Source organism: Aulonocara sp. 'chitande type north' Nkhata Bay, linkage group LG11, assembly GCF_057382095.1.
Source record: "Aulonocara sp. 'chitande type north' Nkhata Bay isolate Kocher_YH1m ecotype deep benthic linkage group LG11, A_spYH_male_GT1.1, whole genome shotgun sequence".
In the NCBI taxonomy this organism is placed as follows: domain Eukaryota; kingdom Metazoa; phylum Chordata; class Actinopteri; order Cichliformes; family Cichlidae; genus Aulonocara; species Aulonocara sp. 'chitande type north' Nkhata Bay.
In genome coordinates this window covers 20037987-20169330 of record NC_141354.1, presented here as the reverse complement: position 1 = coordinate 20169330, position 131344 = coordinate 20037987, and the positions used below count along the sequence as shown (strand labels likewise).

The window sequence follows — 131344 nt, the reverse complement described above, 5'->3', positions numbered from 1 at the left end:
GTAAACTGTTTCCACTTTTCTTGCACACAAGTGAACTAGGGTAGGATGGAAATATTAGTCTTCTCTGGTTTGAGTAGTCTTAAGGGGAAGCCCTGTGTCACTATCATTTGCATGAAGTGTGAGAATTTGCTCTTAGATATGACATGAGGCAGTTCCTCTTGGAGGTGCAATATAGTTCTTAACAGTAATTCAGCAAGTGAGAATTATGTTTACTATGCTGACAACATCAGAAATTGGGATAGGTTAAAGATCGATACTGTCACGGTGGGATGCGTTATGGTAATGTAGATAATCGCTTCTACATTTTTTATTTTTTTTTTAACGTTAACGATAAGAATAAGCATTACAGCTCTTTATCATACTCAAATACACAGTGTGTTAATATATAGGAAGTGTTTTGAAAAGGAAAGCTGTGGTAATTAATCTTGGGAGGATGAGTTAGGGCTGAACTAGTTTCTAGTTAGCTCAGTAGGTTTGAGGAAACACTGGCCAGAGTTTCTTTCACAAATTTGATGTGATAAAGAACAGGATTAGGAGTGAGGATGGCATGCTTTCTGCTGTCTCTAATTTACAATAGACTAATTTACACAAATGCTGAGGTACAAGAGGCAGGACGTTTTTCTCCTCAACGTGGTCTTTGTCCCATTAGAAATAAACTTATTTGGATTTTACTGAATATTGTTATAAAGAGTGTATTGTTTCAGACAAAGACTTTATCGAGAGATTAGAAAAGTACTTTAAATTTTAAATTTCAATGAGCTAAAGTCTCAAGGAACACTCGAGAAACTTTTCAAGAAAGAAAATAACAGCAAAGTGAAACAATGAGGGAGAAAAACTGGTACACGTTGTTTAACTGATATTTATTCCATAATTCTTAGAGAAAATTTTCGCCTTCTGTGGGATTGAAGAGTGGCTCTGAAGATTTTATATTGAAAGTGAAGTACAGTTAGTTATAAAGCAGGGCGATATGACCACAAATATTTATCACGATATACATTTGAAAATTTGCAATAACTATATAACTGACGATATAATTGACACTAGACAAAATACTTTACAACTCCACAACTTTATTAGTGCAAAAAAAACCCCAAAACATCAATGTATTTTCACTTAAACAAGCAGCTGTTTTTTTTTTATCTGCATTAAAGTTATATAAAAATTTTACAGTGCAAATGCAAATTGCTTGCTGACAGTTTAACCAAAAGGCATTTCCAGTGGAAATTGGCCGACATATCCTCAGCATAACCATGTATAATATCCACAAAACTTAAAAAGAGGTTATGCACACACAATACGGTAATATTATGTTGAAGCACAGTACGTATCACTCCGTGAGGCGCCTGCCTACGATAGCCGTAATGCTCCGACAATCCATCAAGCGGTGCAGGTTCGTAGCTTAGCAAAGTCGTACTAAAACATTTGACAGATTTTCGAGCGCCGTGTACCACATAAAATCGTTTCGAGGTCAGTAAACACAAACAGAATTCATACATAAGGCGCACGGGATTATAAGGGGCACTGTCGATTTTCGGAAAAATCAAAGGATTGATTTTAAGTGTGCCGTATTTTCAAAAGAACACGGTAATAACGACGACCCGCTAGCATGCTCTACCAAAAATAGTCCTTTGTTGTATATCTTCCGGACGGAAGCCAAACCAGTTCCACACTACTGAAGTTGCAGCATTTTTACAAACCAATTCTGAGTCATCTGTTTCATTCAACGACCCGCTTTCGCCCTTCTCATTCTCTGTCGCCGCCATGCTTTTTCCGCCATGTGCTTATGAAAACAACCCGTATTCTATCAGGATGTTTCATTTTCTTATCGTTGCCCAACATTATACCGCTATTACCGTGAAAGGTATGATATGGCCCAGCCCTAGTTATAGCCCTATCCATAAAAACTTTCTGACCGAGTAGACTAAATAAAAAAAGATAATAATCTGCAGGTTTATTGATATTATTTTTAATGCTGATGTAAACTCTGGAGAATTTTACTGTGTATCTACATGATCTCGATAATGATATCCTGTCTAGATATATTTCTCAGAAGTTTCCCAAACTTGCTTATAGCTTAAGATCCCCTAACTGGACCGGATTCAAGCCTGTGTCTAGAGAAGCTATAAATCCTTTTCCAGTTAATGATGGGGAATGTAGTCATGCATGTCGTAAAAGATTAATAAATAATTTATGTCAACTTACAGGAAGACATAAAGTGATAACTGTGGGGGTTTTTTGGGGGAGTTTTTTTTGTCTTTTTAAAAACAGTGCAATTCAGCCTGATACTAGATTGATAAGAACTCCTGTTGATTTACTAAGTGAGCAAAGTCTACCAGTTATTCAATTCAATTTTATTTATATGGTGCCAAATCACAACAACAGTCACCTCAAAGTGCTTTATATTGTGTGTCATGATGTGAAGAAGGCACTTTCGGCTCCCCCCTTATTTCCCAAAGGACCACAACAAGTGGATCCAGATGTTTTTTGGGTTTTTTTTATTTTTAAATTTATTTATTTTTTAATCACACAGATTTTATGCCAGATCCATTTCCTGACTGAGCCCTCCTATTTACCCCGGCTTGAGACAAGCATTGGGAGTACACAAGCTTGTAACCCCTGGAGGACAAGTTTGTGTCTTCTCCCAGAATCAAATCAGGGGTCTTTCAAATGTAAAACAAATTTTTTAACTACCACACTACTCTAATAAATATTAAATAATGGCAGTGCTGTTTGTGATTCATGCACTTTTTTGTTCATTTTACATGCAAGAAGCAAATATCCAGTGCCATGTGGCATTTGTTGTGTAAAATCACAGTAAAATTCTGGTGTTCCAAAAGTTGTTTTCAGGTTACAGACACAAATACTGGTTCAGAGACTAGCCTCCAATCCCTTTATCTGGTGTTCATTCTCACACGGCAGCTCTGTAATCCTTTGTAATGACATGACAGGATGTTGTTGGCACATAGCAGCAGGGTGCTGCGTTCAGGTCAGCAACAAGCAGATAAGACCTCTGTGAAGGAGACCGTGGTCAAAGAGCTGTCCCGTTAGCTTTCAGTCAGACTGGGTATATCTGAATGCAATACATGTAGTTCCTGATGAAATACTAAACACAAGGAAAAAAATGATCTCTTACAGTGGAATAATAACTCCTCTGTGCACTTTTTTTCATAATAGACAAAAGTAGTACAATGAATTTTCAGATTCGAGAAATTGAGACTAATAAAACACTGGGACACAACCACATGGTAATTAACACATAATGCACTACACACAAGCATAAGACATCAGCAACTTTCTGAGACTACGTCCACACTAATGCGTTTTCTCTCCATTTTGGCCTCCCGTTCACACTGAGACGGCGTTTTTGCTGAAGGAAAACGCATACATTTGGAAACGGTGCTTTCGTGTTGTAGTGTGGACAGCAAAAATGGAGACTTTCTAAAATGATGATGCATGTTAGTCATATGATGCAGACATGTGACCAATTTAACTAAGATAGCGGAGGGCATTATACAGCAGTTGTTTATTTTGCTCTGTTTTGACAGCCCTATTAAAGATTAATCAGTCTGTACATGCTTCAGATAGCTTTTCTTCAAATTCTTTAACTCTCACTCGCTTTTGTAACTTTGTACTTTTGTGTTACTCGCAGCAATAACTCCACCTCATTGTTAGTCCACTTAAAAAACTCAGGGCTTTTCCTCAACATTTTGCCACGACGTTTCAAAGAGCCCGAAAGTAAATAAGCGGCAGACAGAAATGAGGCAGGTCGAATCTTATTGTGTTTCACGCATGCGCAGTACTGGAACGTAAGCGTTTTCGTCCGTTTCAATGTGGACGCGCAACTCTGTGAAAACGACTGAAAATGCTAGTGTGGACGCAGAGTGTTTTCAGACGAAAATGCCGTTTTCAAATCTATCCGAACTAGTGTGGACGTAGCCTGAGGTTACGTTGGCTCTACAAAGATTCCCCGCAGCAGTCTAGCGATACAGTGGTAGTCTGCTTCTGATTGTCCTGAGAGTAGGGCTGTGCGATATGACCAAAATCTCATATCCTGATACAGGATATTTGTCATCCCGATAACTATGTATATCACAAAATAGTGCTTTTTCTGTAAATTCTTTGAATCTCCGGCATCTCGACTTGTGTGAAGTGTTTTCAGCTTGGCGAGTGTTTTGACCAATGCATTAAACGATATATTATGATATATAAGCTGTAACGGCCGCCATTTTCTTTGCGATTATTTATTACAACCACTGCCTAAGCGAAAACCTGTAGTGATCCTGTATGTGTCAGGAGTATCTGAGCAGTTGAGACGCATTTTTTCTAAACAGTGTCTCTGTGGCTTTCAAACCCCAAAACACTCTTCACCAAAAATTGGTCCACCCCAAGGATCGTGTCCCCTGACACAAACAGAGTAACACTGCCAGGATGTATACATCGGGGAAACCAAACAACCTCTGATGAAGCGGATGGCACAACACAGAAGAGCTACCTCGTCAGGCCAGGACTCCGCAGTCTATTTACACCTACAGGCCTGTGGACACTCTTTCATTGATGAGGATGTACACATCCTGGACAGGGAGGAATGCTGGTTTGAGCGGGGAGTCAAGGAGGCCATTAACGTGAAAGGGGAAAGACCATCTCTGAATCGAGGAGGGGGCCTAGGGGTACATCTTTCGCCATCATACAATGCTGTGATTGCAGCCATTCCCCAACTCTCTGTGAATGGTACTCATTAGAGCAGGGCGATATGGCCAAAAATATTTATCACGATATATATTTGAAAATTTGCGATAACGATATAACCGACGATATAATTGATGCGAGACAAAATACAACTCCACAACATTACTAGCGCAAAAAGACAACCTTCCATTTATTTTCACTTAAACAAGAAGCTGGTTTTTATGTACATTAAAGCTTTATAAAAATGTAACAGTGCAAATGCAAATTCCTTGCTGAAAGTTTAACCAAAAGGCATTTCCAGTAGAAATGGGCTGACATATCCTGAGCATAACCATGTATAATATCCACTGAAGTTAAAAAGAGGTGCTTTGCAACATTAAACTGCAGTGTGCAGTACGCATTTTTCGGACCATAAGGTGCACGGGATTATAAGGCACATTAAGCGAAACAAAGCAGTCAGATAAATCAAACTTTATTAAACTCATTCTTCTTGCTTCCTCCACTTCTGTACCATTGATTCATTAATGTTGAATTCTCTGCAGCTGCTCTATTCCCATGTTGTTGCAGTATATTAATGACTAACCTCGTATTGTGGATGGATTATCTCAGTTGTTCTCCTGACTGAAGTTTGGTCCGTTTACAGCATCCTGCCATGCGATTGCATTTGTCTCTAACCATGAAGAACCTTCACGTTAACTTTTATAAGTGGAAAAGTGTTAGTGTTCGTCCTCCAGCTTCACTGTTTATGTTATGCTAACATAGCTGTGTCGCTAGTGATCACGTAGCACATCATTATATACCAGCTAGCCCAACTTCAGTAACCCTACAAACGTCACTGCTGTTTAGTTTCCTGTCTTCATTTATGTTGGAAGTGATAGCAGAGCTGTACGTTTGATTTTTTTCAGAAATCTCTCAGTCAGAACGTGCTATATCATGCTTAGGTAACTAGCAAAACTAGCGTGCTAACTTCCGCTAGCTTCCTGCTAACTTCTAACTCCGTTAAATGTAATAACTTTTGTTTTCATGGATGCCTGGAAGTTAAACTTTATAGTTACACCTGGTAAAGCAGCAATGCTGATCGTTTTATTAAAGATGAAAGAATTTAGACAGTTTTTAACTCTAAGTGATGCTGCAGTGTTGTTTGACCTGAAGCATACGGAGTTTAGGACCCAGATTACTCCCAGATTTAAGAGCATCTTAGTCCGACAAATATGACAATAACAACGGCCGCTTGCATGTTCTGCAAAAAAATGTGCTTTGTTGTGTATCTGACGGACAAACACCAAACCAGTTCCACATCACGGAAGTTGCACCATTTTTACAAACCAATTCTGGTTCATCTGTTTCACTCAACAATCGGCCATGTGCGTATGAAAACAAAGGCACTGCGCATGCGCGTTTTACTCCCATTCCATCGCGATATTTCATTTTCCTATCGTTGCCTAACATTATACCGGTATTACCGTGAACGGTATAATATGGCCCAGCCCTAGTACTCATGGCCATTGATCAGTGGTTGTTGATCAATGGTCATGAGAATTTGCATAATTATGATTAAGGAACTGACCTCCCAGCCCATTGTTCCTTCAGTGGGCTGGTTTCAGTCATTATGCAAATATCCTGTTTATAAGATTGGGGAAACCTGCAGTCAGCTAAGACTGAAGAAGTCACTTGGATGAGTGGCAAAACATTTCTCCCACTGAAAACGCTACATCCAGATGAACAGAATCAACTTTTGGAGGTATTTATTACATGGTGTGCTGCTGGGAAAAGCCTCTTCTAAAGTTTGAGTCTCCATACTCTTTCACCTGATTCTTGCGTAGGTGGTAGAAGAGGTTTGTCGTGTTTGAGTCTGTGGTGGGGACAGGTTTGCGGCATAGTTTTCCGTTTTCTGCTGTGTCAGACTTTTCATAACCAAACCATGTCCATGCTACAGAGGTAGCCCCTCGTTTAGGAATAAGGTCCTTGATTTGTTTTGACTGGTCCTTTTATTTGGAGCTGCCTGTTCCTGCTTCATTTTCACTGGCTATGCTGGTATTCTCTGTGCCCCGATGCCTAAACAGTGTATTTTGCGACACCATGAAACAAAGGATGGCGTATAATTTGAAATGATAGATGTTTTCATATCATCATCCGATATATTTTGTCATATCGCACAGCTCTACCTGAGATCTATTCAAACTGGGAATGATTTGGTTTTTGTCTCACTTTGGATGAAGTTTATCATCATGCATAATTAAATTTATGCATGCTAAGTTTGTGTGGTTTTCCTACTGGTGATATGTGGGCCAACATGTCAGACCTGTTGAACTCCTCGTATACATGGACAGAATTTAAACTTTACAAAGGAGAAAATTGGGTGGGGAAATTTTAGTTTCTGCCTTATTAATTATAATGTTAATATAAATCTTCCCTTTACATTCAGTGTCAAAACACTGTCTGTACCATTTGCTTTTAGATCAGATTTGCTGCTTTTAAAATGAAGACACCTTTGTACTGATCGGTTCTAAAGAATATGTTTTAATGCTTTATCATTTGTAATAAGAGCAGCAGCTTAAAGAGATGTAGAATGGAAAAAGCAAGAACAAAGACACTGCCTCATCATTGATGGCCTCCACCCTCACATTCTCTCCTCTGGATAAATGGGTGCCCTTGTGTCCGTGTTTGCTGTTTACAGTCTACAGAATGGCTCTTTCTCTCTTCCCTGCCCTGCTTTCACCATCTTTACTCTCTCCCTTTAGCGTCTGACTCATTGCTGTCACTGCTTCTTACTTCCCAGACTTCCCAGTGCGGTGTCCACTGGTGGTTTAATTGCTGGTCATACTAAAGTCTTGAATCACCCACGTCATCTTTTCGTATATTCCAGAGAAGTCTTCTTTCACAAATATCTCAAACATCTTGTTTGCAAACCACAACCAAATTACAGAAAAGGCAGTTTCTCTGACAATTCCCACGAGTTGGCATATTCATGCTATTATCTATGTAATTTTGAGAGTACGTGCTATACTCAAGAAAATCTCAAGAGTTTTTAAGGCCATTTTACACTGCTTGAAAATTGTTAAATGAGAAATTGCATCTAATTCTGAAGTTCAAAGTTAACAAGTGCCATGTAATAATGACTGTAACCAAGAGGTCCGCCTGCAGTAGAAACACTTAACATAGGTGGTTATTTATAATTAAGTGTGAGATTGTTTTACACTGGCATCACCTTGGCAACTCGAAAGTAAAACCTTGTTTTTGCTTATTTGTTTGCAAAATTTTTATTAGATGGCCCACTTTAGAAAGCAAAACAGTTCACACCACAACTCCCCAAACTTTAGCAACTGTCAGAGTAATGAAGGATTGGAGATGAATTTTAGTGAAATATTGCTAAGCACAGTATCAACAGCAGTGTCTTCTTTGTGCATTTTTCCTACAAGAATCATATTTATTCAACTTATTTTAACTCTACTTAGCACAGTTTGAGAGCACACACAGATTTCACCTTATAAAGCATAGAATAACTGAACTTAAGATGGAAAACGGGCAAGTTCTTTTGTATTGAGCACAATAAGATGGGACTTAAAAAGGAAGATAAGGTGGGGGTTTTTTGTTGTTGTTTTTTCCTTTTCAGGGTTTTGTTGGGGTTAGAACATCTTGCATCTCTCATAAAGGGTAATAGCCATGACAAAACCATAATCTCTCCCTTACTTGTCGTGTCGTTCTTCCCCACTTGTTAAAGAGAACAAAGTGCCCTGCTTTTTAATTATTTATAATTTTAATATTTATTTATTTATATTATTTATTTATTGCTTTTTCATGGAGGTTTAATGTTTTTGGGTGTTGGCAATAAATGAACACCTCTTGTAAACTGAGAGAGAGGTCAGCAGCTCGTAATGAATTAATCATTGGGCTTATCTAAAGCCACTGCTGTTCCCGTAACCCTAGGTAGCACAGCCAGTCGTCATTGACATTCAAAACACCAGACTCCAGCTAAGAAACCAAAACTACCCATGAACAGCCCTGTTTGAAAAGTTGAGATGGTATGTGATTTGCACTAGTTTGTAGTAAATAAAATATATTATCTTTAGGCAAAGCTAATGAAAGACCATGCGGGCAAATGATTAAACAATTTGCAAAACACCTCTGGGTTTACTTTTATTACAGCTTGGTAATAACATGGAAATAGTGGCGTAATGTGGGATCTAGAGAAGTAATAACCAATTAAAGCACTTTAAATAACATGTAATTAGGTAAGGCCAATGTACAAAATGTAACATTTCTCACATATTAACATTGTTACTAAAAGCTTACTAAGCCATTTTTTTCATCATAGGTATTATTACATTTGTTTTCACATTCTTAACCCGAATTGATACCACATTAATATTCATTTCAGATAAAAATCAAGATTGTTACAAGCTATAACTGGGTTATGACCAAAAATATTTATCATGATATATACGCAGTACGTATCACTCTGCGCCTGCCTACGATAGCCGTAATGCTCCGACAATCCATCAAGTGGTGCGGGTTCGTAGCTTAGCAAAGTCGTACTAAAACATTTGACAGATTTTAGAGCGCCATGTACCACATAAAATCGTTTGGAGGTCAGTAAACACAACCAGAATTCATACATAAGGCGCACAGGATTATAAGGGGCACTGTCGATTTTCAGAAAAAGCGAGAAAAATCAAAGGATTGATTTTAAGTGTGCTGTATTTTCCAAACAACACTGTAATAACGACGGCCCGCTAGCATGCGCTAGCAAAAATAGTGCTTTGTTTTGTATCTGACGGACGAAAGTTCCACACCATTGAAGTTGCAGCATTTTTACAAACCAATTCTGGTTCATCCGTTTCATTCAACGATCCACTTTCGCTCTTCTCATTCTGCGTCGCCGCCATGTGCGTATGTAAACATAGGCACTGCACATGCGTGTTTTACCCATATTCTATCGCGATATTTCATTTTCTTATCGTTGCCCAAAATTACACCGGTATTACCGTGAACGGTATATAGCCCAGCCCTAATGTAAATTACATCATTCAGTGTGGTTACTACCCCTTTATTTCAACTTCATTGCAAACTATTACTGTTTTATTACCGAAGAAGAGGGAAAATTATCTAATATATTGCCCATAATATAATTAAATGAAAATTAAAGATAACAAAGCTGTTGAGTTGGTGAGAGGTGGAAAAAAACTTGGTATTCTTCAGAGTCTTCTAGAAATCAGCAACTGCATTTATATACATCACAACTAACTGTGCTAAAATTACCACCTCTGAACTATCGTCTGTTTTCCCTATAATTAGCAGCAATTTACATAGGAAATGCAAACTCATAAAACAAATTTTCTGTGGGTGCACTGCTGCAAGGGTCTCTAGGGATATTCAAACCTGTAACCTTGGCAGTATTCACACCTTAGTCAGGCAGCTGTAATCTGGTGTCAGGGTGGTTGATGCATTAAATAATTTGCTCCAACCTGGCTCAGTTTCGTCTACCTCTCTCTGTCCAGGGGAGCACAGATGGATGATTGATGTATTCATTTTCACAAATGAGAATCAGCAGCTGGTAAAGTTGAGCTCCACAGAGGGCAACGCTGGCACAAAGAGTTCAGTTCGCCAATCTCCAGCTGGCTGATGAACCCAATCTATCCCTAAGGGAAACGGACACTAAATACCAACATAACAGAGATGGATAATTGGTTCTGGCTGTGACGTTTATTTCTTTTATGAGCCACATTGGCAGATGAATGTAATGGACTGCATTTACTTTTTATCCTTCACTAATAATCCCAGTATCATTTGTTTTTTTTATTGATTTAAAAAATTTTTCGCCAAAGTCTACTTAATCAATTACAATGTTACTTTACTTTCATCAATAAAACAGATTTTAATTGATGAAATTATTAGATTTACACAAAGGCATTTCTGTTTCCAGAATTTTTCTTTATTTCCTTTGGCATATTAAAGTTGGCTTTCTTAAGCTACATTAAAGAATGTGTCTGCCAGCAGAAGCACCCATCTGTTAACTGTATTCCTGAAACAAATAACACGTTTTTTTTTTTTGTTTTTTTTTGCTGTAATTGATCATTTATTTTATTTATTTGAAATCCCACAGAGATCATACATAACTGTTTTGCTGTACTTTAACCACTTTTAAAAGGATAATTATATTTGTTTTAATTATTTTTAAATTGAAGCATTTAAAAATGATAGCATTTTGAGCTTAAGGTAAAGAAAAGAGAAAAATCATTAGATGAAACTTGACCTGTTTGCAAGATGACATTTCACTTAAATGACAAATAACTGAAACTGAAATGTCTCACCATATTAAATCATTATATTGACCATACCATTAAACCGTCATGACTGATTATGTCCTCAGAGTTCTTTTGTTTGCTCCCGGCTGTGTTCCTGTCTTTGCTCATGAAAGCTGTCATTTATCACTGCAGAGCAAAGAAAGCTCTTTCTTCTTGTAGCATTTTCTGTGCATTTTTCAGTCTGTTTCATCCCACTCTGTCTCACTTTGATTACTGGGTTGGGAGCCTGCAGCCTGTATTTATGCCGCTATCTCTCACCAGAACCTTTTGCTCTTTGTGCCTTCAACTGTCTGCTGATGGGAGTTGGTCCCCGGGCTGCCTCGGCAGTGGGAAATGAGCCCTCGCTAACAGGGTTGGCGTTTCAGCAACCCCTCTGTCCTCTACGGGGCTTTTCTGTCGCAGTTCACTCCCTCACTCAGGGTTATTAGTGTGCAGATCACTAGGGAGCCCGGCCCAAGCTGCACTGGCATCTGCTGGCTAATTAGCATCGATTCTTGCACTGCGGTTTTGTTTGGTTGTTTGTATTTTTTTTTTCTTTAAAGTCTGAAATCAAGAGTGCAGTCACACCTAAACTTTGGTTTCTATATGTTACAGTTAGTTTAGTTATGCAGTTTGTTCAAGTTCAGTCCACCCACTTACCAACAAACAAGTGGCTAGGAGCTTATTTGTTGCAGAGTTACAGAAACTTTCAAATAATGAAGTTTGGGAAGTTTAGAAGGGACATTGTGTAGCTTTGCCTGTGTTTAAAAATGATCAAATTTCAGGAACATTTTAAGAAATGTTGGTTCTAGACCCTCAAATGTGGTGAAGTTGGGTGCCGGTTTAGCTCATTGGGACGAGCAGGCGACCATATGCCACATGTCTGAGAGCGGGTTCCTGTCCGACCTGCAGCCCCTTTGCCGCATGTCTTCTCCTGTCTCTCTTTTGTTCCGCTTTCTTGTCAGTCTTCGCTATATCTACCCAAAAAAAACTAGAAAGGCCCAAAATAATTTTAAAAAATGTGATGTTTCCTTTTTTTTTTTTTTTTTTTTTTTTTTTTTTTTTTTTACACTTTTGTTTTGTATGAATGTTAATGTGATATTACTGACCATTTCATCACTGAATCATTAGTCTCTGAGAAACTTGCTAATATCTCCAGTTTAAAAACAAAACATTATTAAAGAAATAGTAAGAATAACCAGAGGGGTGGAGCAAATAATTGTGTTTAAATTTTTTAGTCAGGTTTAATAAGGCTGATTGGAAAGCACCGGGAAAAGAAAAAAAAAAAGCAGAACAAAATATACATGTATGGGTGGTCACAGCAGTGGGAAGGATTAAAAAGGAAACTGCATCCACAAGTCAAGATCTTAAGATGAATGAATCTCAGCAGGCTTTGTCTAAGTAAATAAGACTTCAGAAGTTTATCTCTCTGATTTCACAGTATCCATGCTGCTTGTGCATGGCTTCATGTCTGTACTATAGTGTGTACTTCATCTTATCTTTTTTGAGGGCACGACTCTGCTCTCAAACCCTAGGGCTCGCCTAGAGAGTGCCAGCATCCTTTTGTATCTATCACCAGTGACCTTTGACCTCTTTCACTGCGCTTTCAGCCAAAGGGAGACCCATAAGCTGTGCTGTTATCTGGGTCACATCAGAGAGGAGACACCTGCTTGTGTTTGGTATTGAGTCTCAATTGAATTCTCTCTTAAAAGCTTGAGGAATGGATCCATTCAGACTGTAACCTTTACTTACAAAGGACACACAAGAAAAAATAAAACTGAGATAAAATAGTGTTCAAAAATGCTGGTTCATGTTCAGGAATTGAAGAGTTAAAAAGAAGAGACAAAAAAGGTGCACATCGGGTAAACTATTTATTTATGTGTCACCCTGCGGGAGAGATGGCTCGTTTTTACCTACATTTGGATTGTGGGATAATATTATGTAGGCTAAATGTATTTTATGTGAAGACATTTCCCGCACATTCAGTTATTCAGTGTTGTTTCAGTTTGTAGTTTGGGACTTAACAGCTTTTCTTTCTTTTCTTCATTTATTTCTTTATTTTTGTAATGTTAATGTCCAGTGGGTTGTTTGCTACACCTAGTCGCTAGGGCAATACGACCCAAAATTCATATCTCGATATTTTTTAGCTGGGTGGCGATATAAGATATATATCTCAATATTTTTTTTTAAAGCCATAAGTTAAGAACAAAAAGAGAGTTCTTAGTCACACTGTGTCCCAGATGTCACACAGGCATTTTTATTTACATACAGCATAGATTTACATGAATAAATTTCTCAAAAATAAATTATCAGCATTTATTAAATAATAATGCTCCATAAATAAAAGAAAACAATGTTGTTTTTGTGCATAAGAAAAAGCTCATAATTGTGCAGTCAAAATGTAAACTAACAGATGCTGAGCATAATAACAAAGACAGATTTCACAGCTGCTCTGTTCCCAACTTCTACTGCGTGACTGATAGCCTTGAGTTTGCAATCTGCTTCGTAACCATGTCTCTTAGCAGGTGCCATTTATGGTCCTTATACACACACAATACGGTAATATTACGTCGAAGCACAGTACGTATCACTCCGCGAGGCTCCAGACTACGGTAGCCGTAATGCTCCAACAATCCATCAAGCGCTGCAGCTCTGTAGCTTACCAAAGTCGTACTAAACATTTTTTTGACAGATTGCTGAGCGCCGTGTACCACCTAAAATCGGTTCGCGGTCAGTAAGCACAACCAGAATTCATACATAAGGCGCGCTATCAACTTTTGAGAAAATGAAAGGATTTTAGGCCGCGCAGCCCTTGTGGGCTGCATGTCGTTAGCGTGGTTAGCTCGCTAACACGTTGACGCCGTCCAGCCCCACAACTCGCTAACGGAGATTTGCCGTGTCCATCTTGTCGCTGCCTGCAGGTGAAGCTATGGGGGAGGAGGAGTTGTGTTCAGTGAAGGAGAGGCGAGGCCGAGTAACGTTGCGCAGAGACAAAAGTGGACGAAAGAGAGGCAAACTTGTGGCTCCACAAGTATAATTATAACGTAACATAGACTATATCGATATAAAGGATATTGTCACATCTTATATCTCGTATGAAAATATATCGATTTTTTTTTTTAAAACTCGATATATAGCCCAGCCCTGCTAGTGGCTAATTATTTTTTTTATGCCACAATCACCAGAAGTCGTAACAAATAAATTGGATATTTAGTATTTATTGCTGACAGATGAAGTGTGACTGATCAATCTGTTTAATTTGTTAATGAATGAGGTGCTATCTCTTGCTGTACGAGATGAAGCCATGGGAGTTTGGCAATATGGAAAATTGGGTTTTATATGATTTTTGTATTTGGCAAATGTCACTGTCAATTAAATATAACATGTGCTAAAGACCATACATTTGTCAGCCAATGTGATTATCGCATTGCTACTCGAAGTCACATTTTACAATATAGACGCCAGTCTTAAGCACAGACAGCTTAAGTGTAAAATCAGATCATGTGGCACTAAACCAACACGTGACAGATGAGATCAGTGAAGTTACCAGGGAAAGTGGAACAGTGATTCATTGCACTGTGGTTCTTCATTAGAAAGAAATACAAAAAAACAAAAAAAAAAGAAAGAAATACAGGCACTGGCAGGAAATCCGCTACTACAAACACAGTTATGCCAGTATAACTTAAGAACAGGGTCAGAGAGATTGTTTTAATGGTTTCTACTCCCCTCTGTATTTACAGTATTATGCTGTCAGTAAACAGGAATCAGTATAATCAGTTTATGGCATAACAAAGTGAAAGTTAAACGCCGGAAGAACCCCAATTACTCTGCTTTTTTTTTGCTTTTTTTTTCTTTCTTCAAAATGTTAAACTGATATCAAGTGGGAACTCACAAGAACTCACAAAGAATCAACTAGAATGAGTAAAAACATTTGCAAGAAAACAAAAGCATACATGTGACCAAGAGTTAAATATGTAAAGTTACTCTAAAAGAACTACGTAAAGTACTGCTCACAGTGATGGACTTGGCACGATTTTGTTAAAATTTATTTATTTTTTTAAATTGTCAGGGTCACTCTTGGTAGAGTGTTCTCTGTCTGGCTTTATTTGCTCTGCGGTGACTCAGATGGGCATAAGAATAAGTCCTGAAAATATTACTTTTCCTGCAAGTCTGCTATATTTTAATAAGATGTTGATAAAAATTTAATTAGTCAAGGCTCGCTGGTCTCGTTTTCAAACTAGAAACTTTTAGAATTGCTTATTTGGCTGTGTTGCTCAATTTAAAAAAACAAAACAAAAAAATCCCCAATGTTTGTTCTCAACTTTCTTCTGTTTGTCTTCCTCCAGGTGAGGTGAAGATGGTGGACCGGCTTGCGAACAGCGAGGCCAACTCCAAGCGGATTGCGGTGGTTGAGAGCTGCTTCGGCGCTGCAGGTCAGCCACTGGCCATCCCAGGCCGTGTGCTGATTGGTGAGGGTGTTCTCACTAAACTCTGCCGAAAGAAGCCAAAGGCACGGCAGTTCTTCCTCTTCAACGACATCTTGGTTTATGGTAACATCGTCATTCAGAAGAAGAAGTACAATAAGCAGCACATCATCCCTCTGGAGAGCGTCACCATCGACACAGTGCCAGATGAAGGCGACCTGCGCAATGGCTGGCTCATCAAGACGCCCACCAAGTCTTTCGCTGTGTATGCTGCTACTGCCACCGAGAAGTCCGAATGGATGAACCACATAGGGAAATGTGTCGGAGACTTGCTGCAGAAGAGTGGCAAGTCCCCTACAGGAGAGCACGCGGCTGTATGGGTGCCCGACTCAGAGGCCTCTGTGTGCATGCGCTGCAAGAAGGTGAAGTTCACGCCAGTCAGCCGCCGCCACCACTGCAGGAAATGTGGATTTGTGGTCTGTGGGCCGTGCTCAGAGAAGAAGTACCTCCTTCCTAGCCAGTCGTCCAAACCAGTTCGTGTCTGCGAGCACTGCTACGAGCAGCTGACATCCGTAAACCAGGCACGCTCAGACTCCATCACTCGGCCGGGGTCAAAGTTCCACAGCAACAACCTCTCGGACGATGACGACGATGACGACAGCAGTGACTGAGGAAGGTCCGATCCTCCCAACGGTCTGTCCATCTCTCTGCCGTGGAGGAAGTACTCTGCTGATTACATTTTTTGTGTTTTCCATCCTTGTGATTGAATCATGATCCACCAAGAGAGGAATTCTGGATTAATTCATTAATTCACTTCGGAGTTCTGGTCTCATCAACAAACCAAAATGTTTTACCCTTTTCTATGAATCCAGCAGGGATAAATACTTTCCTGAACGCAGTGATTAATCAGTCACTTGAGAAACTGCCTGGGTGACCAGCAGCACTTTGAGATAAAGTTTTGACTGTTCATCACAGCCCTTCTCCCTTCCCTCTTAATTAGCTTCAGTTAGTCACTACAGAAAACAAAGGTGCTAATGAGAGACTTGCCCTCTGCTCTATACTCAGCTTAAGTTAATTTCTTCTTCTTTCTTTCTTATTTTTGTCCGTGCTCTCTCTCCATGAACCTAAACAAGGTAACTGCTTGTAATTTCTGCAGGGAAAAGCAAATGTTTGGGCTGTAGCCCGTCTTTGGTTTTCTTTCAGGTATTTCACCAAACAGGACTTTATTATAACAGAATTCTGCACTATTTTTGTAAATTGGACTCCAGCAAAATGAAAAGTTTCCCTTTTATAAATATCTATTGTGCTAAACGCAGAGCTTTTTCTAATCTACTATAGCTGCTTTTGACAAATCAACTAAAGCTTGTCTCACGATGAGCGATTGTTTCTCTTTTAACAACCACGTATGAGTTTTCTTAGAGGCTGCCCCCAAGCTTACTCTGCCTTCTTCTATACCCTCACATAGTGCCTTGTAGAAAACTCAGCTTAGCCTTCAGCAAGCAGAAAGGTTATTAGATAATAAAACAAGACTGCAAAAAACAGCGACTTCATGATAGGTTGACTCTGAAACACATTATAGAGGGTAGGGTTGTTGTTTGGTTTTGTGTGAAGACCAGGGCGATTATAGACCAGGGATCAGATGGGAACGGTTCAATTTGTTCCTAGAAACACTTGAAAGTCACTTAAACCAGCCATCCAATCTTGTAAGGGCAGTCACCGGCTTTTCCATTTAGCTGCTAGTGGGCAATTTTTACCTAGAGGAACCTAATTGCCTTGTTTCCACATTGTGTTAAAAACCAGAGGATGAATGGAAAGTATTGGTGATCAACATTCTCTCTCTCACACACACACCTTTCAACAGATGGCTTGTGTGGACCTGTGTTCCAGACGAGGCTGATTGAACGCTAGTTGAGAGGTTGCTTTAGACCTTGTGAAAATCTTTCGTAGCCGACCATGGCTGGGAAATCTAGTTGGACTTCTATCAAACACCCCATTGCTTATCAAATAATCTAAAGTTTACCTTCAGAAATAAATAACTAGCCAGCCAAATATACTCTGATTCTGAATATTGATTAAATAAAGCACACATTACTTTGCAGTGCTGGGCTGATATGTTCATTTGTTCCCAAAAAGCTGTTGCACTGACCCCGCCTGTGAGTAATTATACAGCATTTCCCACATATTTTAATTCCATTTTGGCTCCATTGTCCATCCATGATAAACAATACCCTTCATAAAGGGCCCTTTTTGAAATATTTTAATCAGCAAGTACCCTGTGATACATAAGTAATTGAGCGTTACACTCACCTGCATCTCCAATGAGTCTTTCATCCTCTTTAGCTGCTAGGCCCTGTTCTGCTCTGCAGCTGAGCTCAGAGTTTGAGACACAAAAAGCATTACAGCTTCAAACAACCGTAGTTCTAGGGTTTGCAGCAGAAGATCTCCAGTTGTCAGATGGAGTACAGGGCAGTGGTGCTAGAATCCAAGAACTCAAGCAAAGTAATGACCTCCAAGTCCAACACAATGCCAAGATGGCCAAAATAGCGTCTTGAGTAACGTGAGATTAGAAGGCCTTTGGGACTGAACTTTTAAAATAAGGTCATGGTGTTATCAGCTACCAAATCAGTCATGGATCGTGGTGTTCCTTCAAACAGACTGCAAAAATAAAATCTGCTAAACCAAGTTGCAAAATATTCTTGTGGGGCTGTTAAGTCTTTGCTATAACTTTAATGTCACATTATAACAAAAGACAAAAATTGGTAAAACATGAAGTTGCTAGAGTGGGTAAAGACAAAGAATTGGAAGTTTTTTGCACCTGGTTGGGTTTTGTTAGCTGTAGGTTATTTTTATCTTTGTGTTATACAAACGGATCCGATTAATGTAATACCTCACAGAGAGGTAGCAGCAAGCAGTAGTTTGGATTCTGTTTGCAATACGATTGTTTAACACTCAGCTAATGCCTCCAGTGAATGACTGAATGAAATGAAATGCAGTAATAAGGAAGTTTTAGGGCCTGGTGTGTGTTTTTCTTTTCTTGCACAACTGTGTGTGAACCATAGGTTGTGAAATTCCTACCTGCTCAGCAGCTTAGCAGGTTTTCTGGAATGAACATCAGGAAATCGGCATGTTGTCTTCCTGTCACTTGCCCTTTACTGTGCTGCTCTTTTACGTCAGAGGGAAATACTGTGTCATAAAACAAACACACCTCTTTTGAACTCTGCCAACACAAGCGACCATAACAGTCTGTCCATCTTTCTTTCCTTCCTTCCTTCCTTGTGTACTTGCTTCCTTTTTCAGTACCATCACTTCTCCATGGAAACCACAGCTTGTAGATCATGTGACACAGTGTGTGTGTGAATTAAGTCATGTGATTGGGTACTGAACAAGGAACTGAAAAAAAATACTCCTTTGGGGAATTGACTACCTTCTACAGCCTGCAGAGAACTCAGGTTCAGTTCGCTTACCAGATGTTCATGTTATCAGTTTCAGTGCGAGTTTCTGTTCTCGGTGAGTCCTGTGAAGAGTTTCATTCCTCAGACCAACATTTTCAAATAAACAGCACTCAAAGTTGACTCTGAACTCCGCAGGATCATTAATTTCTCGGTATTTATGACCCAAGCTTGTACTCAGATACTCGTCAGTCTGCTTCTCTGCTGGCTCATTCTGTGCTGTTGGAGGTCTCAGGATTGTCACTATTTGTAAAAGTGCACTTGTAGCATCTAAACCAAGACTGAGTTAGGATTCTCGTCTGTCCTGTTTCCCTGCGTCACTGCATGTCTGCTTAGAAAATCCAACATTTTTATCAGATTGACGCATCACACGTCACATTGACGGGCGTTTACAGTATTCTTAAGAAAAGATTTTGCAACTCTGGAATATTGACGCGAATTTTTTTCAGTCACACTAGAAACGCAAGACATGCAGTACATGACAGTCATGTCATCTGCCAGGAATGCATTAGAATGCCAGGCATTTTACCTATTGACAACTCGACTGAACGAGTAATCTTAACATATTGTATGAACCTATCGAAGTGTGAAAGCAGGACATCAGCAGCTTGGATGAGACTTTTTTTGTTTGTTTTAAATGAGCTACAGAGTGTAAAGGTCACCATAAAGTCAGCGTGGACTGCTGCATTGATTTCACTAAAGTGCATCTGTTTGATCGGCTGACTGAAAAAGTCAAAACACCTCCTACGGGACAGCCTGTCACACCCAGCTCCATCCAAGCAGACTCTCACTCACGTGAAACTTCATTTTCACAGACGGGTGAAAGTGTGAACTTGTATTTTGGAAGTTTTCTTCTTGTTAAATAGAGCACATTAACTGCATCAGGTTTTTTGGAATGAAACTCACAGGTGTTTGTTTAAAACAAAAGGCATGGGATAAGATGTACATGAGCACACTGCAGTCAGGACTAGAAACCGAAACCACAGAAGTGATTTTGCTTTTATCTGAGATCAAACGGGATTGGGAAAACAAGTTTGCGTTGCTTCTAACAAAAGCCGAACCTTTACCTTTATGTCCAACACCTCTGTGAGTGTCTACAGATGATTTCCTTCATTTTGACTTTCTTTCTACACAGATATACGGTAACAGTGCAGCATTAAGCATCTCAGTAAACCAGCAGAACAGGAAGAAGAAAGGGATCATTTTCTTGTTATGATCTTATAGGTTAAACTTTCTGGTAATGTTATAGCGATAAGAGAAATGACCATGTTAATGATCACTAACCAGCTGTCCTTTATACTCACTGTGGCGGTGGTGCTCACGGAGAGACGATGACGTCACAGTCGAATCCAGAAGCACAAAGTCCGGCCTCAGGTTTGCTGTGGATTGCACTCAACAAAGTCGGCACATGGACTCTGATCCAGGTTGTTACCATATACTGTCAGATCCACAGCGACTGGACATTTTCAAATGAATCCTCATGTTGTTTTAAGCCTGTTGATTTTTGTACATTTGTACAGATTTGGGTTGTTTGGGTTGTAATGTTTTTGTTGTACAGTTCTCATAAGTTTCTGAAATGACGCTGTCTCAAGTCTCTTTGTGCTCAGCCCTCCTCTTCGTCCTGTCTGTCACATGTCATCAGCATCTGCAGCTTTGTAATACGGTTAAAAAACAGATGGGAACGTTTTGATGGCCGCCATGCAGCCACGTGTGTTTTAAGAGATCCTGCTCCTCAGGACAGGCAACAGCAGCCGGCAAATATTAAATGCACGGTTCAAAGACACCTAGTTCCTGTGTTTTTGGGGGGGTTATATGCACTTAAACGGGTCACAATGCTGATTTCTTGGTAGTAAAACTTCTAGTATACAGTACAAAATTAAGGATTGCAATATGTATTTGTTTTTAAATGTCTCATTCCACAGTTTGACTAAAATTGAATCAAACTCCAGCCAAATTAGATTTTTTTTTCACCTCCCAACCTCCCAAACATATTGACCAAGAGAAATGACACAGTCTGATGCAGACGTACAAAAACCCGATGAGTCATTACTCCCCCCACAAGATTGTCTGTACAGTGTGATCCTGCTGCAGAGTGAACCATGAACATAAAAAAACATCATCTAAATCTTGGCTGATTGAGAATGTTACACTTAACTGCCTTTTTTTTTTTTCCCACTTTTCCATTTGGCCAGAACTTTTGTGCTGTAAATTACAGTGTCCAGCTGTTTGTGTGTTCACACTGTGAGCAACATGTCTGACAGTTGGCACTGTTTGTGTTGATTGTAGATTGAGGGGTTCTGATTACTTCTCCAAGCATTGATTAAGAAAATGTCACATGTAAACAAATCACACATGTAATTGTTTTGATTTTTAGAGGATTTCTTTTTCTTTTTCTTAAATGGCCCAATAGTGAAACTAATGCAGGAAGGGCACGTTAATAACAAATAAATAAAATAAAAATAAAACCTTCAACTGAAAGAGTGAATATAATGTGTGTTACTTGTGACTTTTTTTTTTTTAAAGCTGATCACTCCTCTGCTGCATTCAGGCGATGCGCTTGTATTCAAAACTCTAACATTATCTCAAGCATGTGACCTTTATGTTGTGTTTATAGGTCGTGAAATGGCAAAGCAGTGGAAAAGTCACCGGAGGCTGTAAATAATCTAAACCTAACATCTAGTATTTGTTCTTGTTAGTAGCATGGATTTGCAGCTGGAAGCTGTGCAGAAAATTGATTCATTATCATGATTTTTCTCGGCTTTTTCCAGCACACATTTCATCTTTCAGTGGCTGTAAGAACAGCTGAGCCAGCCACAACGCTGCAGGGATAATTAAAGCTCAAAATCTACTTTTTATTTATTTTTATTTTTTTTGGACAATTTGCTGTGAGTCTGACACATACGGGTCTATCAGGATAGTGTGGACTCACTCTCTACACATGTCCAAACTTAAGCGCCAAATGTGACAGAAAGACAGTCTTTGAGTCCAGAGGTAAAATACTAAGGCTATAAAGATATAAATAGGAGAAAAGTGAATGTTTTTATTTTGAAAATATGGGCCAGTAATTTTTATATTCAGCCAGTAAACTAACACATGGTGGTTGAATGCTGCTCAGTTCAGCTCATGTCGCTCACAGTATGAACCACTTGGTTGAGGGTGGTGATGTTTTCAGATGTGGGATAATATCCACAAGTGAATCGGAGAAGAGCTGCAGATCTTGAGATTCACACATTTTCCTTAGGAGCCAACTTGGGACAGCTGAAAAAGATCTCATTGATTCTTGTGATTTAGGTTTTGTTGTACAAATGTTTTCTGTTGCTGTTTGATTTCATTGTTGGTTTTATTTCCTAGTTTTGCGGGTAATCTTAATTCTCTAAAAAGGGCTTAAATCAGAATGTAACCCGGCATATCATCTTCATACTAATTCTTTAAGAATTGCTTTAGTATCTCTTATATAAATGATGTAATGGTTAAAATTCAAATATTGTCCTGTGTTGTCTTTATTTGACCTCTTTCTGGGGAAAAATAAGAGGGTCATCTTGTGAAAATAGATTTCATGATTATTAAACGTGATTTTTGCACTAACAAATGCAACTGAGGTTGATTTCATCTTTAAAAGTGTGTTACTGTTGAGTGTGTCCTTTTTTTTTTTTCTTTTTTTTTTAGTTATGTAGTTATTAAAGAAAACTTGGTATGAAAATCCCAGCAGTAAGAAATAAAAGCTTGTCTTCACAGCCATGACAAACAGGAAAACCAAAGAAACGTAAACAGCTCGAACTAAGTGTACTGTGGTTAACTGAGTTCCTGATTAAGATCAAAAGCTGCATGGAGAAATCAAACACCCTATACACTCCTGGAGACTAAAGGGCACAGTAAAAGTGCCCAAAAGAAGTCAGAAAAAAGAGCTGAAGACACATTTATCTCATATTCTATGACTCGTATTTATTAATTTTTACACGCTTTTTCCATTAGTGGTTTTGTCAGGAAGGGGTTAAAAAAAATCTGCCAAACAAAACATCTGGAGTCACCGTGGCGACACCTTGTGTATAAAGGAGCACCCAAAGTAGCTTCATTGTGTTAACCCCTATAAATTAGCTCTTATACCAACATATAAACACTATAGACTAAGTAAATTGGTATGAAATTTTAATTACACTATAATACTTTAACGTAGTCAGATGAAATTTGACGTTAAATTTATAGATTATTCAGTAGATACTGTAGAAATATTACATCAATATGTATGTAAAATGCCTTATAACTATAGTGTTTAGTACAAATGTCATGCGGTAATCTAAAAATAAATATATTTCTGTGGGTCAGTACTGGAAACAAACCGGTAACGTGTGGACACTCTTGTTACTTTTAGTCTAATTTAAAAGCATGGGTAACATAAAAATGGCCACAGCCATTGTGATGTCACCTACTGGCTTTGGACACCATATTTGGCCACTGCCTCGGTTGACAAGCTGCATTCACAAATTGCATCAGTGCAGCAGAGTTTAATCAGCTGAGTAGCTGACAGACTAATAAAATGCTAGTTTTTAACTCACTAGATCCTGGATGGTGTTTACTATACAGTGTGCTGTAGTATAAGTCAGATAATACATTCAAAATTGCACTGAAAGGCTCCCAGCAGCACACACATCATACAGTTTAATGACTGACGGTCGTGGATGAAGCCTAGCAGAAGCTAATTGACTCCAGATGTCTGTTTGGATGCCTGTCGGTCCACACCCCTGATGCAATTACCCACTGAATGAGCTGTGAAAAGTAATCACCCCAGGCAGAGTTGTAATCCATAGAAGTCAAAACACATTTGACTTTTTGCTTAACCTTTTAATGCTGTACAGTTGGACATTTTAACATAAGAGCCTATTATGATAGACTCCCTTTTGGGGCTTTCCTCTAGTGGCCGATAGAGGAACTGCAGTTGTTGTCACTTTGCACAGACTTCATCTCTCAGCTCTGGAGGTGGCCTGTGCTTAAAAGTAAAGATTGATTGTTCGACGTCTAAATCACAGTTGGCAGTGGCTTTTAAGTGTAACTTGCCGAGATTCCTGATTTCAGGAGTCCTCTCACAAATTGTGACAGTAACAACAATGATCTAACAATGCCTGACATGTTTCCGTCCTTTAGTTTTAGCGATTTGTATGCAGACTTTTTAGTTTTTTAATGTTTAACTATAGCACAGTTCTTATTTGTGGCCTCAGTTTGTACACTTAGTCCAAATTTGGTTCCAGTTAGATAAAGCATTTAAAATTACTGATCTGATTTATCCTCACGGGCCATCCATCGCTGTCACTGCTTCTGTCGACTGCCTTTACAAACTATGAAAGGATCATGTGAAAACAGTGGGGCAGGAGTCAGTCAGCAGATTATTCAGCCAAAACTGTAGCTTTCCACAGTTTCCATTGCTCTTCTGAGTGTAAATTAAAGAGTTGTCTTGCCAGCTAGTTTCAGTTCATTTTTATTTATGCAATGCTATTTCACAACAGGCATTTTAAATTCCCTGTACACTGTAAAGACCTATATATCTGATATTATTTTAGTGTGGGACTGATTATTTCTCCCTCTGTGTTAGCCCAGTGATGTGACTGTGATTGTCCAGGGTGTACCTCACCTCTCTTCCTAAATTGGCTGTGATAGGCACCAGCACTCTGTTACCCATATTAGATAAGTGATTAAAAAAGGCATGGATATACTGATGATATTTCAAATATTGAACATGTAGAATATCCTTTTCAAAGCTTTCTTATTAGGGTTGTCTGTTTTACAGTCTTCATATAAACTAAAGCCACAGCAGGAGCCAATCAGCAGCTTTATGTTAAATTTTAAAGGAACGTAGTTTGCAGGCTTCATACAGTTAAAAAAGTCTTTAATCCCATTATGCTATAGGAGATGTAAGTGTGTGAAGGAATAATGAATAAATTATGATATGTTAAAATATCTGTCAAACACAACTTCTTTATCAAAGCAAATCTCAGAAGTACCATAACAAGGAGTTCAGGTGTTTAATATTTATTAAATACAGTCAAAGTTATCAGATGTTTTCAGCACTGCCACTGCTGGATGTGTAATATGTTAATGGAGATGGCACACAGCTGAAAAGTAAAGCACAGGATGAGATTACTCAAAGAAAAATGTTTTATCTATATGAAAAAGTTTGATCAGCAGAAAAAAGTCAAAAGTAGTGTGTAAAATATCATCACTAGATGTGAGTAAGTTGCAGATTACAATCAACTGAGTACTGTTTTCTTACTCCTCCCAATTTGAGCATAAGTCTAGTTATGGTGGCTTCTGTAGGATACACAACTCTGGCTGATGTTTATCTGTATTGAGTGTAAGCTATCACTCTGTTTACCTAAGTCGGTGTCCTTTTCTTTTTACTCTGAAGGAGGCTGTAAAACTGAGAAAAGAGTTCAGTCAATGAGTCAGTGACGCTAACATGTGCTCGATTGCAGCGATACTGAGGTGAGTTGTTGAGAATATTCTGAAATTTTCTGTCTTTAATTGCTGCAGTTTTTGCTACTGTTAGCTGCTGTTAGCCTCTGTTAGCTGCTGTTAGCCTCTGTTAGCTGCTGTTAGACAGCATTACTGAAACATTCTTTGTAGTGGCTACAATATTTGTGTGTCATATGACGTGAGAAAGTAATAAAACTGTTTATCAAAGGTGTTGTTTTTAGGACACATGAGCCGGACATTAACTCCCATAATATTAATTTATACTCTCTTCCCTGCTGTCCGAAAAAAGAAAGGGTCGCACATTTAATCTGCTGACAATATGCAACTGCCACAATATCAGGAATAAGTGAGCATGTTTTCAAGCATTAGTCCCCTGATTTCAGTTTTGTATACTCATGAGTATAATGCTCTTTTTTGGATTACATTCCTATTAAATACCCTTAAGAGTTTAGGTTTTTAAAAATGATAAACCTTATCTGTGTTTAAGTAATACTATTTACATTATTTAAAAATAAAAAAGTTAATAATTCACATTTAATAAATTTAAGTATAATTTAGTTGTTGATTTCTTAGAATAAAGTACTCACTACAGTAAAATAAAATGTGCATAATGTGAAAATTATAAGAACTCAGTGTTGCTAGAACTGCACTAAACAAAATTGAAGGTATTCCAGTATTTAAATTTTCACAAAGCCCTGCATGAAAAGCATGTTTGTGCATAAAGCACACTTTACGTACAAAAATGAAAATGAAACAGCAAAAGGTGACAGAAAATGCTCTGACTGTTTCTGAAAAAGGAACCTGCCCAACTTTAATCACCATGACAATGATTTTTACTGATGTGCACACTCAAAAATACTACACCAATACATTCTTTATGTAAACTATGCACCGTAAGATATATAATGTAGCAAAAAATAATTATTTTATCAGAACCAACATTATTATATTAAATGGCACCTGGACCTCTGTATAGAAATGACATGCACTATGTGAAAGGTAGAGCCAAGGATGAGACACAAGATATTTTTAGAATCAAACATGGTCATATTCATATCTCATCTAAAACATGATTAAACTGAGGATCAAAAGGAATCTAATGCTCATGCAGCAGGGGTGCCAGAGCCTGTCTGCCAAAGTGTCCATTGTGGTCCATTGGATGCCTTTGCAAAGAGTGAAAATTACAGAGAAAGAGGGCATAATTTTGGACTGTACTTTGCACCTGGAGAGCACTCTGCAGCAAGTCATTATTAATGGATCATGTCAGAGTGGTTGTCCAAACTGCTCATTTTTTCTGAGGCAGAAGTTTGAACAACTGTCACTTTTGCAGCTGTCTGAATAAAAGCGCTGAGCCTGCCGTGCATCTGTAATTTACAAAAGCAGATTACACTGATGTGGAAAAAGTGAAAGATTTTTTAAATTTCACATTTTTCTTGATTCATTTCATGCAGTTCACCCTCTGAAGAAAGTTACATTACAAGTTAAAAGTCATAAAAAAAACTGTGATGTAAATGATCAAAAACGCTCTGCTACTCGTTCCCCAATTTACGTGCTGCATTGAATGCAACGGTCGTTTCACTTGCGTTTACACGGGACACCACAGGGGGCTGTAGACGGCTTGACTATAGACAGTATATGATATACTACACGACAGATTTAACGCAATAAAATGCAGAAATCGACAGCGGCAGCATTGAAAAGGTGGATTTTAAGGTCACATCGTGGAGTGTGATCGCAAAGCAGAGGTAGCAGAAGCCTCAGTCCACTCACCTGTTCAACAAAGCTCTACGTCACCAGGCCTGGCGCCAGGTAAACAATTACTGCAGTTAAATGACACCTGCCATGGATTCTCCTTCATGGATTAGCTTGCTCATGTGAAAGCAGCATTAACCTGGCCTAAGGTAAGGTGGCTGTTTTGTGTTACCACCTGTTGGGGCTGTTTTGTGTGTTGTGTGGATGAAGAAAAGTTTCAAATGGACAGGATGGGGTTTAACATTTTCTTAAGTGCCACATTGTGCCACCTGTCATTTCTTCTTTTTTTTATGTGCCATTGCAACATTTTTTTAAATGGCAGTTTCATGCTCTGAATTTGTCAGTGGCTACTACACCGTTTCATGTGTTTTAAACAATTTTGGCTTATAGACAGATTTTATTGTAATTTTCTGTAATATATTGTTTTGTAGGGAACTATGGTTCACACAGGATATGAACAAACCTGCTGCTGTCAGAGATTTTTTTTTTTGCAATTGGTTTGTAGACGGGTTATCTAAATACTATCTCCTATTACCTTCCTGCTATTTTATCTCTGTGTAGATTAACAGCCGGTAGCTTTCAGTGCCAGCTACAGTTTCATGCAGTGTCTCTCTTCTAAACCAATCCAAGTGTGACATAAAGTCCTGGAAAAATTGTGATGCCAGAACTCCTGCTTTGCATTAAAAATGATTTAAAACCATAAATACAGACACGGGAAGATTTTAGAATGTCCACCATGCATAAAAGAAATGGCACAAGGAGGTTATAGGGGCATATTTGATATTTATCTAAGATTTCATATGAGCTGCACTTGTGACGGGATTCTGATTTTTTTTTTTTTTAACTATTTAGTGTCCAGAGACTAAACAGGTTTCTGAAATGACAGCATTAATGTACAAAGTATATGAAAATCAAGAACCCCGCCCAAGTGGTCCACTCTATTACTTATTCAGATCTTTGGTTGTGACTTTTTTCTTTCTTTTTTTCCTGACACTCTCCAAGTCACATCTAAAGCATTTTAAACTCTATATGAGCCCAGACTCTGATTTAAAATAAAATAAGGAACAGAAAGGGAACATTAATATCTTACCAATATTTATACATCCCTAATACAAACAGTAATTTTTTTTATCATTTCATTACTCTGAAAGCATAAGCATGAGTGGGAAAACAAGGCTTGATTGGCAATTATTGGCTAATTTGCTGCAGCATGATGTGTCGTGTGAACTTAAAGAATCTGAGGAAACTGGACAGCTAGTGGTGGTAAAGAAATTGATTGGCATGAGGACCGAGGAGTCGAGGTATTAAAGAAGAAAACACCTTCTTGCTTCAGAGCCATCTTTTAAAAGTGATCATATAAATACAGTAGGCCCGGCTGTGCCCGTGTGTTGCCCATGTTTCCTGGTTGCTGTAGCTATCAAATGATAGCAGGTGCATTAGCACACCGTTTTTAGTACCATATATACAATGATAACCAACACTATGTTTTGGTTTTTTTTAAGCATGTCTTTGTACATGAAGTATCTAAAACTTTCGGACAGCTGGGATGCACTACAGAGATGTGGTGGAGTAGAAACTTTCCACAAAATAGAAATATTGTTTTACAAACTCCTCTAACAGTGAGGAGAGCTGCATGAGGCCATAAAGGTGCTTTTTATTTTTGAAAGTTCTGAAGAGAAAGAGCTAATTTAACATTGTGTGAGTAGGATTATTTAAAGAAGAGGTGATGGATGAGTATCAGACTGAAGGCAGACACGAGTGTCTGGTTTCTCTCTCTTCCTCTCACCTCATCTACGAGACAAACACTGCACCCTCGGATGATCCCTCGCGGTGTGATATTTATTTCTCTCCAGATGAAAGTCATGAGAGTTGATCACCTTACACTGAGCCTAGGTCTGCCTTAAAGACTGCACTGTCTGCAGCGTCCCTGTGAGTGACAAGTAATCAAAGCAAGCAGTTGCTATTAGTAAGCTGGAGTGTAATAGCAGTAATCATGATGGTTATTTTTAAAGAGATATCAATCCTGTGTTACACCGGTGCTGGGTGATATAACTACAGGTCAGACTGAGGCCCCGGGCTCTGCCAGTAACGATTCACTTAACACTGGATGGAGTCTGAAACTGGACGCATTTCTCAACCTTGCCATTTTTGAACACAGTGGTTATAATAAATAATGCATCTGGAAATTTGCTTCATCATTATCTGCCCTCCTTTTTTGCACCTCTGCAGCAAATATCCAATTTGTTTTCCTTTCTTAAGGGTCATTGTAGATGATGATGATATTCTGAGACATTATAGCACCTTAAAAATCTTGTACAGTGATAGCATCACAGCTGCGGAAGATAAGTTCACAGGCATGTTGTTGAAATCAAAATGAAGGCTTCAGAGATGGGTCTGATCTGACCAAGTGAAAACCCCCTAAAACTGAAAAATGGAGCAAAAGCAAAAGAGCCAAAAACTGCACTCAGTGGCTGCTCGAGGCTGACTCCAAAAGCAAATCCATCCCCAGAGACTTCCTGGTTAAAATGACCAACCTTGGGGCATAAAAAAAGCCAGGTCCAATGCATATTAGGCCTGTAATGATAGTTTCCTCCCTTCGTAACCACTGTATAGGGAGCTGATATTTTCTTACTCATACACCTGGACAGTGGAGTTCGCAGTGTGGCTGCTTTGATTGGCAGGTTTCTGGACTGTAGCCAATCACTGCTGGCGTCACCTCTGCTAATTGGAGTAACTGAACTGGACCTCTACACTGTTTTCATGCTGTTTGTGCCATTTGGAGCATTTTTAATGGATTGTCAGACAAATGATATGGTCTGCTGTGTGATTCCATACCATCCAATAAGTCTGTGCATCAGTTTTGAGAGGGGAAATAATTGCATTTGATTAGTTTGTTACTGAGCACTAATTTGCAGGTATCTTGCCTGTTTATGGACGCAGCTTGAGATGATGAAAGAAATCATCATATTGACTTTATTCATGGTGATAGTGTGATTTGTTTTTTTTATGGCCATTTTGAGGATTTTTGTTTCTGTTATTTGACAATAATCGCTGAAACACTGTAGTTTTGTCTGCTTTTCCTGCTTTTTGCTTACTCAGTATTCCTCAAATGAATTAAAATGGTGCTACACTTTAATATCTGTGTAACTGTTAACTAAACAAAGCGCCACAAAGGGAGAATTTGAAGCTTTGGGTAAAATGGCAGCATGAGCAGCATGATTACAGTATTTAATTTAAATACCTCTGAGGAATTAAATCTTCAAAGACCTCATTTACAAAAATATTCCTACATTAATCCTTCCAAACAGTATGCTTGTGTTTATTGGGAATGATGCTGAGCATTAAATAAAAAAAACACAAACTTGGGCCAGAAATCTTACAGAGCTGTGATCTGTGTTTCTTGTTTCCCTTCCCGGCACAAATGAGGTTTTATGCATAATTAGGGACCAAAACAGTAAAGCAAAGATTCAGAAAGACAAGATCACGGTGATGGTCGAGGTAATTGAAGCTAGGCAGCAAATTATTTAGCTCAAGCTCTAACTTGATGTACAAATAATGAGTTATGACCCAACCCCAGACACACACACACGCAGACACACGCACACCCCAATACTCATTTTTCTGCCAGTCACCTCTTGCACGTTTAAATGTACATTTTTAGTATAGCATCCAATGAGTCTAACATGAGGCAAAGCAACCTTACTGAAGCTAGTGTTAGCTCAACATGAATACAATGGCAGCAAAGATTAGCTGACCTATTTTGATAAGTAGAAAAGCACAAATGAGACACTTTCTAAAATCTTGAACACAGAAACATCAGATTAGTCAGAAGTTTAGGAATTAGTTTCAAGATGGCAACACGAAAACTTCACAAGTACACCGAAGAAGTTAATGTTGGTTGAGGTGGATACGTTTTGGTAAAATACTGCCGCCTCATGGTGGAAGTCTTCATAAAGTTTTGTATTAAAAATATATATAAGGAGACCTACTTTTCCTTATATATATATATATATATATATATATATATATATATATATATATATATATATATATATAAAATTTATTTTGAAGGGCTCAAAGTGTGATAGTGAAGGGTCCACCAGACCACTACACAAACACCAGCAGCCTGAACTCTTGATGCAAAACATGTTGAATAAATGAATCTGGTGATTTCAGTTTCATTTGTGTAGCGCCAATTCACAACAACAGTAATCTCAAGGCACCTACTGCAGAGTGAGGAGTCTACAAAGTTAAATGGAAAACTAACAATCTAAAACCCTTTGAGGCCTTGGCAACAGTGGGAAGGAAAAACCCCTTTAAACAGGATGAAGCTTTTTTTTTTTTCTTCCTTCCTCCACTCAAAACAGTCTGACCATTCTCCTCTCACATTTGAAAAACTGGATATTTTCTGCGTTTTGGTCCATTACCTGAAAACTGTAGAGATGGTTGTATGGGGGGAAAAATTCCAGTAGGTGAGCAGTTTCTAAATATACTCAGATCAGCTAGTCTAGCTCCAACAACCATGCCTCACTCAGTCATTTAAATTGCTTTTTTTTTACCCCACTCTGACTGATGCTTTGACCATGTCTACATGCATAAATGCATTGAGTTGCTGCCATCTCAGGCATACAGCTTGAGTTTTGAGCAAAACAAACCCCGCTCACATGCTCTTCTCAGGGACAGCCAATCAGAAGAAAGTTTGTTAAGCAACTTGTTTCACAAACTGGGGGAACTGAGTCCTTGTTTGACCTATACAGGGATTATTTTGACTTGTAAGTCACGCAGAACTACTCTAGTGGAGTCCATGAATAAAAAAATGGGAAGACAGACCTTTTTCTGCTCATTTCTATGTGGTTGATCATTCCTATCACATTGTTCATAAAGCTTTCAGTCTCGCAGTGGAAACTGCAAGAGTGCGAAGATGACTTTTCTAGGAGATAAGATCGTTTCCATTTCAAAATAAGGTTTTCTAAGTAACTTGTACATGGGTTCTACTCAAGTCAATATTGATCATCAGTTTTATAAATAAGACCTTCTGTTAGAGTAGACATGTTCCCAGAGCTGTACAGATGTCTCTAGTGCGAGGCCTTAAATTAAATTGGCTTGGAAATGATTTAATTAAATGTTGACACAGTTTTTGAAATTGAAAACCAGAACTGCAGCTCGAATGAAAATTGGAAATGAAATGCTCTAAGCTCATCTGAGCGTCTTTTTTCTTTTTATTGGTACTTTAACTAAATGATCATCACAATGTCCCACCAGAGATGCTCAGTTCATAACAATCAAATATTAAATAGAAGAGTTTCTGTTTCTTTATAGATGTAATATAAAACCAGAACAAGTGGTAATTTATCATGAAGTTTGAAAGTCCTTCAGACTTTAAACCAATAAATTCAGGCCTGTCAGAAATCATTAACATCAATATAAAGCCGTTGCAGTCTCCAGTCCTCTGGGAAGCTCCGCCTAACGTTATCGTGTGCACCATCCTGCTTAACATTCGTGATGACTGTTCAGCAAATGTGGTTGAAAAAGACGTACTGGCCCTTTATTGGTGCCGGCTGGAGGAAGCAGTAGATATGAGAAGTGAAGAATATTTCATATTCAGAAGCACGCATCAATAGATTGGCGATCTTAACTATTTGATGACTATTGATTTGCGTTTGTTTAAAAGTTTTAAGATTGTCCTTTTTCTGTACTCCACACTGAGGTCATTGCATTTCATTTTGTTTTTTTCTGAGGTATGAGTTGAAACTTTGCAAAGGTCAAGTGGAGAAGCAAAACTGAAAGACTTTTACCTCGCCAAGAAAAATAAATATGAATAGAAAACTGGAATTTAAAGTAATATTTAACTCTCCATTGAATAAAACACAACATTCATCTAAAATTTGAATGTAAATTGGCGCCCACTCCTGCCAACAAACGTTTTTGGGTTTGTTTGTTTTTTAAGAAAAAAAAATCGTTGTGAATGTTATTTTAAATGGAGATCATCCTTGTTGGAGAACACTGAGGCTGATGGGTGATTAATGAGTCGTTACTGGTGGTTGGCTGTGATTTCTTTAAGCAGCATTTTCATATTAAAGCTTGATGACGCTGGGCTGAAATTACTTCTAGTATAATGGCTGTTTGATAACCACTTATTACCCACACGGCTTAGCTCTCCACGGCACACTCTGCAGAACAGAGTCCAATCAGGAGCTCATTCACAGACGGGCCGGATTCACACCGACACAGAAAATGTTCTTTTGTTATGGTTTTGACTGTGTTAAAGGCTTTCTCTGTGTCCTGGTAAGGCTGAGCGGTTGAACTATTCTGTAAAAATTATCATATGGAGCTGAATGTGAAGTACTTTTTAGTTCACGGTGCACTTGTTAATTATTCTGCAGTGCACACTGATCTCTGTCAGTGTATTATAACACTAGCTAAACATGACTTTCATGTTAAGAAAAGTAAAAAAAGTAAAACTTGGCACGGTCACAGAAACTTGCTGGCACCATGTGGCACCGTTGAAGTAGTTCTCCTTTATCTTTCTTTCTGAGCTATACAGTCCTGTGGTGGAGGGGAGAAAAAAAGGTTTTAATAGGACTCTTTTAACGCCTTTTGAAAGAGATAAGTATCAGCTAACCTGCTAAGCAAGTATACTTGATCAGCAAGTGTGATCACTTCTATAAAACCAGAAGTTTTCATGGTTTGCTGGTTTCGTTCAGGTGTCTGTTAAGGAATGGACCAAAGTCAGACCATGCAATGCTCTGAGGAACTGCAAAAAAAAATCCCAAGAGCTATAGCTCAGACTTTTATGATAATACAATTAGATAAAGATTGAACAAGTACGGAGCCCCCCAGGGGACATGGGAGAAAAAAAAATTAGGGAGGAAAAAAAAAAAATTAGGGAGGAAAAAAAAAAAATTAGGGAGAAAAAAAAAAATTAAGACGGACTTTTGCGAGATCTCGCAAAAGTATTGCGAGCGCTCGCAAAAGTATTGCGAGCGCTCGCAAAACTCCAACAATGGCGGCAGCTACTTAGTTGTAATATTACTCTTTCTGGGTCACAAAATACACTTTTAAGATATTTTGAGGCGTGAATGCAGTTGTGTAAACGTCAGATACCTGCTCGGTTTACAAGACATCACATATTTGCAAAAGAGCTCCGACGTTTTTGGAGATCTGACACCCACTAGCTCGAAGCTAACGGGAGGTCGAGACCTACTACAGCCGGGAGGAACACCGCTTTCCCGGCACATCGTGCCTCGACCTCCCGGTCGGCTTCGAGCTGGCGGCCTCCGAAGAATGCGGCTAAAACTTTTGCGAGATCTCGCAATACTTTTGCGAGCGCTCGCAAAAGTCCGTCTTAATTTTTTTTTTTCCTCCCTAATTTTTTTTTTTTTCCTCCGTAATTTTTTTTTTCTCCCATGTCCCCTGGGGGGCTCCGTAAACAAGTACAGCTTGTTTGAAAGCATTGCTGTGAAAAAAGTTGGAACCCTAATATAACATGGCAGACCACTAAATTGATATAACAGAATAGAAGATAGAATAGCCCTTTATTGTCACTGTACAGCAGGAATAAATGTACACAATCAAGAGGGATATGTCGAAACAAGAGAAATGTATACAAAAATAAGCGAAAAGCGCACATTACAGAACAAGTTGCAAAGTGCTTGGAAGTGGTGCAAAGACAAGACTTGGTCTGACTAGAGATCTGCTTTGGACAGATGTTTCATCATTATGCAAAAACTAAACACAGCATATCAAGACAAATGCTTCATGCTAATTGACAAGCATGGTACCAGAGGGGTGAAGATTTGGGTTGTTGCAGCCACAGGACCTGGGAACATCGTAGCCTTTGGTATGAAGAGGAGTTCGTGGTCAACTAAAAGCATTCTAGATTCATATCTCCGGCCATTTCTTCGACAGCTCAAGAATAGAGTCCTGTGAGAACTTCCTGTTTTGCACCTGCAGCTTTATGGTCTTTCTGGATGCCTTTTGATTAGCTGTCCTAGGCTATAAAGAACATGTGTATTGAAGATGCTGTTCAGTCAGGTCTCAGTCCAAAATGTGTGCACTTCTGTGAAGGCCCCTGTACTTAATGTAGAGTTCTCTGCTGGCTGCAGGCGTATTTGAATAAATTTTTTTTTTTTAATTGCAGCGGGTATACACTGTCTTTGGTGTAAAATATCATCATAGTGTTTGCTGACTGGCGGGACAGCAAATTGTTTATCCTTTAATGAGATAATTACAGATTTAATTAAGATGAGATTTTGCTCACATTACTCGAAACACATTCTTGTTGCAGGAAAATGATTAAAATTGTTTAAATTGTGCTGGTTTATTTTTCTGGGCCTTTGTCAGGGGAATAAACTAACAGCTGAAATCATTCAGATTATGTTCAACAGTGACATGAGGTCTAAACACAGGTAGGTAGCAGCTTTATGGTCCATTAAATCTAAATTGCCAGTTATCAGTCATTCTCAGGGGGCCACAAGTGTCCTCTTAAATGTAGGCAGATTTCCATTTAAGCTCGATTTCGCACACAGGCGTTGCGATGTTCCAGTGTCAGAGAATAGGCGTGACTCATTGGGATCTCTTGGTGAAGATGTTATAATGGCTGTGGTGTCATTAGGCCATGAGAGAGTTCAGGCTCACGGCACACTCTTCTGTCAGTCAGTATAATTACCGTCTCCCGGGTCCTTTCAAAAGCCTCCTCACCGTCTGCCTGTATAGTTTAGCCTTCACAAACACAAACACAGAGTCAAGAGTCAAAATTTCTTTCAGAAGTTTTCATTATACTTTTTTTTGCCATTAATAGAAACCGGGGTTTATTTTGACTGAAAGAGAGACTCTCTGTGGTACCCATGTAGTCAAAACTGTCATTCAGAGAGACTGTCTGAAACACATCTGGCTGACAGGTGTATAGAACAAGGAAGTCATGGAAACAACGAGCTTGTAGACTCAGTGAATGTAAACTTGGTTCCATTTATGGAAATGCAAAGAGGCTGTGTGGGAGGTCACTATTTTCATTTGTCTAAATTGTAATTGACAAAATGAAGGCCATGACAGCACCCCTCATTTTGATGTTTTCTTAGTGGCAGTTTCTGAGTGGGTGGACACTGAGGGCCCATCCCTGACACTTCATTCCCAGCAGCCCGGTCAGCAGATCAGTGCAAGAGAGCAACGGCTGAAGGGTACAAAAATTTCAAATTAAGTTTAAGGTCACTCAGAAAACTGGTTAGTTTTTCCTACATACATTGTTTTTGTCTCTTCATTAAATCTTGCTGTCAGGACAATAATAAATGTATGTAACCTTTTGGAAAAACTTTGTAGCATTACTACATGTTTACGTGACTCTGTAAATGGTGAGGCTGTTTCACAAACTGCTGGGATTTTTTTCCCCACACAGCCATCTCTGGGATTAATGGTCCCAGTAAACAGCAGTTCTGTTGATGTCAGAGGGTATTGAACTAACAGGTATGCAGAAGAGCACCTCTGAAAGCACAACATGTCAAACCCTGAAGCACTTTGGCAGCAGAACAATCAGTTGGGGTGTCACTTCTCTCAGCTAAGAACAGGAAACTGAATCTACAAGCTTAGCAAAACTGGACGGTGGCAGATTGCCTGGTCTCATAAGTTTCAGTTCCTGCTGTGACATTCAGATGCAATGGTCAAAGTTCAGTATTTAACCACCACAGCCTGCCTGAGTATTGCTGTTGACCATTAGGCACACAAGGTATGACCATATCTTGTGCACCATGTCGCAAAGCTCACATCATCTCAAACTGGTGTCTTAAACATGACAATGAGTTCATTGTACTCAATAGAGCACTTTTGGGATGCAGTGGAATGAGAGCTACACATCATGGATGTGCAGCTAACAAATCCGCAGCAACTGCGTGGCGCTATTTTTTTCAATATGGACCAACATCTCTGAGTAATGTTTCCAGCACCTTTGTTGAAGAATTAAGGCAGTCCACTTCAGCAACATGTACCTAATAAAGTGGCTGGTGAGTGTATGTAAATGGGGAAAAAAAATCTGTGATCTGTTATTAATCCTGTAACATCAAGTTTATCATATTTGATACCCAAATTTTCAAGGGGTTTCAAGGCTTCTACATCAGTGTGATCTAGAAAAACGTTGGCCGTAGCAAATTCAAACTCCTATTTTTGTCAGAAGGTTCAATAAACACGTTTTCTCCGAGGAAGCCTTGAATGAAAATGTAACTATATGAAGCAATAGAAGCAAATATACCTACAACACCTTGTTGAACCTTTTTAACCTCTGTGTTTTCAGAAAAACTGAGTTGTCTGATGATGTAATGAAGAGAAGCTTTCAGTGGGCTGCCGCCAAACAAACATGTTCAGCTTTAATTAAATGGTTGAACAGAGCGTGCTCAGTCTTACGGCTGGTCTGTTTCTACTCTTATATATTTATATTTTCCTATGTCTGTGCTCGTCTCTCTTCCACGCTGTTATTTTTGAGTCTCCAGCTTTCTCCCCACAGATCCTCAGCATCTGCTGGACTAGAATAAATTCACTCTTTACTTAAGAAATACTTCATATCCCAAGCGTGTGCATCTGTTGTGTGTCAGCTGGCTGTGTTTGGGTTTTTATTGGGGGGAAAAAAAAAAACAAAAAACACGAGTCTGGGGTAAATGGGCTTTTATAGTAGATATCCATGTTTTGAGCAGAAATCTCAAACATTAATCACACTTGTCACCAAACTGGAGCATTACATTCGGAATATTTGGGATAATGATCATTTTATTATTACTATTATCATCATTTTACAAATTGCATGTTCTCCCTATGGCTGCATGGATCACTTTAGACAATCGAGCTCTCCACACAGTCCAAAGACATGCATGTTAGGTTAACTAGGGTTGGATGATGTTGATCATGTTAGCTCTGTGATGAGTGGGCAGCCTGTCTAACGTAGAGCTGTGTTCTCAGGTGGGATTGGCTCAAGCCACCTGTGACCTTGAATTCGATAAGCAGGTAAGAAAATGGATGGATTTACATGAAATATACCAACATAGAAAAAGTAAAACTGGATGCAGAACGTTTAGCTTTCAGGCCCCGTCTGTAGCTCTGCTTTTAAGATTAGCCATAAAAATGTCCTTTTTGATAAAGCATCTAGTTTACAACCCTTAGCTCCACTGCAATAGGCTTAGGCTGCTGAGGGTTTCCCATGATGCACTCGTTTGCTCTCTGTGTGTTCACACGCCACTGTGCGCTTAATTGTGTTTTTGTCTTGTCCTGTCTTCCTAGCTTCACCCTCAACTGGTTGCAGCAGACGGCTGCTCCTCTCTGGGCCTGATTCTGCCGGAGGTTTCTTCCAGTTAAACGGGGTTTTTCCTTCCCACTGTTGCCAAGTGCTTGCTCTAAGAGGATAGTTTGATTTTCAGGGTTTTTTTAGTGCCCTGAGGCAGCTGTTGTTGTATAGTTTGGTGCTATATAATGAACAGCTATATGATGAATAGCCAGCATAAATACCACACGCAGGTGAACTAAGCCATAGAATCAGAGTAGCTGTTGCTACCAGTGTTATTCAGTATATTATTATCTCAGTATAATATTATTGCCCAATGTATTAGTTTTTTTTGTTTTGTTTTGTTTTTTAAACATGAAAGAAATGAAAATGAACAGTTTTTAGAGCATCTGTGCAGCATTATTTATTCATTGTATCCTTGGAAACAAGGATGAACATGGCTGTAATGCAGATTCATTCACTTAGAATTTCAGAACTGCATTTCTCAAATCTTCTGACAAAATTTTCGTTATGTGTTATTCTGTTTATACCTGTAATTTTAAGAGATTTAGTTCGGCCAAGGCATCTACCACTATATTTATATTTATAAGGCATTTGGAGTTTGTTAAAGGGAAAGCTTTAAATCTCCTGACATATCCTTCAAGCAACATTTGAGAATAATTTTAGGGCTGCAAGAAATGAGTCACTTTGATTTTGATAAAGCTATTCCATATTTGTGACAAATAAGTGAATGACTCACTTCAAATGTCAGAAAAACACCAATCGCACATCCCAGCTCTCAAGATGACATCTTGATCCAGAAGCAATTACCATATTTTAAAAGCTGGAACAAGAATTTGTTTGTTTTTTTTTCTTGATGAATGACAAATGATCAATTAGGACTGTCATATATTCAGTAGATACATCAATGGAGAATTTAAAAAAAAAAAAAAAAAAAAGTCCCAGCAATATCAAATAGATGAAATTGCAGCTTCTCTTCAGCCTGTTGCTATCAGTCCCACAGCCTCAGCGTTAATTGTGAGTCTTCACACTCCAAAGCCTCGGGTGGGTAGTGCTGTTATTATCAGAGGAGTGATAGAAGTTTAAAAAAAGAGCATGCCTCTGGGTTATGAAACTGCGATATGCTCAAGAGCTGCTGGGAAAAGTATTAACAAGAATTCGGATGTCAAGCAGCAGAGACACTGAGATCTGCCGCTTACAGAGAGAGACAAACGCTTTACTCTCACACGTTGTCGAGTAGAGAAAGTCATGAAATGAAACCTTTAGCAGGGGCACTAAGATACCAGAAGAGACAAGTGTATGGTACAACTTTGGAAGCAGAAAGCAAAGTGGAGATGAATCCTTAATGAATCATCTGCCAGCTCCGTGGTTTATTTTGATGCCGGCTGTCTTTGAATGAGCCATCTGTTGGGTAAGAGGGAGTTTCTAAGTTGTTGTAAAGGGCAAAGAAACTAGCTGGACAAAAAAAATAGTTTGACTAATGCTTAAGATTGAACAGAAAGAGTGGTAGCGTTTTTAAAAACAGGATTTTTGTTCACCTGGGACTGAGGCGAGTAGTGCACTGATGGAAGGCACGAAGGTTTAGGAGGAAATTGGAGTTCGCTTCGGGGCAGAGCTGCAATTTTTCATTATTTGGTGACGTTAGTGTCCGAGGGGAGTCTAATGATGAGTTCAACGGGCAAGAAAGAAGGCAGTAAAGTATGAAATTAAGTTTTGCCTGCTTTTGTATCCATTTCTTTGATGTTCACTGGTGAAAAGAAGGAAAAGGAAAGGGGAAAAATCATTTTATTGCCTGTGGGAGAGCATCAGGGAATTGGGGCTCTGAGGACTCAGATGGGGAACATTTTCTAGGATCGTTGCCTTAGATAAATAATCTATAGTCATAAAAATAATCTAATGCTCAAAAGGTATCTTTAGGCAAATTTCTAAAGTCAGAAGTTCTTAAAAAAGACTGACTCCCATGACTATTGGCTCAGGGCATGTTGATTACTCTGAGGTTTTCTCATTAATCTGTTTGTAACGCTGCAAGAGAAAACGTTTTCCAACGATCTGGAAAAATATTTGTGCATTTTCTCTCAGCAGGCTTTTGAAATGAATAGTATCTGAATCTCCCTGGGCCAGCTCTTCTGTAGATGTTAGCTGCCTTTTTTTTCTTTTCCCACACTGCTTCAATAATGCTGAGGACGTGAATCCGCTGTGTTCTCTATCCAGTTATGCTTTTACTGCACTAGCAGTGTGTTTGGGGTCATTTTCATGCCAAAAAATTGATTTTATTTGATGGTGCATTAGAATCTGGTGTTTTAATTCCATCAATATTTACAGTGGCTAAAAAGCAGACCCGAGTCACGACAGAGCCTTAACTGTGTTTTACAGATAGCTGCAGACACTTACTCTCCTGACCACCTCTGTACATATTGATAAGCATTTGAACCAAAAACTTCCTGTTGCCACTGATTCTCAGTCCAGATCTTTTGTAATTTGGCACCTTGGCCACTGACTCTGTGGACAAAGAGACAAAGACAGTGGACTCGGTTCAGTGGGGAACAAATGATGAGAGCTCAGCAGGTATGTGGGTTTTAGAGCAGTCAGGAGGAAAAAGGTTTTAGGAATTCATCTAAATTTAGAAACTAATTTATAGTTCAGCAACTGTAACCTCAATTTGTCTGATACTTCTAGTCAAATAGTTGTTTCTGCCTTTATATATTACCTTCATCACATTCATATTCGGTAAATACTGAAAGGCCTCCTGTGTAAAGGTTTAAAGAGCATTTGTCCTGCTGTAATGATATTATAATTTTAACAAAATGTATTAATTAAAAAGGTTGGCCTTGATTCTGAACAGGAAATTGCGATTTTTCTGCAAATGAAAACAAACATGAGTCAGGAGTAACTCTGAAAAACTCTCCTGACTTGAGCTGCAGTTGCTTCACTCAACTAAAATCTGGCCTCAGGATCCTCATCTGTGCTCAACAGTTCACACTCACTGTTATTGCTACATCGCTGCGTCGCAGATGTGGCGTCTCACAGATGTTTTCAGATTTTGGAACTCTTTATAAAAAGGGAGATGCACTTTCCCAATTTTTTATTTTTTCCCCCCCCATGTAGTCTCAGTATTTTCCAGCAAATGCAGAAAGTTGTAGCTGAGATAAATGTCATTTAGAGAGACTAAACAAAATGCAAGACAGAAGTGAAACTTGAACAGAGGAAATGGTCTCCACCTCGCGTTTCAAGTGTCAGTTCACTAAAATCTGAAATAATCAGACTGTAAAATCGTCTAACCAAAATGAGGACTGAAAAAAAAAGGGAACGAGGTTTGCAGTTTTTTTCATGATCTTTGTTTATTTGCAAGAGCTAATTAAGTGAAAAAGTGGTTTAAAAATAGCCATCCAAATCTGGATGTGGTCCTGAGTCAGTGCCAACCTTTAGACATCTACGGAGAAAGCTTTCAACTGTTTCAGTCGTCCATCTCGAGAGCTATCGGTGGCCCGTGGTATGTGCTGGGCTCTAAGTGCTTAAAAGCAGGGGTCCTGCTGCTCAGTACCAGGGTTAAAGCAAGGCCAAAAGACAGACTCTAAACAGCAGATTGTTGGTCACGTTTGCACTGAGAAGTAAACAAAATGCCACTTTTACAGCATCAACACAGTTAATGAAAACATAATTCACGTTTTGTAGTTCTGGCCCAGCCATCCGAGGTACAAACATTTATCACCTTATAAAAACTGCAGTACAAATATGTTGTGTAATCGAACCCGACAGTCATCTGCTTTAATTTGTTCCTAAATGAGAGCAGTCACCACCAACAGCTGTGAATTCATTCCAGCAATTTTTCTGTAATTTAAAGGCAAAGATCAGTTTGATTCTCATGAAACAAGTTCCACATTTCCATCAGTTTGTTTTCCTTCTAAATTGTTTCTTTAACCATATTCCAGTTTGATCATAAAAAGGCGATTGATCCTTTTTACTGAGACACATCAGTTTGTGGAGCAGTGCCTCAGTAATTTATAACATGGCTCTATCATCTTACTCGTCCCAGGCGATCCTTCACTTTGTTCATGGTGTTGGGCTCCCACCCTGTCGATCCGGGTCCACCCAGTCCCAGACGTGGACGGAGCCATCCGAGGCTGCAGACAGAAGTGTCCGCGGCCGCTCGGGGTGCCAGATGTGGGAGGTGACGAAGGTGGGAACACTGTCATCAGTCTGCTGTGATGAAACTGCGTGACCGCGATGCTCAAACAGCGGTCGAGCCTCCTGCGGCTCCGCCCCCCAGAGACGGGTGTTGTAGATCTGAACAACGCCACTGAAACCTGATGAGGACGAAGGCAGAAACTTTAAAAGGCTTCTTTCTGACCCACATTTATATTCGTTAGGATAATATTGTGCTAAAATTTCAAATCATTCAACAACTATGAAGTCAAGAAACTGATAACTAACTTATCCACTTACTTTGAAATGGTAGCATTAGTCTGTTAACAAACTGAACTTTCATTTCTGCAGACACCCACATGTTGACTGTAGACTTTAAGCCCCTTGATCATCTTGTCTTTTTGCCTTTTTGTGACAAATTACTATACTTACATCTGATTGCTATAAACAGAGTTGATAATTACAATTAGCACACAAATGAAGGCCTCTACTGCAGTCGCTTACCTAATGAAATGTTTTTCTATTGGTAATCATATAGTCTGCAAGACTGTGCTGCACGTCAGATTCACAGATTTAATTTGTATTTTTAAAGAGAGCTGTAAACCAATATTCATGTCACTGGCTCTCATGCAGGATCAGAAATGCTAAAAAGGCCCATAATTAATTTGTTATAAGACTGAGGTCACTGTGGCAACGTCTCCAAAAGTATGAAAACAAGACCTTCACAAGCAGAAGCCTTTACAAAAGAGTGATGACAGATTTCTCATTCTCTCGTTGATGCTCAGTGATGAAAACATTTCACGGCGCTTTGCTGCTGGAAGAATTCAATAACGCTACCCTGATTGAAATTTATGAGTAATTAAATCTGCCAGTACATCCTTTCAATCTTTGGATGTTTCTGTTAGTAATTTCAGAGGCCATGTTTGTAAAACACTTCACTTCCTCCGTGTCTTCTTTTATATGACTGTTCAAATCATTTCAACCAGTCAGCATCTAACCTATGCACATGGAAGACTGTACGCACATGCACCTCCATAATCCTACACAGAACCATAACTCAATCCTGAGTCATGCTGGGGGCTCCACTGTGACGTGATGCAAATAATGAGGTCTGAGTTTTCCTCGCTGCACTGTACAGAGAGGAAAGCTCAGAACTCTACATTGCAGAGACTGAACAGCCACTTCATAAACGCATGGCACAGCATAGAAGAGCCACCTCCACGGGCAAGACTCGGCGGTCCATCTGCATCTAAAGGTCACTCTTTCGAGGACGCCAATCTTCACATTTTGGACAGAGAAGACCGATGGTTTGAAAGGAGTGAACGAAGCCATTTATGTCCTCTGTGAGTGACCATCTTTGAACAGAGGCGGGGGTTTACGACACAGTCTTCCATCTATAATCCAGTTTTGAGATCCCTGCCCAGACGCCTTAACGCCCACTCACAACCTGGGCCATTTAACCATTTGAAATCACATGATTTCACATGGCCAAGGTATCACTATGGGTCCACCCGAAACCTTGGCTGATTGTGACCCACACCCATTTTCACACCTTGGCTAAAGTGATTAGATAGAGGATCAATAGGGGGTCCGTTACCCTCTTGCGGACACTCCCATAAGGCTTAAAATCTGGGACTCTCCACCATTTGTGCTTAGAACTGAAGAAGCTTCTCGGATGCGAGGTGAAACGTCTTCAAGAAAACTTAAAGAAGTCCACACGCTTCACTTTCCAAGCTCCTTAGACTACGATGACCTAGATGACTGAGAACCGTAACAGACAATTTTAAAAATCTTTATCCAAACATTAAATGAGCAATTCACAAGGCAGATCTCATTGAAATCGAACTTCCTCATATCAGACAATGTTTACATTAGCAGCAACAGTCTAGAAATAGATGCTGCTTTGGCTGTTTCTTTCTTAAATGAGGTAAGGCTATGTTATCCTACACAACACATTGTGACACATGTTGGTTATTTTCTGTTCTTTGAAGCATGACACTTTTTTTCCCCCCCTATTATTTTCTGCACGAGCCAGTGTACACGCCTGGTTTATTTCCACCCATCACTATAGTACTTTTAATATTACAAAGGCCAACTAGTGGCCTTGAAAGGCTACGGTGATTCATTTTCCCCACAAGTGAGGCTGAAAATGTCAAGTTTGTCCTGAAGGTGGCATTACAGTAAAGGTCACACGGTCTCTTTAATATCAAAAAGGTTCCTTCTCTACGAATACTTGCAGAAAAATCAGCCAAAGCTGTTCATCAAAAGAAAAAGGGAAAAAAAAAAGTACAAAATTAGAGTTTTCTTCATCTTTTGTTTTAAGTTAGTCAGTTCAGTCTGCAAGATGTATTTACATTTTAATTGAATTCTTTGCCCTAAGCCCGTTCCTCAAACTTGACGCTCTTCTATTTAGCCCCACTAAAAGAAGAGCGCATAATGAATATCAACATCAGCTGAATTGTAAGATGGGTATTTGACATCACAGCTTCGCAGGGTTACTGTTGGGTCTTTATAATGTTAACATCAAATTACATCTAGCCAGAGGTCCAAATTAAACTCATTCCACAAAACAATTGGACAGCTATCTATTTTCTGCAGCTTAATCCAGGTCTTTGTCACAGCACCACTACTCTAGCCAGAGTTCTTCATATCGGTCCTTCTCTTAAAAGTAAATCCAAACTCTGAGCTGGTTCCACAGAAGAGGGTCCTGAAAGCTGAAGGCTCTGCCTCCCATTCTACCCTAGGAACCACGAGTAAGCCCAGGCATCCTGATAATAACAAATTACAGTAGTCCAGCCTAGAAGTAATAAGTAACTAGTTTCATAACATCACTCTGAGACAGAATATTTCTAATTTTAGAGATATTGTGCAAATAGAAGAAAGCAGTTCTATTTATTTGTTTAATATGTGTGTTGAAGGACACAGCCTGGTCAAAAACAACTCCAAGCTTCTTCAGTGTTACTGCAGGCCAAGGTAATGCAATCTAGAGTAAGTGTCAGGTTAGATACTATATTACAATAACCTCAGTTTTTTTCTGAATTAAAGAGCAGAAAATTAGATGTCATCCAGGTCTTTATGTCTTTAAGACAATCCTACAGTTTAACTAATTGGTGTGTTCTATAATGTTGTGTGTCATCTGCATAGCAGTGAAAATGTATGCTATACCTTCTAGTGACACTGCCTAAAGGAAGCATGTATAATGCAAAAAAAGAATTGGTCCTAGCACGGAACCCTGTGGAACTCTATCGCTGTAACAAAATATTATGGTCAACAGTATCAAATGCTGCACTCAGGTTCTAACAGGGCAAGCACAGAGATGAGTCCACTGTCAGAGACCATAAGAAGATCATTTGTAACCTTTTCTGTGCTATTATGAACTCTGAAGCCTGACTCTTCAAATTAGCCATTCCTCTGAGGATGATAAGTTAGCAGTTTTACTACTCTTTCAAATCTTTTTGAGATAAAAGGTAACAACAACAACCACAAATTCTCACAGCAATGAAAAACACCCTGATTAATAGGATGTCAAGAAATTAAATTGTAAGTTATGTCATTTTTTAAATTTATCAAATCTAAAGCTCACTAATTAAATTTGTCAGTTTGAACAGAGCCAAGTATGCATCACTGTTTAGCTGAGCTAAGCCAATGTAGTTTTCCTAAAGATTGAAGTTTCTGCATATTCCGAGATTGGTGCAGAAACATCATATAATATACATCTGTGCAAGTGTGACAGATTACTTAGTATTATTTAGTTAATCAGTGTGCAGATAAAACAGGGTTTTTCAGTGTGATCATTTACAGAAAACATCAACATCTGAAAAAAAAACTGTTTGTATAAACTGACCTGACACTGAGATACAGTCATCCAGTGTTGGAGCCCACGACACTTTGACCTGGCTGCAGCGGCCTGGTGTTTGGACGTCTAGCTGAGCCTGACACCCCGCCCCTCCCAGATTTCTCAAGTCTGAAACCACCGCCTGTCCAGACGAGGAGACTCTGATGACCCTGCGGCTGGACGGATGTGGACCTGCAGCAGCATCCGTCCACCAGATGACAGACTCGGCTGAAGATGGTGAATGTGAAAGCTGAGGAGGAGCAGACGTCCGAGTATCGGCAACGTAAACACTCCCGTTACAGCAGCCGGCGAGGAAAACCGTGTCACTCACGAACTGTAAGGAACTCAGAGGATCTGCTGAGTCGGTCTCTGTTGGGACAAAACAACGCAAAATGTCTCAAAACACACATTACAGAGAGATTACATACTGCAGTCTGCTGCAGAGATGGTTTTATGACTAGAACATCAGTGTTTTGAAACTGAACAGCTGAGGAAACCCCCAGCTGAAAGAGCATTTAATGGCCCTCCTGCTGCAACAATTACAGGCAAAGTGCTCAGAAACAAAAACATCAGGCTGGTCGTTTGTTGGCCTTGTTTTGGTGCACTGGCTGTGCATAATGATCAGAAACAAGCAGAGAAAGGACTGTGGTGAGGAAACTACTAACATTTGATAATATGCAGCGTGCAGCGAAGCAGTGGTTACTACTTTGGAGCATCTATAGATCAAATGGTTCATGGGGAAAGAAAAAAAAAGAAAAAGAAATCGGCCCTGTTCAGTAGCGTCTAAACTTCAGTCATTTCAGTCTTTATGTTCTGATCATACACAACATGTCTTAAAGATGCCAGAATCATTGTATTTTAGCATAGAGAAAAATATTCCTTTAGTTAAGATGTGATGGAGAATAACTATTTATGTACTTGGCACAAGTTTAAGGAAACAAATTTAAACGATAAAAAGAATTTCTGTTTTGTCTGTTTTGTGAACTGTTCCACGCCTTGTAGCCTCACAGTGACGAGGTCCTGGGTTTGAATCCACTGGCCTTTGCATGTTCTCTCTGCCTCTCCACATACTGCAGCTTCATCCCACAGTCCAAGACATACATGTTAGGGTGACTGGTGATTCTAAATTGGCCATAGATGAGTATGAAAGGTCCTCTTTCTGTGATAGACTGGCAACCTGCCCAGCATGCACTCTGCCTATCTCCCTCCGAAAGCTGGGATGGACTTCTGATGCTCTACTGCAGGAGCAGACAGGTGGATGGATGGACGCTCTCTTTGATGCCAACTATTTTTTTTAATTTTTGGGAACCATGGAACAATGATATTTATTGTTTGCTCACTTTACTTGTATTACTTCCAGGCCTTAAAGCCACAGTCTCACCTCCACTCAGAGCTTCAGCAAACTATTTTTGTGTGGAAAAATAAATAAAATAAAGCAGGGAAAAGAAATGGAAAGTTACAGATCTTCCTAGGGGTTACAGTGGGTGGCCTACAACATAATACTGCATCATAACACAGCTCAGCCTTTCTTTCTAGATCAAACTTACTTAAGCGAGCCACAAAAGAATAGCAGGAAAACATCTCCTGGCTGCACAGAAAGCTTTTGTCCTCGCTCTCCTCAGGAACACATGCAGTTTTTTTTTTTTCATCTTCATGTGACACTAAATCTTAGATGTCCTTCACAAACAGTGATTGTATCCCAGTCCAACTGTAAGCTCAATAATTACACTGTTTTAAGAAAAACTATACGTAAAGAACAGTTTATCTTTTCATTATAAAAACTTTACTACAAATATGATTTACATTACTATAGTATTAGTAGGAGAGACAACCAGTTTACCAAAAGTAAGAATACAGTTAGATTTTGAGCATAAAACAAACCACACAAAGTCACTTTAATTCTTTCACGCTGCCATTCACGATTAGTCTCGATGCTGATGGAAATCTGAATCTAGATTATATTTTCTTGAGAAAGAGTAAGACTATGTCTCCCAATTTTTTTGTTCCAATTTTTTTTAAGCATTTATGACATTTCTCAAATTTCGACATCTCACAACAGTGAGATGAACAGTCTCACAAAACTGCATAAAGCACCACTTCGACTTAAGTTTTCACCTCTACTTAAATAAGACACAAACTAAACCAATCTTATAGTCTCCATGCTCACAGGCGAGCGTGAACATAAACTGATAACTGTAAATGTGGGGTTACCCAGTTTATAGAGAGTCTCTCCTGATGTGAGTTCAGTCAGCTGGACGTCGCTGATCTGAGCTCCGTGAAGAACTTGTGGTGCTGACGAGGGTCGAGCTGCGATCCTGCTGCCTCTCTCTGAAGCACTCCTTTTCCCTTTAATACTTCCTGTTCTCCTGATCACATCTGTCATGGATGACAAGGAAAAGAAAACCAGTCACACTGTCAGAAGTGCCTCACCACATTTTATAATTATTCCCTTTACCTTGTTTGCTGTAAACCAGGAAAGGGGACCTATTATTCCCTTCTGTATTTTCTTCCTATATATGCTATTACAATAGCAAACTCTCATATTAAACACAGTTAAAAGGTCAGAAATTGAAAGCGTACGTGAAGTGAAACCCCACTTCACTGCTCTAATCTCGTCAAAAATCTTTTTTAACTTGCATTAATTGGTGGAGATGTCTATGTCTAAACGTCACTTTCATTTAAATTAAGACAGTCAGACACGTGAAGTATCAGGTGTCAGGAATCAATTTGAACCCTGTAATAGTGGTTGGGCAGTCAACGTCTGACCCCCTTTCTGATTTCTCTCAATTATTATTGGTGAACAATTCAACACAGGAAATGTGCACAATATGATACAAATACTCTTCTCTCAGGTTAGGTTCCCTCCTATATTTGTCTTCTTTGGGCTACAACAGAAACAATTTTAACTTCAATCTATTTCAGCAAAATCTCCCCCCCCCAAAAAAAGAATTGTATAAATAAATATTGAATTCAACAGGAAAAGTTTATTTTATGATCTAGTCTGTTATGATTCAGTGATTTTTACTAGTTAAGTCATTAACCTTGAATAAAAAAGGTTCATCCATTCAGTGAGTCGTCTCAAAACAGCTTCTGTAGATAAGAGTTACATTTAAAAAGGCCTTGAATATTTTTTATTGCACTCTGTGAAACACTATCAGAAGTGAGAACCTTTTTGCATTTAGATGAATACATTCAGCTCATAATGCCCAGAAAATCTGGTGCTTTTTGTACTGAGATCATGTCACTTTAAATTCATATCACTGAAAATCACCGTTAATCACAGCGATGATTTGCAAGTTTTTGACTGATAGTAAATTCTACTCTGTAGGTTTTAAGTGAGATTTTATTCATAATTAGTTCTTGGTCTTAATTAATTTTACTGGACTGCTGTTAAGTTTAATTTGATCAGATTCCTATTCTTTTTCTTGGTTTTAATTTCATGTTTTTTATGCTTTGTTCTGGTTTATTGTTGGTTATCTGACCTGTCTTACTAAATTTCTCTTTGTCATTATTTTTCTCTTATATAAATTTTTTTAGGCAAGTGCCTAACTTTTGTACTTTGAAATTTTAGGGAAATCACACTCACCGCTCTCTTCTCCTCCAAGGTCCCACACCTGCAGGTCGGAGCTCAGCCCATCGTTGGTCACAGCACACCTGCCGAAATAACAGAACGTTAATTAAAAGGCTGCGAAGCTACTGATTATATCGTCCCCTCACATTTACCATCAGATCTAAAGATCTACACAAGCACTGACTCACACCACCTATAACAACTACAAAACACAGACCCTCCACACTGTGCATCGCACCGTGAGGCACGATATATCTTCTGGTGCAATGATTTGTTAAAAGTTAATTATTGTCATTATCAGCTCATCTAGTAAAGGTTTTTGTAAGTAATTTCTTAGTCTAAACAAGTTTAATACAATTATGATGATTTTTAGACAACTGAAGAATTGTACGTTTAGCATTTAGGCTTAAAACCTTTAAACAGTTCATCAATACTCTGAATTGCTCTTGACTGACCTTCTGTACTTTTATAAATCTGTTAATGTGTTAAATACGTGATAGGTAAGAATAATAAACTGAACTGTAGAAAATATAAAGAGTACCCGAATAAAATAATTTCTGTGCTCCAGCCTTGCTGGGTGCTTTTCAGTGTGCCTTTTTTGAAGAAGACCTCTTTTCATTCATTATTCCCCAAAAAGAAGCTTTGAAACCAAAGTTTGGTGCAGGAAAAGGCATCGTGTGGATTAGAAAACCTTGGAAAGAGTGAAGCAAGTTTCTCTCCCTGAAGTGGGTCACAACCAGTGTTTGATGAAACAAAGTAACAGTACTCCAATTACTGCCTGGTTTGCAGTTTAAATAAGCAGGTAAGTACTTTTCAAAGAATTAATCAACAACTGTTCAAATGTTACATTTTTCTGCTCCTGAATAAAAGCCTGAAGGATCTGCAAAGTTTCTGTCTCTCCCCGATTTCTTGGGATACAGCCGTGAGCTTGGGAAATGTTGTATTTATTATTGTTAAGGAGTTAATTTTCTCAGCAGATAAGGCTGTAATCTTACAGATTACTTTATAATGGAAGTAAATTGTAGACTGTAGTCAACTGAGTTGTTTCCTTAACCCTCCAAATTATATAGTTGTTAAAATTGTATAATCCTACCTATGGTAGCCGCTGTAGAACAGACATGTTTTAGTCAGCAGAGAGATCAAAAACGTTGGATACAGACTGTACGCCATGTTTGGACTGGCTCTGCAGAAGAGTTTTTGCCTCTGTTAGGAAGGCTGTCAGTCCTCTGTTTACCTCAGCTGTCAATGCTGGCTGATAAACATTCACCAGTTACAAGTTTTACAGTCTCCTCCAGAGGAAATGGATGTGGATGCTTCTTAGTCCAGTACAGGCCAATAAGTCAGAGAAGCTCACTTCTGATTGATGACAGCTAAACTGAGGAGAGAAGTTGAGGATATACTTAACTGTTGGTTGCACTGCTGTTTTTCCCGCTGTTAGTTGGTGTTAGATGCACTTCAAAGAGATTTTCACTAATATTAACTTATAACCAGCTGTTGTTGTTGTGTTAAAGCCCAGACTTCAGTTCAGGAGATGAGGCTTGAGGTGAGGAGGAAGAGGATTATTTTTAATTAAGTCGTGTGTCTCTTTCCTTCCCGTTTTCATTTCTTTTGTCAAGTTGACCTTTTCTCAAGTGATCAAACATATCTTGAGTATGAAGGTGCAGGTACGAATTTTAGTGTCGCTCCACTGCACCGTAGGAATGCCTATGACTTCTCTTCTCCTCTGCCTTTGTCACATGCATAAAGCAGTTTTAGTCAGAAGTGAAGTCCTTAGTGGCTGCTACTACAAATACAGGGGAGGAACATGGCGGTCTCCACAAGCTGCAAAACACTCTGTTGGAAGTTGTTTCTATTAAATAACCTCAAAAAAGACTGGCCGTACCTTTAATGTAACATGTTACTTATAAGGGTAATTTATCCAGCACTGGTCTGAACTCACCTTGTTCCAGGGATGTGTGTGAGGCAGCGAACCGGACCATCTGTGAAACCACCATGGGAAACTTTAAAATCCCGTTCTGCGCAGAGACTCTGAACACAAAAGCAAACAGGAAAAGTTCAGAGTAACATCTGAAACGCCTCCTAGAGAAAAATAAACTCAAAGTTTGGACTAATGTTCTGATTTTTACCTTATTTTCATCAGCAAGAAGTTTCAGCGGCAAGCGAAGTTCTAAAATTTCATTTTTGGCCTGACTATAGCCTGCGACACAGACGCCTACAAACACACCAAAAAAAATGATTAATACAAATGATTTGGCTAATGAAGAAAGAGCTGAAAAGCTGTCTTCTATAACAGCAAAATCAGAACCATGTTCTTCAAGCCACATCATCATATTTTAAATTATTAGATCAACTTACTCTTCCCTGACGTCCACTCGAGGACCTGGGTGGGATGTTCAAGCTGATACACATGAAGGTCTTTGTACCTGAAGGAAAAAGGTTTGTGAATTTCTGTATAGAGTTTAACATAAAATACAGTGAAACTCAATTTTGACGTGACGTGGTTTTGAGCGCTACAGTCAAAAGTGAAGGTGAGCCCGCCTTATGTTTGTTATAGTGACTCTGTAAAATTTAATTTTTTTAAGGAATTCAGAAAAATATAAATTCACTCTGCCTAGTTTTGCAAACCTTTCAAAAACAGCCCTACAGCTGCATTCCTGATGTTTATTCCAAGTTGTTTGGTGTCTCCTTGCAAATGTCCATTTTACTGTGCGCCTTCTCCTTTGTATGTAGTGCTGTTTGGTATTTATTCCTGTTGTCTAACTATTTAGTCCCTGTGGAGCACCCAGCATGTCGTTGAACATGTACAATGACAATAAAGGGATACAGAATCGTATTGTTCAAAATATAGGCCTTTTAACCGCGACACCAGACTTCATTCACAATTTATGATATTTAATATTTTCTGTCTACAGAATCAACGCGAACATTTTTCTTTTTACCTACAACTTGATTCCTACAGTCGAGGCATCATATCATATAATTCGTCTAGATTATAAAACTCGAATTCACTAAATTTATTTTGAAAATGAATCACACATATAACACCTCTTAAACCACGAGTAATAAGTGTAGGAGATGAACTAATACAATGTGACAATTTGGAGCTTATTTAAATTTTAGGAGAGATATCCGTAAGCCGAATTTAAATAAATTAAATATAAACATAAATATATTTAAATAATGTTTTGTTGTGGTGTTTATTAACAATCGAAAGCTGCTGGAGGGTAAAATGCCTAAAATTAAGAGTTTGCTTTGCAAAGCTGGTAATGTTGGTTAGCAAGTAGTAATAAAAATATAAATTTGACGTTTCAAACAAAGTAAAAAGTTTACTCACGTTTTCAGTGACTCGATAAACCAGTCATCTAAAATATCCTCAAACTCTGCATCTTCCATCTCTCCCAACAGCTCCTGCAGGCATGGGTGCTGCTGATCATCCACCACTTCCTGTTTAGTTCCCTCTGCTTTTTATTCTACTGCTTCTTTTCTTCATGAAAACTACACCGCCACCTGCTGGTCTGGAGGAAGCGAGCCTCAATCAAAAGTAACATATTAAAGTTTAGATAGAAACAAAACAGCAGGGTCTGTTCTAGCTTAATCCGTTAAACAAACAGATGCAAGAAGCAGATAATCAAGTACAGAGGCCTGTGCAGCTGACTAGTAGCCTAAAGGTTGCTGGTTTGAGTCCCTGTTCAGATGCTGGCATGGGCTCCATATGAGCTGTTTTTGTACTCGATCCCCAGACAAAAATAAGCAATAAACAAATATCTAACTGAGCTGATATTCAAAGCACTAATTTGCTTGATTCCATATGCAGCTTTCTACAGCCTGAAGAACCTCTTGGTCCTCTTGATATCCCTGGCACAGCTAACACAGCACAGCTTCTTTAACTTTTAATTTGATATTTTAGGCCAACGCAGCCAGAGGCATCCTTAAATATCAAGACTCTCCTTATTGGTTTCAGGCTTTACAGCAGATGGCATCTACATGCATACAATTAAAAGATAAAACAGCACACAGGAATAAATTTGAATCACCTGATATTCGCTTGTTAAACTGATTCAATAGAAAACAGTAATTTTAGATATTTGAAGATGAACGTACAGTAAGTTTTGCATCCCAGCAAATCACTTGTATTTGTATAGTGCCAGTTCACAACAAGGTGGCTGATGTTGTGAGGTAAAGACCCTACAGTGTTAGTGAGAAAACCACAACAATCGATCTCCTGTGGGTAAGCACTTGGAGGAACCAGGTTCTGTGTGGGGCGGCAAAAGAAGAAAGAAGAAGGTGAGCATAGAGAGATGAGGTTAAATCAGGGGACGTGTCCGTGAGGAGCTTAAAGCTGCAGAATACAGTGCTGTGAGGATGAGCTGATGCGGCTTGCAGTAAAAAGTTCTTTGCTTAAGTAATAAAGGGGTGAATATATATCAGCCCATTTTCCATTTATTAACAAAACTCAAAGTCTCCAGCATAACAAAAAGGATTTCGAGCCACTGGTCTAATGCGTGTATGGTAACAGTCATCTCAAGGAGGCCCAAAAAAGTGTTTGAAGACAAACGCAGTGGACGGTCGTGCTTCATATCGAGGCACTCTGACAGCACATCTATTGTTTGCTGCCTTCAGATGGCCACAGAGGCTTAATGAACTGAAGACCCAGCATTTTTTCCAAACAGTACAAAGCAGCTGTCATCAACAGACGCCCTGTTGTAGCTGCCTTTATTATAAAATACCATACAGATAAAAGAATTGGAAGTCATAAAAATGCCAACAGTGCGTAACAAGGAAGCACAGGAAATTACCAAGAGTCTCAGAAGAATATTTTCAAGACAACTTTTGGGATGTTTGCCCTCCTCCAGCCTTTAAGCTGTGCTTCCGGTTGTCTCTATCAGACTAACGAATGCAAAATAGTTGAGAGCGATTAACAGATTTTGAATTTTGTAAATAAAGCGTGGTGTACTGAGGGAATACTTCCCCCTTTATCAGAGCAACAGAGCAAAAGTTTATTTTGATAATGTGATTAAATGAAGCTGCCAGAAGGAAAACGAACCAAAAACAGATGTTGTTTGGGATGCTGGGCGTTTCTAGTTAAATGATCAAATATTCAAGCCCTGAGTGCAGCTTATATTTGTCCTCAATTTTCTCCAGGACAGCAGCTGAAACCTCATCAATCCCACCATGCTCAAAGCTTCATCTCTCCGGCTGTTGTTTGCCGTTTCTCCTCCTCCTCCTCCTCAGCAGCAGTGCTGTCATTCTGTTCCTCCGACTGTCTCACAGCAGAGAATCTGAGTCACATTTCGACCTTCCATTTCTCCCGTCACTCCTTGAGAAACAAGGGAGTCCAAACCAGAGTCTGTACAGGACAGTAAAGACGTGCGTGCTTGCATACAGAGCTGCAGGAACTGTTTGCTCTAACAAAATAATCAGTGAGAGTTAGTTCAAATACTTCAGGCTATCATGTCTGAATCCTCATTTAGTAAGCCACTAAAATATTAGTCTGTCAGTGCTTTAGATATGATAAAATGTGTTTTTTATCAAACAAGATGTTGCTGACAGAAAGTGAGGAAAGACAGAGGTGGCAGTGCATTAAAGTTACAGAGGTGAAGATGAAGCTGGGAGAATGGAGAAAGGAAAAGGAAGAGAAACCCCCTGTTCAGCCTGAGCTGAATCAGCAGCTTTCTGTAGACGTCGCATGCTTTCAAATCCAGATGCCACTCTTTGTCTTCCCTTTCTCCCCCTGCCCTTTTTGCCTTATTTGCCTCTTTTTCTTGTTTTTTCAGCTGTTTCTTTTCCTTCCTTTACTGCTTACTTTGACTTTTGTCAGTTGTTTCTCGACCTTCTTCCATTCTTTCTTTTTCTCAGCTGCTTTCCTTTAGGTTATTTCTTTTCCTGACTTTCTTTATCCTGGTCATGTTTCTTATAGTTTCTATGCGAGCATTTCTTTTCTTTTCTCTTTCTGTCACCCCCACTCAGGCTCTTCTGTGGTGTCCTGGATTTCGCTGGATCAAGGTTTTGTCTTTTTTGAACTTTTATAATAATCCCACGTGTCCATGTCCAGTATTTCACTGCCACTTTTTACCTCCTCCTGGCAATCGCTAAATGGGATTATCAGCCTCTGAACTGGCCCTCCTGCTGGTTGTCCAGCAACTTTTTTCTTTCCATCCACCTCCAGCAATGTGGTCAGCGTCACACTCCTCTTTGTACAATGATACCATCTCGCTGTTTTTCTGTTTTCAGTTCACATTCACGCAGGCTGCTGCACATTGTGAACTTTCTGGCCAACATCTCTTTGATGTGCTGCATGGCTTCCTTTCTTCCCTCTTTTAAGCCTGAGTGGCTTTAAAGGTTTTTTGCACCTCCCTGTTGATATTTTGTGGAGCAGTACTCAGGAATCCTCCTTTGCATATCCAATTGTTTATTTAGAAGAAAGGCACCCAAGGCTACTGGAGATGGGGTTGTGTAAATCCTGACTCCAGGAATCATTAAAAGGGCATCTGATAAAATGTATTGATTGGACAGCGGGAAGCTGCGGGAAACAAATAGTCTTGGGTGTATATCTGACGTCACCTGCTGAGATTCTTTTCATTTTTTATAAGCTTATAAATTTTACTCAGCAGCGGCGACTGAACACTGAGTTTCATGAGTCAGTAAAACAGTCACACATCGCTAAACACATTTAACATATTACAAAACCAGCAGCCACATGCTTTCAACAAAGAGCAGCCTGTTTCACATTAGCTGTCACTGCTGAGTCTATCACACCACAGAGATGTGAATGGCCTCTGTCCCAAAGCTGTTGTTTCACACTCGCAGCAGGAGAGCCTGGGTTTTCCTCAGATACGATAATTGTTGGACAATATATCAGACGAGCCGGATAACTGCCCCCGGCTGAGCGTCAAAAGGATCCCAGCAGGTCCTAATGCTTTCTGCCAATAAGCAAAGACAATAAACAGTGTGCAGAATTTCTTCACAAACTGTGGTGTGAGGAAGACTGCTTTACCAACATTGGTTCACAAACAAAGAAGTTTGGCAATACTGAGTGACAGCGTGCAAGAAAGCAAAGAACAAGTGTTTTTCAGTTGTCTACTGATGTGATTGTTCCTCTGACAAAAGAATGATGCATTACACAAATAAATAAAACTATTTATTTACTTCTGTGATATTGATTTAAGTCCTTATTTGATAAAATATTTTGAATGAGAAAAGGGGCAATTTTAGTTTCCAGCCAACTCTGTCTCAGATGGTATTCTGTATTTGATGCCATCTTACATGCAGTGATTCCTGAGTTTAGGGGGGATTTGCTCCATTTCCCTTCCTGCTTGTGAAGAACTCTTCCAGCTTATTTAACTTTTTTAGTCTGGTGGAGGTGGGATCCATATAAGAACTGTGAAATACTCCAAAATAAAAGTGATCTCCTTTCTGTTACTTTCTACAGGCCTTTGTAAAACCATGAAGGACTCTGTTGCAGGTATCTCAATCCTGTCTTATTGCTCTTGTTTGCAAGTCAAGTCCATGATGGCTTAAGGTTGAGTCGAGCCCAAGTTAACAGCATTAAAAACCATGTTTACAGCCAGGTATCTATGGTTAGTTTCTCCCCTCACTGCAACTATATAGTGGGTGTTTTTCTGTTAAATCCATCCATATGGACACTATTAAGGCTGACGCGTAAGCGTGTGGCCTTTTGACTGACAGGTATACCAGCATAGAGAGCTGCGTGTTATATGTGTTATATATCACATTGGAACTCTTCAGCAGTTTTTTTTAAAAGGAATAATCTGACAAATGCTATTTTTGTTGCCGACTGGTTGGCCTACTTCATTTTTTTCTGTACTTTTATTTTTCTCTTTCTCCCAGAAGATAGTGTTTGTGTGGGGTTGTGAGTCAGCGGGTTTTACTGCTCCCGTGAGCTCTTCCTGCAGATTCCCACTAGATCTCTGGCTTTTGCACTCGCTCGGCTCATTACCCACCTGTCTATTTAAGGTCCGTCTCAGTCACCCACTCTTCACCAACTCGTACAACTTCAGTTTAGCGTCTTGTTCATGCTTTGCTGGGTGAACTTACTCTCTTCTGTTAGACTCTTCTTGGTGCGTCAACCATTTGTCAGCCAGCTCCCTGAAGAACGAATCCCCTCTGGATCTCCTCCTCTGAAAGAAATACCTACTTTGAGAAAATTTAGCACCAACCAAATTCCCTTGGTTCATTGCTTCAATTTCGATTTGTGTTGTGTTTCGATTTGGCCTTAGCTGATAACTTTGCACTCATTTCTGGTGGCAGCCAAAACAGCAATGCTGAGGCTTCAAAATTCAGAGCCCCAAACCAATGTGTCACAGTCAGTTAAGACACCTTGCAATTTCATGGCCTAGTACATGTCTTATGATCTTGTCAGGCACAAATTCTATCCACAGCTCCTCAATGCCCAACTATGTGCAATAATGTAGGACCACAACATCTGTGCTCAGAGTGCATGCAGTGATCTTTTCAAAGTGTGGATGGAAAAATAAGATACCAACCAACTGGAAACATTTTGGCGATTAACTGTGTGACAACTTCAACTACCAAACAAGTTGTTTCTGCCTACGGACCCGATGTTCCATCGTCTCACTCACAAGAAACAGATCATACTGCAGATTGGATGCATGAAGAGGCAGATAGAGTGCTATTCTGAGGAGTGGAAAGATCATAACATTCTCTAATTGCATAAACCACAACAAAGATCTCGTGTAAAGATATTTAATCACAGTCATCAGACTAATCAGTTGTACATTATCAGTCTTTTAGTATCCAGCAGCTTTACAACCTAAGTTTTCACGTCAGTCCTTGCTTTGCTTTTAGAAGTTTGTCATGCTCAAGAAAAATTACAGGGTTTGGTTGCGTCTGTGTTGCATCACGTCACAGTAAACTTTCACTCTTCATTCGCTCAAAGAAGCTTTTTACACTCCAAAGTGAAGCCTTTTAAAATAATCCACAGAAAATAATTCTGAAAATATTGGTTTTGTATTTTTGAGTGGAAAGCTTTTGCTGTGATCACTTCTTATTTTGTCTGATGACTTTGCAATCACAGCAGCTATTTCACTGACATCTCAGCTAGGAAAAATGATTCACTGACAGCAAAGCAAAGTGCCCGACATGGGCTGAAAGCTGCAGCGCATGCTAATGAATAGGGATGGGTATCGTTTAGGTTTTATCCGATACCGGTGCCAAATCGGTACTTTTGAAACGGTGCCGGTGCTCAAACCGGTGCTTAAAGAATGGAGAACACAAAATTGGTCCTAAAACCTCTCATGGTCAGCTGGTTTTTTGTAAAAAGATAACAAAGTTAGCCTTTTCTGCAGCTATGGGGCATATATGGTATCACTCTTAGCTGGAAGCAGTGCTTAAACAATGGAAAAAACACAAACTTTGTCCAAAAACCTCTCATGTTTAGCTGTTTCCCTCTTTTTCTTTAGTCATTTTAGCCTTTTTGGCCAGGGTGAAGGGAGCATCTGCCATCAAACAAGAAGACAGCCGCATGTAGCTATGATGGTGTTTGCTAGTTCACCTCACATGCATTAATGTAATAACGTGGTACGTAAATTACACATGAACAACATTAAGCTACTCACGCAGAGAAGAACGGCTGCTGCTGCCATCATCATTTCTGCTACACTGGTTTACTTAGTTTACAGTAGTTTACATTATTTAAAGGAAGAAAGCAAAAACTGTCATTATGAACAACTCAGCAATGATTTTGCCGGTATTAAACACAATATGTGTGATTATGGAGCGCTGGAGAAGACTGAAGAACATTTATCCACCACTCATCCACCTGTGGCAGATGTGATGCGGTCTAGTTGTTTACTGAAAAACACAAAATCTTCCTGCAAAAGTCTCCACGATTATTTATGTATGACTCGTATTATATAACCACCGATATGCGCTCTACCCTGATATTTGCTGTGCGGCATGATGGCACCATAATATATGGTGTTATTCAACACCTTATATATATGTACATGCTGATTTGAGCTTTCGTGTATATTGGACTTCATGGAAAACAATATGAGGAGGAAAAAGAATGAACTTTTATCTCTTTTTTTTTTTTTTTTATGTAACACTAAAGGCATGTTATAAAATGCAGTATTCAACTAGGGTACTGTGCAAAAGTCTAGAGTTACCCTGCATTTCTTCACATTTTGCTTTCATACTTTTCAAAGTGGTCTTGAGACATAATTCTCAAGTTTTTGTGAAGGTCTTTCAAATTTTTGGGGGGGAAATGGCTGCTTTTTCACTCATTTTCAGTCCAGCCCACGTACCTCCATCTTTTTAGGAGGAATGTTTTGGGGTGTTTTTTTTTTTATTAAGCAACAGCTTAATTTTTCAGAGATAATAAACACAAAGTCAATGCAATAAAAGCATAACTGGATAGAAAAACACACAAAGCCCCGACCTTAATATTATTGATGCAGTGTGGGATTGTCTTGACAGAGAACACAACAAACAGCAGTCAACATCCAAAGAAGAGTTTTCAATGTTCTTCAAGAAGCCTGGACAGCTGTTACAAGAACGTTTACATAAGACCGGCTGTGTTGAAGAATAAAGGTGATGATATTAATTACTGACTTGCAATTAAATTAAATTCTATTCAATTCAATTTTATTTATACAGCGCCAAATCACAGCAACAGTCGCCTCGAGGCGCTTTATATCGTAAGGTAGACCCTACAAAAATACATACTGAGAAAAACCCAACAATTATATGACAAATGATGTCTGTCTCCTGAATCCAAACTGGAAGCTGGTTCCATAGAAGAGGGGTCTGAAAACTGAAGCCTCTGCTTACCTTTCAAGCACATTAAAATTTATACAAATCTTTTTCTTGGCCTATAAACTATATTTCCATAGTTTCAATAAATCCATGCACCCACTCATAGGAAAATATAAAGAAATATAACTTAGGAAGGAGAGCAGAAAACTTTTTCAGAACACTGTAAATTGTTCTTGCATTTAACCAAACCAACACTGAATGTACCCACTCAACCTTTATTACTACTAAAACATACACAAAGTAGCTTCGGCTCATTTTCACCCACACCATCCTGCAAGGCACCCAATGTGCATGAGACCAGTCCCCGAGAAATGCACGATTTGTTTTCTTTTAGAGAAGCTGTGGCTGTAATCTATAGTGTAGCTATTTTAGTGTTTTAATGAGCTGGCTTCTTTAGGGGGAAGCAAAAGGCACAATGCTGAAAAACCAATGTTGATGTGTTTTGTTTTACTGGATTTGTTGGCAGTAAGAATTTGCTAAATAGGTCCAGATTTAAAGCTTTAATCTGAGATAAGATTAGGGTTTCTATGAATAAAGAATAATATACTTTTGCAGTGGGTGCAATTTTTTAAATAAACCCGATGATCTACTGTTTACTTCAAACCATCACCAGGTTTTGTGAACCAAAATCTAAATTTTTTTTTAGATCATCAGTAATTGATTTATGAGATTTTTTAATCGACCGTGTTAGCAACTCTCAGCGCATGTCAGGAAAACTCACCTTGCTCCCATTTGCTCACTAAGTACACCACTGATGTGACTCCATGTGGCTTTATCTGTGTTTACAGCTAAACAGCTTAATCTCATTAAACTGTGACTCGACTTTAAAGCGCTGCATAAAAATGATCTCGGAGGCATCAAACTGTCGTCACTTCAAAAGCCATTACTGAAGCTCGACGGTGCAGAAAACTGCAGATTTTCAAGTCACAACATGGAGGAAACGCAGCCTCCTCGAAACGAGACGAGCTGAGATAGCTAATACGCTGTTTCATAGCAGGGCTCTTTGCTGCTTTAGTTCAGTTAGTCATTTATATAATATGAAACAGTATTGTGGAAAACGTTACAGCATTAATGTCACGTTGATAGAAGAAAAAAGATGTGTACAATCTCCAAATTGACTAAGACTTGGCTTAAGTCCTGATTAAAAAACGATATATAACAGAGAACATTTACATTTAAATAAAGTTCTGCTGTAAGACGGAGATGGTTTTCATTTTAGACTAAGAAAAGTCTAAGTGGTTAATATTATGCACAAAATACAGAAATACTTATTGTATTGTTATATGTTTGTTTTTTTAAAGAATTTTAATTTGTTTTATCATTTTGATTTGAAGTCTTCACTATAAAGCAGGATTAGGAGCTTATTAGGAGTAAATTCAGGTGTGACTCTGCATTTTCAGGGTTGCAATGATGGTTCAGGTATGATTTGTGTTGGACTTTGAGTTTTAAGATTAGTGGTTAAGGTCAGAGTTTCAGTGTAAAACCATCTCGAGGTGTCATATTTTCACTCAGCATTTAATTTACATTATGCGTTAAGTGTTGAACAGATTGTTTGCTCAGGAAATATGTTCTGTATTTATCAACATGTCTTTCCACATTTTATAAAAACGACTCAGTGAAGCCGTGCTCTAAAGCTTTGTTGTGATGCTGGGAATGAATGAATGTTTCTCTCTTTTTTGTCACAGCAGTGTTGCGATTTGCTGTAAGACGTTTCAGGTTCGTTACACATTTTAATGCCTGGGTTAACGGAGAAAGGCGATAACCACCGCCACTGTGATACCCCTTTATCTTCACTAAGGTTTTAGGTTTTGTCAAGTCAGCTTAAGTAAAGAGAGCTTGGCTATGTTGCACTTGCTTTGCAGTGCAGCCCTCAGGTTACGTTCAAGATCAACATGCACAAAATCATCACTGACCTACCAAATTTGTATTTTCTTGATGAACATCCACAAGAAATACAGATCCTTAGAAACAATTGTAAAACTTAAAAAACCCCAATAAGTCTTAATATTGACAATTGTTAAAACGGGTAAATCAACTTTCTTACCCTCACATGGTTTAACACCCCCAACGTTGCAGGTGAAAGAATAGAGCATGTTAAAAGAAAACATCTAAGCAACACACGTTTGATGCAATACAAAACTAATTACAGTCAGATCTTAAAGATAGAATGAAGATATTGATGAGTCTTAACTCATCAATATCTTCATTCTTACATGTTTCTCTGGCTTACTTTTCTTGATTTAAATAACCTTTGCTAACAGTTTTACCACTTTTCCAGTCAAAGCGCTTTGAGTGCACACACATTCACACAGCATTTCTTTTAACATTTAAAAAGTTTTTAATACTTAACCCCACTTTTTACACACTGCTATTACTGAATAGCTTGTAATATGCATTTGCTTATTACAGCAAATACACTGGTGTGGAGCCAGATGCTGCTGTCAGAAAGACAAACGGGCATCAGGAAATGTTTCCGGACATTTATCAACATGCAAACTTTTTTTTTTCTTTGCAGTTTTTTTATGGACAACATAATGCATAAAAAGACCCATGGGGTGATTTGGAAATGGTGCCATTACACTGTTTGTCCAACAGAGCAGCTCTAAAGTCACAGTTTACATGCAGCTACTCTCAGCTGAGAGGAGGAGGTGACAAGTGTTGTCTTTGCAGTTTGCAAAATTCACTGCTGGTGAAAAAACAGCGATGCCATAATTTAATTAACTGTAAAGATTAACAGCAGATATAATGTCATAATTATTACACACTAAAATGCAAGGATCTGTTGTGGCCTACCAGAATCAAATATTAACATCCAACATGTATAAAGTCACTTTGGAAATTATACCACAGAGAATTATGAGCTGAATCTGCAGCATCACCTGGTTTTGCAAGCTTTTATCAGGTTTTGGCCTCATTGTTGAGAACTCCTACGGTTGCCTTTGATTGCAAGCAGAAGCTCTCTGCAAGAAAAAAAAAGCCTGTGAGCCCAGCCTGTGGAGGATTTAGCAGCTAAAGAGGAGTCGACAGGAAGTAAATACTTACCTTGACTCGGCGCTTCATTTGGTAGTCCCTAGTCACCATAATTTTCAGATGCCTAATATTCTTTGTAATTGTTTTTGCTTCATATCCCAATTTCCTCTGGATTTTATATCCACACACTCAAATGAGTTGTGATAACTCTGAAAAGAGGTTAATGCTAAACATGTTTACATTCAGATGAGCACAACTCATAAATTGGGAGAAATAAAGGAAGAAGATGTTTTCTGAAAATGTTCCAATAAGTAATCCCCCCCAAAAAACGCAGCAGCTGAGCAACAGAGCTATAGAGTTTATCTCAGATTTTCTAATTCACTGGGACAGCAAACAACCAAGCAGGTCAAAAAATAAATACAGCCGTTACATCACAAGTGCCATTTGCTCTGTTGTGCTGCAGATGTTTTTCCTCCTTTTACTGCAGAACTTTCATTTTGAACTCCTCTGCCTTCTGGCAGTCAAAGCCTTTTAAGGCCATCTGACATTTTTTAAAAAAAGAAACATTATTATGTTGACATTACTGTTTTTAAAAACAGCGAAACTCTGCGCTTGGGTGTAAATTTTGATGCCAGCTGTCAAACTAGAAGTTAACAAACTCTTTAAATACAAAGATACATTTCATAGATCAATTATCAATCAAAATTTTCATTTTATTGATAATTTCAATCATTTTACAGCTACACATTTGGAGAAAAGAAGGACCTGGATTCTAATCTAGTCTGGGCCCCTCTGTGTAAAGCAGGAGTCTCAAACTCACGGCCTGGGGGGCCACTTGCAGCCCATGTCACCCCTACTTGTGGCTCATATATTGATGTGAAGAGATATGATGCAATTTGGCCCTTGAAGTTACTTTTTTGTTAGGGAGGATTTGTTTGTTGTTGAGTGCAATGTTAAAAGAATTTCTTTAAAAAGCCCAAAAATGATTTAATATGACGGTAATATGAGCAGAGAGCACAAACATGCTGAGGGATTGGCTGTGTTAGCTCAGCAAAAGTTATTTGTAAAGAAAACAGTTTTCACTGGCAGTCAAAAACTAATGTGTACACTTATGTCTGCATTTTTATTTTGTTAAATACAAACAAAATTATAGCAGATGTGCTGCCACGTGTCTGGCCAGAGAGAATACCAATTTGTTTATTAGGTAGTTCAATGAAAGACTTCAGTTAAGAGTGAGAAAGAAATGTGTTCACGTTTGCAGTTTTGTCCTGTTGTCCTGGGTGGCTGTAGGAGGCAGAGCAGGTCACCTACTGATCGGAAGGTTGGTGGTTCGATCCCTGGCTCCTCCAGTCTGCATGTCAAGTATCCTTGGGCAAGATACTAACCCTAACTTGCTCTCCGATGCATCCATCGGAGTATGAATGTGTGAATGTACTTAGAAAGCACTATGTATAGATAAAGTGCTTGTGAGAATGGGTGAATGAGGCATGTTGTATAGAGCACTTTGAGTACTCCGGGAGAGTAGAAAAGCGCTATATAAGAATCAGTCCATTTACCATTTATACAATATTTAAATTTAAAAAAAAAAAAACTCCTACATTTTCAGAAATTTTGGAGGGTTTTTTTGTACTACTTGAACAGTCTTTCTAGCACTGAGGGTTAGGGGTTAGGGAAAATCAGTCTTGGTGTTTGCCACAGACCCATCTGAGCTGAGGTTGGTCCCTGAGGTCTGTCGGCTCTAACGTGGAGATCCAGCTGCACTGGCAGGCGTACGCCCGCAAGCCTCTCCTCTTCTTCAGCTTGGTTCCAAGCTTCTGACGTTCCGGCATGTTGTTCCTGCCGGCAGAGAAAGACAGACAGTGAACTTGAATCGTTACAGGGATAAGACCTTACCCTTCCAGCTGCAGCCCTGCAGACAGTCTGCTGGAAGGACAAAATATCTGACATGCACAGATGAAAGTGAGAGAAAAAAAGGATTCTTGCCCTTAAGGAACTTTTAAGCTATGATGCCAAAGTATAGCGACAATAAAGGAATCTTTATCATATGAAACACACTGGCCGACTGGTTCCATTTCTGTGTTTCCAGCAGCTCAGGCAGTGTTTTCATCACACAGCCTCTGACAGACTTCACCAAGGGGAAAATCTAGCAGCTTTAGAGACAGTTTGTAATTTAAAAAAAAAAGTTCTTTGGACACAAACACCACTTTAAACTGATGTCAGTGTTGCTCTGTAACTGGTAGATGGGTACACTCAGTACCTCAGTTTGCTCACAAAGCAACCTCAATTTGTGCAGTCATGGAATCCACAGGATGTTGGAAACAATCCTTTGAGTTTGACACAATGCCATCACATAATTTCTTCAGAGTTGATACAACCGTCCGTTTTAATGCATCACCAGAGCTCTTTGTTATGTTTCAAGAAACCAGTCTGACATGACTTTTGCTCATGCTGGAAGCAGCCACTAAACATGGAAAATTATTTCCTTATAAGAATGAACATGATGGATGACAATAGGGCGACCGTGGCTCAGGGGGTTGGGAATCGCATCTGTAACCGGAAGGTCGCCGGTTCGATCCCTGGGCTCTCTGTCCTGGTCGTTGTGTCCCTGGGCAAGACACTTTACCCTACTGGTGTTGGCCAGAAGGGCCGATGGCGCGATATGGCAGCCTCGCTTCTGTCAGTCTGCCCCAGGGCAGCTGTGGCTACAACTGTAGCTGCCTCCACCAGTGTGTGAATGTGAGAGTGAATGAATAGTGGTATTGTAAAGCGCTTTGAGGGTCTCGAAAAGCGCTATATAAATCCAATCCATTATTATTAATAAACAGAAAGGCTGCAGCATTCCAGTAATTAATTAAAAGTAGATAGAAGTTAAAGTACACTTCTACTTCTTTGTTTTCAATCATGTATACACTGTTACAATGATGTATCCTCCATGACAAATATCATCCATATAGTAACCTTTCCAAAAACACAAACAATAATACCAACCTATACTGTGTCAGTTTGGGTTAAAGTAGGGGCCCGTTCTTCGTACCTCGCTAAGTAAGTTAGCTGGATTTGATTGTTGACGATTTCGCGTGATCTTGGATCGTTCGGTTCCCCGAAGCTCATCCGGGACTTGCTGTCATAGCAACAGTAAGCGTAAACCTGCTCGGGAGCAGGTTTACTTTATGTAAACAGGATTAGCTCGCGGCCACGCAGGTATGTCCGCTTCATTCATACGAAAGCAACAGCGATATTCCACCACTGTTTCACCATAAATAAATAACATCAGTGTAACTAAAGATAATGCAGCACTTGATCCTTTTATTGATTTCACACAGATACATACAGGTCATTCCCTAAAAAAGGGAAATGTACTATTAACATTCTATTACATGTATGTGATTATTATAGATGTAAGTCATATTTCAGAGTAGTAATTGCAAATTACTTCATGTAATCAAGATGAGAGACCACGGCTATAAAAGCGAAGGTGGATTTGGGAAGTCTGTCGCAGTCATATCCTGTCCGTTTACGCGAGCAACCCATTGCGGAAGGTGCAAGATTGATGAGGAGAGTTTTCAGAATTCAGCGTATATTGCGGGACAGACAGGATCCTTTAGCTCAACGCGACAGTGTGCTCATAGAGAGATATCGATTTTCCTGTGAGGGTATTATTTACCTAACCAACTTGTTGACGAGGGGGTGCAGGACCACCACCTGTCTTTTTTTGCTCTGCCCTTTTCTTGGTTGCTGTTATGAACAAACAAACAGATTATTTCAGGGTCTCTTTCCAAGAGACTAAAAGCAATATAAGTGATAAATATTACCATTCTGTAGAATATTCTTATATTTCACTTTTACTTGTTCCCATGTTCTAGTGGGTCCTGTTGTGGCTCTAATGTGAAAGGGGATATAATATAACATATTATAATATAATATAATGTAATATAATATTGGATAATATGGTGTGATATGATAAATCTACCCTACCGCCTACTGGTGTTGGCCAGAGGGGCCGATGGCGCAATATGGCAGCCTGGCTTCTGTCAGTCTGCCCCAGGGCAGCTGTGGCTACAACCGTAGCTGCCTCCACCAGTGTGTGAATGTGAGAGTGATTGAATAGTGGCATTGTAAAGCGCTTTGGGTGCCTTGAAAAGCGCTATATCAATCCACTCCATTATTATTGTTATTATTAAATTACTTACGAGTTTAATTTGTCAGCAACTTTCTGCCAGCCCTCTCTCCTTGCTTTTGCAGCCTTTGCAGTGTTCCCTTGCGTTTTAATTAAACTCTGAAACTCCTGAAATCCCTCACTCAAGAGTTCTTGCTCTGCTGCCGAAAAATACCGAGCGCGCTCCTTCGACATTTTCGCCGACCAATCAGAGGGTTGCCAATCAATGTTTCTACTATCGATGCGTAGCCCCTTTTACGACACCCAGTGATCTCACATTACTGCGTCCAGCTGTACTAATCGTCAACAGCAGGTGTGTTTGGAGAACCGGATTAGCGAGCTCACGGTTAGCGCGATGATTTGGTCTTGGATGTGTCATTTGATCTTGGATGTAGTAACCGACGTAAGAAGAACGGGCCCCAGGTCTTTTCACTTTTACATCAGCGGATCTTACATCCGTCAGTACTGAAACTCTGCAACTTAGGAAACACTGAGTTAAAGTCCTGGCTTTAGCATGAGGAGAGAAAAAATGTGAATTTTAATATCCTTACATAGAATAACATCATGAAATTGAATGGGCTAGATAAAGGAATCAAAGTCATTCATCGGAAATAACTATATAATGACTTATTTTTTATCTTTTAAATATACAGTGATTAACAACCACCAGTGCCCACAAACTCTTTAATCAAACCTTTTCATGTTTCCGAATTTCCAAAAAAAGCTGAAAAGAAAATAGTAAAGCACATTATCATTATTTTTTGAATAGATGGATGCATGGATGATTACTTTTTGATGAAGATGCTAAATTACAGTTCTTTGTTAGTTTTAGTTGTTAAATGTCTGGGTTGATATATTTCTGAGAGGTCCAAAGTGCCGGCTCTAATTTGGGTAGAAAAACACGAATTTGGTTTGTTATTTGCTTATAAATGCAAATGTCATTTTTAGGTTTAAACAAGTCTTTGACCGATTTCTGAATTTTTTGTATTTCTTTGTTTTTATGACAGGTGGTCGAATATATGTGTTAAGCACTGCGTTAAACACTGTAATTAAATATGAAACATTTGATTTAGACATGAAAACGTAAAATCAAACATATTTAAAGTTTACACCGGTAATAGTCCAATATGAATAATCCTGACCCACTGACCTAGATTCATCTATAACAGTACCCTGATCTTCGCTAAATAAAAATGCATGCTTCTGCGTGACAAATGAATACAGACAGTCATTAACATTACGCTCAAGTGTACTTAACATGTATTTTCCTCCAGCTTTGTGCTGTTTGAGGTTGATGTTTTTTTAACTTCTGCTTTATGCTTGAAATAAAATCTGCGTCATGCAGGTCACCCCATAATAATTTATGAGTAGAAAATTATGCAAACAATTCTAAATTTGCATACTGTGCCACTCCCTTTTGCTTTTAAAATTATAGGCACAGCAGACATGCACTTCTATCACTGTTAATGTCCTGGTGTAAGCCTCTTAATTAAGAAGAAACAACAACCGTGTGGGTAGTAATGGATGCATAAGCTACACATGACCAGGCAAATGTCAAATTAGTGTGAAAGGAAAATCACCTACTCAGACCACTGAGGACAGAAAACACGATATTCCTCATTAACAAATTATGGGTAAACTACTTAATGTACTATTCAGACAAAAACAATGAATTTAATTCGTTCAACACAGATCAAGTGTGAAATTAAATTACAGCTCGGTAGCTTAACCCTCCAGTAAAATGTGTTTGAATAGATTATAGCATAACTTTTATTTTAATCTGTCACCAGGTCTGTAAAAAAAAAAAAGTAAATTTGCATGTGAATATGTTTTCCCTACATTTACATTTAGAGGCTATGAAGTGCATATGTACATGCCTCCGATGTGATGTTTCTATTAATTTTTTTTTTTAAACTTCACCTTTTGTAGCTGAAAGAAGCTTTATTGAGGATAACACTGACGTGATGACATGAAGGGCAAACTCATCATCCTGAGTGCTCCTGAGTGCTTCAAAGTGCTCTGAACCTAAAATCACACTAAAAGTAAATTGCACACTTGTGGAGTAAAAACATTGCTAAGTGCTGACATGCCATTGGTGTGGACGTATATCTTTGGGTATATCCTGGTGTGAAAACTTGACACATTTACAGCCTTCTTAACATCTCATAATGTCTTTCCAAGCACTAAAAGCCTTCTGGACACATACATTTAGGTTTCCTGCACTTTCCAGTGAAAAACACTTTAAGACCGTCTTAAGCTTCACAGAGCCAGCTTCACCGTTTCTATATACTCTGGAAACCTTTCATAATCAGAGGATTTCTGGTGTTTTACCCGCACACTAACAACAACTCATTTAGATGTATTAGATCTTTTGTGTATGTACTTATATATTAATTCCGATATTACTCATAAATCACCACCTACCCACCTACCTATCGATCGATCTATCCTACATGCATATCTGTGTTGTCTTTCAGAAGGAAACTATATAGACCCAAGCACCAAACAGCTCCTCTATTACAACTTTATATTTTATGTCACGAGATTGAGAATATCTCCCTTCTACTTAGCAGAAGTTAGGTGAAAAGATGTAGAAGACAACTTTGATGGGCATCTAAACAAAAGCCTTTTTATCAAAAAAAAAATTGAAGGAAACATTTTCTCTGCAGTCTTCAAGACTACAAGGCAGCAGATCTAACCACAGCCACATCATGCTTACTATTGTGGGAACCACAAGTTTTTAATTCCCAGACTTCCATGCAAATAAGCTCACCATGCAGTATAGGCGTAACCCCATGGGAAACATGCTTTGCTTTGGACAAAGACTGGATTTAAAACTGTAGTTACATATTTGCCTAACAGGTGAAAGACCCCTCATATGAAACACCAATCTCTTGGGCAGCTGTGTCAGGAAGGCCATCTGCTGCAAAAATCTGCCAGATTAAGCGTGTGGAGATAACTGCTGTGGTGACCCATTGTGAATAAGGAGCACCTGAAAGTAGCTTTATGTGTGATCTAGACATCTACTAAACTTTCACCTCTGAACCACAATGAACATGATTTTAATCTCGACTAGAGATGGACCGATCCGATATTACGTATCGGTATCGGTCCGATACTGACCTAAATTACTGGATCGGATATCGGAGAAAAATAAAAAATGTAATCCGATCCATTAAATATCACGAAAGCACCTCACAAAACTTGCAACACGCCGTAACTCACCTCAGAACGTTAGCACGTCGGAGCAGTATGCATCACGTGATAGAGCGGCTGTGGCATGCGGGACCTGTCGGTGGTCTGGATAGCATGTGGAGCTTCGCTAGCAACCCGGCATTTCATCTCTGACAAAGTTACCCCGAGAGAAGTAAAGCAAGTGTGTAAGTCCATCTCTGAATGTTTGTAAAGCATTCCTGTGTTAAGCTTAACAAACGATATATGGAGCGACTGCCTCTCGCTCTCAGGCTGCTACTTCAATCATGAAACTGCTTAATGATCAGCTGATCGGCTTTTCTGTCGCAAGTCCGTGTCTCTTGTTTGTTTTTGGCCCACTTTGCACCAGAAAGAGGAAACCAGCGGCTGAACAACAGCAGCACGTTTAAGCTTGATCAGCTGTTGTTAGAATTTATTTATTATTACTTTCTACTCGAGGATCTTTTTCTACAGCTGACGGCTGGTAACTGTGCAGGGGCGGATCTAGCAAAGTTTAGCCAGGGGGGCCGATAGGGCATTAACAGGGAAAAGGGGGCACAAAGACATAATTTTCTTTCTTATTCTCATTTAAAATGTCGAGCTTTTAATTATTTAATATTTATCTGAATCTTACACCCAAAGTTTTAATCTGATGTAAAATGTATAGAAGTCCATTATTGTATATAGTAACTGTTAAGTCTAATATACCCTAGTAAGCTATAGTACTTTTTCCTTTGGGAAGGTACCATTTGTGCAGTCTGCAATTTTGTTGAAGAAAGATGTTGAATCTATTTAATATTTCTTGAAAAATAATTGATTTCTGTGCATTTTTTTTCACACTGCATCAAATTAAGGTTGATTACGTCGATTAAGCATCATGAGGTGGAGCGTGAGGGGTGGTTCCCTATTTTTTATTTATTTATTTTTGTTGTTGCTGGGAGTTGGAACCCTATTAGTTAGGTTGCTTAATATTTATGCTAAGTACTCTTTAAAATACCAGAATAGGGAGGATGGTGTAGGTTTAAGTTTATTAGATTGATCAGTATTGCTGAACTATGAAATTTTTTTTTTGCATACAGGTATAACAGAATAGCTTTAGTGTAGTTGTTGTTTTAAACTTGAGTATGAACTTATACAAAATGCAGCAAGATATTTAAAAAACAGTTTTGTTGATTAAAAAACATTATATCGGATTCATATCGGTATCGGCAGATATCCAAATTTATGATATCGGTATCGTATCGGACATAAAAAAGTGGTATCGTGCCATCTCTAATCTCGACAGCTCTGTACCATTTACACACCCTTTCAGACCCATAATCAACAGAAAATTGCTCAGTGGGATATGGATGACTGGCTGAAATTAGGTTGAATTCGTGTTAGTGTAAAGGCCTGAAATGCCAACCTTTCTCTTTTCAACTCAATTCAGATTTATTTTTAAAAGAGACTTAATCCACAAAATAATGTCCATAGACATCTGGTACATGGGGGAGCAATTTTTCTTCATTAATGAGGTTATTTTGTTTCCATTGTCAAAGTGAGAATATGTCTAGATTGAGTTTCCCTTATTCGGAAAGGATCAGATGGAATGCTTTAAGATCACATTGCCAACTGATGCAAATCAATTCCGTTTTTGAGGAATTAAGGCAATTTTATAAGGATGGTACTGGACCAGAATTTCACCATCAGCTAATCTACTAACAAATTTGACTTCAATCAAATCTCCAATAATATTAAAAGAAATGTAGAAACAATCATGAATCAGTGTCTTAGCACCATCAGCCCTAACCCAATTTCCCTCGGGATGAATAAAGTATTATCAATCAATCAGTTTACACCTACGTATTTCCAGCTATTGAAATGGAAGAGAATCGATCAACTTGAAAAGAGAAAGTCACCTGCAAACAGTAGAACAATGCAGTCACACCATGTGCAGATACAAATGCTGGCAACGACATCATCCACACTGTAGGCTCTCCATACATTCGACACAGACGTTAATCAGCCTCAGTGTTCAGTTAAACCCTCAGTTCCTTTATTTATTTATTTATTTGCCTTTACAGTAGCTCTCAAACTTTTACTCAAATACTTACTTTACTTAAATAATGGTCAGACACCTTAGTCTCACTTCATACTTTTCACCTGATTATCCGTGGCCCATTAGTGTGACCCGCCATAGTCTAAGAACCGCCGCTATAACGAGTGACAGCGTCACCAGAAGTCAACCTTTGCCCCTCCTGTAGCTGCACGTGCGGACAAAATTACACCATTACCCGTTGTAACATTAATGGACGTCACCTGTGTGCTGTTATCTGAATGGTATTCTACTGCTTTAGTATTAAAATTATGGAAAGCTCATTTCTCACATCATCATCCATCCATCCATTCGCTTCCGCTTATCCTTTTCAGGGTCGCGGGGGGCGCTGGAGCCTATCCCAGCTGTCATAGGGCGAGAGGCGGGGTACACCCTGGACAGGTTGCCAGTCTGTCGCAGGGCCAACACACAGGGACAGACAACCATTCGCACTCACATTCACTCGCACATTCACACCTAGTGACAATTTGGATTATCCAATTAACCTATCCCTACAAGCTGCATGTCTTTGGACGGTGGGAGGAAGCCGGAGTACCCGGAGAGAACCCACGCAAACACGGGGAGAACATGCAAACTCCACACAGAAAGACCCCGGCCTGATGGTGGAATTGAACTCAGGACCTTCTTGCTGTGCGGCAACAGTGCTAACCACCGTGCTGCCATCACATCATCATAAGTAGATAAAAGCACGAGGATGAACCTGTTTGTGTAGTTCAAACTGCATTCACAATATCACATATTACTAATTATTTATGTCCTCATGAACTTTGTTTTCATATATTTTCTGAGCAACAGAAAGAAATCTATGAACTGGGATGTAAACACAAGCAACAAGAGTAAAAACAGACTGGTGCTTGTCTGACAAGTAGCACGACTCACAGATAACTAAGACATTATGTGAATTCTGTCAAGAGAAAGTTTACAGAAAGAAAACCTAATATGCTCACATTTATATAACTGTGATACTCAGTCTGTAAGCTTGTACCAGCAGTCTGCTTAGTTTATAGTTTTCTGGAGAGGCTTAACAAGGGTGTGGGAGTAGGATAGTGTGGTTGTTTATATTCTAGTCACAAAGATCTGCAGATGCTGAGTTGTTTCCATTGGGGAAAGATAACTGCTCTTATCAGTCATTAGGACTGTGGGTGGATTAATGAGGGCTGACCATGTTTTACAATGTGCCCTGTTCTACTTTACTCAGAGTTCAGCTCGTCTAGAAGGAAAAAAAACAAAAACATATACATTTAAAAGTAGCTCCACAGAACATTACTGCCCCCGTCTGGTCAAGCACAAAAACCCAATAAATCTTGAGAAAAAATAATAATATAATTTTCTTAAAACGCATAAACATTTAAATTAAATTTTTATGCCATGTGATTCGTTTTTATATTGCGCCAATTCAAAAACGGTCACCTTAAGGTGCTTTATGTGGTAAAGGTAATGACACCAACAAGTTCACTGTCCCAAATATGGGAACAAGTGAAAAACACTGTTTTGGTCGATGTAGCCATTCCATGCACTAAGACTGAAATACTGAGATACTGAAAGGGTTCTGTAATAGAGCAATGAAAGACTTTTATAATTCACTTACATACTTACAATGTGAGTAGACTATAATAATTAGAACATTCATTCAATATCCCCAAAAAATCCCGCCTTCCTGACATTATATGTGAGTAAGAGTTGTGGATAATTTGGAGTCTCACACTTAACAAGGTTGGTATTAAGATAAACATCCAGGAAATTCCTTATAAAATAATAAAAGGCAGCACAGAGGCTTTTAATACTGTAAAATAGGATTTCATGACTCGTTCTTTTTTTTTATGTTATTTGGGTACAAATGTGTTTGCTCATACTTGATTGGCCAGTAAAGCCTCATTCCAGATGATGATGTCATGTTCAGAGTTTGTTTTTTTTTGTCCCTCTGCTGCATTAATAAAGTGGCCTCATTCAGTTTCACACTGTTACCTGTCAGAACAAGGCGCACAACTCAGTACGCGCACATCAAACAGCTAAAGTCCACAACAACTGATCTGCACTTATGTGTAACAGACTACTTTATCACTGCTCCCTGGCTTTGCGGGGAAGGTGGGGTGAATACAGTTGAAACTCACACAGGGGATCTCAGTGTGTGTGTGTTGTGGATCATCAAATTGATGCCACATAAGTCGAAAAAGTGGTGAGAACAATGAAATGCTGTGCAAATTCACTTCTGTACAGCCCCACTGGTACTGGTTTGTAACCTAGGATCCCCAATAAGGACGACAATAAGTGTGTGTGTGTGTGTGTGTGTGTGTGTGTGTGTGTGTGTGTGTGTGTGTGTGTGTGTGTGTGTGTGTTGGGGGAGGGGGGTCACAAGATAAAACCGGTAGCAGGTTTAAAAATATGTATGGCAAATTTATAGACAAATATATCCTTTTCCTTGCAAGTTTTTGTATTTTGTTTTTATGTGTTCAAGAGGAAAAATGAAGCAGAAAAAAATCTGTTTTATCTGAAAAGTGATAAAACAGAATAGCTTGAGTCTCAAGAGACCAAGCTATTCTAGAGACTAAAATGCCAGAGTGGGGTCATTTTATTATACTTTTTCTGATGGCTTTACTCGTGTTTATCTCACCTCTAGTGTTTCATTTATATGTGACAGATATTCTAAAATGTTCTAATAGACTTAAACGTGACTGAAAACTAGAATTATGTAAAAAGTAATCAAAACATTTTCATCATCAACTTTAGCAACAAGCCTTATGCAGCTGCACATCCTACTATTCTAAGTCATCATAATTCCTGTAAAAAAACTACGAAAGTTTCAATGAAAAGTTGCAGATAGAGTTCAAATATTTAAAAATAATCACTGCTGGGCTCGTAAATTATCCCGATCAATCACTTGAAGGTTATAGGCTGACCAAAAACCAAAGTTTTTAACAAGTACTAGCAGAGCACACTAAACTGCATATACAGTCTGTAGAGGCTAAGCTTGCGCTTGAAGCCAGTGAGGTGTTCGTGTGTCTACCTTAAATACATTCCCATAGACACACCATATGTAAAACACAAAAGGTGACCACTAGCGCCATACATAAGGAGCAATTTAAATCTGCTACTCGTGTTCCTCTTTAAAACTTCTTTAATCACGCATTTTCTTGTCAAGATGAGAAAAACATGGCATCGAGCCTGCAGACTCACCTGAGGAACAGGTAATCACAGGTTGAATCCCACTCACAGTCATCAAACATCAGCACCCGAAAGTCGCAGGATATACACCTCAGCTGGTCACATGATCTATTGGTATACAGTCAGTTATTATTTGCAATAGGCAATGAATACACACTATAGGTAATCACTCATTGGTCTATAATCATTTGAAAATGCACCGTGGTATAATTTATTTAAACTAATAAAAAGTATGTTGTGGATCCTAGAGTTCTACATCTTTATAAACCAGGACCAGACGAGACCAGACGAGACCTGACAGACGCTCTCAGTATGAAATTACTTTTTCACACCTCTTGGATGCGGCTGTTCCGACACCATTTGCGACAGAGCTCCCGCCAATAAAAACAGGACAGCACCTGGATGCAGAACACGCAGTGCAGATTGTGTCCAGACAAACAGAAAGAGCAAGAAAATCAAAATCCTGCATAAACAGGATACACAGCCTGAACAAACACACAACCTGGTTGTTGCTTTTATATTTAATATAAAGACTTTTATCTGGCCACTGATACGCTTCCACATAATATGTTACTGACTTTTATCTTGGTTAACTATCCTTCATACACTGATTTAGTAAATATCCAAACTTATGGCACATGTAGAAATGCTAACTCGGAGACAAATGCAGTTTAACTTCCTTGCATCCTGTGATTATTGCATGCCTGCATGTTTTTGTTGTTTGTTTGTTTTTAATTTTGAATAAACTAAAAGACTTACTTTCTTCCTCCTGACTGAGATGGAAGCCTCTTTTCCACATGTGGCCCTTTAGGAAACTGCTCAGCCTAAAATGAAAGGTTAAAAAAAGAAAAGAAAAAAAGAGTTATTTCTTTCTTAAACTGTGAATAGAATTCAACCAAATAAAACCTACATTTATCGCCACCTGCTCCTCCCCATCCCTCTTGTGTATGTGTAGTTATAATCAAGTAGAGCTGTCACAAAGAGGACATTTGAAAACCCAGGTGTATGTTTATGGCTCTTACTGTTTATTCATAATGCAGGTAAAGACTTGGAGATGAGACAGGTGCATCATAATAATGTCTGACTGTGAAGGCAGAAGCTGAACCTAGATATCGGCACTTTACTTTAAGTGTTTCACATAATCGTATTCTTCCACCTGCCTCTTCTTAGAACCCGCTCCTGGTGCCTGAGCTGAATCCTCTTTGTACCAAACGTAGCTGGTCACAGCCAGTTTTAGTGTTGTGGGTCAGAGTGACCGAGTTTCCCTCTGTCAGAGGACCAGAGCGGCTGAGTCATGTGTTATTTAGAGGATCTGAAAAATAATTTGGACATAAGAATTTGAGCCGTACCTAAATTTTGCCCCCACTTGAAAAAAAAAATCCTTTGAGTATCTGGTTCTCCAGCTTGAAATGCTCCGATGTGTTTACCTGCTGGTCACTAACTTTCTTTTTATTGGTCAAATTGGTTGATCATAGCTTTTCTGTTAAATTGATGCTGAACTGAACAATTTCTAAGGCACAAAAGCAAAACAGAGGAAAAAATTTAACAAATTGCATTCGCAGGAAACTACAGTGTATTAGGAACAGATATTTCCTGTGTGTGTGTGTGTGTGTGTGTGTGTGTGTGTGTGTGTGTGTGTGTGTGTGTGTGTGTGTGTTTGGGGTTCTTTGTGGCAGCAATTTATTTAATTAGTGTAATTGTTTCATATAGCACATTTTTTGGCTTGGTCTTGCCTAATAAGTCAACTTGTCACATCATCCATTTAGTTAATAGCTGACACACATTAAATATTTGGAATTTTGTTACTGGAAACTGTGTATCCTCTACTTTTATTATATATTTTCCCTCACTTTCTGCAAAATTAACACGATTAGCTAATGCAACTCCTTTGAGAATAGTTTCAAACAATAATTTTCTGTTTTTTCCCCTCAGTATACCTGTCTATCAGCTCAATTATCCAAGTTAAGGCTACTACCTGCTTCATTCATTGGGCACTGTAAGACTGTGGTTCTCAAACTGTGGCTCATGAACAATCAGAGTACCGTACTTTCAAGCAACATTAGAGATTTATCAAAGTAACTTAAAGTTTTACCCTAAAAAGCGGTTCACTTCTTATAAGAATACACTGCGATGGTAACTTGTGCTGCAAATCAACACGTATAAAAATCACTTTTTGCTGACCAATCAGTTTCCTAAAAAGCAGTGACCACAGAAAAGTGGCACCTGGTGTGCTCTTCTGCAGCTGTAGCTCATCTGCTTCAAACTTTGATGTTTTGTGCATTTAGAGATGTTCATCTGCATTCCTGGTCTCACACAAGTGGTTTTTTGAGTAACTGTTGCCTTCCATTCAGCCCACAGCCTTAATCCTCTTACCTCTCTGGGTCAAGGCATTTTGACCCCGAAAACTGCTGCTCTCTGGATATTTTCTCTTTTCCAGAAAATTCTCTGCAAAGATGGTTGTGTAAGAAAATCCTAGCAGATCAGCGTTTTATGATATACGTAGACCAGCTAGACCCAGACCATGTCACCAATGACTATGCCACATTCAAAAATCACTAAAATCATCTTTCTTCTGATTCTCTGCTTGAACTTAAGGAGCTTGTCTAGACCATCAGCATGCTTAAATGCATTGACTGTATGCCGTGTGATTGGCTATTTAGATTGGATTTGCATTAACAACCACTTGACTGGTGTATACCTAATGAAATGGCTGGTGAATGTATATAGGGCCTTCCAAGGCTTACTGACTAAAGCACTAAACCACACATATTCCTATCAGGCACTGCTGACAAATGCCGGGTAGACTTATGAGGGTAATAACTACCTTTGTGTAAGTGCTTAACCTGAATGCAGATATTGAGATAAATAAATCTTGACATTTTGAACTTACTCTGTGGTCCTACACGAAAACAAACATGTGAAGTGAAACTAGTTGAATAAATATACTTATTGCTAAGGCTTGATAAAATCTCTGGGGCATGCCAGCCTGAGGGCCAACACCAGCTCTTGGTAAGATTTTATGAGGATCCTGAGCCTGACAAAGAAGAAAGAACAACTCTGCATTTCATTCATCCACTTCATCACTTCAGACATGATACAGCAGTGCAAAATAAGATTATGGGACCACAACGCAAGATTAAGTCTTCCTAACAATTTCAGATACAAGCAGTGCCAGCTCAGCATCAGTTAAAAACTTAAAGTATATGACAGCAGTGTGCCCCTCAATCATATGCAAGACTTAAAAAATGTTTTAAGGTGTAATTCACTTCTTGTAATTCACAGTTCTCTTTCCAGAATTCAGAACGGGTTCAAGTCAATCTTACCTTTGGCTGAGGGAAAGGACTGCAGTCTTCCTCCTGTAGTTCCTCCAGCAGGGCGTCAATATCCTCAGTGACACTGTTCACTGACCGTTTAGGCTTTGTGGCACTAAATCAGAAACAAATACATGGATTAGTGTCTTGGGGTTGTAGCAGGTGCTGGTGACAGATATTAATGACTGTTTTTAAGAGCAAACCTCTGTATCTACAATAACCCATATTCTGCATATTTCGGCAGTTTCTAGTATAATTTGAAAACGCTGAAGTCACTGAATATAAACTGAACTGATCATTAAGTTTATTAAATTGTAGCAATGCATGGAAGCTGAAGTAATGCTCAGCTAACTTATACCTGACATGTGCTAGCCAAGTTAGCTTTGTTTACCCGTGCTTTTTCTGTCCGTCTTTGTCTTTCTCGTCTTTTCCAGCCACATTTGAGTTGGTGCGAGCCGCTGAGGACGCGATTGAAACGTTGCGACAAAACTTTTTCTCGACTTCATCCAGCAACTCGTCCAAATCTTCATCATCCATCGTAAAGAGTTCCTCCCACAGAATGCTGTACCCCCACCCCAGCTAATCAGCACAAGCTAGCGGCCGAAACCATGAGAGCGTTTATCGTTGCTAAGCAACAGCGGAACATAGCGGAAGCCGAACTGCGGAGTCTTCAAAATAAAAGTCCAAATCGACTCATGCTCAAAGAAAGTTTTAATTTATACTTGACATTAGGTATTACATTAGGGATTTGCCCCAGAGCCTCTGCTTGTTTGCAGATGTTTGTGTCTACCTGACATATGTAGGTCAGGCATGAATCTCCTGGACTATGATGTTTGTAGACAACAGTGTTATCGATAGTGAGAGTAGGGACCTGATAAAATAGGGTCTGGAGAAGTGGGGTCATTGTTCTCTAGAGAGATTGCGAATGAAAATCAGTAGAAGAAAGAAATACTCAAGATAGCAGTGAGACCCCCAAAAAACCCCATACAGGAACACACACTTTGTCTAACCTTTTTTCAGGTTAAAGTATACTGATATCTTACAGGTAACTATCAAATAATTACATTTGACAACATGGGCGCGCAACTTCTATTATATATTGGGATGTTTATTTATAATGGGATATTTATAAATAGAGCTATTTGTATTTATTAGAGCTATTTGTATTTTTCTTGCTGTGTTTTATTTCATTTAGTTGTACAGCACTTTGGTCATCTGTGTTGTTTTTAAATGTTTATAAATCTCAGTCATGATTTTGTTCTGTTTTGTAACTCTTTAATATATTGTGATGTTTCATTAAGTTTAATTAGAACGCTTATTTTATTAATAAATTTATTTTGAAAATGTGACAGGATGTACTGTTAGTTGTTCTTTCGTTGCTTATAACATTAGAACAACCGTTTTTAAACTAATGTAGGCTAATTTGTCAACAATAAAATAGTCCCGTCCTTTGAAAACCCGAGAATGTAGAATTGCAAATTGCATTTTAAAAATAAATAAATAAATAAGCCAAAAAGATTCGTTGTCGGCAGGATTCGAACCTGCGCGGGGAGACCCCAATGGATTTCTAGTCCATCGCCTTAACCACTCGGCCACGACAACCGGATGGAGCTGTAACTTCAAATTGCACGTTTTTAACAGGCCAAGTTAGTCTTATACGAACGACAGAATGAGTTCCTTTGGTTCATAGCGTAGTTCTACTGAACTGTACTGTACAAAGTACAAGTACAGTTCCGCAGAACTACGCTATAGGAACAGGTGTATTTGTAGATATCAGTGGTGTACTCTTTATTTACAACAGTATTTGCAACCGATTTCCCTACTTCCCTTAGTTGAACAGCTCTACACACCCACATGCTGTAGTCTCACATTACAGTAGTTACTGCAGTTTAATTTGAAACCGGTGTTCCTTAGAATGTGAAAATATCCAACATATATTGTGCATCGAGCTGTAAAAAGGCGCGAGGTCTGAGTTTTACAAGAAGTGCTGCTTTGAAAAAGTCCCAACCACTCAAACACGGTGAAGTGTGAAGACGGCGGAAGAAACTTGGTTAACCTCGTAGTTGAGTTATTTAGGGTCAAGGAACAAGTCTGACTTCCTGCTCATTCAACATTAAAGAAAACCCAAGTCGTATTCCCGTATTATGAGTTCAGGTGCCTTCCCATCAGGTGCAACACTTTTCCGCGAAATTTCCTGAAATCAATTAAGACTTTAGGGAGTTCCACAGTTTTATGAAAACAAATATTATACTAAAATAGAATACTACTCTCCCTGAACACTCACAGAGCTTGATACAATACTCTTCAGGTTGAGGGATTGCCCTGCTTCCATTATGACACATAAAATATATTTAGAAGCTTAGCATTCATCCAGCGGCAACTTAATTCCATAATATACAGTGAATTGTATGTATTCATCTATATAAAGCTTCCTTAACCATTGTGTCAGCCCTCCCTTCACTTCAGATGCAGCCATTTATCTATCTATCCACTTTTTAAATGCTTATCCGGTTCACATGAGCCTGTTCCAGCTAACACTTGGCATTTTCCCAGGACAAGCTGACAGAGGTGGTTCACCTCCAATTCAATTCAATTCAATTTTATTTATATAGCGCCAAATCACAACAAAAGTCGCCTCAAGGCGCTTCATAGATACAGAGAAAAACCCAACAATCATATGACCCCCTATGAGCAAGCACTTTGGCGACAGTGGGAAGGAAAAACTCCCTTTTAACAGGAAGAAACCTCCGACAGAAACAGGCTCAGGGAGGGGCAGCCATCTGCTGCGACCGGTTGGTGTGAGAGAAGGAAGACACGATAAAAGACATGCTGAAGAGAGACAGAGGTTAATAACAGATATGATTCAATGCAGAGAGGTCTATTAATACATAGTGAGTGAGAAAGGTGACTGGAAAGGACTGGACTCCAGCATCGTCCTGTTGAGAGGAAGCAGTGCCATGCTGCCCAGCTCTTCACTTCATTTATTAGCGTCTTCTGCTCCTCTGTCATGCAGCGTCCCACAGGGCTCAATTTTAGGGCCACTGCTCTTTTCACTGTATCTACTGCCTCTGGGTTCTATCCGTAGAAGGCATGGGATATCATTTCATTGTTATGCCGATGACTGCCAAATTTATTTGCCACTAAAACACAAGGATGGCATCACCATAAAACCTCTCTTGACATGTCTAGATGACATTAAAGCTTGGTTGGCTCTAAACTTTTTAAATTTTAATGAAAAGAAAACAGAAGTGTTGGTGTTTGGACCCAGTGGTCCCTGTGAGTCCTCCTCTGTTGTTTTAGGATCCCTGGAAGTCTATTTTAAATCTGTTGTTACTGACCTTGGTTTTAAGTTGGACAGTGATTTTAAATTGGACAACCAAATCGGAGCAGTGGTGAAGTCCAGTTTTTATCATTTAAGGCGACTGGCAAGAGTAAAATCTTTTCTTTCGAGGCAGCACCTTGAAACAGTGATCCATGCTTTTATTTCTTCCCGCCTGGACTACTGTAACTCACTTAATGTGGGGGTCAGTCAGTCATTGCTCTCACGTCTGCAGCTGGTTCAAAATGCGGCTGCACGACTCCTAACAGGAACTCGAAAAAGAGAGCATATAACCCCCGTGCTAGCCTCTCTGCACTGGCTGCCTGTGTCTTTTAGAGGTAATTTTAAAATTCTTATGTTTGTTTTTAAATGCCTTGCCCCGCCTTACCTCTCTGAGCTTCTTCATCCCCACATACTCTGTCGGTCTCTCAGGTCAGCTGACCAGCTGCTCCTGGAGGTACCGAGATCCAGGAGGAAGCTCAGAGGGGACAGGGCCTTCTCTATTGTGGCTCCAAAATTATGGAATAATTTGCCCATGCATGTTAGAGAGGCCCCTTCACTGTCCACTTTTAAATCACATCTTAAAACCCACTTTTATTCCTTGGCTTTTAACCTCAGTGAGACTTAGTTTCTCTTTTAATTGAAGTAGTTATTTAATGAATGATTTCACTCTTCTTTTATTTGTTTTTTATTTATATCTCATGTAATTTTATTTTACAGTTCCAATGTACAGCACTTTGTGTCAGCTGTGGTTGTTTTAAAGTACTTTATAAATAAAGTTGATGATGATGATGATGTAACTTGTCTAACTACACTTTCAAGTTAGGAAGGTTTGTCAGGTGCCCAAGATGCAGTTTAACAGCTGTCATCTTAGAAGTGTTAGTGTAATAACTCATAGATTAGCTTTTCTAACTACTCCTATTATCACCTAGTTCAGTTTGTAGTAAATTTACTGGCACTGACTGGTAGAGTGGTTTTCTACTCTGAGAACACTTTTACACTACAAACTCCATACACCAATCCCAAACCAAGCATGTTGCCCAACAACACTTTAGCACGGAGACTCAAGGAACTGGAGATCGAACAACTGATCCCACAAGTTATTAATGACCTCTTATATTTTATGTCAGAGTTTGGAAAGCAACAAGGAATGCCCAGAGTCTGTCCAGGAGAGGTAGAAGCTTCTGAGTAATTTCTGACTTCCAAAGTCGGTTTCTGCACCATCAGACATAAATTGTTAGACACTAATGTGCTGCACTTTAGTTGATGAACAGACCCCAAAAAGCTGCAGAGACACAGATCCAAACTCAAAAATGTATTTATTTAATATACAGGCAGTATTTGGGAGATCACTGGTACTGCAGATGTGTCCATATAGTGTTTTTTTTATGCATTTTTAAACTATCAACAACACACATTAGGAGACGCACATACACATAAGAAATACCAATGTATTTCTTATGTGTATCATTGAATCAAAAAAGTATCCATGAATCATTAATTGAGATACAGAAAATAAAGCAATAATTTTCTCATGTTACGCTGACTGAATGCAGAATATCAGTGTTCCCATTTCTGTCTCCTTTTGTTTTCAGTTTAAGAAAGTATATATATATATATATATATATATATATATATATATATATATATATATATATATATATATATATATATATTCTTTTTCTGTTGAAGATTTAGGCAATATACATGTTGCTGTGGAGCAGCAACAAAAGAACTTTTATGTCTGTTACCAAACTCGTTGGAACGAACAGGCGAAGACCTAAATGCGGACATAAAAAATAAGAAGTGGACCGATAAAAATAAATCCAGACTACACTGACCCGCTCTTAGGACTTTCCCCAAAACAAATGTCACGCTAAATGCAAATAGATCACGGGTGTTCCTATATGTCATCATGTTTCACTTCTTCTTTAGAAGGTCACTTTGTTTTTTAACATTTCAAGTGACAAAAGTCTCCTTTTTTTGGTGTTGTTGTTCTTGAAGGTCATTTACAGATGTGGTACTTCCTGAGAATAATTCTCTGAACATAATTTTTTTTCAAGTTACAACATTAATAAGTCAATAATATAGATTTAATCCAGAAAATCACTTATATAACAATAGCTTATTAAAAGGTCTGCTTTAAAGAAAGAAAACAAGAAAATATGAGAACATAAAACAATTAACAGAATCCAGAATGGTAGTTTCTGTCATGGCTCAATTAAAGCAGGTAGTTTAAAGTAATTTTCAGTGTGGACACTTTAAACTTGTAGGAATGCATCCATCCTCTGTGTAAACATTAGAATTCTTGACAAACACATAAAAGTACAGATCCTCTTACTACGGTGGGACATTTCAGTCTCATGAATAACATCAGTGCCTTTTACTCCTGATACTCACACATCTTCCACTACATGACTACATGTGCACAAACAACGCAACTGTGAACCTTCTTGGCTCCATCCTGCACAGTCACTGTTTGCCTGACTTGACAGTACAGTTTTTATATGTTTGTGTTTGTCTGCCTGCAGAAAAACGTCATTTTCTTAATAAAACTTTTAGCTATGGGGCGCAATTAAAGTAATATCACCTGAAAAATTCAGGTTTTTACAAAATAAATGTGAATCTTTGACTGACTGCTCATGCAAACTCACTGTCTTTCTGTCTTAACCAGTGGCTCTTTTATATTTAACCCACAGACTGACCAACCGACGTCTATTTCCTGGACCTGCTCCTTGAACCAGGTCACCAGTTTCTCCAGCATCTTGGCATCTGTGGAGATCCAGCTCTATATCTGACTTTTCTGATGATTTTTGAAAGGTTGTCGCATAATCTTCCGATTTCCATCAGTTTCCACATGTCAGGGCAGAGTGTACTTATTCTATTGGCCAACGTTAGTCCTCATCTTTACACACAGAGTATAGTTTTTGTGGATGGTTTTGGACCCAAAGTGTAGATCAACTTCAAGTCTTTTGGTTCCACTGGTTTGTTCAGGAAAAAATCTTCTTTTGTTATTTGTTCTTGCTGTTGTTGTTTGTTTCTTTCTCTCAATCCATTCGTCAAACAAACCTGTGGTGGAGATATGGGAAATACATTTAGATTAAGAATGACCAGCATATGCATATTGTTTGAGTATGTTTAAAGATGATCATCTTTTGGTAGTACAACAAAATGATTATTAGGTAAGTTGGGTTCTAAGTGGATGCACATAATAGAAATCTCTTGTGGAAAATCTGTTTAAATATTAGTGTGTTTATATATAATTATCCTCCATTACTTACGTAGCTTATGAAAGACAGCAGAAGTGCTATCATTATCACTACGGAGGCGAAAAGAATCAAGTAATCATCTCTCTCCAGACTTTCTGTGGGAGCAGCTGGACAATCTGAAAATGAAAACACAAATTAAAGTTACTCAAGTTTAAACTCACTTGAACTGTACCACACTGTGCTAGCTCAGGTTGTGAACCTAGTCAGGCTATTCTGCATACAGGAAACTCCTGTGTGGCTGGATTTTGTACATTTTTCAAACTTTCATATCAGAAAACTCGAGGTGCACTTTGCTGTAGATATCTAAGGAAACATTCCCTCTTGTTTGGTATCCCAATAAATCTGCTCAGACTTTACCAATGAGTTTTTCTTTGTCTTTCTTTGCTAAAATATAGAACATGGTAAAAGCTGAACATCAGCATTAGCCACCGTAAAAGCCTTTAAAAGCTTTTCCAAAATAAGCTTCTTCTAAACCAGCTTTTGATGGAAATCTAATGCTCTTGATGTTTTCCAAATCATGTGCTTGACAGATGATTCCCACACTCTATGCCTTGGGCCAAAGAGTGATAGTTTTGTAAAGCTGATGCTCAAAATATAACAGTTGATTCAAGTTTGGAAGTTCTCCCTGAGTCAAATTTCAGTCATGGATGCCTCAGGGAACTTGGGAAAGTTTGGGAAACCTGTATGTTGAATTTGCATGAGCACCTAAAGAACCCAGAGACAACTGGGACAAACGTTTACCTGCCAGCACCAGGTGAACGTAGCCGTCCTGGTTTTGCTCTCCCACAGGTGCTGCCAGGTGACACACGTACACGCCGGCGTCACTGCACGTTGTGTCGGCCAGGAGGATGTCGTGGGTCTCGTTGACCAGCGCCACATCTCTCTCCACGCCATCGTACCATCTCGTCGTACCATCTGGGAGGTCTCTGGTCAAAAGGCCATTACGAGCAGACGATGGGCTCTCTGAAACCTGAAAAAGCATCAGTCCAGTGTTAAAGTCATGTGCCTGATGAATGACCAAACAGGATCTGAGACTAGACAGCCAAACCAAACACGCCTGATGTCAGTGTCATTATCACTTCTGTTAATGGAAAAAAATGCCACTACTATAAATAGCACTTCTTCTTTTTAACTTTTAACCCATTAACCACAGTTACTGCACACCCCATATTTGAGTTGAACCTTGTAGTTTTAAGCAAAAGCCTAAATATTTAACCAGTTCATAAAAACAAGGATTAAAATAATCACCAGACATGTTTATACTGCCATTCTGACCTTTATACACCACGGCTGAGCAGTGTCTTGTGACCAGCAATAATCTTTATGACAGTATAAGAAATAAATGAATAAACCTTTACTGTTACTTTCACTGCTGCTTTTTACTTTACCCCTACTACTTTTAACATTACTGAAATAGAAGAAAAAGTACATTTTGAGTCGCAGGTAATTCTACTTTAACATTCCTAATTAGACTTTATAGACTAAAGAATTAAGTTGTAAGTACGGCTGCTCTTGTTATTACTGCAGCATACTCATAATGTTACCCAGTTGTAGTGCTGTACTTTGTGTTTTCATTGTTATAACCTTTTCATTATGTGATTGACTACAAATATTTTGACTTTCGAAAGAAACGAAAGTGATATTACTTTGCAGTAATCTGCCAAGGAGAGCCTGACATGTTTTTTTCTTCTTAAATGTGCAGCATGACAATAAAAATAAATTGTATTTGTATTTATTTGGTTATTTAATTTATTTTTACCTTGTACCATCTCACTGCAAGGTACTGGACTCCGGGCTTGAATTTCGCTTTGCACGGAAGGATAGAGTCTTCACCCGAAAGGACCACGACTTCTGGTGTGTCCTCCTTGACAGCTGCACCCACAGCGAGGCACACGCCTGAGGAATACAAGAATAAGATGTTTCTCAGTACACGTATTTATTTTTCTTTCAATACATTTAAACATGCAGCTCTTGGTTACAAACTATACCATACAGCTATTCGAATGTACAAACTCTAATAATATAACGTTCGACTAAAGTAAACTGAAAAGACACTCACCCTGCGAGAAGAGCAGAAGACAGCCAAGGAAATCTGCAGATATCATCTTGTTGACTGAATGTTTAGAAATCGAGAGTGAGGAGAACTGTGCCCTCAGCCTTAAATGGGGTTGTAGTGAGAAGGAAGTGGGGAAGGGAAGGGGCGGGGCGGATGAGCACGAGGTCTCATTCAACTGCTACTCTCACTTAGTGTAAAGCTAAAAACAATGAACGCTGTTCTTATCGTCCTGCTATGTAAGTATATTAGAAATGGTCTTGTAATGCATTTTACTGTACGTTTAAGCCAACCCAAGCTCTCAGTACGTTGCGGTGAGGTACCGGTATGTAATATCATTTTTTAATAAAGCGACTTTTTATTCAGATGATTTTGCAACATCGGCATAACAACAACTTCGATTTCGATTAGCATAACCAAGTAAACAACATCCTATGTCTCCAAATCTTATGTTTCGCTTCACCGGAGAAAAAGTAGAGAAAGTTTGTGAAAGTCATTTTAGCATCAGCAGACTTAAAGACCTTAAAGACCCCATAGATCGAACACACGTTTGTCTTTCGTGTAAAATGGCAGCGATAAATCAATCGATGGGAGTTTGAATCGAGTTTTGTATTATTTTCTGAGAGTTGGCAAAATTGAAGTGTTTTTTGTTCATAACTTATGGTTTGAAATGTTTTGTAGTGTAAATACTGCATGAAGAAATAGCACAACACTTGCCCTGAAAGCTTATTCAACGTTATGCATTACCGTTTATATGCCTTGTTTGCGAGAATAGCCCGTTAGGCTATAGCTGACACGTATTTTTGTAATTGTATTCTGCAAGAAAGTTCTTACCATTTTGAATACGTAATGTTGTTTTTTTAATCATCTGATTAATTTTTCGGTCACTGTAACGAAAGCGCAAGCATCCAGGGATTCCCCTTCCTTTCCCCTGAGGTGCTTTCCAGTGCGTATGGCGAAATAAAGAGTATGTCATTGAAGTAGGAAATTCCCATCTTTGAGTCACGTAATTTCTTTTTACTACCACTATTACACGTGGAAGTATCAGAAACAAAACAAGAGACACGTCCCATATAACAGGTTGTTCTTTGATGTGCGCTGGATTTTATGTCGTGTACATGCGAAGCTAATGTTTTTATTTGTGCTTTGGGGTTCATTACTGTTGTCAGAATGTTTAAATAAAAATAAAGATACAAACGTATTGTATATCCTAGAGATTAATAATGGGTGAAATGGAGAGAGATTAACAATCACTGTCCAGGTCTTTGATTAATGATAAGAAGATGAAACCAAAACCGGTGAATCACAGAAGTGTTCATAGTCTAATGCATTTCTTTTCTTCTTTTTTTTATTAAGTTGCTGCTATGGGGTCGGCCATAAGCAGCTCAGAGGTGATGCAGAAAAACATTCCTTACTCCTGCAGCGAAAGTACAGCACTGGAGTTTGACCAAAACTGTGAGAACACCTGGAGTGTTAATGGCAAGGTATAAATATTCCTGCAAGTTCACACAAAAATCTGTGTTACAAAAATCTAATAAAGTGTCAACTCCTGGTTCTGTTCTTTCACACATCAGCTGAAGTCGGCTAGTAATTAAAAAGGCATGGTTAGAGATACTTCAATTGTTGAAAGCAGTTTTTCAACTATGACAAGAATGTACAGTCAACAAGCTTATTTCAGAGGATCAATGAGTCCAATATAAAAGAAATAAGAACTCTTTTGAACATTAAGCCATGTAAAGCCACTTTAGAGCCCAAGAATACAATTCTAAAGTGAGCAACTGGTATAAAACCCCCAAAACAACCTACTAACTCTGCTTTTGGGTTTGTTCCTTTCTGCAGACCTTTGCCCACTCCAAACGTGTGAAAAAAAGCTGTGTACATCCATGCCAGAAAATTGAAGGTGGAACAATTGTCATGGATGAATGCGTGGATCTAAATGTTACCACAGTTTGTCATATGGTACGTTATCCACTCGCCTCTGTCAGTGCGCCCCAGGGTGGCTGTGGCTACACTGTAGCTTGCCATCACCAGTGTGTGAATGTGTGTGTGAATGGGTGGATGACTGGATATGTAAAGCGCTTTGGGGTCCTTAGGGACTAGTAAAAAGCGCTATATAAATACAGGCCATTTACCATTTACCATATTTGTTTTAACTTAGGCCCTTTCTAGAGGGAAAAACATTATGTAAAGTCATGTATGATGCAGTTAAAACCCCTAAAAAGGGGTTTGTTTGAAAGCATGGTTTCTTGGAGTCATTTCTAACTAAGTACAGACTCCATAAGTCAATTCAGACAACTGTACATAATTACAAGTTATTGGGATGTATCATGACTTTGCCAAGGTCTGGAAGAATACCCAAACAGTCATGCTCAAATAGGAGGAAATTGATTAAGATGTTCAAGGTTCTTTCTTGGTGCCAACCAAGAGAAGTGTGTGCTCCAAAATTAGCACCTTCAGGCTCAACTAAAACTTGTATCTGTCTACATGGACAACCAAAATGACTTCTGCCTTCACTTTGTGGGTGTACAAGAACCACTGGCAGCAAAGCAGTACCATGAAAACATGATGCTACCACCATCATGCTTTACAGTTGTTACAGAGCTCTTAGGTTTGGAAGCCTCACCTTTACCTCTACAAGCATACCTTTTGTCACTGTGGCCATCATCTGACCATAAATCTTTAAGGAAATGAACTGAGGAGGGAGCCTAATAGTACATCTTTCACCATTTTGCATTATTGTGATTGCAGCCATTCCTTAGCTCTCTATGACTGGTGCTTATGGCCACTGAGAAGTAGTCATGGCAGTTTACATATTAACAATCATGAAACTCTGGTTTGGCCATTATGCAAATGTACTGTTAGGGAAAACTGCAGTTAGATGAGACTTAGATGAGAAACATCTCTCAGGTCTCTTCTGAAAACACTATGTCCAGATAAACAGATTGCTGATGGCTACCAACAGCATCTGCTTGAGGTGCCATTTGAGAGATGTTTAAACAAATTTTAGTGGGGCTGTATGTATAACTTTGACCCTGTAATGATTAGAGGAAAGCAACGCTGAGAGGAGATACATATCCAGTGCTGGTCCCATGCACAGGTACATGGGAGCATAGGAGGTGAATCTGGTGTCAAATCTGTGCCAGATATAAATATATAGATCTCTGTGCTGTGGTGACCCAAAGGCATGGCAGTCAAAAGTATCCATTTAAAGTCATGTCAACACAATAAAGAAAGAACTCTTCAGGTTTATTTTCACTTTATCTGTTACAGCGCTCTGGTATTGTTAAAGAGGAGTGCATCCACTACCAGAGCCAGCCCTGCTCCCAGACTGTTCCTAAGGATTTTAATGGGTCGTGTAGGCATCAGAGTAAGTCTTGTTTTATACAATGACAGACAAATTTTTGACTGTGTTTTTAAACTCCATTTTTGAGATACATAAACATAGACCTAGATTCCACTCTCCAAACAATGTTTAAGCTTATTTTTATTTCTCTCTTCAAGAAGATGATACAATTTTGAATTGGTGTAGTCAAAGTAGGCCATGATTTTTTTCAGTGAACAAAAAAAGGATTAAAAAAAACCACTCCCGTGCATGACATGAATCACAGTCTCACAGTCTTCTGAGTGACAGTAAAATTATTTGTTTTCTGCAATGTTTTGATGTTATTGATGTTAAAACACAAGCAATATCAAAACATCAGCAGCTGTTGAAGATGTTGAACAGCACATGTTCAATACAGGACTAAAGTAGATGGTCTAGTAGAATGAGGCAGTCTTAAAATACTCTTTAAACTCTCCATCATGTGTCTAACATGACACATATTTACATAGGAGTGCAATGCTACTAACCAGACACGAATGTCCCAGGTAACAATCTTGTTATAAGGGTGGAAATGTTCCCGTTTGCTTGCAAACAGTGCTCAGCTTATTAGCACACAGTACAAGTCATTTAATCAAATCAATGGAGAATCCAAAACTTTGTGTTATGGCATCTATTCAGTAAGCTGAAAAATATTTAATTCCACAATAGAGACAAAGGATGCACACATTAAAACTAGTGAATGCTATATTAGCACCTATCTGAATAGTGGTTTATTATAAGCATGAAAATCTAACCTGCTAACCAATTTTCTTTCTGCTGCAGGCACCGTTGGATTGGCACTACTGACAGCTGGATGGATTGTGAAGCAGATGATCTCCTGAGTCGTCTGCTTTTGCCAGAAAGAAAAGATGCTTTTAATATCAGGGGTGGAAGGTATTTCTGCTAAGGGAACAGCTATGCTTTTGCTTCCTGTCAGCTTGAATCAGTTTGCACTGTCTCGCCATGCAGTGCCGTGCAGACAGTGTTTACCATGAAGGCAATTTTATACTTTCATACTTTATACAGCTATAAGCTCAAAAATATTATATTTACACTTCTTCTTACAGCACTGAAACACTTTATCATTCTTCAGGCACATCGGTTTCCATCCTTTACTGTTAAATGACAAAATGAAAGTGATTTAGAGAGCATTGGAATATATCCTACAACCTAAAAACCTCACTTTTTTTTTTTTTTTTTTTTTTTTTTTTGAGTCGTGTTTCTCTCAGGGGTGTATTTACCAAGAAAGACCCTTTTAAAAATTTCATGGATTTCTTCCACAAGCCAAAATAATAATGATCACCAGTCAATTTTTTCGCTTTTGTCTCCTTGCCCCTTTTGGTAAGATTTTTAAGTTTAGTGTTAAATGATGACAAAATATTTAAAAAGTGTAACATTTTCCTTATTAATGAGACAATTTGCTGCTACCATTTATTTATTGACACTGAATGTGTATGGACATGACCTGCTGCTATTTAAATGACAAATTTATTGATGAAGATAAACATTCAATTTATTTGAAACACACTAAACTACAGTACAGAGGTGTACTTAGCTGCTACACTTGGTAAATACAACTCCCAGAGTTCACTGAACAAAGCTGCTCACAGAAACCTTTCAGAAATTGTGACTAGTGTATTATGAAGGGAAGAAGGTTTCTCTTGTGTCATAGGACTGGAAGAGGTTTAAAAAATGTGTACATGCCAATTTGATGTTTACAAACCAGTGATGGTAAAAATCCAGGTACTAATTTTAACAAACTGAAAGTATAAACAGGTCCCACTTGTCACTTTACTGTTATAATCTCAGGAAACAAAAATACAGTGAAGTGCTGACAAATTTATTATTTATTTATTTAAAAGAATACCCTGAATGCACTTGAAAGAAGGTCAGAGATTGTCGAAGCAGAAAAGAGCATCTTATGTTTGTTTGGTTTACTTGAATTGCACCAGCGACCTCAAAGCTGTATTTTACTACTGTAGGACTAAACCAAGCACAGAACACAGCTTGTTTTAGTGTTTCATACATTTTCAAGCATCTCTAAACAAACTGCTCAAAACTAACTAAACTAATCTAAACTGGTCAAAACAATTACCACTGACACTATCCAAAGTAACAAAGCAAATATTCAGGTAATATCTGTTTTGAAACCACTTACTGACATTAACTGAGCTGCTAATAAATAAGCTACTTTCTTTGAACAATTTTATTTTTGAATAAATATGCTCCATATAAACATTTCAAGTTATGACAAAATAAGCTATTTAAACTATGTGATTGGTGCCTTGGGAAACTGAGATTAGGCGTTTTTAAAAACTTTTATTTTTAATTTCATAATGGGAAATTGACATTTCTTTTTTACAAAAAATATCTGCTGCTTTTATTCATTTTAAGTGGCTAACAATAAGGTATTTACAGCTTTTTTGACAGGCTAAAGTAAACTCTTTTTAGCTGAGATTTAATAAAGAATCAGTCAATATTCAAGACAATACTCATAGATTATTGAATTTTATTTATGTTGTGATCCATTCTTATTCTGCAAAATGCCAAAATTATGTGTGGCTCATCTTATTAAAAGATGACATAAATACAGTTATGTGGCACATAGTTAAATAGCTGAAGGACAACACCAGCAGTGGAAGGAGTAACATTCCCTAAACACACAGTTCTCATGTACAGCTCTTCCTCCAGAACTCTTAGTGCAATGGCAGCTATGAATGTTTACAACATGTATTTGAATAGTAACTGTAACAGTTTTACTACATTTAAATGACAGCTACAACTAGTAAAGCAGAACCAAAGCCATTCTCTGTATAGATGGAGTGGAAATGAGATAAACTGCCAGTATTTCTTTACCAATGTTTTCCACTCCATTTCTCTCCTCCCTACAATAACTGTTTCGCCCAAATGTGGCCCATATCTGCAGTTTTCTCTACAGGCACTTTGGCCTTGACTAATGGTACTGTACTGGTACTGGTGGAGTAAGTTTAATACCAGGCTACATCTGACCCAACACTAGCTGTGACCAATGTTAGATTAGATTAGATTAGATAGAACTTTATTAATCCCTCGGGTGGGTTCCTCTGGGAAATTCGATTTCCAAAAAAGCACAGCACCGACAGAAGTTACAGAGTTACAGAATATTATATATATATATATATATATATATATATATATATAATACACACACACACATATATATATATATATATATATATATATATATATATATATATATATATATATATATATATATATATATATATATATAAATACAGAGACAATATAAATAAAATATACGAAGGGGATAAATAGAATAAATAGGAATAAAAATAAAAATACAAGTGAATTGCACATTTCAAGTATTGAGTCTATTGCACCGTTGACTATTTACAAAAGTATTGCACAAAAGGTATTGCACAGTGAGGTGAAGAGGCACTACAGCTTAGTTGTTCCCCCCTCCTTTGTCCTCCTGTTTCCCCTCCCTCTCCCCTCCAGGGAGGAGTTAAACAGTCTGATGGCGTGTGGGACAAAGGAGGACCACTCTGTGCCTTTTATCCATGTTTGGCAGATGCACCAGTTGCCATAAAATAGCCAGATTAAACCCAGATGTGTCTTCTTTCTGGAATACATTATTTTCTTTTTTGTTTTTTTTATTGACCTCTCATGTGTTTTACAAATGTTCGACACTTCCACTCCAACTAGGGAAACTATTTTACATTTTTACAAGTATTAAAAAATAAAATATTAACAGTGTTTTCATTTGGACCAGATGAATATGTAATAAATTGTCCTACACATCTGCTACATTATATATAAGGCATTAACTTTAAACTCTTTCTGCCCATTAAAAAATGCATTAAAAAATGTGAAAAAACATACAAACTTTAGATTTTCTCTAATTTTTTTTTATCATCAAGACAGTCCATGTACTTTCAATACAACATGTTTTAATTGTGATTTTTTTTAATCAGTTTCTTAATCATATCATTAGCTTTTGATTAAATAAAATAAAATCAATACATTTGTTTTAATTAACAAACAATTATGCTCTTTTTTGCTTCCCAATTATCTCTTATCTTTTGAAAATGATTATTTCATTAAAATTGGGCATTAAGTTAATAATAGAAACATTCCAATAAAAGCACTAAAAAGCTGTCCCACTGAAGTACAAAAAGGACATATCAAACGTAACAGCTGAGTATTTAAAAACTATGCAGCCAATTAAGTGGTGCTTTTGTTTGTTTGTTGTGTGTGTTTGTGTGTCTGTGTGTGAGAGAGAGAGTTATGGGGTGGGGGACTTTTAGTATTATTGTTTTTATTAGAGACTTCATTAGAGACTGGAAAAAAATGTGAAATAATCAAAAACAAAAACTGAGCCAAATAGAATTAATAAAAAAAAAAATTGCTGTGTTTGAAAATCCTACTGCCGAATAGGTGTTTATTTGTTTGTTTGTTTTGTTTTTTTTAACCACACTGTTGTAATATGTTCTATTGAAGCACCAAACATTAGAATGTAAAATTCCATATTTTTACAGTCATGTGTCATTTCATGCAGTAGGGTGTAGGGTACTTATGTGCTTTCTTTCTTGTGTTGCTGCTATCATATGTTAATCAATGCTGTCCATGCTGGTAGTATATTATTGCAAAGCTATGAAATAAAACAAAACAAAACACAATTATTGTGTGTGCTGAGTGCTTTCTTAATGAAGAGGTAACAGATGTAGTTTTATACAAAAAGTCCATGTCACTGATAATCATAGTTTTTAAGTTGGGTTTTTGGGTTTCTGCTGGAGCGGGGGGGCTAGGAGGAGGAGTTGGCCGTCCGGCTGCGGTCTGGAGTGTGGGGCCTCCCTGCTGCTGCGGAGTCGGGGCGGTCTGCCTCTCCCCACCGCAGGGAAAAGGGTAACACCACCTGGGTCTGGGTGCAGTTCCCCCCTCCAGGGGCAAGGGTACCTAGACCCGGTTCGTAGAGTACGCTTGGGGAGTGTGATCGTGTGTACAGCGTCTCTTTATGTCTGTCTCCACGTTGGTTGAGTGTGGAGTAAGTGCATATGAGAGCATGAGGGGGGGAATGGATGTTTGTATCTGTGTGTGCCTGTATTTCTGTGTCTATATGTCAGGTTGGGTATCAGACGCCACCTCTCTGGGGACATCTCAGGCCCTCCAAGGTTTGGAGGCCTATCTCCCCCCACCACCACTTCCCCTGCCAGTGGCGGACTCCCTCAGACATCGGTGCGTTGGTGGTTCTTTGTGTCTGGGGATGGGCGTCCAGGTACACGCCGGCTCACTCCTTGGCGGCCGCTTATCGGGGCCTGGAGCCTCTGGGGCTCGCTCGGGCCACTTCGGAGGTGGGGTGCCCCCGGCCTCTCGGCCTGGGGCTCGGTCACTCAGGCACAGCTGGCTGCCGGCGGAGCTCACGGGCGCGTCACTGCAACTCCCCCTGGCTTCTGCTCCGCGGCTGCTGAGTGAGCCCTCATCTGGGACTCTCCTCAGCTCTTTCTGGGACAGAGGCGCGGCTGCCCCTCTGTTAATCTTCCTTGGTCTCTTGTGTTCTGAGGGCCTCTGGATGTCTGGAGTTTTGATCTCCTCCATACCTGCTTCATGCCCTGGAGGACGGGGCTGTGGCCCCCCCACACCCTCTAGCAGATCATTACATGAAGGAACCTTTTAAAAAAAACAAGCGCGTCCACTGGACCAGCTCTTTATCCTCTCCAGGATACTTGAGGGTGCATGGGAGTTTGCCCAACCAGTCTACATGTGTTTTGTGGACTTGGAGAAGGCATTCGACCGTGTCCCTCGGGGTGTCCTGTGGGAGGTGTTGCGGGAGTATGGGGTGTCTGGCCCATTGCTACGGGCCATTCGATCCCTATACAACCGTTGCAAGAGCTTGGTTCGCATTGCCGGCAATAAGTCGGACTCGTTCCCGGTGGGTGATGGGCTCCGCCAGGGCTGCCCTTTGTCTCCGGTTCTGTTCATAATTTTTATGGACAGGATTTCTAGGCGCAGCCAAGTGGCGGAGGGCTTTCGCTTCGGTGGCCTCAGAATCTCATCTCTGATTTTTGCAGATGATGTGGTTCTGTTGGCTTCATCGGGTGAGGGCCTCCAGCTCGCACTGGAACGGTTCGCAGCCGAGTGTGAAGCAGCGGGAATGAGGATCAGCACCTCCAAATCTGAGGCCATGGTTCTCAGCCGGAAAAGGGTGGAGTGCCCACTCCGGGTCGGGGATGAGTTCCTGCCCCAAGTGGAGGAGTTCAAGTATCTCGGGGTCTTGTTCGCGAGTGATGGGAGAAGGGAGCCGGAGATCGACAGACGGATTGGGGCTGCGGCTGCAGTAATGCGGACGCTGCACCGGTCCGTCGTGGTGAAGAGGGAGCTGAGTGTAAAAGCGAAGCTCTCAATTTACCGGTCGATCTACGTCCCTACCCTCACCTATGGCCACGAGCTGTGGGTAGTGACCGAAAGAACGAGATCGCGGATACAAGCGGCGGAAATGAGCTTCCTCCGAAGGGTGGCTGGCCTCTCCCTTAGAGATAGGGTGAGAAGTTCGGCCATCCGGGAGGGGCTCAGAGTAGAGCAGCTGCTGCTCCACATCGAAAGGAGCCAGCTGAGGTGGTTCGGGCATCTGACAAGGATGCCCCCTGGGCGCCTCCTGGGTGAGGTGTTCCAGGCATGTCCCACCGGGAGGAGACCCCGGGGCAGACCCAGGACACGCTGGAGAGATTATATCTCTCGGCTGGCCTGGGAACGCCTTGGTGTTCCCCCGGATGAGCTGGAGGAGGTGGCTGGGGAGAGGGAGGTCTGGGCCTCTTTGCTTAGGCTGCTGCCCCCGCGACCCGGCTCCGGATAAAGCGGATGAAGATGGATGGATGGAAGCGCGTCCATGCTCACAGGTGTACACACGGGTGATCACACCCACAAACTACACCCCTTTTGGCTCCTACCTCAAAGCACACTGTGTTCTGTTGATCTTATGTGCTGCACAATAATGTTTAATATTTAGTATTTACTGTCATATTCCCATATATCATTGTGATGTTGTTTATTCTATTACTCTTGTTCTCTTCTGCTTGTTTTCTTTTTTCTTTCTCAGCAGGTGATCCAGGTGATTGATATATGCATTTTTTTTTCTTTCTTTTTTTTCCTGCCCATTCTGTTGGTTTTTGTTTTTTGCCCTTCTCCCCCGTCCCTCTTCTCAGCTGTTTCTCTTTCCCTCTTTCTTTCTCTCCTTCTTTCTCCAGTCAAGTCTGTCCCGTATACAGCAAGTGAAAATAAAATAAACAATAAAAGGTGAATCAAATAGACCATTATGGCAAGGCTGGGATGATCAATTTGGTAAAGTAAATCCGTTGGGCATCTTTCTTTGCCTTTAGACAATAATTCTGATGGCAAAAGAGCCAAACGGGACAGGCCAAAAAAAAAGAAAAAAAGTTGGGTTTTTGTTGTGCACAAAATTGTTCTGTACTACTCATTCTGCCATTTTATTTTGTTGAAATGTTAGTTTGAAACTATAACATTGTTTAGGTCACATAGTAAATGTGTATTTTTAAGCCAGACATTACCATAAGTGTACTTTTCATATATTTGAAAGAAATCCAGTGAAAAAAACCTGATAATAAGAGTGTAATATGCTATTTTTCTTTTTCATTTTTATTTGAATCACTGAAAAAAAGATGTTTATGACGTCGTGGAAGATCCAGGAAATTGAAACCAGGCCATTTCTGGGGTCATTGACTGCAAAAACTTTGCAAAAAGTAAAATAAAATAAAAATGCACCCAGTCAGAAAAACTGAAGACTCAGACTGACTAAAGAACACATCTGTTTATTTGTTTCAGAGCGCAGCACATGTACTTTAGAGCCTTTACAAAATATTTACATAGATTTATCTATTTATTCTTTGGGTACCAGAGAAATTAAAAAACTAAAATGAAGAAATAAGGAATCAGCTTGGGATAATTTATCATTTTCTAAAATCACAACATACACAGCAGTAAAAACTGCTGCAGAGTTTGAACATGTATGAAATATAATCCCTGTGTGGTATCAGATGTTGACTAGAGGCATGAGATTTCTGCACAATCTTGAAGTGCATCATGACACTACACTTTATCCACTGACATTTATATCACAGCTTTTGACAGACTATTTTCACAATATTGTATGTAAAATATTTCATTGTTAACACCAAGTTATTCCTATAAGCACCATAATATCTGATGTTTAGTTTCAGATTTTTTAACTCACTGGCCCTTTCACCAGACCCTGCTCTTTGCGCATCACTGGTGCATAAATGCTGCAGTCTCGTGCCTCGCAAAATCCCGGTACACCTGCAAATCCAACCATGCCGGGTGGACCCACGGGACCAGGGAAGCCACGAGCCCCACGGGGACCCTCCATGCCATCTTTTGGTTCTGCCGGGTTACCTGGTGAACCTGTAAAAAGCAAAATTTGAAAAAAGAAAACATGGTGCAAACATTCATTACGCTATATCAAGACAGTACTGAGTTTTTGGCTAATTACGGACTAAATAAATAAATTGGTATGTTTTTTATTTTTTATTTTAAAAAAAATTCAGGCTTTACTACTTGTTTATTACAGATACACTGTTATCTTTCACTGTTATCTAATTCAAGATAAAAAACAAAAAAAACCCAGTCCTGAAGTAATGTTTACAGGATGTTTGACAGTGTGGATGCGACCAGTGTCCTACCTCTGAGTCCCTGTGGTCCGTTGAGTCCTGGCAGCCCTATACCCGGATCTCCTACAACGCCTTTGGGTCCCTTTCGACCTTTTAAAAAAGATAAAAGATGCAACTCACAAAGCTGCACAACTATGTTTTCAAACGTTTTTTTCCTTTTGATGAAATACTGACACTGTGAGTAAAAACCATGGCAAGAATACTATTCTAAATGATTTTAAATTGTTTAATTTACACTAGTGCCGTTCTTTAGCTATCCAACTTTTTCCCCACTATGTGCCCTTATATGTCCATCTTAACCTTTCAACAGTTCTTAAACTCTAAAACCTTCAATAAAAAGCATAAATATAAAAAAATAACATAGGTATTTAATTGGTCAAGGGAGTAGGAAACTCTTGCCTCTGTCGCCGGGTGTTCCCTTTTGTCCCTCCAGTCCTCTGTCACCTTGAACACCTCTGGCTCCTTTTGCTCCGGGTTTTCCTACTTTACCCTGGTAGATGAAGGCAGAAATTATATTAATATACTAATAGGTATAAGGGCAGGACATCCAAGAGTTTATATCACATCCCTAGTTTATCTCACAGCAGCTATTAAAATGACAAATAAATAATAAATAATAAAAAGACTGAAGAGGGACTTGCAGCTTTGCCTGGTGGCCCTGGTGGCCCTTGAGCTCCTGGGGGCCCAATGAGTGTCCGGTTGTTGATGGGACAGCCCTGAGAGCACTTGGCTCTGATGGAGGAAGCATACTGAGAGATCTGAGCTGTAACAACACCTCTGCAGAGCTGCAAGACCTGCTCATCAGTAAGCCCAGGACCCTGCAGGACAACAAACAATTCAAATTCTCTGCATCAATGCTGCAAAACTCCAGCGTTACAGTAAGAAGCTATCATCTTACTCTTTAAGTGTGAACGAAATAATAAACTGGTCAGGTTCAGACAAAATCAGACATCTGATGCTGATCACTAGAGGTGTTGGAAGTTTCTCTGACGTCTAAGATACAAAATGAATGATAAGTTAGTCACGAAAATATTGTGCACATTAATTAATAATGGGAATTCATTCTAATTATTAATGATTTTAGTAGACTGAGGCCCAGCTCTTAAGAAGACACGTTATTGTGATTTATCCAACAGTAATTTTTTCTGTGATATTATCAGCCTTCTGTTTGTGAGATGTATAAAAGCTAAAATAATATAAGCCAATAATATTTTCATATAACATTTGGACTTTTCAAAATGACTAACTGAAGTGAAAATAATGGAACCAGGAAGGAAATGACGTCAGGGAAATAAGTTTCAGCGATACTTTTAGTTCCTCTTTTAAATAAGGCAGTAGATATTATTTAGAACACACTGAGTGTGTTTCAAGTTTAACTTAAGTTGAAAACAGGGATTTTTCAGTTTAATCAGAATCAGAATACTTTATTGATCCCTGGGGGAAATTATTTTTTTGTTACAGTGCTCCATTATAAACAACATTAACAAGACAGACCAGCATGTCATGGAGTGGGTGGGAGGTGTTATCCAACATTGTCTTTATTTTGGACAATTTATTTTATTTATTTAGTGGTGAAAAACAGCAAACATGAACCTTCAAGTATTAACACTGATGAACTGGTGTTCACAATGGTTACAAATGAATATTGTTTCAATGTTCAATTTGGTTAATTCAAAAATCCATGCATTCTCCCATGCAGATGTTACTCACAGATGGACCTTGCACTCCTTTAGGTCCAGCTCGACCCTTAAGACCTGGGTCCCCGGCTGGACCACGTTGTCCTCTGACCCCTGGGATGCCAGGAGGTCCAACCGGGCCTGGAGCCCCAATGGGACCAACAGCTCCCTTAGGCCCACGCTGTCAAAAGAAGATGTTTCAAATGAAGAAGAAAGAGGCATGTGAGTACTTTTACACTACAACAGATTACTGTTTATACCCCAAAAAGCGTAATTAGTATGACTAATTTTTAGTTAGTTGTCTGAGTTTTTGCAAATTATATGTTTACACAGATTACAGCATGGGCAACGGGGAAGTGAAGTGAAGGGATTTTGAAAATGTGTGATGATGATAAAAAAATTTGAATGTTTTGTCTTGAAATCCCATCATAATAACATAAGCTTCGGGTCAACTGTCAGCTGTTAACCTGGCAGACAGTGTGGAGAAATCATAAACAGTTCTGCCAGCTACGAAGAACAGATGCTAATGTAGATACCTCTGCTTTGAGACAAGTGATAAAGCTGCAGCATCAGAATGTCTTTTGAAACAATGTTACACTGGATGCCTGTTTGTATGTTTATTCTGAAAGTTGTTGTTTCATAGTTTAGAACAAACTTCATGCTGCACTGAAGCAAAGGACAATACTGGAGCAGGGCTGGACTGTCAGTTTTCCCAAAGGGCCATGTGACTAACTGGGGCTGTTGTGGATGACTGAACCAACAAACTTAACTCAGTTGTACTCAGTATTAACTTTATCTCCTTCTAAGCTTATTGGTGCAGTACTCCACACCAGTCCCTGTATAACTTTGCCTTTTTCAGCTTTAACATGACAATACCCTTGTGTATAAAGCCTGTTCCCTAAAAAGTGGGTTTTCTGATGTTAGTGTGGGAAAGAAATGACTGGCCTGACCTGAGTTCAATGACATGCAACTCCTTTAGGATGACCTTAAAACTCTGAAGGCTATCCAGACCGATTAGCCCTGTTTAATGTTCATGGTTTTAAATTATTTATATATTTCTTTTACATATGGAGTAATGTGTTCTGATTTTTGCCTGATATATGTAGGATATTCTACTAAAACCGATAACAACTTGGAATCAGTATAATAAGGAAAGGCATGAAATGGTTTTTTTATGGATTCAGAAACTCACGCTGCATCATGTGCATGTATTTCTATGACATTAGAGTAAAAACAAGAAATGTAAATCAAGTACCACCTGTCCTCTGTCTCCACGGTCTCCTACGCTTCCCTGAAAGGTAAAACGAAAAAGGAACAAACTCAGTGAGTAAATCCCAGCGGGGGTGGAAAGAGGAAATGAAATGGAGAGTACGGTTTGTAGGAAGATGTTTCTTTATCTAACTGTAAACAGGTAAAATCACCTTCTGTCCTTTCTCGCCTTTCGTGCCCTTCTTCCCTGCTGCACCCTGCAGGGGAAAGTAAATATGATGAAAGAGGAAGTTGTTATGATTGGCAGAGGATATAAAATATAACCAGCAGCAGGTGCTTTATTTCTTGAGTCACCAATAACAGAACTAACAGGACAAGCAGGAATAACAAAACACCACTCAATGGTGGGTAATTCCCTTCTGCGTTTAATCAGGTCAGGAGACATTTTCAGAAACAATGTCTTTACCCACATCCTACTGACAGGGGTCCTCGCAGACTCCTGCAGAATAACTTTTTTCCTGTTGTTCCCATTTTTTTAAGACTTCAGTCAATTTGTTCCAAATGATGTGACACCATTATTTTCTATTTTGAGTAGTACTTTCTAAAAATACTAATGTTTTAGAGACCCAGTTCAGTGGTGTCAGGATATCATCTCTGCTTTCTGCAGGTGGTAACCTTCAGCTTGCACTGGGGTGGTTTGCATCTGACTATAAAACATTGAGAATTATCATCTCCAAGTCTGAGGCCATGGTTCTCCACAAGAAAAGTGTGGAGTGAAATTTGTCTGGGTTTAAGGATAAGTTGCTGCCCAAAGAGTTTATGTATCTGCTTCATGAGTGAGGGAAGAAAAGAGCAAGAGACTGGGAGACTGATTGGTGAGGCATCTGCTGTAACACAGATACTGCACTGTTCTGCTGTGGTGAAGAGAGAGCTGGGGTTGAAAGTGAAGCTTTCAGTTTATGGCTCATTCTACATCTCCACCCTCATCTGAGCCACCACCTCAGTGTAGTAACTGAAAGAATAAGACTGCAGCACAACTTTGTCCAAAGCATGTTTATGCTCATGCTCAGAGTGAGGGTTCTGAGCTTGGCCATTCGGGAGGAACTCAAAGTACAGCTGGTATTCCTTCACATCAAAAGGAGCCAGCTGAAGTGATTAGGGCAGGAAGCCTACTGGATGTCTCCGAAGGCATGTCCTGGAGGAGGTCTCAGGACAGATCTTGGACATCAAGGTTCAAGGTTACTTTATTTATACCTGTAGGTAAATTTGCTTTACAGAAAAATGATAGCATTAGTTTGCTATTATTTTTGCTTCTTGCAGTAAATTACTCTTTAGTCTGTATTCTGTTTATGTTTAATATGCTGGTAACATGAAGGATAAAAATGATTAAGATGGACTGATAGGCCCCATGCTGATACGTCTGTGCCCCCCTTCCCCGACCTTCTTTATGCTGCTGCCAACTTAATACCAAATATTAAATAAAGAAATAAAAAGTGCCAACTAAGAAATTTTGATCATGTTTCTACAACCATCACAAGATGTCAGCAGTTAAGCAGAGAAGCCCAGACCTCCCTCTCCCCAGCCACCTCCTCTAGCTTATCTGAGGGAACACCAAGGCGTTCCCAGGCCAGCCGAGAGATATAATCTCTCCAGCGTGTCCTTGGTCTGCCTCGGGGCATCCTCCCGGTGGGACATGCCCAGAAGACCTCACCCAGGAGGCATCCTAGTCAGATGCCCGAACCACCTCAACTGGCTCCTTTTAATCTGGAGGAGCAGCAGCTCTACTCTGAGGACATCATGGTGGTGCTATAGTTGCTGCCTCATAGGAAGAGGGTGTTAATCTGGTGGGGGACTGAGTAGTTTGCAGATGTGTTGAAAAGGAAAAGTATTTTTAACTTTCAGCCAAATTTACGAGTGGAGCGACAACCTTCCAACTTTCATTTTGAATTAGATCTCAACAATATTAAGACATGTGGTTTTACTGCTATGGTAGTTTTTTCCTCCGTTTATTCTACTCCAACATAAATGAGAAACTGCTACACCCATGAGATAAAAGAAAGCCTTAAGCCTTAAGCACACACACAAACACTAGCAGCCCCTGAGCCTTGACACTAAATAATACCCAACAAAGTTCATGTCAAACACAACAAAACTCTGACAACACAGACAAGGGAACTCCCCAACTTAGCAATTCAAACCGCACCTCCGTCCACACACAGACACATGAAAGCGATTGTAAATAGGAAAGTATTTAACTAGCTACTTATTCTGACCATACAACTGACAAAAGATTGTTTGTCTGTTTTCACTGACTCAGAGTTTTCATCAAAGCCTGAACTGAATTTGAATTTTGAGTCAGCACTCTCTGGTAGCTAATGTGTTATGTTTTGTTTTGTTTACAAGTGAAAGTGTGTCTGGTCTTTTAGGCATACAAAAGGTCACAAGTTACAGTCGCTATACCTTTATTTTATTTTACTTTTGTAATGCAGTTTGACTGTATAGTTAAAGAACTCACCTTCTCCCCATCAGGTCCCATCTCACCTTTTGGCCCCTGTTAAAAAAAAATCAATTAAACACACAACTAAATAATATATCTTGATATTAAAGGTCTGTTGGTCAGTTCTGAAAATTATCAAAATGTGTGGAAGACATTTGGAAGAATGACTAAACACTAAACTAACACAAATAGAATGATTAGCACAATACTTAAGTTAATATTTAAACTATAACTGCTTTTATTAGTTTATTACAAGTTGCTAATACAGTAATCCTGACTGCAAAACCGCCTGGTAACCACCCATTGTTTTGGTCACTAGGAGACTGCGTGGAAGACACAGAACTGTCTGCAAAAACTCACTATTTGCTGACTTTTGGTGGCACTTTTTTCAAGTTTCACTACTGCTCTTTTGAGTAGTTGGCAAGTGTTTGCAGACAGGTTGGTGTCTTCAAAACAAACTACTGGCAACTGTGGTAATTTGCTGACAAAATCAAGTGTAAGGAGGTTTTTGGTGCAGCAAAAACAATGCAATGTTTAATATTTCTTAAAAGACTGAAAGATAGAAGAGAGAAATCCTTGAAGATGTTGAACACAGAGTATTGCGTGCACACACTTTTGGGCCTTGGAGGCCCTTTGCTCCTGGTTTTCCTGGTATTCCAGCATCTCCTTGTTCTCCTTGGGCTCCCTGTTGAACAAATAAAAAAAGCAACTGAAAATTAAATAGGCTTGCGCTGAGCAAATATTTTATCTTTCATTTCTGCTGTTTTTACAATTATATTAAAAACAGCTAAAGAAATCTTAAGCTATTGCCTATACGGTAACTTTGAATAGACGATGATGAGATATGAAAATCAAACAATTGGTCACTTAACAATATTATTTACATTACAATAATCAGTCAAAAGACTTTCATCAGAATAATCAACAGTCTTACTGAAACTGACTCAGTCATTTTGAAATCACATTCATGTCAAGACTAAAACAAGTAATGGGGGAAAAAAATCTGCATTTCTCTGAATAAATATCTTGTGGAGTGCCACAAGGGTCTATGCTGGGGTTACTTGTTGTTTTCTCTGAATTTGAAGGAAATCCATCAACCACTTACATTTCTATATGCCAAAGTATATATCAGGTATGCTGCGCTTAAAGCAATGTTTGGTTTTGAAAAGTTCTCTGAACACCAACTTTGAAATAATTACTCAGGATTTAACTGATAGAATCCACTGTAATGAAAAAATGTAAAAGCACTGTATGGTCAGTCACCAGTTTACTGAGCTTCTCATCTCTCTGTCAACCTCTTCTCCAGATGTTCCAGATATGTAACTCTGGATTAAAGTATATTAGAGACACATAAAAATACATTAAGTTTGCCTGTTGGATCTATTAGCTATAATCCAAACTAACAGTGTGTTTGTTATTTGTTTTTTTTACTATTAGCGATATCCTCTTTTCATAGTTTCACTGTTAAGGTCACATGGGTTTCATTGACTGGATTCATGCAAAAATAATCTGCTGATTTGAGCTTTGGGAAAATTCTTTACTTATTCAGTAGAACAGCTGCTAAAAGTTGTACAGTGTTATGTTTTAATGAAAACCGCTATCTTCACTTCCACTTCTGGATTTTCCCTGACTTGCAATTCACTGATCTATGGACAGTTTCCATAACTTAGATCAGCTGAACTGAGAAAGAATAATAAAAAAAAAAAAAAAAAAAAAAAAAAAAAAAAAAAAATCAGTCCACTGCTAAGTATCTATTCTGTGCATCCAGTAAATAGCTTGAATGTACTCAGATTCAATATATTTTTGTAAATAATTTGTTAGGTTTGATATTTCCCAGGATTATAAATAATCTCACCGCATTCATCTGTAACTGTTTGACGTTTTCTGCTTTCAATTTCTATTTCTTAAATAAAATGCAGCCCTATTATTCATATTATCTTCATGGATAAAAACAGATATGAATTTGTTTATGTCTAGCAATATGTTTCACTTCCCTTTGGTATCTCCCAGAAAATTAAAAAGAAAAAAAAAACACTGGCATATAAAGGCTAAATGCAACTGCTAAAGTTCCCCTAAGCCTACAGAGACCATAGATTTCACACAACATTAGTTTGACATTTACATGGGACTGGCCAAAGAGTGGTAAGACAATGAATAACAACGAAGCAGCAGATGTCGCGATAACCAAAGGGTCTGTCCCTATTACTCAATTTAAACCCATGTGTAACTTTTTGGCTTCTCAGACCAGATAACCCAGGTGGTCATAGGGTTCTTTCTCAGTAATTTGTTTCTGTTATTGGGAAAACTACTTTTACAAACTGGCTATGAAGATTTGTGTTTTGTTTTTGATGAAAGGTTATATGTATTTAGTTTACTGATTGTCAGTGTAGGTTCTTAGTCATCCAGGACATGGTAGTCTCGAGTGCCTAAAAAGAAACCAAGTGGACTTTTTTAGGTTTGTGAAGATGTTTCTCCTCTCATCCAAGAGGCTGTTTTAAAGTTCCAGGGATTTATGCTGCATTCCAGATTCCAGATATCTTGGAAGTCGGGAGTGGCATCACTCCAGAGTTAGAGCGCTCCAAGAAAAACAGAATTTCTTTTGACTGTCAGCAAGCTAGAGCCATTCAGGTATCACTAGAAATAAAGCATAATATTTATTCTTTATGCTTAAAAAAACACATTTGTGGATAGAACCTGATCACTGCTCTGCATAGGACTTATTTAATGAGTGAAAAATACACAAGAGTTGGAGTACAGAATAAAAGTTTGCAGTTTTACTATTGTTTACATTCAGTGCTGCCATGTTGGTATGCTCCATCTTTTCAATTGGGAACTTTGTTCCACAATTCTAACCCGACTTCCAAGTTATTCAGGAGCGGGTTAGAATTAACACAGTATGCAGTATTAACCTCCAGTGGGAACTGGAAGTGGTCTTCAGGGTTGTTGACACATTAATAATCATCTGAGATGTCACATGAGTCAAGGAGTGAAAAAAGCATTGGGTCATTCGGTCACTGAGTTGTGTGAAAGTGTGAAATCTTTGTAAGATGTTGCCCAACTCCATCATCGAGCTCAAGAGCTCATAGTTTGAGCTCTTGAGGTCACCCAGACAAGGTGCGAGTTGCGGTTGAAACACCTGGGGAGGGATCTCGAGACTGGACTGTAGGTGAATGACAGCTGGTGTCGTAAGTCATCACCTCTGTTAAGTGATTGTCACCCACCTTCCCAAATGAAAACTTTGGCACTGGCAACATGACATTCTAAAAATAATAAGTTGTTCTTAAGACAATGTTGCCAATGTTCTTATAATTCTTACCTGTTGTATTTCACTAACATTACATGGACAAAAGCACTGGGGCAGCTGCATAATAGATGTACAGGAACTGCTTGGCCATCGAAGTCCGTATCATGAAGCTCAGTTTTTGTGCTACTGTTTAAGCCAGAGGGGGTTTGGAACTCTTACTTTAATTTATCGCACAATGCACCTCAGTATTCAGAAACCCTGCTCTGTAATTTGAACAGTGATCTTCCACTCCATGTCTGAATTGCTGCCGTTCTTAAGCAATAACAACACTTAAAATTTATCACTGAATATCAAGAAGGTAAGATTTTCGCAAAATGGCTTCTTTTTTAACCATTACTGCATGGCTTGGTGCTACATTTTGTGCACCTTGTGGAAATGGGGCTAAAAATACCTGAATTCAGAGGTGGTCTTTTTTTGTCCATATAGCGTACATTTTGGATCCTTTCTTACATTTAATGATTGATAAAAAATTGTGGGGCATTGGGAATAAACTGTATTTCAGCTCCTGCAGCGGGGCATTCCAGAAAAAGTCTGAGAACCACTTGTGACAGGCAGGGACCTGAGATCACTGGACTAGAAAGACTGGACTGGCCTGTAAGTAAAACACATGTGCAAAAGTAACTCTTTTGCTCATGGGAAAATCCTCCAGTTTAAGGGAACAAAAGAAGAACTGGAATGGGCGTGATTTATTGTGGGAATAGTCACAAGAGCTGTTGTATGTTTGTAAATAAGGAAAAGAACCAAACACGGAAATGGACTGTGGGAGAAAAAAGGAAAAACTGAAAGTGAGTTTTTGAGTTAATTGACTGGGCTTTCCTAAGTGTGATCAATTGAAAATTTATGTGTTTTTCATGATTGGTGTTTCAAGACATTTAAGTAGTTATGGGTATCTAAATTTTGCAATTTGTCTTTCCCACATTGTATTATAACTGTGACGCCACTCACTCACCCCAGCGCCCACTCTGCCTCGAGGTCCTCTGATGCCACCATCGCCTTTACTCCCCTGCCAAGGAAGAGCAGGTAATAACAGGTTAAAGGAAGAAAACACAAAATAGACACTAGAGCCCAGTTTGTGTCTGGATGAAAATAACCTATAAAGTTTTATGACTGTAACTTCCACAGTTCACATTTCAGTATCATGTTAACAACAACCTGTCCTGACATTTAAGCACCATTCAGTGTATAGAAACCACCTTTGGGGCTAATTCCTGGTACAGTAGGTGGCTTTAGGATCTATTTTTCCAATGACTTTTACAAAAGGAGTCATATGGTGAAAGAAACATTGGTGGTCCAGGGTATATGCTACAGCTGTGTGTTGCTGTTAAGGCCACAGTATTGCAGAACTACAGTAAAAAAAAAAAAGAAAAAAAAAGAAGGTTTTCACTGGAATTTTACAGTCCTTTGAAAAAAGGTACACATTTACTGCTTCCATAGGAATTAACTACGGAAATCCAAATCAAATCCACTTGATTAGCTGATCATCAGCAAGTATGAACATTTATAAAAAGCATAAATTTTTTCTGGAGCATTTAGGTGTGCATTAACACAATACCATGCAGTGCTCAAAGAAACTGCAAAAAACCCAAGAGCTACATCTGAGATCCTAAAGTCCTCAGCAAACTGTCAAAGTTGACGACAGTCCAATAAGAAAAAAAAAAAAGGGGTGATGATTTGAGCTTGTTTTCGAGCCTGGGCACTTCAAAATTATTGAATTGAACATGATTTCCTGTGTATGCCAAAGTATTCTAGAGTCAGAACCAGAATACATTAGTTATTGTTCTTATAAAATAAACTAAATAAATAATACCATATATGAAAGTCGTAAAATACAACAAAATGACTCTAATAGATATAAATAGCCCTAATTATAAATATTCCAGTATATTACACAAATTAAACATATATGGTTGACATTTAGGTGCCCATCTTATCACACTGTACTTTGTTTTGTTTTTTGTAGAGAATGTACAATGGGTGTACAATTATTGCAGTGTGTACTTGTGCTTTACATGGATGAGTTGTACAGAGATGCACAGGCAGGAATGATTTCCTGCGTCGTTCAGTAGTGCATTGGGGTAATCTCCGTGTCTCTCTTGTTACTGGCCAAGATTTCATGGAGTGTATGGGCGGTACTGTCCAGCATTGTCCTTGTCTTGTACAGCCGCCTCTCTGAAACCACCTCAAGAGAGTCCATCCCCACAACGGTACTTGCCCTGTGGACCAGTTTATCCGGTCTTTAAGTCTGACGTCATTAGCCGTGTCTGTGCCCAAACTCTGCCGCAGGTCCCTAAGTCAAACGATCACTGCGGCATCACTGAGAGTTGAAAAACTGTCTAAATTCTTTCATCTGTAATAATGTGATCCGTGTGGCTGCTTTACCAGGTGTAACAATGAAGTTTAACATCCAGGCATCCATGAAAACAGAATTTATTAAATTCAACAGCGTTAGAAGTTAGCTTGCTAGTTTCTGTCTAAATATAATATACCATGTTCTGACTTAGAGATTTCTGGAAAAAAAATTAAGACGTACACCTCTGCTATCACGTCCAACATAAATGAAGACAAAATACTAAACAGAAGTGACGTTTGTAGGGTTGCTGAAGTTGGGCTAGCTGGTATATAATGATGTGCTACGACACTAGCGACACAGCTATGTTAGCATAATATAAACACAGTGAAGCTGGAGGATGAACGCTAACTTTTTTCCACTCAATAGTGAGGGATCCTGATTGTTAGGGACAAATGCAATTGCATGGCAGGATGATGTAAACGGACCAAACTTCAGTCAAGAGAAAAACTGAGATAATCCATCCACAATGCGAGGTTAATCATTAATTTATTGCTCTATTAGCTGGGCTGTAGTTACAACGTAAGGTTTTAAAAACTGAGCTTTAAAATAAATAGCGGTAATAAAAACCGAGAGAGGCCAACAGTGATCACTGACAGTTTTTAGGGCTTGTTGATAAGAATAGGATAAGATAGGATAAGATACAAAGCATTAAAACATGTTAAAAACACAACAGCCTTAATAAACGCAGGGTAGTTTGGGCCCGAAAGGAGGGTTCATCACATCATCACTTAAAGACCGGATTGAACCTATTGGCATTCGCGACCCTCAATCCCAACCATGTGAGACCATCTGTCTGGCAGCTAAAGCTTGGTCAAATGTCAATCATGAAACAGGATAATGCTGCCTAGCACAGCAGTAACTCTACAACACAATGAACGAAAAAGAAAAGAATTGAGGTGTTGCAATGGTGCAGTCAAAGTCCGGACTTGAAACTGACTGAAATGATGTGGACCTTAAGAATGCTGTACATGAACACAACGATATGAGAGACTTCTAGTCATACAGAAAACCATTAATTCTGGTTATTTCTGCTAAAGGTAGTTCTAAAATCTGTTGACATGTGTTTAGTTTTTCACGAAATTGCGTAGTACTTCATCAGGAAAATGAGTCATGTCATGAGTCATTTTGAGGAATAATCAGAGACCCTGCAACATGTTTTGTAAGTTAGACAACACTGAATAGTCCAGACTCTTTTTATGACTCGCAAAAAATTCTGCTATTTATGCAATTAGTATAAAACAAAGAGACACTGACTCAGAAAATACCAGGAAGTAAAAACTAACTTATAACTATGATGTCTACTCCAAACAGTGGGGCACAGACAAAATGAGAAGTTTGCAATTTGAACCAAATTATTTCTGCTTATTTGGTACTTGAGCAGATAGAGCGCAATGTTTTTATTCATGTAGGAATTACATGTTCTGAAGTCGTAGCTCTGTGTTCTCCAATGAAATGACTACTGAGGTTCATGCAATTTCTTAGAAACATGAACTGGATGTTTACAACAAAGCCTTGTTCTGCCTGTGGTTACCTTGGCACCAAATGGCCCCGGTTCTCCCATAAACCCTGGGACTCCTATAGGACCCTGTGGAAACAAAAGGTAGGAGTCAATGGTTGTAGACATAGAAACAAGTGCACAGTTTTTCTTTTACTTCTAATCTACTCACATCTTCTCCAGGGTCACCACCTCGTCCTGGCAAGCCACTGTAACCTTTAGTCCCCTGAAAGAGACCGAAGGAGAGAAGGATATAATCAGACAAAAAGCAAAGATTGTCTATAAATTTTTTTAATATATTGCAAAACGTCATCCAAAATGAAAAGTTTTAATGACTGCTAAAACTACAAAACTCAAAAGGCATATTGAAAGGATGATAAATGTGAAATGGACTGGTTCTTATATAGCACTTTTTCTACTATACTATACATAAGAAGAAACATAGAAGAAAAACAAAGAAACACTACTGGTGAAGATGCACATACAGGGAGTGCAGAATTATTAGGCAAATGAGTATTTTGTCCACATCATCCTCTTCATGCATGTTGTCTTACTCCAAGCTGTATAGGCTCGAAAGCCTACTACCAATTAAGCATATTAGGTGATGTGCAACTCTGTAATGAGAAGGGGTGTGGTCTAATGACATCAACACCCTCTATCAGGTGTGCATAATTATTAGGCAACTTCCTTTCCTTTGGCAAAATGGGTCAAAAGAAGGACTTGACAGGCTCAGAAAAGTCAAAAATAGTGAGATATCTTGCAGAGGGATGCAGCAGTCACAAAATTGCAAAGCTTCTGAAGCGTGATCATCGAACAATCAAGCGTTTCATTCAAAATAGTCAACAGGGTCGCAAGAAGCGTGTGGAAAAACCAAGGCGCAAAATACCTGCCCATGAACTGAGAAAAGTCAAGCGTGCAGCTGCCAAGATGCCACTTGCCACCAGTTTGGCCATATTTCAGAGCTGCAACATCACTGGAGTGCCCAAAAGCACAAAGTGTGCAATACTCAGAGACATGGCCAAGGTAAGAAAGGCTGAAAGACGACCACCACTGAACAAGACACACAAGCTGAAACGTCAAGACTGGGCCAAGAAATATCTCAAGACTGATTTTTCTAAGGTTTTATGGACTGATGAAATGAGAGTGAGTCTTGATGGGCCAGATGGATGGGCCCGTGGCTGGATTGGTAAAGGGCAGAGAGCTCCAGTCCGACTCAGACGCCAGCAAGGTGGAGGTGGAGTACTGGTTTGGGCTGGTATCATCAAAGATGAGCTTGTGGGGCCTTTTCGGGTTGAGGATGGAGTCAAGCTCAACTCCCAGTCCTACTGCCAGTTTCTGGAAGACACCTTCTTCAAGCAGTGGTACAGGAAGAAGTCTGCATCCTTCAAGAAAAACATGATTTTCATGCAGGACAATGCTCCATCACACGCGTCCAAGTACTCCACAGCGTGGCTGGCAAGAAAGGGTATAAAAGAAGAAAAACTAATGACATGGCCTCCTTGTTCACCTGATCTGAACCCCATTGAGAACCTGTGGTCCATCATCAAATGTGAGATTTACAAGGAGGGAAAACAGTACACCTCTCTGAACAGTGTCTGGGAGGCTGTGGTTGCTGCTGCACGCAATGTTGATGGTGAACAGATCAAAACACTGACAGAATCCATGGATGGCAGGCTTTTGAGTGTCCTTGCAAAGAAAGGTGGCTATGTTGGTCGCTGATTTATTTTTGTTTTGTTTTTGAATGTCAGAAATGTATATTTGTGAATGTGGAGATGTTATATTGGTTTCACTGGTAAAAATAAATGATTGAAATGGGTATATATTTGTTTTTTGTTAAGTTGCCTAATAATTATGCACAGTAATAGTCACCTGCACACACAGATATCCCCCTAAAATAGCTAAAACAAAAAACAAACTAAAAACTACTTCCAAAAACATTCAGCTTTGATATTAATGAGTTTTTTGGGTTCATTGAGAACATGGTTGTTGTTCAATAATAAAATTATTCCTCAAAAATACAACTTTCCTAATAATTCTGCACTCCCTGTATCACACAATAAAAAAAAAAATCACTGAAAGCACAAAGTGTATGAACAGCAATAATATTACATAATGTGCTTTTAAAAACTTTGTGAGCAACAAACTTAATTGAATCTGAACAGTCTGAACACAGTTTTATTCCCATTCTGTTTTATTTATATTTTGATATTGCTAGGGATGATGCAATGATCGGGGACCATTCTTAATTTCGTTGTTCTCATGACAATGACAATAAAGTTTCTGATTCTGATTCTGATTCTGACACACAGACTTCAAGGAAACTATGTGTGAGTCAAAACGCTACAAAAATGTTCCCAAAGAGTAAAAGATGTATCTTTGATCTACTTCTACACTTTATCTTAGGATAGGATTAGGATTCAAGGATCAAGATGCAATCAGAAAGAAATTAGGTAAAATGACTCAGGAAAAAAGTAAAATAAAAAGGAGTGGTAAGAATAACGGGCTCCAGAAAATGTAACTAGCTAATTTACTTTTTAACGACTCAGTGAATCAACTGATAATCATATAATGATCAGAACCGCTTCAGCTTCAGGAAATCCTAAGAGAAAACCGATTAATGAAGTTTTGAGTTGTTTGTTCCTGTCAGTGAATCACACTGACGTGCTGCTGTGTGTGAAACTAGTTAAACAAAAACTTGGGTTGTTCATTACATTACACATTATAAATAACTTTGGCAGCAGCACACTGTTAAATGTTTGTGAACTGGTTAAACAGGTTAAATAGATTTTCTGGGAACCAAGTCAAATTAAGATAACTCCTGTACTCACTTTTACTCTTTACTTTCACTTTTACTTACTACCCTTCAACTACAGCTCTTCAAAGAACCTTAGCCTCAGTTTTGTTATACTGGCACTCTTATTAGACACCAGTGTTCATGCATTTCTCAGTTTGACTCAGTATTTTAGTGAGAATTTTGTACAGAAACTTTTCAGTAAACATCTCTGTAAGTGTAAAAATATTCAACAAAAAGTCAGATGGCTGAGATCAAAGTAATAGAGAACTCTTTGGGAAAGTTCAGAAACTACTCTGTGTTTTTGATTCTCTGCCAAAACAGCTAATACAGTGATTTAATCCAGTGCTTCCAGTTTCTACTATACTTTGATTACATCACTGAAACTTTTCATTTTTCTACTTTCTTTTTGGCTTCTATAGCTCACTTACATATAGACAGAAAAGGTAAAGGTAAACATATACTTTTTTAAAACCCTATAGCAATAAGTGTAATATATGGTATTTTTTTCCCTCTCTGAACTTAAAGTTTCAGGGAGACCTAAAGTTATAAGAGCTAGAAATGACTCACAAGAAAATTACTTTCTTTCCTACTGAGAGAAAAACAGCTTATGGGGATTTTGCCTGCCACCAATGAGAATCTACATTGATTTATTGAATCTTCTTATCATCAGTTATATCAGATCAAATATATTTCCCGTTTTTCAGTGTCACATTTAGATTACAAAGGTCATATGAAGCACAGGAAGAAATGATCTTTTTCTGCTTGTGACTGATTGACAAACATGATCGTCTGTCATAAGTTTAGTTTGTTGCAATAAAAAAATATTGTGAAAACTAAGGGTTGCCAAAGAGTTTCTTATTTAGTAAGTAGGTGGTTTTGCTGTCTAAACCACACAAGTTCTTTTCCCTCCATTTCCAGTCTGTATGCTAAGATAAGCTAAGCACACTCCTGATTTCTACTCGTTAAACAGATTTTTAGGTATCTTCATCCTTTCATCTCGTGTGTGTGTGTGTCATCTTTAGTTAATTAGTGTAATTGCTTTATATAGCACATTTTCTGGCTCCGTGTTGCCTAATAACCCAACTTGTCACATGATCCACTTAGTTAATAGCTGACACACATTAAATATTTGGAATTTTGTTACTGGAAACTGTGCATCCTCTTCTTTTATTATGTATTTTCCCAAATTTTCTTATATATTTCCACACTTTTCTCAATATGATAGAATTTTTAATATACATACACATTTTTCAGTCAGTGATTTCCATTGATAGAGATCTCCAAAAGTTGATTCTGTTCATCTGGATATGAAAAGTGGCAGGTTAGCCTTGTTAGACTGTGAGATTTCCATCTGTAATGGGGGACAGCTAAAAGCTGATGTGTACCATAAACCTACGCATACGGATCAGTATTTAAGGTTCGACTCTCATCATCCACTGGAGTATAAACTGGGTGTCATCAGGACACTACAACACAGAGCGAACACCATCCCCACAGACACAGCAGCCAGGGAAGCAGAAGAACATCACATCATCACATCAAGAAGGCCCTGAGTAAATGTGGTTATCCCAGCTGGACTTTTGTCATTTACACCTACAGGCCAGTGGACACTCTTTCAATGATGAGGATGTACACATCCTGGACAGGGAGGAATGCTGGTTTGAGTCAAGGAGGCCATTTACGTGAAAAGGGAAAGACCATCTCTGAATCGAGGAGGGGGCCTAAGGGTACATCTTTCGCCATCGTACAATGCTGTGATTGCAGCCATTCCCCAACTCTCTGTGAATGGTACTCATGGCCATTGATCAATGGGCTTTGATCAGTGGTTGTTGATCAATGGTCATGAGAATTTGCATAATCATGATGAAGGAACTGACCTCCCAGGCCATTGTTCCTTCAGTGGGCTGGTTTCAGTCATTATGCAAATATGCTGTTTATAAGATTGGGGTAACCTGCATGAATGACGAAACATTTCTCCCACTGAAAACGTTACGTCCAGATGAACAGAATCAACTTTTTGGAGATTTACTTACCTGGATGATTGAGCATGCATTAAGATAGAAATCTTGTTTTTTTTTTTGATTTTCTGATAAAACTGAGCAAAAAGATTATTAAGATCTCCTACAAATCATCTTGTTTTATTCTTGTTGTGGTTAATTTTATTTTAATTTTATTTTTAATACGATAAAAATGTTTCTGTTCCTTGTTAATCATTTATTTAAAAGGTTTTCCTGAAGGAGGCTTTTGAAAGCCTTCAGTCAACATGAAGTTTTTCTGACTACTACTCTGAAGTCTCAGTAGGACCACTGGTGAGGTGCCAGCAAACAGGTGAAAAATATAAAGTTAAACAAATGAATAAATTACAATACAATATTTGGGGGGGAAGGCAAGGAAACATACATGTGCTTGTGCTGGCACATTTAAGTAAAATTCAACTTCAACCATTTTTATTCTTTTTGTTTTTTATTGTGTGTTGCTATAACTTATTTTGGCTTCTAGGCTGAAATAGGTTAGAAAAAGTTTGAGAGCCAGTGATGTATACTGTTATACAAAAGTGTTTTTGTCATTTATTCAGCTTAATAAAGTGTGTACTTAGAGTCAACTAACACTGCATATGTTTGTGTGTTACATTAATACTGAATTCTTTAATTGCCCATATTTACATCATTCCCTTTATTTTAGCTTATTTGTAGGGAGTTTTACCAGCTCTTAACAGTGTGCCTTGGCTTTAGACAGTTTTGCTATTTTTATGGCTGATTCATTAGTTTGTGATGTGGGTCTCGCAAAAGGGCAGAAATGAGATATCCAAACTGGAAAAACAAAAGAAGTACCCTCTGGGCAGTAATAATATTTATGTGAGATTCCTGTGAAATGTGGCCAGGAGCCAGAGTGACTCTCAGACTCATAAAATGCAAAAGTTTTCTTCCCAGGCTGAATCATGAAGGCCATAATCTGGAAACTGAAAGGATGACTGGGTGAACTTAAATACAGACACTTGGGCATGAAAAAAAAGATTTGAGCAGAATAAAAGTGCCTCAGTTTATTTGTGTACCTTCGGACCGCTCTTTCCGATTGGGCCTTGCTGTCCAGGATAACCCTGAGGAGGATAAACAAGAAATATTGTTCTCAGATTTTTTTAAATCAAAGGAGAAAAAAGAGAAATGAGTTCAAATATGACGTGAAGAAGAAAATTATATAAAACAGTGAATTCGGGAAATTTTAGAAATGAAAACACTAAATAAGCCGCTTTGTACTAGAGCCTGAAGCTTAGGCGCTTGTGTCACTTTAAAAGGAGGAGTCTGAGTGATATCATCTGTTGCTACGTAGATGGAACACAATTAAATAAAGGAAGATTAAACCACAAGGCAACCCTTGACAGAGTCACATGTGTACCGCTATAGTATGCGTCAGTATTTGTTGTAATGGAAACCCGAAGAAAAGAGAAACGTGAATCTCCTCAACCCAGGAAAGGTTTATGGAATTATATCTGTGACTCTGTTCTGTGTAATGGGACAGTTTGAAAAGCGTGTTTGGAGGACATAGGAAAAAAAAAGTTGTACGTTCTGCCTTTCGTGTAGATTTAATCAAATTCACAGCTCACAGCTAATGAAATTTCCTCCTGCTCATTTGCTAATAGAGGTAAAACTAACTACTGTGCGTCTCAGATTGAGCAAACTTGGGACTGCACAGACAGAGAAGTTATTAATACACTTTTATGCTGATTAAAACAAGCATGCCGAGATATTTGAAGATATTTTGTCTATTGCATAACATAACTAATGCATAATTGAATAGAGTCCCAGATATATATTAATACACCAGAGAAACTGCATCATCAGATGTCTTAAAAACCTTTGATACAATTTTTTGAATCGATTTTTTGATTTTAAAAAAAATTGCCAAGAAAGGAAAGGTTATGGAAGTCAAATGAGATTAAAATTCAAATCAAATGATGACACATAGAGTAAATGTTAAGATGTTTAGGTAGTTTCCATGACCAGTAATGATGTGTCTTACAGTGTAGCCTCTCTCGCCAACATCACCTGGAAACCCAGGTGCTCCTGTTTGACCCTTTTGACGAAGAACAAACATGTTTAGATCGACACCAAGACAGCTGTGACTTTAACCGGCACTGCTGGTTAGCAAAAAACTGTGCAATAAACAGCTAGACATAATGCAGAAGAATAAAAAGAATTTTATTTTTTTTTAAGCAAAGAAACTGTCAGTTTTTGATCATAGACATTTTAAACCACCTTCAGTTGTGTGCCAGGGGAAATCACCAAACATTTTCTTTTTTGAAGAATTTAAGTACGTGATACTTATATACCTTTGGTCCGTCTCTTCCCTGAGGACCTTGTCTGCCTTTGTCACCAGGAGTGCCCTAAAAAAGAAAAAACACATCCATCCAAAGTGCCAAAAACTAATAAACCACCAGAGCATTCAAAACACATGGTTAAAAACTTTATTATATTATTCAGTGTAAATAAATTCATAAAATACAGAAACTTAAAATAAAAAAAAAATCATATACACACTGTATACACTTTAGTAACAAGTACTGATTGTTACTGTTATTACTTGTTAAACCAGTATTTTATTCAATAATTTATTAAGAAAAAAACAAAACAATAAAAATCAGTTTATTTCCATGTCTTTATGGGCCTATTGACTTGGCCAAATAAATAAATAAAGATAAAAATTGAAAAGAACCACTAATATTTGAGTTTATAAATACTGATACTAATAAATGATTAATAAAATAATTTCAGCATTTGCCTCATCAAAATGTTACTGAACATAAAACACAGCTGCGTTGTTGTATTCCAGTCGTGTAATCATCATGAGGACATAGTTATCACTCTTTTTTTTTCTTTTACCTTGATACCTTTAGTCCCTCTTCCTCCAGCAGGCCCAGCATCACCACGACGACCCTGAAATAACCAAAAAACTCAATTACCACCTTTTCCAGTTGTGTGGCTCCATCAGCTCATCAAGTTCTAGGGTTACATCCATGTCTATAATATTAATCTCCCCAATCCAGGGTCTAGCCAAAAGTAAAATGTGGTGATTTATGGTGAATTGTGGCACTGAAACATTAACTGGAAAATGCTGTCTCATCCATTCGTTAAAAATTGCATCATCACTTTATAATTTTAGTTAATTGTGTCATTTATTCATTTATTTTTTGTCCTAATTTGAACATCAAAATTTATGTTCTTTCCTGAGTCAAAGTGAAACTTTGTGCCTAATATGAAGAACGACTCTAGAGGTTTGAAAGAAATTGTTGTGTTCACAAGAGCAGGATTCTTTTGCAGGCAAAAACTCTTCAGTGATTTACCATGTCACTACCCGATCCGTACCGGAAACCCGATCCGTACCACGCATGTGCGAAAGGCATCTACTTCCACTCGAAGCATTTTATTATAGTTACGGGTCAGCGTATCTGTTAAGATGTTAACAATAATAAGTATCTGTTAAAATGTTTGCAATAATGAAACATTTCAATACAATGTAGACCAAAAAAAAAAGTTACGGATCAGGACTCCCCAATCCTTACTCACATGTTCAAAAGTCAGACCGTACAGATCCGGTCTACCCGATCTTACCGCCTACGTGCAGATGTTCTCTTCTTCTTCTGTTTCGTTGTGTATGCGTATTAAATTTGATTTAGTAATAGTCGAGTGTGTTTATGTTTGTCTATGTGGAGAGGATTGATTGGAATTGTGATGATGATGTCCGCTATCACTGTCAATTGTCAGTAAACACTTAATTTGGCTGATGAATCTTCACGTGACTCATTACAAATGTTTATTTTTAGACACAATAGGCTTGTATACGGAGGTATCCATTGTTTAAATGTCCCGGGCAGTCGAAAAGGAAATATGTCCAGAAATACTAGGAGCTTACTTGGTGCTAACCATGTCATTGAAATACATTAACTGTCACAATGTTGGCAAAGAGAGGAAGTGACGAAAGATTCTCGCGTGTGTGGTACAGATCGGGTAGCGACAAGCATCATAACAGATGAAGTAATCATCTTGGCCATCATGTGAGATGGGCTGTGATAAAGTGCTAATAACTCCTTTCATACATGAGCAGGGAACTATATTATTTAACTATGGTAGTAATAATATTTTAATATTTTATTTTATTACCAGTACGGATCTCATAATACACATAATGTTTGGAAATCAAAAGGCACTGCATATCACCCTAAAACACCAGAGCAACATTAAAGTTTGGAGGTGGGAATTTCATGGTTTCAAATCTGCAACCATATACCAGGATGAAACAAGGGTGGAACGTTTCAGCAAGACAGTGATCCCAAACACACAGGCAAGGAAACTCAGTTGGTGTCAGAGAGAGAAAATAAAGCTGCTAGAATGGCTCAGACCTGACCTATGTAAAAATCTATGTAAAGAACTAAAGCTCAGAGTTCATAGAAGGAACTCACAGAACATCTGAATTTGAAAACTATGTAATGGAGAGGGCCAAAATCACACCTGAGTAATGCTTGTGACTAGTTTCTCCACACAGGAGACATCTTGTCACCGACAAAGGCTTCTTTACGAAGTATTACATACATTTCAGTCAGCGTGTTCAATATTATTTTCCTGTGCCATTTCTCATTATTACAGATAACTTTGAACATCTATGGTTTGTTTTCTTAGCATGTGTGGATTGAATGGGTTGTTTTTGTGCATGAATAAATGTGTGTGTGTGTGTGTGTGTGTGTGTGTGTGTGTGTGTGTGTGTGTGTGTGTGTGTGTGTGTGTAACTGCAGTTAGGGGTCATAAAGTTTATTATCAGGAACTGCCAGAAAAACCCCCAAAACCCCAATCTGCTATTTAAATGTGTCATTTGTTTGTTGATACTCTGGGTGATTTCCAGGATAATGACACAACCTCTGTTGTCTCAGTCTGCAGTGGGAGGTGGTTTCAGTTTCATTTCCTGAATGTGTCAGTGCATGTCAGTGAAATACCTTAAATTAATCTAATTTAATCTTTTTTTTAAAAATGTGCCTGCATAATTTGCTTGCTATGCTTACATAGCATCTACAACAGTTGAAATCCAATTATTAAAGCTTTTCTGTGTAACTTTTGCACTGTTTTTTTTTCCAACACGGAAACCCATTGATTCAGTGTAGACTAAATAACATCTGCCAGTTTAAAAATAGTGTGACTCATCGTGGAGTCACGACTTCCTTACTTTCACTTTTATCAGAATTAGTCTGATTTAGTTGAGCTGAAGCAAATGTTTCACTAAAAACCTGTTCTTATTCAGCTTATTGAAGTTTAGCTTAGATGTTAAATTTTCCACCACAGAGAGGCTGAGAGGTAGCTGTGTTCCTTACAGTCTCACCAGGAGGTCCGACTCCTCCACGGGGTCCCTCCAATCCCATGTCACCCTGTCAACAAGAAGAGGCACTGCAATTATTGGCTACTTGAGCTGCTAATAACACATAATAACTGCTGGGCCAAACAAATGCAAAACAGTATAAAAATACAATGGTTCAATGTAAATCTGTAATTTAAAACCATAATGTTTTTAAATTAATTATATATTTATAATAAATCATATAAACAGCAATAGATAGATCTAATAATTATGACGTCTACCACAAACTAATATTATGAAGCCCTGAACTGTAATTCTTTCAGCATAAAATCACATAATTTCAGGTCAAATGAGCTTTCTTTAAATTATTATTATATTACATGTCACTTCAGTGAATTTTAAACTTACTGATGGGGTTGATGCAATTGATAATTACACTTCATATAGTTCTCTAAATGTAGCTGTTGCAGGTATTGCAGTCTGCTTAGGTATTGTCTGTCTATCATTATGCAAATATTTTGCTTATTTATTGACAGGAGTATAGAAGACATTTAAACAAACAAAAATATTGTAAATAATGCACAGAAAAAAATAATGCTCCAAAGGGAAGAGATGCTGTAACTTGTAGATAAATACCTGACACTGTGAAAACATTATGTCAGGTATGACATTGTGGAAATACTAAATGTATACTGTAATCAGTGCATTAACTCAACAGTGATGCATCTATCAACATCCCTCCAACCACATGACTGAGGCGAGAGGGGTGGGAGGGATAGAGTGTGCGTGTGTGTGTGTGTGTTTGTGTGTGTTTACCTTTAGACCCACATCTCCAGGCTCACCTGGCTCTCCTGGAAGTCCAGTTTCTCCCTGACAGATTCAATGAATAAGCTTAGGAAAGTTTTAAAAATCCTCACAGATGGAGCTGCAGCTTTACGGAGCTTAACTCTTTGGTGAAAAAAAAATTTCAGTTATTACTTTAAAAGGTTTTAAATGAAACTTAACAGCTCACACTCTGCACTTATATCTTTTAATAGTCACAATAAAATGTAAACATAGCCAGTTAACTTTCACTTCAGGATGGACTGGTTAACTCACTGTGGCTCCAGAAAAACCAGAAGCTCCTTCATCTCCCTCAGGACCATGGTCACCCTGCAAAATGAGGTCAAAGGTTACAACAGACAAGGGCAAAAACATTTCCAAAGCTTATACACAACACTCACTCTCCTCACACAACAAAGCAGTTTCATAGTCTTAAAAATTGCAACAGCTGAAAGTTATAAACAGTGAATTTTTGATATATGGTGAAATCAATTTAAAAAATAAAAATAATGAAATTATTGGAATGACTGATTATATCTTAATCCTGCTTTAGTTGGGGCACCTCGAGGTGTTGTGTAAAATAACACTAAAACAGCAGAAAACCCTTTTTTCCCTTTTCCTGTCATAGACAAGATTTTTTTTCTGCTTTAGTCTTTAATTACTTAAATTACCCAAATTACTTTAAATTTAATTAAGTTTCAAATGAAGAGCTTTCACTTTCAGTTTGGCTTCAGGTTTTTAACAAACTTTCCTTCACTGCTTATACCTCTTTTACTTTCTGTTTAGCTGACTGGCTTTTATGGTCGTTAAAACTCAGTATTTTCAGTTTCATTTTATTTTTTCTTTAGTTTTTACTTTCACTCTATGTTACAACACCAATGCTGTCATTACTTTCACAGTGTTATGGGAGCTACAAATGTAAATACAAGCTATTTTGCATGGTAGTATCAACTGTGACTGCTGTAGCATGATTTACTCACCACTGGTCCAGTATCTCCTCTCCTTCCCTGAACACCTTTGGTCCCTTTATAGCCCTAAAACACAAAACGGATAAATAACCAGTAATTAAACTACTTGAATATGCAGCTGCTGCTTTAGTATCACTTTAATCAGGCATTCTTGTCATAAACAAACATCCATTATTCATGTTTAAGACTTTTACCTCTCTCCCTTGAGACCCTGGTTTACCGGTTTTACCCTGCAGGCCTCTGGATCCCTGAGAGAAAGAGAAAAGGAATCAGACTGTGGAAAACAAAAACTACAACATGAACAAACCTACATTTGACCCTAGTTTTGGATCAGGCCATGCAGTGTAAGAATGAAACAAAGGGGCCATTGACTGCATTTAGCCAGTGATGTGATGCAATGTGGCTGTACCTTCGGTCCTGTGAAGCCAGCAAATCCAGGCTCTCCGGGCTCACAGTCACACTCTGTTGGCCCCACCTGCCCAAGCTCTGCATCGCCCCCTGACTCTTCTGAGGAGCCAGTGTCAGGCTCATATGGCACCTAAAACACAACATTAACAAATATTATCACACCTATGGTGTCCTTCAAATTTAGCTTCACTACACCCAATGCCCTGCACCTGCATAGACATGGTTTTGTAGACATTCCTGATTCCATTTTCCTTGTTTTAAAGAAATTTAAATCAAGCTGCTACAATTTTGCAGTGTGATAAGAGAACAGTTACCAAATCAACCTCATAGTAAGATTTGCTTGACTTAAACTAAAATGGACACATTAAATTAATTTTAAATCTCATTATTGGTGAGGAATATTCAATAATCATAATTTTATATTATTCGTAAAAATCTTTTCTTTTTTTTTAATCGCTTATTGGCCTTGTGCAGTGCTTCAGATTAGCTATGCTTTGGAACAAGTATGTCATTTTCATCATGAAGAACCACAAGTTGCAGAAGAGGCTTGATGATATAGGGTTATGATTCTCGTAGGTTCAAATCCTGGCCCTTACTTTGGAGCAATTACTGACCGATAGTTCTGGCAGGCAGTTTGCTTTCAGCATCACTAAACAAAAATTGTAGAAAATCTAGCCCATTACAGAAGACTGCTGGTAATAATATTTAAGTGCCTCCAGGGGGCAGCCACCCGCCTGTGACCTGAAGTGGACACTCCACCCTTTTCTAGCTGAGAACCATGACCTCAGACCTGGAAATGCGGACATTCATCTGCCAATCACCTCACTTAAAGCTGGAGGCTCCCACCTGAGGGAGCCAACAGAACCACATCATCTGCAAAAAAGCATAGATAAGATCCTGAAACCACCAAAGTACAAACCTTCTGCTACTTGCCAAAGTCCAAAACCCATAAGGAATAAATCCGACTTATTGCCAACAATGCAGACCAAGCTTTCACTTGGCTGTACAGGGACTGAATGACCCTTAACAATGGGCTGAATGCCCTTTAATAGGAAGATTTTTATGCAAGAGAGAGGTCAGGTTTTTATGAATGCTATATGAAACTAAAACTCAGTTCCTAGTTATGTTTAGCAGATATGAAATTGTTGAGGGGCTTGGAACAAAGAGAGCAACAAAGAGCATTGTTGTTTTTTAAAGCTCTCTCTACATTTCTTCCTGCTGCAGTTTAATATTGTTGTTGAGCTATCCCTGACACTCCAAGCACACAGCTGTCCCACCTGCACGATCTCAGTGTCCTCTTTGGCATAGTGGGACTCAGTGGTGGTGATGTAGGGAAAGGTGTCCTCAGTGATCATGGTGATTTGGGTGGGGATTGGGCCATAAGTGTCATAATCCTCCTCCTCGAATATCTGGTCCACATCATAGCTATGAGTCGGCTCTGGTGGATATTCTAAGGAAATATTAAGACATTTAGTTTTGTTTGGACTTTGTGGTGCATTGTTACAGTCAGCAGTCCTGGTCTGGAGCCCCGAGGACTTCAAACAGTCAGAGAGTGTCCTCTGGTACAGTTTACACTAAGTGTGTTACTGATCTCACCTGGCTGAGGAGCAGCTAAGTTGTCATAGTGGTCAACTGCAGAAGACTCTTCATAGGTGTGTTCCTCACCTGAATAGACATGCAAAATACATGAGGTAAGAACTCAGTATGAGACACATGGGAAAATGTGACTCGTTTTAGGGGTATGATTCCTGTTTTGAGTGTGCACGATCCCGGGTTCAATTCCTTGATGAGCCCTTAACTTACAGCAAATGTGGGAGAATAAAAATTGCATCATACTGTACATACAGATCAACAACTTCCAAAAACATCTCTCCTCTCTTGCAAAACTGTGATTTAAGTCAGTGCATTAAAGTTAACAAATAAAGTGAAGCTAAGATCGGAAGGGTTTTTTTGTTGAAAAAAACAAAGAAACAAACAATAATTTGTGGTAATAATTGAATAAATATGAGTTTGTAATGAATATGTGATAAATTTTGTGCTCGCCTAACAATGCAATTCATTTAAAGTTGTTACTTTTTTTCTCCACATAAGCCTTTACTTGACTACGATATTAAACAAGAAAGTTACTAATGAGTTGTGAAGGTACTTTTTACTACTTAAAAATAATTAAGCAGTGTTTATCATAATTAACTGTCGATTAGTTACCTAGAAGAAACCAGTTTACAATATTCCTCAGCTGGATTCTATAATTGCGTTATCTGTCACCTGTTGTTCTTTAGTAAAACAAGGCTAAACAGCTATTGTTTCACCTGAGGTTAAAGTTAAATCAGTGTCAGCATGAGGAAGCCCTGACCTGAGTGGTATCCAGAAAATTCCTCCTGGCAGTGAGAAGAGACGGCAAACAGCATGAACACGAGCAGCCCCGAGAGGAGCGACGCCTGCAGGGTACACATCAAATACAGCAGATAGACTCATGCAACACAATTCACCATTTCACACAACCTGAATGAATATTAAACTGTAAACTAAGATGTCACTGCTGGATGAGTTTATTTTCTGACCCACTGTTCCTACTACAAGTGCTGTTAGCTGTATTTAAATAAATCCCTTCATTTGACTCTATTAATTAAATTAAATTAGGTTTAATTAAATAATTAAACCAACTAACTTTTGATTGGCTGCTTCTTGCACACTAAGAATTTGAATGGCAGGTGGGTGGGGCTCCTGTATTCACAAACAGTTAAGTGCATTTAATGACCACCAGAGATGGGCAGTAATGTGTTATTGTAATCTGATTACTACAAAAAGTAATTAGATTACTCTTACTTTCCCGTAAGCACGCTGCATTACTGCGTTACTAAACCGTGATTTTGTGTGTGAGAGTGTCTGCTGACAATGACGTAAGCGCGTGCGACGTCAGTGGCAGCAACAGATGTGTAAATAACATCTGAGCAAGCACCTGGCCTTCTGCCACGGGAATGTGAAATTCACAGAGAAAGCGCCAGATCCCCCCCACTGACAACTGCAAGAATCACTCGTCTGCTTGACTTCTGCATTTCTGTCATTGCAGGTGCTCTTTGGTCTATCCTTTGAGGGATAGGTCCCCGTTTTAAATCGTAGACAAGCCCTAACTACACAAAGACTGTTGCAAACTATTCTACTTTGAAGAGTGCCCATGCTGAACCTCATGTTTTTAGATTTGAGTCCCTTGTTGGTATTTTTTTTTTTTAACGTTATGCACAAAAAGGGTATCAATTAGCTGTCAGTGAGGTAGCTCATCCATCTCGTGATCCATCATATTTCACAGGCTAAAAACAAACAAATTATTCTACAGGAACTGCAGCAGTGCTTCTTTCTCTGTGAAGGGAAACTGTAAACAAACAAGGTAAAAAAAAAAAAAGAAAAGAAAAAAGATTGCAATCATGCTGATGTCGTTTTGCACCACTTTGACTTAGCAAAGACTTGTTTGACCTCATTTTTTTACACTGGGAGTATTTTGACTGCTTTATAGGGGCTTTTTAGTTCCAGGGGACTTGATAAGTCAGATTCTTTCTTCCATTTACTCAGTGCATCATGTAAAGTGTTTTTACATTGTAAACTTTTATATAGGATCCAACCAACTTTATTTTATTTCAGAAAAAGAAAAAGTTTAGAGTAATCATGAGCTGCATAAACAGCCTAAAGGGAGTGTTAAGTATATTGATCAACAGAAATTCAGCATAATTCAGCTCTAATTCCAGTCTTCAGTCTTGTTGCCTCAGCTCAGGTGACTGATTACTGTCAGGTTTTATGGCTCTGCTTAGACCAGTGACAGGTGTTATACTGCCCTCTGGAGCTAGCATAGTAAACTACTGGTAGGATACTGACAGAATACAACCCTATGGCAGTTTTTGTATTAGCCAAACAAATTTTTAATAGAAAAACAAAACTCCTTAATTCTAAAGGCCTTTGTTTATTTCCATGTTATTTTTTCCAGCACTGTAAACGCTATGTGCAAATATTGATTTAACCCACACGGTCAGTCTGATTGAATGAGTAATAGGCAGGTTATCTGTGAAGCCTTTCCTGACTCACAGTGGTTTTTCATTCATTCACCTCTAGGCTGCATTCCTGAAATGCTCTTTTTGAAGGACTTCCTAAAAGGACCATCATTGGCTTCAGCTTATTCAAATTTATGTTGAAAGGTTATTAACTAAAACTAATAACCATGTTAACCAGTTTTAGCAGAGCTACACTGGCATAAGAAAATCTTTGCACAAGTGATTTTAAAATACTCCTTCTTGTATTTAAAGTCTTTTTTTATTTTATTTAAAAGTTTACTTTAAGTTCTAACTCACAGTCATAGATCTTACACTGCCACTTGTTGGACAACCAATGACAAGTATCAAAAACATCAGAAGTGAAGCAACCGCTTTCACTGATGAACCTCCTGACCTCAGAGCAGAACTTGATGCATCAAATATGATCAGAGAAGTGTTTGGGTGGGCTACACCAACAAAGGAGAATCACTGTAAAGGACTCTTTATTTGCAATGAGGTTGCTGAGTTTTGAGTTGCTGCTGTTTGCCTGAGAATTAAACAGACTGAGGTTTCTTTGTCAGGAGGAAGACTGCTGAGCACTTCTCAGACTCATCTGACATTCCTGAAGCCTCACTGTGAGGCTGCAGACCAGCACAGGAAAACCTGCCCTGTACCTGGAAGGCTGTGTATTAGATTTTAACACAAGGTCACTGAACTGGATAAAAGGAAGATAAAAATGACCACAACCACATTGTTGTAATCATTTCTGAAACCTCAGATCAAACCTGTTTGAAAAAGAATTTTGGGAAGATTCAAACCTTGAAAAGGTCAAATGAGCTCAGCTTCTCTGGTGTTAAAGAATCCCTCACTCTTATATTGTTTCTTTATTCAAGTAACAATTTATTCATATAATATTGATCCGAATAAAGTAGCAAAAAGAGCTCATTATCCAATAATTTAACAAGAACATTTGCCACATTTCTGCTAGACAAATGTTGCCTTGTTAACCTTTATTAGAGGCTAGTTTGTGCATGAATTTAAACAACCCAAGAGAACAGCTGTAACAGACCATACAAGCAAATTCAAACCCAATTAACTCTGCCCTGTTGGACCTCTGGGGCTGTGAGGTAGTGAATACTCTCACATTTCATATTTAACTTTTTTGTTCATATTTGTCGATTGCTATAAAGAAACAAAGGCTGCTCCAACATTCCCAATGTGTGCAAAATCTATTTGGTCACATGGCCAAACATTACACCATGTACAAATTTCCCTTTGGCTTTGTTGTGAATTCTAGAGAAAAATCCAAAGTCAGCAAAGAATCTAAACAAAGCCTGCTCTGTGAATTAAAAAGCTTCCCCAGAACCTAAAACTTACCCACAAACATTCATCAGAAATTTCTGCTCAGCAAAATGACTCCCACACAGATGACTTACTGAACAGCTGAATACAGAATTAGTTTATGATGTATTGCACCAAAATGACTTTAAAAATGAAAATAAATTACCACAAGTTATACTTCAGTAAACAACAACAAAAAAGTTTTTTAGATAAATTCTGTCTGCAGATTTTGCAGATTTAGACGCTAACACAAACAAAAAGAGAAGATCTGCATTTTTAATATGGAAGTTAAATTAATTATATTGAAATTTTTAAGGCCTATATCAACATTTTAAGGTCTTGCTAACAGCCTGAGAGGCACTTTATAGACTGTCCAGTGGACTAAGGACAAACTAAAACCTTCCCCTGATTATTTTACCATAAACAACATTTAACAGTTCCCTCAAAATGTGCAGGGCCAAATCCACATATGATGATAATCTCATTTTACCTTATCACAGGAGGCCCCCATGGTGCTGCACAGTGATTCCCTCTAGACCAGACCTGCTAAAGGATTCTTTGGGGATATGGATGAGAACAAAAACAGCCAGATTTTACGTTCCCTGAGGAGTTTCCCTTACACTATTATCACCCCAACGGTTCCCCCTGTACTCTCGTCTCTCCAGGATCCGTCAGGTTCCCAGGCACGGACGGGATCCTGTTAGACTTTTTTTGTTCTTCTCGTCCTCTATCTGTGCTTCTCAAAAGGGTGAGAAATACCAGATCCAGAATCCAGCATGAGCAGAGAAAAACCAGGACAGAAGGAAGATGAATAGATTTTGGGGTTTTGTGTCTTCTCATTAATGTCTATATCACATTTCCATGTGCTGCTGT

The 131344-nt window shown here is 38.8% G+C and overlaps 6 protein-coding genes and 1 non-coding gene across 8 annotated transcripts in view; 2 read left to right on the top strand and 5 right to left on the bottom strand.

The window, feature by feature from the left end:
- Window positions 1-21333, top strand: part of plekhf2 (pleckstrin homology and FYVE domain containing 2) — a 38258-nt gene extending 16925 nt beyond the window's left edge. Inside the window, exon 2 of the mRNA XM_086310999.1 lies at window positions 15317-21333. Coding sequence (XP_086167125.1) covers window positions 15328-16065 — 738 coding nt within the window. The 5' untranslated portion in view covers window positions 15317-15327 and the 3' untranslated portion in view covers window positions 16066-21333. The remainder of the gene's footprint in view (window positions 1-15316) is intronic.
- Window positions 21334-41425: 20092 nt separating this feature from the next.
- On the bottom strand, window positions 41426-58229 carry wdr73 (WD repeat domain 73). Of its 2 annotated transcripts, none has more exons than XM_086310997.1 (9): window positions 57922-58229; window positions 53201-56786; window positions 52222-52289; window positions 51993-52078; window positions 51806-51894; window positions 49882-49949; window positions 48507-48671; window positions 46305-46664; window positions 41426-42621 (listed from the first exon to the last, which is right to left on the bottom strand). In XM_086310997.1, the coding sequence occupies exons 2-9, from the start codon at window positions 53257-53259 to the stop codon at window positions 42368-42370; spliced, it is 1149 nt and encodes a 382-aa protein (XP_086167123.1). In that variant the 5' UTR covers window positions 53260-56786; window positions 57922-58229; the 3' UTR covers window positions 41426-42367. The 2 variants fall into 2 exon arrangements, with proteins under 2 accessions (XP_086167123.1, XP_086167124.1); XM_086310998.1 differs by having other exon boundaries at window positions 53201-53396.
- Window positions 58230-65218: 6989 nt separating this feature from the next.
- Window positions 65219-80188, bottom strand: cfap418 (cilia and flagella associated protein 418). The gene is made up of 6 exons (XM_086310996.1): window positions 79941-80188; window positions 79562-79664; window positions 76998-77062; window positions 76571-76636; window positions 76251-76346; window positions 65219-65469 (listed from the first exon to the last, which is right to left on the bottom strand). The coding sequence occupies exons 1-6, from the start codon at window positions 80084-80086 to the stop codon at window positions 65310-65312; spliced, it is 636 nt and encodes a 211-aa protein (XP_086167122.1). The 5' UTR covers window positions 80087-80188; the 3' UTR covers window positions 65219-65309.
- Window positions 80189-81069: 881 nt separating this feature from the next.
- On the bottom strand, window positions 81070-81151 carry trnas-aga (transfer RNA serine (anticodon AGA)). Its single transcript has one exon. It is a non-coding gene; the product is annotated as a tRNA-Ser (tRNA).
- Window positions 81152-84555: 3404 nt separating this feature from the next.
- cd83 (CD83 molecule) lies at window positions 84556-88307 on the bottom strand. The gene is made up of 5 exons (XM_086309934.1): window positions 88197-88307; window positions 87897-88033; window positions 86879-87107; window positions 86150-86253; window positions 84556-85937 (listed from the first exon to the last, which is right to left on the bottom strand). Exons 1-5 carry the CDS (start codon window positions 88240-88242, stop codon window positions 85776-85778), a joined length of 678 nt encoding a protein of 225 aa, XP_086166060.1. The 5' UTR covers window positions 88243-88307; the 3' UTR covers window positions 84556-85775.
- Window positions 88308-88357: 50 nt separating this feature from the next.
- LOC147318845 (uncharacterized) lies at window positions 88358-94680 on the top strand. Its single transcript, XM_086309933.1, has 5 exons — window positions 88358-88429; window positions 89547-89674; window positions 90030-90149; window positions 91461-91557; window positions 92335-94680. Exons 1-5 carry the CDS (start codon window positions 88402-88404, stop codon window positions 92391-92393), a joined length of 432 nt encoding a protein of 143 aa, XP_086166059.1. The 5' UTR covers window positions 88358-88401; the 3' UTR covers window positions 92394-94680.
- A 4732-nt stretch (window positions 94681-99412) lies between these two features.
- On the bottom strand, window positions 99413-130982 carry LOC147318844 (uncharacterized). Its single transcript, XM_086309932.1, has 26 exons — window positions 130962-130982; window positions 127465-127549; window positions 126708-126776; window positions 126389-126561; window positions 125113-125241; window positions 124898-124951; window positions 124716-124769; window positions 124012-124065; window positions 123730-123783; window positions 122930-122983; window positions 120453-120506; window positions 119903-119956; window positions 119593-119646; window positions 118628-118672; window positions 112954-113007; window positions 112818-112871; window positions 109886-109939; window positions 106246-106317; window positions 105651-105686; window positions 103348-103392; window positions 103185-103217; window positions 101961-102107; window positions 100892-101068; window positions 100650-100740; window positions 100263-100340; window positions 99413-99984 (listed from the first exon to the last, which is right to left on the bottom strand). The coding sequence occupies exons 1-26, from the start codon at window positions 130980-130982 to the stop codon at window positions 99788-99790; spliced, it is 1992 nt and encodes a 663-aa protein (XP_086166058.1). The 3' UTR covers window positions 99413-99787.
- Between the last annotated feature and the right edge of the window lie 362 nt (window positions 130983-131344).

What these genes read in the sequence shown, in the direction of transcription:
- wdr73 (XM_086310997.1), bottom strand. Translation starts at nt 53,259, where the DNA reads ATGGAAGATGCAGAGTTTGAGGATATTTTAGATGACTGGTTTATCGAG. An exon ending in TTTATCGAGTCACTGAAAAC is followed by an intron (nt 52,290 to 53,200) that starts GTGAGTAAACTT and finishes TTTTTCCTTCAG; the next exon opens with GTACAAAGACCTTCATGTGT. An exon ending in CCTTGGAGGAGAAGAGAGCG is followed by an intron (nt 48,672 to 49,881) that starts GTGAGTGTGATT and finishes CATCCATGACAG; the next exon opens with ATGTGATCAGGAGAACAGGA.
- cfap418 (XM_086310996.1), bottom strand. Translation starts at nt 80,086, where the DNA reads ATGGATGATGAAGATTTGGACGAGTTGCTGGATGAAGTCGAGAAAAAG. An exon ending in GACGGACAGAAAAAGCACGG is followed by an intron (nt 79,665 to 79,940) that starts GTAAACAAAGCT and finishes TTTCTGATTTAG; the next exon opens with TGCCACAAAGCCTAAACGGT. An exon ending in GTCCTTTCCCTCAGCCAAAG is followed by an intron (nt 77,063 to 79,561) that starts GTAAGATTGACT and finishes CTTTCATTTTAG; the next exon opens with GCTGAGCAGTTTCCTAAAGG.
- cd83 (XM_086309934.1), bottom strand. Translation starts at nt 88,242, where the DNA reads ATGATATCTGCAGATTTCCTTGGCTGTCTTCTGCTCTTCTCGCAGG. An exon ending in TTGCAGTGAGATGGTACAAG is followed by an intron (nt 87,108 to 87,896) that starts GTAAAAATAAAT and finishes ATGCTTTTTCAG; the next exon opens with GTTTCAGAGAGCCCATCGTC. An exon ending in TGCTGTCTTTCATAAGCTAC is followed by an intron (nt 85,938 to 86,149) that starts GTAAGTAATGGA and finishes TCTCCACCACAG; the next exon opens with GTTTGTTTGACGAATGGATT.
- LOC147318845 (XM_086309933.1), top strand. Translation starts at nt 88,402, where the DNA reads ATGAACGCTGTTCTTATCGTCCTGCTAT. An exon ending in TGTTCTTATCGTCCTGCTAT is followed by an intron (nt 88,430 to 89,546) that starts GTAAGTATATTA and finishes TTTTTTATTAAG; the next exon opens with TTGCTGCTATGGGGTCGGCC. An exon ending in TTACCACAGTTTGTCATATG is followed by an intron (nt 90,150 to 91,460) that starts GTACGTTATCCA and finishes TATCTGTTACAG; the next exon opens with CGCTCTGGTATTGTTAAAGA.
- LOC147318844 (XM_086309932.1), bottom strand. Translation starts at nt 130,982, where the DNA reads ATGGGGGCCTCCTGTGATAAG. An exon ending in CAGGGTCTCAAGGGAGAGAG is followed by an intron (nt 124,770 to 124,897) that starts GTAAAAGTCTTA and finishes TTTGTGTTTTAG; the next exon opens with GGCTATAAAGGGACCAAAGG. An exon ending in CTGGTTTTTCTGGAGCCACA is followed by an intron (nt 123,784 to 124,011) that starts GTGAGTTAACCA and finishes TGAATCTGTCAG; the next exon opens with GGAGAAACTGGACTTCCAGG.